This window comes from Strix uralensis, chromosome 7 (assembly GCF_047716275.1).
Source record: "Strix uralensis isolate ZFMK-TIS-50842 chromosome 7, bStrUra1, whole genome shotgun sequence".
Taxonomy (NCBI): Eukaryota; Metazoa; Chordata; class Aves; order Strigiformes; family Strigidae; genus Strix; species Strix uralensis.
Genome location: NC_133978.1, coordinates 38,304,950 through 38,445,999, shown reverse-complemented (window position 1 = coordinate 38,445,999; position 141,050 = coordinate 38,304,950). Strand labels below are relative to the sequence as shown.

The 141,050-nt window shown below is 39.1% G+C and overlaps 1 protein-coding gene across 1 annotated transcript; it reads left to right on the top strand.

The window, feature by feature from the left end:
- Window positions 1–43,749: 43,749 nt before the first annotated feature.
- Window positions 43,750–122,473, top strand: CPXM2 (carboxypeptidase X, M14 family member 2). Its single transcript, XM_074875491.1, has 13 exons — window positions 43,750–44,751; window positions 69,562–69,671; window positions 77,040–77,179; window positions 91,290–91,374; window positions 91,911–92,061; window positions 99,837–99,925; window positions 105,530–105,653; window positions 107,124–107,320; window positions 108,183–108,362; window positions 109,341–109,638; window positions 113,552–113,691; window positions 114,650–114,749; window positions 120,614–122,473. Exons 1-13 carry the CDS (start codon window positions 44,424–44,426, stop codon window positions 120,865–120,867), a joined length of 2,196 nt encoding a protein of 731 aa, XP_074731592.1. The 5' UTR covers window positions 43,750–44,423; the 3' UTR covers window positions 120,868–122,473.
- Window positions 122,474–141,050: the final 18,577 nt, after the last annotated feature.

The window sequence follows — 141,050 nt, the reverse complement described above, 5'->3', positions numbered from 1 at the left end:
GTCAGATGAAAAGAAAAGATGGATTTTTTGACCATCTGAAAAGGCTAAGGAAAGCAAAGTTATGATATAACCTGGGGAAACTCTGTTGGTTTGACTGGAAAGGTATAGACTGAGCCCACCACAAACTTGGCTTTTCTTGTGTGTTGCTCTGGGAGGTCTAACCTCAGTCAGGAGGAACGAGAACAGGATCCACAGAAATGTGAGTCCCTCGCCTCCCTCTGCCCAGCTCGTTCAAGAGTCCAACACTTCATTTACACTTTGGAAGGAGCAAATTATATTAAAGAGAATAGAACAATTATTGAGGGGAAAGGCCTAAAATAAAAACAGGAGCTACTTCTCTGGATTAGGAGTTTGAAAGAGAAGCTAAATGCTGCACTTATAGTTAAGAGAAGAGGGTTGACATTAGATTTCTCAGATATTCCCTATCCCTGCCCACAGGCTCTGGATGGGAGGACCTGTCCTAGGCAGGACTCTGGACTAGGAGGTGTGTAATAGATGGCGAAACTATAATATGCCTTTTATTTTAGGCTCTGTTTGTGCCAAACCACATCGGTGATTTTAGGATGTGGGGTGTGACGTTGCTGACAGAGGCAATGTGGGTCAGGAGCAGAGAGGTGGGGTGCAGCACAGCCCTTGCCAAAACCCAGCTGCCTGCAGCGTGTTTGCACATCGACACCCCATCCCCTGCAGCTTTGAGGGGTCACCAGGCATTTATTTCCCAGGATTGTAGGACCAGCAAGAAATGAGACGTGATTAGGCCAGCAGCATACCACGAGAGGGCAGGGCATAGCTGGAAATTCAGCTGCAGCAGAAAAGGCTGGTGTGCAATGGCCAGACCCAGCTCCTGCATGGCCACAAATTCCAATTGTGGCAGCATTGCCACAGAGAAGGACACCTGGGAGGTAGCAAAAGGAGGGACACGTCTGACAGTGGCTGCAGCCAAGTGGGCAAAACCTGCTGCCCTGGCTCACAGCCTAGGAGAGGTCCACTCACAAAAAGCTTTTATAGGAGAGTTCCCCAGAATCGCACTGAGTGGTGTAGGGAAAGTGGTTTTCATGCTGCATAACACAGATGCGTACATAACTCAGTGTAACTCAACATAACTCACACATAACGTAACTCAACATAACTCAATGTAACTCATATGTAACTCAACACAACTCATACTTAGCACAGCTCAACATAGCTCAACATAACACAAAGAGCACTGGGAGAATTAAGCAAAAGAACTGAAATGTGCCCAGCAGTACAATTGACATGCACCATGGCATTGATGCTATTCACGTAGAGTCATTGGCATCACGATCTCCCCGTTTCCTGCATGAGCCTACCAGGACTGGGGTAGCCCCACACCTTCAAATTCACTCCCATCCATGTTGCCGAATACAAATCCCTTCTCAAACCTCCGTGCACCTAATATGGATTTTGAAGGCACCAAATGAAAATCCCACTTCCTTATTGCAACAGGCAAACATAAGCCCAGCTTCTTTGTGTTTATTATTTCAGTGCATTATTTATCTATCCTGTAAACAGGGGAGGTTCAGACTGGACATTAGGAAAAAAATTTTCACAGAAAGAGTGGTCAGACAGTGGAATAGACTGCCCAGGGAGGGGGTGGAGTCACCATCCCTGGATGTGTTTAAGGGTCATTTAGATGAGATGTTGGGGGATGTGGTGTAGGGGAGAACTTTGTAGAGTAGGGCTGATGGTTGGACTCAATGACCCCAAGGGTCTTTTCCAACCTGAATGATTCTGTGATTTTGTGATCATGGTATATCAGGAAAAGGACCTACGAACAATTCACCCTCACTGAAAAATCTTTCTCTGATACTTGCATGCTAAGCAGCCAGGTCAGCATTTATTGCATCGTTAAACAATATTTGCTAAGTTCTGCGTTGCCTCACAGTGATATTACCAAACTGAGTGGTGTTGAAGCATCTTTTGCTTCAGTAGTACTATCAAAACATGAAAAAAGTCTCTTAGACTGAAAAAAACCGCCCTATATTTAAATGACACCTTCCAAACAGGCGCGTATGAGTCAGTCCTTGACGGTGCTGTGTCATATGGCCCAGGGTGAATCCTGGAACAATTTTTCCCAACCTAAAGATAAGTGTGCATGACGTCTGGCCTGATTCAAGAGTGAACATAAGCCTTTCTGAAACTGGATTACAAAGTGTATTTGCTTCAGCAGGTGGTGCTGCAGAACAGTCCTGCCCTAACTGTGTCTGCTTTTGTAATACTGTATTTGAGAAGTACTGAATTTATACTTTACATTAAGCTGATTTTCAACAGTTTTCCTTTCTTTTATATGTGCTACAGAAGTGTATATTACTTAATGAACACCCTGATAGGTACGTGTTGCTGTGTAATTAAAGGCTGGGGGGCTGAAGGCAGCACAGCATGAGCCAAGGGAGGTATTTGAAACAGAACAATAATTCAGCAAGCAATCAAAATCCTGAGCTTCTGAAGCTAGAAGGTTCAAAGCACTTGGACTAGCATAAGTGTACTAACACAAGTATGATAAAACTTCAGGAGGCAGAAGCTGTAGGTGTCCGGCACCACAGGAGGCAGGATTTGCTGAAGTTAACTGCGAAGCCAGGAAATTGGAAATTTTAACACCAGAGTTCAGGAACTGAAGTGCTGGAGAACTGGAGAAGTTGGGACAGAGAGAGAGATGAAAGGCTCCAAGTGCAGCCCTAATAGGGGTGGGGGGAAGTTGATTTATTTTAGAGAGACTGTGGCTTGTGCCAGAGTGATTTGGTCCTCCAACTGTAAAAGGAACGAACTAGTGAGAAGTGTTCACTGTACATTGTTGTCTTGCAAGGTATCTAAGAAATCTTAGACAGTAAATCTTTAAAATTTAAAAAGTGCCCTCAGCTGTGGGTGTTTAAAAATCTGTTGCTGCTTTTAGGACGACTTTTTTGAAGAGTTGCATATTCTCCATTGTTCACATTTTCTTTACTTTCAAGAATGCTCCATCAAGGATTTGCACCAGACAATAAAATACTCAGCCCATGGTTGTAGTCATCAGACCTAAAGCAAAGGAAGATGATCTTGCAGCTAATGCTCTTCCCTGGGACCTAGAAGATTTTAGTGACTGTGTCATACCCAGACCCCCATCAGATCCTGAGGAAGTACTAACAGGACAGACCTGGGCTTGCCTTGCCTGGCAAACATCAGGAGGCAAACCAGCCATGTTGGCTTTTATTACACCTAAACTAATATTCCCCCTGAGAGGAAAAGATCACCAGAAGTTCTTTGTCTCATGAGGTAACCTGACAATGGAAGAAAAATAGAAGGCTACTTAGGAAACCCAGACTGTGGATGGGCAGGAGACCATACATAGTTCCTGGTGGGAAGAGTGGACTGTCTTAGAGAGGTTGGCAGGGCTTGCATGCAGGAATGGGGAGAAATTCCTCTGCTGCAAGGAACCAGCCTGGTATTTGCTTGAGCTTGGTTGCTTTAAAAGGACAAGGCAAAAGGGAATATGAGGAATGTGACATTAGAATAAATATTTTGAACAATATCCTAAGATTTTTTTAATACGTGGAACTTTTCACAAAGCTCTGTGGAGGTAGCCAGAAACTGGTTGTCTCTAAAGCCAAGAACCAAAAAAATATTGGTTTTTTTTATAATTTTCTATACTTTGAAACATGCACATTGTTCAGGTAGTGTAATTTTGCATGCTTCTCCTCTATAGCCATCCCCTCTCTTTCCTGACAAACAGTTAAAGTAGATCCTCACTGCATTTCAAAAATAGATGTCTTCTATCTCACTGGGGCTATGGCAAAAAAGAGGGGTATTTTCTGTACTAATAGTTTCGAAGATCAGGAATCCATAAATTACACAAAACACCGAAACAGTTTCCATTTCCACAGCAAATACCAAGTTCCAGGCTTTCAGATAGCATAGTTAGTGCTGTGATTAACAACATCAGTTACCAGTGCAGTTGCCTCAGGTTTCCTCTGTGACATCTTTGCAGTATTAACATAGATACTTTGCAATATTAACATAGATACAGGACCTTTCAGCATTACGTTATGCAGTTTTTTAAGAGGCCTTCCAATCGCCATGATATTACGATATCAACCATGTGCTTAAAAAGAAAAAACTCTTAATTTACTGGAAGATTTTACAATATATTATGAGTCTTACCATGAAGAAACACCACATTTTTATTTAGCCCCATTCAGGCCTGGTTTTCCTAACATGTTTGTCCTACTTTTCCCCAGAGCGACTGATTTCTAGACACATGCTGCAGATTTTCTGCTCTGCAGCTCATACAAGTCCCCAGAATAAGCTGAGCTGGTTCCTGATTATCCTCAAAGCATTTGCACACTAGCCCAGCTTTAATGAGCAGATGTAACACAAACAACACAGGTTTGCAGGTTAGGCTGATGCAAATACATGCCCCATGCCTTTCTTCAAGATGCCACTTGAAAAAATCTTCAGTGTAATGAATATCCCCTAAATAAAGTGTAAATTGTCTTTAGACACAAACCCAGGATTACTGAGCCCAAAGGTGAATGTGAACACTCCTGACAGTGCCACATGGCTGCAAGAAAGCCAGGCTGGATGCCTGGACACGAACCTGGATTTACTACATCACACCACATTTTGATGCAGTCTTTTCCTGCACTCTGTAACACATCAGGAGGAATATTAAAGTATAAATATTTTCTCCCTGAATTACAGTCCTTCAAACTTATTCTGTGTTTAGGATAAAGGAAATGTATACGTTGAGATGCAAGCCCAGAGTATATTACACAAGAAAAGCACCTCTGAGTGAGTCACAATAGGAAACTTAGATGCCTAAAATGTACATGCAGTTATGTTCACTGCAGTTTAAAAATAAGTTAACGTGCTTAAAGCCAATTTGAATAGGACTGTAAGGGGCAGCAATGCTTATTTCCAGCATCTACTATCTTGTTTTTATGATTTATAGAATATATTTGGGAAAAGAATTGTTTTCAGGTTGTTCCATCATGAAAATTAGGCGAAACCCACCCCTGTATTGCTTGTGGAGATGAAGCACTGCATCTGGTTTGCATATTGGAAATCTTCACCTTCTTGAGGTGTGCAAGGCAGCCTAAGGGAAGCAAAAACCACCTTGCATCCTCCCGTGCAATGGGCACCGCGCTCCTTGGCGAGAGATGGAAACGAAAGAAGAGGCATTACTTTCAGCCTGCTTGTCTAATCCAAACAGTCGCTTTTGCTGCATGTTTTTTCTCAGCAAAGGGAAAATCCATTTGGCTGGTGTCATTTCCTCAAAGCACCAGCTATTTGCAGTCCTTTTGCATTTGCAGGCTTTATGGCACTTGTGCGATGGGCGGTTGGGTTTCAAGGCACTCTTACGAGAGGCGGCAGATACAGAGCACGCCACAGGTCGATCCTGTCTTGAATCATAACCACATTAGTTGTCCCCGTGCAGTCACAGCTGAGACTTATGCACCTCAAGCTGATTTTTTTCCTCTCCATTTGCACATGATGCTCCAGTTAAACACTTGCCACCCACCACCCCAACTGGTGGAGAGAGAAGTGGGACCTGGGAACAGCAAGGGCTGAGTGGGGCTGAGGGGCTCCACATTGACCATCCCCTCCCTAGCCTAAACATGAGCTAGTTCTTGCTCTGGCAGTCCCAGCCTGGAGCTCTGCTGGGGAGGGGGAGAGTAGCAGGAAGGTTTCCGCCAGAGGCAAGCTGTGGAAATGCTTTGGAGCAGGGCTCTGTGCAGACAAAACATCAACTCAGCTGGCTGGCAGCCCCTGCAGTAAGGATTTTGTTGCTTGGTCTGAGGCCAATGGGGACTTAATGGAGGAAGGTCCTCACACTGTTACTCCTCTCTTTGGAGCAAGGGCAAAGCAAGCAAAACTAGAGTCAAAACCTGAGCAGAGTATCTATCTAGAACTGTCAGGGATCTAGCAGCAAATCTGTCATTTCTGCTCCGGTACATTCGTCAGCTACCTGTCTCTGATTATCGTGTGTCCAGATCAACCTGCAGAGAAGCATAGTTCTGTTACTTCAAAGGCTTTCTTACTGGCTAAGGATTAAACGAAAATTCAATCAAAAGAACAAGACAGTATTTCAACTGCAACCACTTGAAGTTCCACTCTGAAAATAAAGGCTACACAAAATAGCATTTCAGACTTTGCAGTAAAAAGTGAAAAAATGCAATACAGTCACAGTAAAATAAGGAAAAAGAAGATTCCTCTATATGCCACCCCTAGAGACACAAGCAGTAAGGACCGAAGTGCCGGTATCTGCAGTGTCTGCTTCTGCCCTCTAATATATTTATGCATGCTGGGATGTACTTTGTGGCAATATATCTTCTTGGCCCTGTAATTATTGCTTATGAAATAATTCTACTGGCAATCCACTGAAAGGAATAAAATCCTCCCCTGCCCTTTCTGAGCACAGGTCGGTAAAACCCAGCAGACAGAACCAGAGGGTGAGTTTCCAAGGGCTAGGAGCAGGAGCTACAGTACTCCGTGATTGTCAGCCTGGCTGTTATACATGCACAAGTCCTGTCTTGGGTAAGAGATGATGTCACTGCATCAGCATGCACATCCTTCCTGGAGATAAGCCCCAGATGCACACCATGGGGTATGCGAGGTGGATGCACAGGGACAGCAGGACAAGGTGGGGCAGTGCCAAAGAGAGAACAGAAGCTCCTGGGAAGCTCTCCCAAGCTCTGACCTGGGCCTCCTCTGGGTATTTCTCTGCGAGGGTGGGATGGCACGAAGCCCGTTCCCTTGGTCTGTGGGGACCTGGTGTTTTGTGGGAGCAGAAAGTCCCAGCTGTGGGAGGTGTTTCCCAGTGGTGGTCCTACCACATGCCAAGGGAAGGTCCTGAGCAAACAGATGTGCATCCAACACATCTGCTAGGAGGTGTCTGGTGAGTGGGAAGACACTTGGCTGCTGCTGGAGGGGCATTTTTCACAGTAGAAACTTGTTCTTACCAGCCACTAAATCCAAACAGAAAGTGTGGGTTGCTGTCTCGGCTGTATGAGTTGATAGGCTGAAGTGGCCTAGTTTTAATAGAAGAGGCACTTTCAGGTGAAATGTTGAATCTTCTCACCCCCGGTAGAACATGTCTCATCAAAATTTCAGATGGCCTTGGGATCTTGGTGTTTTATAAACAAGGCATTTCCAGATGCATAAATGAGAATAGACTGGAATACCACAAATTGGTCATCCAGGGAAAAAAGTAAAGGAAAAAAGAAAAACTCAGGAATTTACTTAAAATATATGGAAATTTATATGCAGGCTCAGGAGTTTTATCCAGCAACAATTCTGTTGCTCTTTCAGGCAACTGGAGTAACTGGGAATTTCCTACATCATTCCTTCTCTCTCCCTGGGGTACTTTATACCATGACCTTTGAGGTGAGGTTGCTGGGATAGGTGGTGTAGTCTGTGGGGTGTAGGTCAGATGGGGTTGGTTTTAGGGACCCTTCTGAACTAAACATCCATTTATATGGCTATCTCGCATTACATGGGACAGGGCATGATGACCCAAGTGGTCCCTTCCAGCTTCTCATTAAAGAAAAGTAGTGAAAGAAATGTTTGTTGTTCTAGGGCTCTTTTTAATTGCCATGAGGAAGCTCTCATATAGTAAAGCATATATTGTTATCAGTCATAATACTGTAATGCTAAAAGAAGGTTTGATCTCTTTGTACTTATCATCCCCCTCTCTAGTGAAAACAACATGCTTTTCCTTTACATGAAAAATAAAACAAAGCAAAAATTACTATTTGTGCTGAGTTTTTTCCAGTCCAGCTATACAGAAAGTAATTTTCCAAAACTAAAAAATGTGTTTTAAGTCTTTAAGGAAAGAATGAGATCCTTGGGCTGGTATTGTTAAAGTACTCTAGGGTCTTTAAAGCGCTGCATTCGTTCCTATGCAATCTTTTCCATCCTTCCCAAATATCCTTGTAATGATTCAGATGGTTTTCTCTATTGTGTATTGCTATTTTTCATAGCCAGAGAGGCTAGGGAAGGAGTAAGGCCCCGCAGTGCTTGTTGCTGTGCTAACATGGAGTGGTAGAGGCAGCCCTTGCTTAGGGTGACCCACAGCCTACACACACACACAGACACTCACACACTCTTGTACACACAATCACACGCACGCTGATGTTGGCATTTACTAAATTCTGAGACTTTTTAATCACAATGCAATCTCAGTATGGAATTTTTGTAGCATGTAGCCATATTGTCCTTGGCAGGCTGTTGTATAAAGATCCTAATCAAAAGATCATTGCAAGTTCTGGAAAAAAATGGTTTTGTTTTAGAAGAACAAGCTCCTTGACTGCTTTGGATAACCTGTTCCTAGCACCTATCAGTGAGAGGCTGCTCCCCGCTTTGGCTCAGGTCTTAAGAGTATTTAACAGGTACAATTGCTCTTCTGGCAGCAATATTGCAGTTCTTGGCAATTTTCAGAGCCTCTGATATACTGTATCCCACACAGCTACTTAGTGAACCTGGAAGTTATGGAGTGCTAAAAATCAGGGAGATGCTTGGAAATGTGCTTGCTTGGAAAGGCTGGGTGAGGTTTCCATGTCCTGCTTCCTCCACATGCCACTTGTCATTTGAAAATGTTCTGATCAGGTTGTTAAATCACTCTGATGCTAATATGCTCCAGGTGGTCCTACGCTGCTGGGAGCTGACATGTGTTTCACCACGGAGAGACACAGCAGTAAGTGCTTACGAAATGGAAACACTGCAAAGGCTGCCAGTGTTCATTTGTTCAACAAGCAGAATGGTCACCGCTGATTATAATGCACCACCACACCTCCGGTGCAATCCCTGAACCACAAACAGAACCCCTGCAATAAACACAAATAAAGCCAAGAAAGGGCTGCTGAGATGTAAATAAATAAAACCATCTGCTAAAAATTGACCTAACCTCCCTTAGAAAAGCCCTCCTTAAAACGGAGGGTGGCTGCCAAAGGTGTGCTGCTTGCCGCTGTGCTTAGGGAACCATGGTGAATGGCTTTTGCAGGCTCAGAGTGGATCCTTCTGGGTTCATGAGTTCTGCAAGTGGGTCCTTTTCACTTCAGCACCTGAACCTAAGTCACAGCACCCTTTTGGGTCACCTCTGTTAGGAGTCTGGAAATCAAAAGCAGACAGTGGAATACCTTGGCTGACAACAGGCTGTATGCTACACCCAATGCAGTAGAAATGTGTTAAATTTTCCCTTAAGATGCCTGGTGGCCAGCCCCAACCTCTGCTTTCTTTGCAGAAGACTTTTACATAGCATGATACTTACACCTCAGTACCTTGACAAAAGTTAATCCAGCATCATGTAAGTCAACAGGAATAGAACGTCTTTATGAGAATTAGATTTGTGTGCATTGGATACCCATCACCTTGCGTGCAGGTTGGGATTGTTCAGTGCCAGCAATGGCCTGTATCTTTCGGCAGTCTAAGCCCTTTAGATATTTACGGGTGTTGTATGGAGTGAGAAGAGATTAAGAAACCCCTGGCCCAGTCTGACTTGTCAGAAGGAAGCCTCAGATATTTATGACTGAGAAACCCAAGGCCCATTGTTAAATTTTATTTTTTTACTATGAGTCTTTGACCTGGATTTTCAAAGACATGTAGGTGCTGAGGAGGACCAAGAGGTTAGTCTCCCATGGGTGGAGCAGACCTAAGCGGCAAACAGATCCAACAGAGAGTAGAAAGAGCTTTCTGATGGAAAGTGTGCAGCACTTCAACATTTCTCCTGGACATGGCTTCCAGCAGGCAGCTCTACCTGATCGAATATTGGCTGGAGGATAAGGAGACAGAAACAGGCAGTAACTGGACAAATGTATTAAGCTCTTTCCTGGGTCTTTCCCTCTGGAGGGATGGTGACTGGTCCTGCAGCCAGAGCACAAGTCATGCCCTGAGGAGGGTCAGACACCCCATGGCCTCCTTCCCATAGTCTATCCATACATCATCCCAGTGTGTGGGATAAATTATACAGCCAGCATGGAGATCAGAGCACTTCCAGTAGGCAGAAAAGTATTTTATGGCAATATCACCACCCAAACATAAAATGTCTTAACAGAGGAAACTATCAGCCATGAGTATCTGTGACCAAAGGCATTTTTTAAGTTCCAAAATATTCTGAGTTAGCTAATATAGATGAAGGAATAAAAAATATCTGTCCCTTCCTCTGGCCTGATGTTAGTGGACAATTTTAATAAATTCCTTGCTTGGAGCTTCTGCTCCTCAGCAGCATGCCCATGCCAGCACGGGCTTGGCACCCTTGTCATTTGGGTGCTGCATATAGTCATGGCATACAAAGACCCCCCCTATTTTCTGATCTTGCAATGTGGCTTAGCTGACATGGATACACCACAGCTGAAGGTCTCAGCACCTTAGGGCTGAAAGATGAGGCTAAATAAAGCCTCCCTTCCTCCCTTTTTAAATGGTAGATTAAAACCGATTGAATTGAATCACTTATGTATGTGGGAGCTCTTGTCTTGTAAACTTCTGAATAATATAACATGATATACCAACAAATCTAGTATCTCCTCCATTTAATGTCAATATGAACAGCATAATTTTAATGGCAAGGTCATTGTAATGGTTCCTCCTTTAGCAAACCTCATACCACAGCCCTAAATACTGAGTGATGTTTTCAGCCACCAAAATACCCCCTCCCTTTAAGTATCAGAAATGTCTAAGAGAATGAGCATCTAAATGTTTTCCAACTGTTTCACTGAATTTGTCAGCTTGCTGGTTAAAATTATTTGAAGCCAATATTTGTTTCAGTCACACTGGAAGTTCGTTTTCCATCAGTTCCTTTCTGCTTATTTCTGGCATTTCTTTTACTAAATTTAAACTACATTTCTCAGTCTGTTTGTAAAATGGGGTTTTTTTGGCTTCAAATTGTTATATTAACTAGTTACTATAACTAACTGCTATACAAACTATTGTGCTAAAACTAAAAATAGACAATTTGTTTATGAAACTGTCTTTAGAACTGGGGAAACTTTCAAGTCAAGGGATACATTCCTACTGAAATCTCACCATTTGGAGAAAGTTGTCGCTGTCTCTGTCTTTATAAGCATTACATTTTTTCATACATAAGCATACAGCTTTTCATTTTGCTTTTATAAGGAAGCACCTTTTCCAGGTCAGTATTGTCTCATTTAGATTTGGTCTTGTTTCTATTCAGCTCTGAAGTCTCCTCAGGTTATTTGGCAGCCACCATGATTTTAGCTTAATTGTGATTGAGTACTCCTTGATATTTCCAAGTATTATTTTCATCATTATAATTATGCCTCTCATTCTCAATGTAGTCATTAGTGGGAGGAGTTATACCTAACTATTTTACCAAACAAGTATTTTTCAGATGTCGAACTGCAACAGCAATAGGTCTGCAAATAACCTGTGTGCAAACTAGCTGAACCCACCATGCCAACTTCTGGGTCTTCTGAGTAAGAAAGAGCAGAGAACTTCCACCACGACTGTGCACATTCTGCATGTTGAGACATTTATCAGTTCAACAGAGACATTTATCAGTTCAAATTTCTGCTCTAATAATCCTGGTTTTCATCTACTGAATGTTGTGCCTCTTCACCCAAGAAAGAGTCAAGTTCTGCATCTGTTATTTTTTTGGATGGTATTACCATTAATAGGAGACTTTCACTTTTATTTTCAAGGGTAATTTATTGTACTGTATCTCCATGCTAAGTGATTCATGGGAAACCCAGTTTAATCCATTGTTTGTGGAAGAAAATCCAACTAGAATTTTAACTAGATGAAGCAAACATAAATTATTTTGTTGCTTCTAAGTGGACTGCACACTGATCCAAATTAAAAAATGTCTTTGAAAGTTGATTTGGGACTGCTAATACTAGACTGATTCTATTCATCCATCCAAACTACTGGATCTTATTGACTTTATCAAGTACAAGGCTAAAATCTTTTACTAATCCTCAGCTCCTATCAGTCTTTACTGTCATACACCACCTCTGGGTTTGTGTGTGAAAATCCAAGAAAACATCTTAACTTTTACAAAAGCTGTGTTTCAGCCGAAGCATCAGTAGGGCATCTCATTCTGTAAAGGTACTGCCTTAGTCCTCTGATAGATGTCAGCTTTACTGTGTGCTCCTGGATAAGGTTGGGGATCTCCACTCTTGGACCATGGTGTATCTGCAAGAAAACAGAAAATCTCTAAAAAACATTTGGTCACATAAGAAATCCCATACTTTCAGTTAATTTAGGTTTAATTAAAAGAAAAAATATTATATATTGCATATGAACCACTGCTAATTGAAAAATGTGAGTCCAATCCCCTGAAATATGAAATTAATTAAAGTAAAACATTTGGGCTTTTTCTGAAGATTGCATTTACCCATTATCCACGGGTTTCCTATTTCATTTTCATGTTTGCCTTCCCAGCCATATGGGCTAGAAATGAACTTCTTTTTCAAAGAAATTTGAGACTCTTGCACATTAAATAAGTTTAGCTGATGGACCTCTAAAGAAAATATTCATTACCAAGCGACTTGCAATAAAAACTTTCATCAGTGGCATGGTGCGTGCAGTGTTGTTTTTTGTGAGCTGGCTCCTTTGAGTGTTTGGTGTGTGTTGCTCTCGGGTGTCTGGCTGACCTCCAGCCCTCTTTCAGGGTCAAGGCAAATGTTGGAAGCCTACTCAGTGAACACAAGTCCGTGGACTGGCCTCATTATTGCTGCAGGTGAGTTGGTTACTCAACAGGTAGTGTTCCTCAAAAGTCAAGTATTTGCATTCATCTATTTTCACAAGAGATTCTGCTTATACTTTTGACTTTAAAGCAATCCCTTTATGTGCTTTTGACATGACAAACACTATGTAAATAATAATGCATTTTTTGTTCTAACACCTGAGACTCTTAGGAAATACCAAATCTATGCTGAGCTAAAGGAGGAGGAACTGCGAACACTAGAAAATAGAGCAGGCCTTGAACCAATTAGCACCACATGTTTTCATTTAATATATTTATTACGGTTTCTATTAAAAAGCCATCATTTGCCCAGTTATATAATGCTATCATTTTGTGGATGGCAGCACTGGAACTGTCTTTATAAAATATGATATTATTTTGGCTCATTATTCCAAGAACTTTTTTCACTTTACTCCTGCTAAGTTTAAGGAAGCAGAGTGAGGCTGATCCTGATAATTTAGAAGGAAATAGGTACAAATTTTATAAAATAGTAGTTGAGAACTAGTTGTACAGGTGAAGTGAAATGTACAGGAAGACACTGTCACAATTCCTGTTGCACTAGACACCATTGATAGAGAAAGTGGAACAAATACATAAATCAAATTACTTCATTGCTACTCAGGGTCTGCCACATAGCCCGGGACAGGCCCAGAGTCTGCAGCTGGTCTCTTCTTTGTATTTTGTCTCACTCCAAACTATGGAAGTTCTTCACCTCTCTCAGCATGAGCAGGATATTCGCCAACACTAGCTGATGTCACTAAGGAAAAACTCCCTATGTTGTGGTTGAGACTCTTACTGAGGTAATTTTCTCCAGGCTGCAAAGGTGACTGTAACATGCCATCCTGAAATGAGGCTAGATTTTCCAGTGCCCCACATTATCAAAATGAAGGTCTGCAAAGTGCTTTCTCAGCACTGGTCAGGGAGCTTAAACCCATTAAACCTCAAACTTCAACTTTTATCACCCCTTGCTGATGTCACTGGCCCATTCCCAGTCCCTTAAGGCAATTTCCCAGCTAGTGAGTGACTTGCTGGGAGTCTGAGAGGGGAATACTTAGTTATCTATGTTGACATCACTGAGCTGATATCAATGTACATCCACAGATTTATGTCATCTAGAGATCAAGGCTTGGGGATGTTCCCATATCTTAAGAAAATAATACAGCTCATTGTGCTCTTGCCCTTCTCTTCTCTTTCCTCTCTATCTTCTTTATTTATCCCAACCTTTTGTTGCAACTTCCCCTCCCCTTCTGACACCATTTCCCATAAACAATTACATTATACTTATTTTTGATTTTGTACTGGTATGTATCATCTCACCATGTGTTCCTATATAACAGACCATATACATTTCTACACCTTGACTTACATGAAAAATAAAAGGAATGAAGTCAGACATTTGGTTAAAATTTTCAAAGTTTGATTTAAAAGTTAAAGAAATAGTACAGATATTAAAAAAAAAAAAAAAAAAAGGTTGGAAGAAATGACATTTCAACTCATCATTCTGAAATCTCCTGTCTCTCTGCCCTGGTTCGTGGTTGAACTGTTTGTCAAGACTCTCTTCAAAATGGTCTTCTCTGGATCTACTCTCTTTGCAGAGCTGGTATTTTACATCTGAAGACAAGCACAGAAACAGAAGTTTGTGATTCCATTGAATATAGGACGAATTCCACTGATTTCCATGGTATTATTTGAGCAATAAGCAACCATTTGATATATATTTTTTTTAAAAAAAAAGGAAAAATCAGATCTAAAATCTGAATTGAGATCTCTTTTCCAATGAAAAGTACCTTCAACATCTGGTCTCATTCTGCTTAATGCCTGACAGTCTTAGACTGAGTATTTATTACTGAGAAATTGTTTATTTAAATCACCACAAAATCACAAATATCTGCAAATAAAGTACTTGGGGTTTTCTACTGTTCAGGACAAGGACTATATCCACAATGGCCCAAGTTTTGAGTATATGATTTCTTGGCCATATCATTCTAAGTTAGTTAAATAGAACAGTGGGGTTTTGAGGATATTGTCTCTGGGAATTCCAGCAACAGTTATGTGGATTAGCACATAGCATAATCACAGTTTTACAAGAGTTAGTTGTTCTAAAATGTAGGATAAAGATTATATTCCTGATGCACAGCCAAATAGAAAATTACCCTTTTATTAATGCTCTAACCTGAGAAGAAAAAACCTGTGACTCGGGACTCATTAGAACATTAAGAAATATATTAGGATCTTTTCTTCTTTTTCTTCACGCTTTCCGGCAGTGATAATAATAATAATAATAACAACAGAGACTCTGCCATTTATAAAATTGAATATATTGTCTTGGTTGCAACACAAGGACTTTGCTTAGCTCACCTGCACTCAACATGGTATTTGTTTATGTAAATTTTTATTAGTATTTAAGGTTAATAATTTTTTTTTTTTTCGGTGATCGGGAAATAGGATTAATTTTTCTTACTTTCAAATGAAAGCCCTATCCAAAGGAAGTCAACAGAACATGTGTCACTGACTGCAGCACTAACACCACCAAATTCAGTACACGTTACCCATGTCATGTACCACACAGCAGTTATGGCACAAGGACCTGGTAACTTGAAAGGTGGGACACCAAACTGTCCTAGGTCCCATGTCCTTGGTGACTCATGTCCTTCTCCCTAGCACAAGGAGAGAAGAATGCTGAGTAACACCATGGATTTATTCTTCCACAGACAGAAGCATCTTCTGCCAGGGACTGCAGGGCAATGAGTTCAGGGATCAAGCAGAGGAAGCCTTTGGGGTAGGTCATCACCTTGGCTCCACAAAACCTGAGCTCTGAGGGTACTACACTGGCCTCTTCTCAAGAAACCTTCACAAAGGCAGAGTGCATTGCCTCAGCTGGTCTAAGGAAATCAACAACAGTCAGGATTCAAAGCCGTACAGATTGAGGAGTGCCACTGAAATCTCTCTGCTGAGCTGATCTTGTTTGGTTTTCTTTACTTCACTTAAAGAACATATCTGGATGTGCTTTTGTTACTGGAACAGTCTCTGGAAAGCGTACAATGACTGTAAGCAACAAAATATATTTTATTAATGCACCGTGGGTTGTTATCAAGACATGGTTGCAAATTTGGAAAAATCTGTTCTTATTTAAATATAATAAACAAGCTGGGTTTGAGATTTGCAAAATAATATTTCTGTCTCCAAGTGTGCATTTGTTCACACTGATAGATATGAAGAATAACTTTCTAGAAGTTGCACTAGAGAAAAATGAGTGTAGGAGAATTAAGGAAAGGAATCTGAAGCAGAAACCACAGCATCACGGTACAGGAAAAAAGGAAGTATCTGTTGTAACTTGTACAGCAAATTTATCTATTGCACTGACATTTTGAGGCTGTAGTTGGGGGTGCTTTGAGAGTAAATATTATTATACAAAGAAAAAGAGATTGCAGGATCCTGACAAAACTGGATGCCAGCAACTTGATTCATTGCCTCGAGTAATTCTTGCATGTAAACAGAAGCCCCCAAACCCACCCCTACATACTACTGAAAATGTTCACTGTTTTGTTTTGTCAGCTGGATGAAAGTCATGTCACAGTTTGTTTAAAGAAAAAGCTTTTTATTTCAGAAAACATATTCCACAGTAAGTCACAAGAGACCAGTCTGTATAGCAGAAAGTGCAACAGAGATCTAGGGTAATCCTTACCCTGAGCATACAAGGGTAAACAAAATACATTTTCTAACCTAAGAAATCTCTGCCTTTGTTGGATATATTGTGTGATGAAACCACAATGGTTTTACCTTCTAAAATATAAACAGTTTTTTAAGAAAAGAAGGAAAGGCTTCCATTAATGTTCCTTCTCTTGAGTCTGTCCTGGGGGTGAATAACTAAGGAATAAATAAATTCTTTGTGTTGCTGCTTCCACACCAACAGTGTTTGAATTCAGTGATTTTTGCACACAAAATGTATCTACCTTTTCTGAGAACTCTAGATAACTGTCACAAATGTACTGGTGATCTTATCCCGGGGACTTAAGATATTTTTGCCTTTAAACCTTCTCTCCTCCCAATATTTAAATTCACATGCTCTTTGGGATCTGCTATACATATTTCACATGCATCCTTCACCACTTAGTGGTGACAGAAAAGAAGAAAAGACAAATCAGCCAGAAAAGTCCAGCTCCTCCAAGAGAGCAGTAAATAGGACAATTTAACTTCAATTACTCTGTTGTGTCTTGGGAACATTTTGAATACTTCTGGCTTGGTATTTTCCCAAAAAGTCAAAATTGTCCAGACACACTAATAAAAAAATAGAGAACAATCAATTTAATTTCTAACTGGAGCAGATCAGAAAACACTCTTGCATTTATTTTTCTTGTCCAAGTCCCAAACAACATCCCTCAACTCTGTGCTTTGAATTTGTGAGACTGAAGTCAGACAAAGAATGAAAAGCAGCCAAATACTGAGTAAACATTTCTCAGGGAAGGTGACCATGATAGCCAATCCATGATAACTCCTTGGCTTACTCTCTTTTTAAACTAAGGGAAAACCTTTTGTTATAGAATAATTTTCTACAGATTTTTTGTAATGTACAAAGCCAGTGAATATTAGCCTTTTACAATTCTATCCAAATTCTGTAATTTTTAAAGATGTCTTAGATATTCTCTGATTAGCTGAAAATAGAATCACTTGAATAATCTTTTTTCAATTAAGATGTGATCTTTAATAAAAATGGATGTTTCCATTAAAATATTTTCAGTTTTCTCTCCTTTTTAAGATTGGCTCAGTGCCTGTAAAGGCAATTGTGTACTTGTGGCCTGCATGGGCTACAGCCTGAGACAGAGTTCTTATCATTCCAGTAAAGCACTTTTATTAGAATATAAGGTACAGACAGGCACAAAGAGCTTTATTTTGATGTTTCTGAAAAAAGCCCAATTGAGATGACAGGTCTCCCAGGCTAAAGAATAATGACCAGACTGAAGACACTAAAATTAGAGAAGGTTTCTCACCTTCTCACCTGGCAAAAAGTTTAAGTTGGCACGGATTTGTTTTCATCAGTTTGTATTCAAAGCACACTCATTGCTTTTTTTTTTTTTTTTTTTTTTTCCCCAGAAAAGACTGAATGCTTTGCAGATAGCAGATTAAAGCTGGCATCTCCCTAGGCCTTTTTCAATAGTGGACTTTGCCACCATGTACTGAGAAGATGATTTTCTTTGCCAGAGACAGCAGAAGGTTGCTGTTCAAACACAGTGCACTCTGAAAAGGCAGCTGCAAACTCCTCACCCAGTGATTTCTTCCTTTGTTCCTGAACCTGAGATTTACTCATTTTCCCCTTATTTATCAGTTGGAAAAATCTCCTGGCTTCCATAGTTAAAGCATTTTAACCAGAGGATGGGAGAAAGAAGAAAATGGAGGAAGAGGGGGAAAAATACTTTGCCTAACTCTTAGCCACCAATTGAGATGGAGGCTGCTAATTGCCTCACATATTCACAGCTTCATGCCATGTGTTTTGTCAAGATCACAGCCTTTCTCCAAAACCACGTCAAAGCATCAGTCAACTCAAATGATGTCAGCACACACAGCCTCCCCTTCCATCTTTGCCATCTCCACGCAGTTCCCACGGATGGACAAGTGGTGGGACAACCTGTTGGCTTTATCCCTGCAGCTTTGTAACACTTAGGGGGTCAAAACTGAACATACCATAAGTCTGAGAATTGCTTTGAGTGCATGTGGTGAAATCAGCAGGTCTCTGTTCAGCATCCTGGTCCCACGGCATGCGAGAGACAACGTTCATCGAGGCATGCCATGGCACAGCTGGCTGATAATGACAACCACAGCAGCACAAGGTTGATGGTGGACATAAAGGAATATTTCCTGCACATTGCAAAACCTGTGCCACTTTGACAAAAGTTGCTTTTTTTTTTTTTTTTTTCAAGCTGGCTGATGCTAGAGAGTCCCTGGAGCCCGCTGGGTCTTGAAGCTGGTGATCTCATGATACTTTTAATAATCAGAAGTTACTCCCATGTGGCTGGGCTGATAGACAGACTGACAGGATCTACCTTCAGGGTAGAAATTGGTCTGAAACTGTAACTGCAGCACTGAGGGATTGATGTGGAGAGGTGCTGGGTTTTCATGGTTGCCCCGGAATCCGCAGGGGTAGGATTGCTCTGTACTAGCACAGGATGAGAGGTGGGCAGAGAAACGGAGCTAGAAACAAACCCAGCATTTCTATTTTTTGCTTTTTTCCAGGAAGCAATCCCTCTCAGCCGGGGGCTTTTGCTGGAAGGCATTCAAAGCAATGAGATTATTTAATTTATTTCTTTTAGTTTGTATAATTTGGGTGCTTTAAGTCAACTGGACCAGGTTTTCTGCCGTTGCAGCCATGGCAGTGCAGCTGCCACGACATGGCTCAGCAGTGACCGCCACCATGGGGCTTATGGCAGTGCCCACTGCGGGTCTTCAAACCACCATGGTCTCCCAGAGGAACAGGGGAACCACCAGCCCTACCGACTGGGCACTGATTTCAGAGGCCACAAGAAGGGGGAGCCTGTGATCTGCAGACAGGGTGGCTCATAAACACAGATTACAAGGTGGGAGGGAATTGCTCTCTTTTCCATCCCCTCTGCCTTTGTGCCCAGCCCTGGCTGCTGGAAACAGAAACTTTCCTTTCCCCAGTTTGTTCTTTCTAATTACCACCATTTTCAGCATGCGGATTTTACCATTAATTTTATTGCTTCTCCAGCTATGCTTCTTATCCCCTGAATTCCCCGAGCTTTACATCCTAGCAGGGTGACTGTACACTTTGTTTATGCTGGTAAATCTAAATTATATTCCTTAATCACATTTGTATGGAAGATTAGTAGCTAAGGAGGCTGAAGAGAGGCGGTAAGTCAATCAATGAATTAACCTCCTGGTTAAATGCCATAGCATGTGACAGGACAAATGCATCATGATCCCTCTTTCGTTTAGAAATGTAAATTTCAACAAGGGAGATTAGTGCAGTTTATAATGACCTAGAATGTTTGCCTTAAAAAATGATACCCCAGATGTTGGCCGGCAGACAAGGATTCAGCCTCTAGAGTCTCAACAATATGCTTGCAACATGAAAAATGTGCTCTTATCAAGGAATGGAGACTCCAGGCTCAGTATTGATTTAAATTTATGAGCATATTTCAAAGGCAGCAGAGGATTTATTTAGTACAGACGACTGGCTGAAAGAATTATTTAGCTTGCTTCCCAGGGCCAAGCAGAGAGGTGCCTGTGCAAAATTGTACATGTAAAGCTGTTCCCACGTTGTACAAAGGGGGAAACCCAAATCCTTCCATCCAAGTGACAGGGAAGACAGAGCAGCCATCAGCCTTGAAGGAGAAGCTCTGGCACAGGAGCTTTTCTCTGAGTCCACCTGCAGTACTGGGGAAGTAGCTGTGGTGACAGCTGGAGTCTGGGCAACTCTTCAGTTTTGCATCTGGAAGGAGAGAAGATACCTGACCCCTGGTGGCAGCTAGATGAGCTTCTTGCTCATTAATGAGAGCTGAAGACGATCGTATCCCTTTCCTTGCATTCTTGAAGAAGAAACAGTTTGTGAGAATGACTAGTGAGGATGAAAGATTTACTGCAAATGTCCTCATTTCCCTGTGGATTGACCAGCTGCAGCAGGGAACTTCTTCTGAGGTGACGTCCTTCCAAAACTGTCCATCATGAATTGTCTCATGCCATCCTCTTCGGCAGGCTCACACCACTTAATTTAGTTGCATGTAAGCAATCTCACAGGTCAATGTGACAAGGCAAAACCTTCAGCTTGCAAAAAAACCCCTTAGTATTTTACTATTCATTGACTGTCCCAGACTTCAAATTCTATTTTGAAATGAACATTATGGATTTTTTTTGAAGGAATTCTAAACTTAAATGCTGATTGAATCTTATGAATTTTTAAAGCTTAAGAGAGAGATTTTAGATTTTCTTTAAAAATTACAACCTCCCTTTTTACTTTTCAAGATCTTCAGCTACTGCTTTCTCCAAACTCTTCAACTCTCTAGAGGTGCCTTATTTCTCTCCATTAGATGACATATAGGTTTATCCATGATAAAATACTGACGTTCAGTTTTTCAAGGACTAATCTGACAATTTTTTTCCCTTTGATTTGCATTTTTAGTGAATAAATCTATCATTAGGATATTTTTTAAACATCAGAAACATTAAATACATTTTAAAATGTACACAGATGTGCATTTTGTCAAATACAATGACCAAAAGTTCAGATGCCTTAAATTCTGTTCTTTATATAATTCACACTGGACAAAATTTAGAAAGGTGCCCTTGATATCTGAACCTATCCAGGACAGACAGCTCTAGGTGGTGTTTAATAATAGCCTCACAAGTTTTCCTCATTCACCCAGATAACTCAAAGGGAACAAGAGAAACAAAAGATGGAAGTAGAGAAAACAATGAATATAACTCTGAAAGAAAAGAGAGAAACTGTAGAAATAGATTATTAATGGAACAGACTTGCTGAAAATGATATGGTCCTTTAAAACCATAAGGCAGTTTTCAGGAACAGAATCTTGTCAGCTTTTAGAATGAGATTATTATTACATTTAAGTGAAATTGAATTAGTCATGTTATAAAAATGGAGATCTGTAAAAAGATATAATAATTTAAAGGAATTCATTTCCTAATGGAGTCTTCCTGGAGAAAAAAATCCAGTCTGGCCACAGTGAGAGCCCTGGCATCTACAGGGAAAATTGCCTGAAGGAGTCCAAAGGTAGAGCATAACCACTGCTGTATCTCTGCCATTGATATTCCTCAATATCCAAATAAAGATATCCATCCCAAACCACAGGAAACTAACTATATGTAGAATTGAATTAAAATTAGAATTAAAAACCAGTAGAGTTAGAATTTTTGAAGAAATTACAAAACATTTAGGGGGGAAATGTAAAGACGCAGTGATTCGGTGTGCAAGAGTTACTTGCCAGGTATCAAGGTGTAGAAGGAAATAGTAGTGAAAACTAATATGGTAACAAAGAAAAATGAGGTGCATGATGTTGAGGTTGTATATAACTAAAGGAACAATCTCCTATTCCATGTCTTTTGGGAGATCTCAAAAGGTGAAACTTTTATTTACACAAATTTTTATTTGTAATCACTTTGCCTGTATTTACATTGCCACACATATCATCACAAAGGTCTGCCTCACACTTTGTAGATTAAATGTTCCTTCTGCAACTCAGAAAGCATTGACTAAAATTTGTCTTCTGGCCTGAGTGGAAATCCACTGTTGCTTTATTAGAAAAGTTGCACTTAATTTCTATTTGAGGGCTTGTATCTGTCCTATGTATGAGAAAAAATTCAATCAGCTCTAGCTACATTAGTGGCAATATGTGGCAGAAAATACAGGAGAAAACTCACAGTTTAGATCTACACTTCAACATCTGGTGATTTAATCTAAATGAAAGCTTTTTGAAAAACAGACCATTGTGAGTAGAAGGACCAATGACTTTTTAAAATTCTTCTAGATTATTTTAATAATTTAACAAGTATTTATTTCCATTACTTACACTTAAGAAAAAAAAATCTGCCATCTTTTTAAAGGCATATTTTCTTGTTGCATATACATTTGTGGTTAATACAAATCAAAAGCCCCACAAGATTCTTCACAGCGCTTTAGGGGAGGTTTAGAGGATCAGACAAATTGAGATTAAATACATGATGTGAAAAGTTAAGCTTGTTACTTAACACCTTCACAATAAAGGCCTTTGCTGCTCATATGATGTTCATAAGTATGACAGAAAAATACAGCTCTGTGCAGTAGTAAGTATGAAGTGTGTGTCTGTTAAGTTGGGACAATTCTTATAACCTGAGAAGTGTTACAGCATGAAGACACTCCAAACTGAATTATGCAGAGATACGTATATTATATACTACACCCTATTTTGGAGATAGACCCTGAGGAAAGAATTTCTCACTTAAAGGGAGACTAATTATATGACCTTTGTATTTTGAGGATCTGTCTGAAGAATTTTAATCACTCAGACAGCATGAATGGTTCAAGTCAGCTCTACTTACAATCAGTTACAATGTGCAAGAAGTTTTATCATTAGAACAAGCCAGCAAAAAAAGGCACCTTGATAGAAACAGTGCTGTTTACACTGCATGCTATGACATGTATTAAGATTTATCTTTTTCCTGATATTAATCAGGAAATCAGGATACCAACCCTGATCAACCTATAGCAGCGGGAACAATATTAGGCCAAGCTGGGACTGAGAAGAAATGCAATATATTTTCCAGTTTAAGAACACTGAGTTCTACTGACTTTTTTTAAAACATTTTTGTGGGATATGCTGTGTTATTTTACACAGCAGTCCAGTGCCATAAACCTCTCAAGTATCCTTAGTAAAATCATGCTGTTACTAAGGCCACAAAAGTCAAAAGAGCACAAAGGAGCCAGTGCTGACTAGCGCACCTTGCAAAGGAAGCAAATATACTCTTTGAGGTTTGCTCTAAGGGAGCTAGAATAAAAAGCTTTGTAGGGTCTGACATCTGTCAGCTAAGATAGATCTAGGCATCCTCCAGGCTCTGAGTAACACAGAAGCATTGCCTTTTGGTCCCCTTTGGACAGAGAAACACAGTCAGGTGAGAAAGGTAAAGAAGGAGATGAGATGCATAGAAGAGAGTCATCGAATGGAGAAACTGCAGTTTGGATGGCAATAGAAAAGGAAGAAGATGAAAGACATCAGTGGAAGTGTTATGAAATGCTTGTGCTACCTCCACTCTGTAGAGATTTTATATGTAGCTGTGCATTTCTCACAGTCATTAATAGTAACCAGACTCAGAAAAAAGCTTTGTATATCTTTTTATAGGCTTGCCAGCTGAGGAGATCAATAAGATCACTTATCCCCCTTCTAAACATAGAATATATTAGGGATAACTTGTTTATCTCTGTAACTTGCAAAGATGTTTTCAATGCAAACAGGAGACTCAGCCTTCACTTTGTTAAGCAGAACAAACTTGAAGTTTCTCATTGTAAGACATCTCTTCTAGGCTTTGAATTATGTATTACTTTTAAAAAGTTCTGCTTCCTTTTCTTTGTAGAACTTACATTTGGTTATGGAATACTTACCCCCAATTCCCGTTAAAATTAGGGCATCAGACTACTTTTGAAGACCCTGGTTTAAGAGCTTACAGGTTTCACCAGTGACTGTTACATTCTCCTGATTCATCTTTCTCTTCTGATATCTCACATTTGATCATATCCAGCTACCTCAGCCACGTGGTCTGAGATTCTTTGAATTATGACATCAGAAATATGAAGTAGCTTCAATCTTTTGTCCTGGAGCAGTTCAGTAAATTTCCCTAAAAGACTAACTTGGCTTCCCTGTATTTATAAAGATGAATACATTTTACTGTTCATTATCAGAGAAGTGAATACTGACTCAGTACTGACTCACGGATAAGAAAAGGCCACAAAAGGACAATTCAAACCTTTGGCATTATTGGGAGCTTCAGACATAGAAACTCTTGCATCGCTATTGCACTAATGATGAAAATAGGTTTTAAGAAGCACAAGACAGGCAAGACTGTATCTCCAGCCTGAGTAGATTGCATATGAAAATACCGAAACTGAGCTCAGCTCAGAAATGGAAGTTATTGTCTCACTTTTCAGACACAGCAGGTCCTTAGACCTGGGCTTATGTGATGTCTTTTCTTCCCAGATGAATCTAAGACCAAAGGGAATGTAATACACAGTTCCGCTTGAGCCACAGGTCATGAATCAAGTGAAGAGCTCATCCTTGTGCTTTTGTTAAAAGATTATTTTTTATATACATTATATTGCCAGCTGATTTTGCAAGAAGTCCTTTGTTATTTACTTAAATATTAGCTCGGCCTGAAGGAAAAACAAGAAAACAGTTTGGAGACTTTATCATCATTATTTCAAGACTTAATTTTGATCCCAGTATCTGGAGCTGAACAAAAACATTTCCCTTAATTATAACTCCATGCAAAGATATTTCATCATCCTGTAAACAAACTGACACAGAGCCAAAGAATCTCTACCTCTGCACATCTCTTCCATTTTCTACTTTTCTGATGAGAGCATGATGAGGCAGGACACTAAGAGATACAAATACCTACAGACGGTCTGAAAATTCATGCAGAGGTAATCTAAAAGGTTCTTTCTTTGTCTGCCTGTTGTCCTCTTTGTTGTAAGAACTTTTTGTAGCACATTGCAAGGTTTTTGCTAGCTCTGCTACAACAATAGTGACCTGTAGTGGCCATGGAGCCAGCATACCTTGGCCCCTGCAGAATCTGTGGGGTGGAAGTCTCTTGGAATCAGCCAGTCCCAGGTATCTGCATAAATATGGAGACACCAGCAGCAAAAACTGGGTGTGAGGATTCCCTAGTATACTGCATCAAACCTATTCAAATCCAAAAAATCAAACACTTCTCCTTATTGAACTGACAACTTTGATTTGATTCACTTCTGCATTGAAACCTAAGACCAGAAATTCTTGTTATGGGCTTAGGGATATCTATAGTAGTGATAAAGATAGTAACACATTTGTAATTTGAAATACATGATGATTTCATTTCCAGAGACAGACTCTGCTATCTGATGGCAATAGACATGAGGGAAGCCAGTAGGTGGTTAAAAGCAGCATGTATGGGATAGTGATTACCCAGCCCTTATGCTCCTATTGCTGATCCTGTTGAAAAACATGCTGGTATAGCTGGGGGGCCTTATAGAAATTTGAGTCCTATATTCCTATAGGGGAAAATTAAATAAATAATTTTCTGTTTCAACAGCTGTAGGAAATGCTTAGATGTACCCTTTAATTTCCCTCATCAATCAGTTCAGATTGTTTTTAAATGGGGATCATAGGGGAGCCATATGCTCAGAGATATTCTTAACACGTAGTTCAGTCAAACAGAACTGAACTTGCTCCCTAGGAGGCTAATTTTTCACTGTAATGCTGTATTCTGATTGAATTTCCTAGCAGTTGGTGGTCCGTTACATTGTAGAAGGGCCATTTCAATGAACTCCAAAATAAAGTGACAGAACAGCTCGTCTCGCTTTCTTCTAATTGCTTAAAATATCTCCATATGCGACTGACAACACAAAGGTTTTGCAGAGAGCAGTGATAAAGGTTCCTGATCAAATCAAAGCAGAAGATTGTTGTAAGATACTGTATTCATTATTTCAAAAAAGACTTTTCTTTGTCATAATCAAGACTCATAAATGTGGCTTGATCGGCCTTTTGCTCTGAGCACTCAACAAAGTCTGTGAGCTTCCACCTATCTTTCCCTCTAATCAGTAAGCTCCTCTTTTGTGGGGTTCAAGCTCTGCAACATTAATAATTTGAAGATCATACATGCAGGTCCTGCCTCAGATCCCTTCATGTGTGAAAACATGCGTGCTTCCAAAAGGAGTGGCTAGCTCTGAAAAGTTGCTGACATTGAAATGCCCACAGTTGTTTTGAGAGAGACATATTCACAAATGTCCATTTTTTTTGCAGCCTTTTATTGCTTATGAAGTAGGCCCTTGGACAGAAAGGGAAGAATATTTCAAGTCATTTGCAAAGCCTCCAGCTCCGTTCCCTAAAGCCACCACTTCATCCTGGGATGGTTAAAGACCAGGGTACCTGGCTCAGCAGCTCTGGCCGTGATTGTGACACACAGGCAGCGGCTCTGCAATACATTGGGAAGGTGTAAAGTGTGATGGCAAGTTGGCTGTGGTGGAATACCCCAGAACGGAAAATATTCAGTTTTTCTGATATTATTTCTTTGTGTGAAAGTAGAAAAAGTGAGCCCAAGAACATATATTGAAAGAATCAGCAACAAAGGCTGAAGCTTGTGTCCCAATTTAAGGCCAATAACTTGTTCATTTTTTGAGACATGCAGTTGCACCCTGTTGCCTGGGTAGGGTAGCCCAGGAGGGAAGGTCAGCCACTCACTTGCTCTTGCTCTTGAAAGGGACCAGGTTCTTTCAGACCATGTAAATCAAGACTGAATCCATTCTGAGTGAGAGATAAAATATTATAAACTGTTGTACACAGAAGGGAAAAAAGCAAGAACACTGTTTCTTTTGCTAACGGCATGTGCTCTTTGCAGCCTCTAGTAACAGCTCTCAGCATGGGAGATATTTTATATAACAACATCTGGTTACATAGTGCAAATAAAACAACAATTTACATAAGGGCATGTGAAAAGGTTTGACATATGGTATGTATTTATGAATTTCAAAGAGCTGCCTGCATTTAGTTTACATTCAAGTATTCGCTGTGTCCCATGAAAAGACCCCATGTATAGGCTGTATACATGATTGGATCTTTTTGGTGTATTTATGCATGATGCTGAGCTAAGGTAAACTCTAATTGGCAGACTCAGATTAAGCAGAGATTAAGCACAATCTCCACACAGTACAGAGAAATATGGCAATATTTTCTACAATAAATATCAGTAACAAATTCAAAACTGAGAAAAAAAGTATCCCAATTCATAGAAAAGGATTATGCACCAAATACATGTTATTTACTTTATTGTAAGAAATTTCTTGTCATGACATTAAACATCAAACATTAATACCTAGTTTTGATCCAGAAGTGGTAAGAAGTCTCCCATTAAGTAGGACTACTTTTTATTGTTTAGATGGAACATATATCAGAGCACTTTCCTAATGCTTGTCCTGCTGAGAGAAGATGAAATGTGCCTAATAATCTAGAAGTCATATTGATGCCAGTCATTTGGTTGAGGTCACAATGAACTCAGCCACTGCAAATGTATAAACTTGCTCATTTCTGCTCTTATCTTCTGACGTTCTGAGTCTGTGAAGTGGCCTCAGGAATAAAAGATGCATGACTAAGTAACTTTGTTATTAGTTTACAGACCTATAATATCCACTTCATGCCCCTATGTGAAAATGCATCATTTTCCAGTAACCAAGAACCCTAAATTAGCTGATTTCAACTACTTTACCCTGATTTCTCTCCAAATCTTAAATTCAAGACTCAAATGGTATTTCCAAACACTTTGTAAATGTATCAGGCTAGTGAACTTGCATAACTAAAATTCAAACAAATGTGAAAATTCTGTGGACAACATTTCCATCAAAACAAATTTCTAGAATACCAACATATAAAACGTAAAAATTACAATCATGTTAACCCTCCGATCCTCAGCTAATGACATTTTCCACAGAGGAATGAGAAGCTGTAAATTTGGGATGGATTTTTATGGTTATCCATTCTGATCTACTACACAATACAGGCTAAAAAGGGAGTTTTATTAGGTTATTTCTACACCAAAATTCATAACTTTTAACGTCATTCTCACTATCACATCTGTCACCAGTTGAGTTGTTCCAATAAAGTTTAGCCTTGCTGTTAAAAATTTGCAGCTCATTTCTGTTTTGCTTTTTATTTGTTTTATCAGTCAGTTTCAGCTACTAGAGCTGATAATTCCATCATTTGCTGAGCCAAAAGAGCTCTCTGCTGTTGGAAACCTACTTCCACCCAGGGGACTTCTAGCCCACAGTCAAGTGTTCAGTTGCATAGTGCAAAAACAGTTTTTTTAGTTTTTGGAAGGCAGTATTTCTTATGCTGGCATCCTTCCTATAGCTCTGTTCTGAAACATTTCTAAAATTGCCAACAGTTGTGTGGGTTGGCATTGCAAACACTGGCATTTCAATTGTGGTGAAACTCAAAAATACTTTCTCACCCATCTCTCTTTCTCAAATTTTTTAAGTCTCAGATTTCACCTTGAAATAGTTATTCTTCAAAACAGCATTGAGAAAAATGGCTCAAGTTGAGATGTTGTCTATAGTGTGAACCAGGCAAACACAAGAAGTGACACTGTTCACTCTTATAGAGAAGGCATCTTTCTGTGGTATGGTTGGTATTGTTTTGGACTATATGTCATAGCATAACCACTTCATCCAGAGTAGAAGAAAGACATGAAGTTTAAAAAATGCAAGATGATAGCCTCTGCCGATGCCGTCAAGGCTAGCAACAGTCCAAAGGCTGAAGCTTTCTAATTTATTTTCATGCCTTTTGTAAAAATACAGCTCTCATTAAAAGTGTGGAAATGGACCAAAAGCTCTGCTTCTGCAAAGTGAAAGCAATTTGCTGGTTGAAACTCCACATTTACGTTCTTTGAATGTTAGCTATGAGAATTATTTCTATTCTGGCTGCTGCTACCCTCACCCTGAGGACTGGACCTGGATCCCCTCAGGCTTTCCCTTGCATCACCCAGCTGATTGCTCCGTCCTGCTCTGGAGGCTTCAGGGGCTGAATCGTGTAGAGCAATCCACAGTGAAGCTTGCAAGAAAGGAACAAGGACCCCTTCTGACAGGCACAAGGAGTGTCACAGCCTGTTACATCCCTCTGCACACCACAAGCATTAAGGGGCACATCAAGAAAGAGAAATGAGGAGCGGACAGGGCAAGCTGGCTGCAGACACATCGTTAAGGACACTCTTTCTTCCCTCCAACAGCCTGGACAGTAAATTCACTTAGTGGAAGGCAGGACTGGGTCATCTATTCCAGAAAACCTAGGCAGCCAGAATGAAACATTAATTTTCCCTGCACCAGATTTACAGCAATTTATACCTACACGTGCTTTGTCTTGTATGACCAGTTCAAACCAGTATTCCTGGTGTATGTAGCTGTGGCAGCACTGATGGGTCTCAGCGTGAGCCATGCTGGGGTCTGGGTAAAGGAACATGTGTGGTCCTTTCAACTGCTTTCATTATTAATTATAATGGTCATTTATGTACAATCCCATTTAAGTGGATCCATCACATCTGAGATGATTTTAAGGAAATGTTGAAGAAACTAAAATCAAAGAGGCTCCCTCAAGCCATACAAGCTGACTTTGGTTCTGTTCGCTGTCACCAGTGGCACTGAAGAAACCTCCATGGATCTTCCTTTTTAGTGCCTCCTGCATTAATTGATGTCCAACAGTTGAGCTGAGCAATGGCCTGGACACAAGATCTTCCTCACCTTTTCCTGATGTTCAGAGGAGACTCCAAAGTTATAATCTACTGGCTGATATCTTCACACCATGTTAATTGTGAACATGTGATTAATTGTGAACATGTGATTAATTTTATTAGTGTTCTAGATGTTGTTACCAAATCCCAGTTGGATTCTCTAATTAGCCTGATCTCTTAATTAATTAGGCTTTTATATCCATACTGTGAGAATGTTTTTTCTAATAACTCTTGTTCCAGTTGGCCTGGCTCACTGGATTTTGAGAGAGAATATGGAGGCTGCAGAGATTTAAAGTTACTGCTGATTTCTTTTCCCACATTCTTATTTTCAAGAAATGCTGATTATTGATGCTCTGGGTAAGGAACAGCCCATAGTTTGAACTGACTTGTTAACAGACAGCAGTGAATTTATGTGGGGTGATACATTGTAAGTAGCTCAGTCACCATAAAACATTATTAATTGTAATTTTTATTGCAATGGGTTACTATGTAATGTAAACTGTCATAGTTTCTGTTCTGGTTTGGAGACAGATATTTGGCCTGATCTTGGAATCCAGCTACTTCTTGGTGCCTGCCTACATGCAGCTCTGCTCAGCATTGCCCATGGACTTCAGGGAAAATCAGAGAGGCTAATGAACCTGGGGAGCTCCAAACCACCAATGTCCGCATGGTGATCCCCCACAGGGCTGTACACAATAACATACTAACAGAAGAGGGAAGGAAAAAAAAAAGTATATCACAACTCACTATTCCAACAACATGAGGGAAATTATGGGAACCTGGTGTTTAGCAACACAAACCCCGAACTGCCACCATTAATTGCTTTCGAAACAGTCAGGAGGAATAGTGCTTTGAAATAACCGACAGTGGCTCTCCACAGCACATCTGCCCCAAAGCATGCACCGAGGTCCTGGTGAACACCTGGTATCGTGATGGACAGACAGCACTCTCGGGGAAGCTATCAAAAGCAGACAGGGTTTCACACTCCTGCAGCTAGTGTCGCATGAAGATGGATTCTAGGGTCTTCACTGGGCTGATTCACTGCCCGTCTGTGGGATATGGTAACATTTTCTGGGCATCTTCCAAAAATTCCATTTACAGTTTAAATTAATCCATCAGCCCTGGGCTTGTCATAGGATACATGGTGGGGGGATCCAGGGACTCAAACAGGTCTGGACAGGAAGGATTGTTTGTAGAAAAAGTATCAATACAATCAAGAAGCAAGACACCCCCTGAAACAGCATCTACCCATACAGGGAGGGACACTCACACCCTTTTACTAATGACCTAGGATCGTTATTTGTATTGAGCTCATCTGCATGTTATATTTAGAGGTTGGCTTGGCTGTTGCTGCTGTTTATTTGGTATTACGATCTGCATTTATTTAGAGATGTAACAGTAGCAATTTGAGCTAATCTGTTCTGACCACTATCATGTGATAGAAGCATTAATCTAACTATCCAGAGCCACACAGAAAGAAGAATTAATTAATACTGAAGTCACCCACACATATCACCCTTTTATCAAGAAAAAACTGCATAATGACATCAGCCTTCGAGAATGTCAACAGACATTTTTAAGAGTTTCTGCTGCTTTTGTCCAAGAGCATTCAGCTCCTCTGAGCTTCTGTAAAAGGAGTTAAATATCCAATTATAACAATTTTTACCATCCAGATCATGAGCCTATTCTTCAGAATTAGCCTGAATTAATGATAAGTGTGGAGAAAGGAGAAGTTACACATCATTATCAGCTGCGTGTTTTTCTGGACAAAACCAAATCCCTGGCCTCATTTTTAAACCCTCATTAGCAGCACTTGTAAAGGAGGTCAGCCTGCTCTGCATCCAGCCAGCAGAGCTGGTCCCAGCAGAGAGGGACTGCGTTGCCCAGGGCACATGGGCCATCAGGCCCTCGCTGCAACACCTCTTCCTGATGCTGGGCAAAGGTTTAGCAATCCCTCTTACATCCAAAATGGCAGCGATTCATGGCCAGCACCTCCGAGAAATCAGAACTGGCAAAACCAACTCCCTATGAGAAGTCCAATTTATACAAATGTGGTCCTCTTGTGATAGTAACCCTACATTCAAGTACTGTGAAGCTTTCAGAAAACTAACTTTTCCTTTCTCTTCCCTTTCTTTGTTATATCCATCCCTTCCCTCTCCTGAGGGCTATCAAAGAGCTTGTCTTTCGACAGCACCCTTGATAATGTGATTTGCTGGCAAACACTGTGTGCTCCCAGCTTCATCCATACTATTCAGTATAGATGTGTTTCCTAATAATCTGTATTATTATGTTACTTATAGGGCATAAAATATACATTACAATTATAAATCTACATATTGCATAAAGTTATATTTTGAGCATAACTCAAAAATTTGCATGCCAAATTTCTGCATTAGGGAAATATCTAATTTAATACAAATTTTCAAACCCAAAATTATCTGGTAATATTGAACCTGTGTTCAATAGACAAATGTACATGAAAGTACAAGTGAATAATGCTAATAGCTCTTATTAGCGGCATAAAAATGCACTTCTTCCAATGAGAATAAACAGAGAAAGTGAGTTACAGGAAGTTTAAGCAACATGGTCAGGTTCACACAGCAAGTCAGTGTCAGAGTTCAAAGCAACACTCAGCTCTGCTACGGCTCAGCTTTCTGTGCTCGTGGCTGGACCACGTGTTGTTGCTAGTGCAAAGAAGCTGGACAAAAGGAAAATATGCAAAAAGTGCTGCTGTGCCTGGGGTAAAGGGAGAAACTTAGAGAAAAAAAAAGTTTTCCTCTCTCGAGTCGTATGTCTGATTTTGAAAGAGTTCAATATTTCTGCTTGTCTGTTTAGAGATGAACATGCTCTTCTGATTCTCCAGAATTAATAGCTTTTGATATTTTATTTATAGAAGCACAATTACAGTCCACTCCGAAGAGACCAGAATCACAACTGTCCCATTTTAAACCTTCCTTTATAGCACAGACATTTATTTTCTGACAAGGAAATGAAAGAGACTGACAGACCAAGCAGAAATGTCTGTCTGTAAAGGCAGTATACCTCAATAGATTGCTGTTGGGCTGATAATAAAACCTTCTGGTTTCATCCTATTTTCTTGGCAAAAACAGCTATTGGAAAAATTTGAGGCACTGAGAACACCAACACTGTAATAAATGGAGTAAGGAGCCACGTGAAATGATGGCACAGGCATTAAGGACCAAGCTACAAAATAACTGGGTGGTCTGAAAGGGAATTGAGATAGAAATTCAGGGGATTGTTAATTGATGTGGCCTGAAGAAAGTCTTTTTGGCCCAATGGAGCCTGGAGCTGGCTGTACGCCTTGGCATCGTGGGGCTGCCCACCAGGCAGAGCTGCAACACCGGCTGCTGGGGTCCCCAGCACCGCTGACACTCACAAGTGAGGCTCTGTAAACACCACCTCATTAGGGCTCTTTGAAAAGAAAATTGTTGAGCATTAGAGCTGGGAGTGATGTCTGCACAAGGTTTGCAGCCAGCGGACTTTGCGTTCGCGGCAGGTCACAGGCGGGATGAGGTTTTCATCTGAACCCAGGCACGTGGTTCACCTCTCCCACTGTCACTGCAGTAGATGAAAAATGGCAATGCTCTTTATGCAGAAGTATTTAAATACTAGAAAGTTTAAACCAACAGAAACCAACATCCGCTTCCAATAATCTTAGAAATTGCAAGGATTTTTTTCCAGATTAATGATTATCTGTGGAATTTGGCTGTCTGTCTGGAATTTAATGTGTCTTGCTTTGCCTTTCCCTACCCTACTGTTGTCTTTTAAGCTTCTGGTGTTTTCCAGAGCATTTTCAACATTGCCTTTTAAGTATTTTTTCTTTCGTGACAGTCTTAGACAAGTAGGCAGGAGGAATTTGCACATGATTGCGCAAAATAACAAAAAACAAATCTTTTCCATTGCAATTACAAGGTTGGCCTCCTCATATAAATTATTTATGGAAAAATACACTTAATACTGTTACCCAGATTTTCCAAGATAAAGGAAGATGAAGCTAAAGTTGCTGCACTGTAATCCATTAGTCTGGTATGCATGATGGATCACAGTTAGAAGCGAACCATGTAGAAAGTAGCTGTAAGTGATCCTCCAGCTGACCCGACCTTTTAAAGCTAATTTTCCACTACCAAGGTGAAGATACATCTGCTACAACAGAAGAAAACTTTCTAGGCACATCACATCCTTCTTCCCTGCTGTGCTGGCCCTCACGTTGCTTAGACACAGTTCACTGTGCAGCCCTGGAGGCAGTAGATGTTTGTGGATATGGGAAGGCTCATGACATAGAGCATTTCACATCTGAAAATATGACACTTGGAAAACCCTCAGTTTGTCTGAGTGGATTCCTGAGTGTCTAGAATAACTAACGTTGCCTTGCAGTGAATTGCTGGGACACACAAGAAGATTTACGGGCATCTAAGGGAGATGACCACTGATGAGCCTCACGTCTACCTGAGCATTCTCTTCCTCCTCCTTATGGCTCAGAGCCCTTCACCCTTGTTCACAGGCTGCTAATTAACTCAGGGCTTTCCCACCCTGTTCAAATGGTTCTCACCAAGGTCTTGAAGCAATCCACCTGCTGAATCAAGAACCAAAATAGTTGCAACTCTAGAATTAAAGAAAGAAGGACTGACAGCTCAGCTCATCATAAAAATTCAGGGAAGAATATCTGCTGCCAAAGACTGTATTCATATTAGTTTATGAAACTAATCATGACGCATACTCACAGCTGTTAAAAAGACCAGAAGTTCTTAGCAGTGACCTGAATTCCACATATGGCAACTTCATTGGTAAGGCAGGTATTATGAGTGAAGTTTCCTTTTTCTTCTGCACTTAAGATAAATATATGTGATTTAAATTGAATGTGCCTATAAAACTCCCTTCCGTTTGGTGATGTACTGCCTACATGTCTGGAAGCTCACTCGGGAAGAACTTTCATCAGTCTGCTCTCCTCCCTTGCCTGTTAGTCTTGCGAGGGGTTTGGAAATCACACACCAGAAATGTTAATGCAGAAGTGGCAGCTTCGGACCATCATTGTCTCCTGCATGAAAAGAGCAGCAGTACCTCCCCTCTACAGATGGTGCATTTTCCCCCAGGGGAGACCTATGACACAATATTTTGGCCATAGGCAGAGGCACTGGAAGAGCATTGCAGCCTTTGGGAAAAGGGAGGTTGATGTAAAAATAAGAAAAAAAAAAAAATCCTGAGCTTGCAGCAAATGTCCTGGGAGTACTGGAGGCACAAGTAGCATGTGCAGGCAGAAAGGACACTGAGCATAATTTCTTCTGAATTCTATGTCCCCTATATGGCTCTGTAATAACTTGATGCCTATGGCTGCTCATCACAGTGACTTCAGATTTTCTTCATATCTCCTGCTCCCCTGTCCTGACTGAGTACCTTTGGCTCACTTCCACACCCCCAAATTGCCGTCTTGGCAAGAGGATTCACATGCTTGCATTGGTCTGAAGCTATCTGTATGTTGAGAAATCAGCTCGCTAAACAGAACAGAAAATCATTAAATTCACAGTGCCGTTTCCATCTCTGGGGTTATTAATTTGGATGTGTTTCCACTATTCAGCCAGTTTTCATACTATGTGAAGGGAATTTATTTGTCATCTTGATTTTTCCATTCAGTTCAAATGAAATCCATCAGGGATTCCAGCATCACTAGCGACGAGGGCACTGCAGATGGACAGACATCTGGGAAGACAAGCGGACAGACAGCTTGGTGACAGTGCAACACATTGGGACAGGTGTTTTCAAAGACCCTATTAAATAAATTATCTTCCATGGGGTTTGAGGGAGTAAGGATGGAAAAATGATGCTTCTGTAACACCTTTGGCAGTTTTAATTTGTTGGAGATAATCCAGAAGTATAGGAAGGGTGTGACATTTTTATATAATCACTGTTTTTAGATGAGTGTTTACAAGCAACTTCTACAATTTATAAAACATCACGACCTCATATGACTGTAATCTCATTTAAAATACATGTAAAGTACCCTTAAAACCTAAAGCTGTCACTCAGCATTAACTAATCAAAATATGTGAGTGTATGATGGAGTTCTCTAGAGAGAGAGGAGCTAAGTTTTCATTTTTCCTCATTTGCTGTCAAAGAAGCCTTTGGTAATGTTCCCTGCAAATGATCTGGAGCCTCTTGTGAGTTTCTGCCAGGATTTTGTCCAAAGTGAACAAAATACGGATGATGAATGCATTTGAAAATGCTTGTTTATATTCAGAAGAAGCATCATATTTAATACACCTTCAAATCACCTGTGAAACTAGATGTGAAAGGTAATTACAGTGCAATGTTACGCCTACATAAATATCAGGCCAACCTCAAGGCTCAGGCCTGCAGATATCCCATTCCCTGGGTTGCCAGCCTTACAGGAGGTCTTCTGATCTCATTCCAAAACCACTGCAAATCTTCTGAGATTTCCCATGAAGTGGAGCTCTGAAACTGTGGCCGCTGAGAAGCAGGAAGAAGCGATGAAGCAGAACAGAATCACAAGTGTGAAGGCATGTCTCAGTAGCAATATTTGTATTAAAATCTGCGCAAGTGACACTGAAGAATCAGGGACCCTGCTTGACTGTATAACACCTCACCATCTGGAGAAGCAGCATGGGCCTTGCTCTGGGCTCAGCCTCTCCCCTGATGTGCTGTGGTCAATGCCACTCAACATCATGGACAAAGAAGAGGAGACCCATCCTAAGGCAAACGTGTAGGGACCATGGGCAGGAGAGGAAGAGAAGGTCATATGCAACAACTGCACATAACAGCATCCTTAAAAATGCCAGGAGAATTTTGAAATCACTTTGTACCAATTTCAGTATCAATCCAGTTATAGCAGTAACAAAGAAATAAGAAACTCACTTGTCTGGATACTGCTGCAAAGGAGACAGCAGTTCTTTTTACTATTAGTCACAAGTGATTTCCTTTAAAAAAAATTATTATTATTATTGTTAATATGATTATTTCTGAGATAAGCCATTTAAGTCCTGATGGATGCTTCTGGAAATTACTCCCTACTCAGCTGACAAGTTTATCTGGCCTCAAGTGAAGTTGAGGTATTTTACTTGGACTGTGTTTGCCATAACCAGTACACAGCAAGCAAAACCAAGCTGAACTGCACTATGGGGTGTATTCGGCTAAGTTTCAACGTTTCCAAAACCCAAATTCAGTAAGTCAAATGTTAATGATACTCCTTATGATATAACTCTGTTGAAGTCAATAATATCTCTAACAGTGTTGATCCCATTAATGAGTGGGATATACAACCACACTGTGAGAAATAAACCCTGTCTTAGACATCTTACAGTTTAAAAGGGAATTAAAAAGGGAGATGCTAGTCTCCCAAAGGTCGCTTTCAACTTAAGACATTCTGTGACTTTTAGAAACTAAATACTTAAGATAGATTTAAAAGTGCAAGACAATTTTCACCATTCCACTTCCTTGGCAGAATAAGTGCCAAGGACCTATGCAGAAAAATATATTAGTGTATTTCAAACAGTTGGGCATTTGTGATTTGAGATGGAAAAAAATTCTCTGGAACTTTACAATTTATGTTATGCCACATATTAGTAAACATCTGCATAGCCTTAAAGCTTCACTGCATCTTTAAGCCTATCACTTCACCTTTCGAACAGTTTTATCTAACATGCTGGCACAAGCCCTTTTTTAATGGCTATAAGTCAAGTTCAAACAAGTTTATTACACAGCTGTTAAATTATATTGGCATATCTGGTAATGTAAGTCTGACAAGAATCTTTGATGCCTTCTGTATGACAAGTGAAAACTCATTTCAGAGCTTTTTTTTTCCCATAAATTATTGCATTTTCACTGTTTTTGTAAGTGAATGCATTATGGAAGGTATTTCCAGCATATTGTCAGAAATATGTGATTACGAAGATAAACAAAATCAGCTCTTCCCACCTTCAAACAAATACATTAGTTATAAATAACGAAACTTCACTAAATTACATGGAATTCATTTGACTTTGGACATAAGATACACAGAGACATAGTTATCATATGGAAGTATTATATTATGTGTTTATTTGCCCAAATGAATCACAGCCATGAATACTACTTGTATCTGAAAGGAATAATTCCTTGCTGTTCTGTCTTTAAAATGCAATTCTTAAATACAGAAATTTTAAGGACTACTCTCTGATGACGTTGCATTTGCCAGCTCTGTTGCATTTAACATGACAAAGGCTACTACATTTATGTGTCTCCTTCAGCTCCCACCAGACTGAGAAGTCCATGACTTCTCAGGCTACACTTATGCTGTGGATATTGAAGAAATCTCAGGAAAAATGGTCTTGGAGTAGGTTGCAGACAAACTCCACATTGCATTTCCCTTCTGCTGCTTGGGATGTGTTAAACATACTGCTCACACTCCACATGGCACAAGTACGGCAATTTTGGTCCAGGAAATACCAGACTGAAATGTGAGAGTCATTACTTTTTGAAATTCCAATGTTGGCAGGTAGGTGATGTCCATGGGAATTTGTTGGAAGTGGCTGTTTTCATACAAGTAAACCAAAAAGGACGTTCCAGTCGCACATCACCAGCAGCCTGGCTGTGTGCACAGTGGGGCATTTCATCTCATTTTCTCAAACTGTTCCATGGAACTACTGTCATCCAGTCATCTCTGCTGTCTTAATGCTGGCTCAGTCTTACATGCATATAAAATTTACCCATTTTTGAACAATGCAAAAAACTCTAAACCACTGACTAATGCAGACCTGCAGTCTTTCAAATACTGACAAATCAACCAAAAATGAATAGAGTTAGAAAAAAATAGTATTAGTTCTCCTTTTTGTATTGCTAGCATTACAGTTTTTTTAATCACAAGGCAGCCTCTTCAGTCCCTTTCCTAGTGATAATCCTGCTGGCTTTGATCCAGCAGTGGCTGCCAAATGCCAGGGCAATGTGTTGTCAACATAAAATCTACGGGCATTCTGGGGCATGAAGAAGTGTAGCTCTCATCATAAAAAAAAAGAACTATTGCATTCTTTGCAAAAATGCCAGAAATTCTTTTTGGTTTGTTTATGTCACTGGTTAACGTCGTCTTTCTTAAAATGGTTTCTCCTCATCCGTTCAGCACAGAAGCAAAAAGTAGAGAAAACTCTGGAAAAGAGTACGTAGAGATTTTTAATTTCTCCAGCAGAAATGTACTGATGCAGATACATCTGATCTAAATATCCCTAAAAAATAATGATGATGGATGCAGTCTCTGCTCCACATTCAAAGCATTTCTGTCATTAACTGAGTCATCACCTAAGAGGATGACTTTGGGATGCTCAAAACATGAAAATCCCACAGTTACATTTCTTGCTAAGAAAAGGGTTCGTATAGTGAAAATAATATCATAGCACAGGGAAGTATAAAAGAACAAGGAACTTTTGTTTCCATGGCAATCTGAGCTTCTTCTCCAGACACGAGCACAAAGGCAATATGCTGAATGATTATCCGAAGGTCACGTTGTTCATACAAGAAAAGTTAGAGAGAATACACTGAGCTAATTTCCCCCGTCAGGATGCATGTTGCTTTTCTAGCCAAGTTAAAATAAGCAATTGCTAAAGGAAATAATTGTCTTCATTAATGTCATCTGTTTATTTTAAAATCTGTTTTCCTAAAGGAAACAGCAGCCTGCTCATGAGGGAGGGGAGCATAACTGGCTGTTCTTCAGACTTTATGTCATTATTTGATACGCTCAGAGACAAATGTTAAGATCCCACTTATTTTTGACATCCCTCACCTGGTAAAATAATGACATTCCCTTTAAAGTCAAACGCCTCTTATTAACAAAAATGAGAAAAATGTCTCCATATGAGACTTTGTTTTTGTTTCCAGTCATTTTTGCAGTAAGAGCCTCTCTTTCAAGAATCTGTCTTATCAACAAGTGCAAATAGGCTTTTAAATGCCTGGAAACCCCAGGGATGCACGCGGTGTAGGCAGGTAAGCAGAAGGACAGCTAGCTAGTATCTGTCTCTGCTACATATGTAAGAAAAAGGCATCTAAGAGACACATAAATGTTGAATGCAGTTTACTTTATATTTCTCAATGTCAGTTTTAGGTTTCCATTTCCTCTGAGATGGCTTGACCTTGTTGACAGCGGGGCTAAATGCTTTATGCACAAAAGAAAATGACTGTTTAAAACGTGTAATTCTGTTTTCTTGCTGCATTCTGTGCTCCATGATTTACTACCGGTCTGAAGTACAAAGGAACAGAAACTTTACTAGTGTTCAGAAGGGGAGTTATTTTTAGTGTTGTTTTGTTGCCAAGGCATATAGAAACCTTATGTTCTACCTCAGAAAGTTACCATGGAATGGCAGTGAAAGAGGGATGCCTATTTCTTCATCTTTTATTTTCAACCACAAAGCCTTTTTCCAATTAAAAAAAAATGATGCACATATTCCAAAGGCAAAATTGCAGGAATTACCAAGCAGTTTGAAGTTGAATTAAGCATAAAGGTGCAATCCTTGATTGTGTAGTACAAATACAAAAGAAGATCTTGAACCCGGACAGTGCTTACACATACAACTCTACCTCCCTTCAGTAAAAATGCATTCCTGAATCTGAAGTTCATGGAGTTATGGCTGTTGACTACCAGACAGGGAGAAACAAGGCTGCAGAGGTGGGAGGGGAAAAGCGTGACACATAGAGCCTATTTCTCACAAACACAAACACTAGTTCCACTAAAGCCATATATTGTCAAAATGGTGTATGTGAAATAAGAGCTGGGAAACACCATCCTGAGGCATAAGAATGACAGGAAAGGGTGGCTTATGCATGTCCTCTCGCCGCTGGCACCTGAACATCTCCAGCCTGGGGGTGACATGGAGACTGGCCAGGCTAAATTTTGCTGTAGCTAGGGGTGAGGGGGAGCTGGGAGCACCTCCTGTTCTAGGGGTGTTGTTGAAACTGGCTCAAAATACACGGCTTGAGAAGTATTAACTCAGCTTAGAGGGTGAGACATCACCTTTTAAATAAATACATCTTTGGGAACAGAGGGGGAAAGCCCTCCTCGTTTGCAGATAACAAACATTATGTTTCACTTCAGCAGGACAAAGATTTAAAGGAAAGTGTAGAATGACTTACACATTATCACTGGCATTGGTCCAGGAGGGGAGGATAATGCTAGTTACAGTTGTTCTACAAAAATATTAGTTTGCTTTATCTCCTTCCACATCGACTACAAGTTTTTAGAAGCTATTGTGATACTTCACAGGCAAAAATAAGGAACAGCCCTTAGGCCAACAACATCTGAGCTTTCAGTGAACTTAATACTCCCGTGCCACTCTAAGAAGAAAAAACAACTCCTTTCCTGTAAGTTGCGTGTTGCTAGGATGCTGACCGAGAGAAAAAAATGGTAAAAACATCTTATGGTGAGGAAGACCAAAATTCTGCCTAGATACAGACTTTTGTGTGGTTCCAGCTGGCTGAATTCATGCGCCCCAAAACCAGAGGTGGGTTGGGAAGGAGCAGCAATACATCCATACCCACAGGAAGTATTAAAATGTAAGAGAAATAAATATAGGGGAACTGGTTATTGACACAGATCAAGATACAGGAATAGAAATTGATAGGTGCATTTGGGTGAATAAATCTCTTTTAAAGTACACATGGAGTGAAAAGAGAGAGTTATTTGTAGTGACTGCAGGAGGTGAAGGAGTGGATATGGCACTGCCTGATGTTCTGCAAAGTTTTCACCTGCAGAAGTGGAGGCGTGCAAGCAAACCTTGAGCCCCTCGCTGTGTCCTGCTGGGTACATCCTCGTGGCTGACCACAAATTGCTCACCAAGCATCTCCTCTGGCTGGGGTGTCCCCAGAGGCATGCTCTGTCGTGGCTGCTCCTGTTCCCAGCAACGCAAGCTCACATGATGGCCTTTCACCTCAGATCACTTGGTGAAGAGGCCCTTGCAGGGACTCTCAGCTAACTGCAATGCATGGAAACTTCACTGAGATCGTCACTGCTTTCTTGCATTTGCTTGTAATCTGCCAGCAGATTCAGAAATTATTAAGAGTGAGATGAAAGAAAGATGAAATTGCTGGCAGATGATTTGGCCAGTAATTTTGCCACCAACACCTCACTTAAACAACATGAACATTCAGCAATGAGTTTTTGGATACGTGAATAATAAGGTATTGCGATGGGTGATCTGGGTAACATTTGGGTGGATATTTGTGTCACTTAAATGTATTTTTTTACATGTATTAAATAAGTACAGGTCTGCTGTTGGTAGGAGAATATATTTGCTGCTGTACTATATGCAGCTATAGTCATGCATCTACATATGTAGAGCTACTATGCATACTCACCTATTAAAGAGGTCCAAACCCAATATGACACATGGCTATAATATATAGGATAAACTAAAAAAAAGTCCACATGGTTGTCTCTTTATAAAAAAGGTATTGTATGGGAGAGAAAATACATGATGTTTACATGGATACATTATTGAAATGTACACATGTAAAGTTGCCGAAAGCAAATAATGTAAAATTCCCCCAAATTGCATTCCTCAGTTCTTTAATTAATGTACACTTGAATTTATACTTTATGAACATACTTCTTGTTATGCTTGGAAATGTAAATCCTCTTCTGTTTCTAACCACTGCAATGAGTTAAATAATAATTTGCAGCTAAAGCTCCTTTAGTTACTAAAAAAAATAGGTCATTAATGATGTCATGGAAAAGTCCATTTTTCTCTTACTTCCCTAGGTATGTCCACAATATTTGCAAAAGAGTGACTGTGATACAAATGGAAACAAAATTATACACATTTTCTGTAGCTTGTGCTCTGCCCTCAGAATTTAGGACTAAGGGAGGAGAGGACTGGATACTTTGGAAAGGGAAAACAAAGTAAGAACATCTGTGAAATCGCTAAGACGGGATATCCAGGATATTCCGCCTGCCACTGAATACAGAGAACAAGCAGTCTGTTTCACATACCATAACCAGTGGGTCTTAGCTCCCACATTGCACACTCTGTACCAAAGGTGACAAAGCCATCTATTCCAGATAAAACTATCTGAAAAGTTTGATGGGAAGTAGTTTGTCATCAAATTTTATTTTTTTAATTCAGTAAAGCAGTGAAAAAGCAAAGTATATTTTATTCTAGGTTTAGAAAATGAAAATTTAAAATAGAAAAAGACATAGTTTTCAGATTTTAAAAAATGTAAAATTGAAGGATGAAAATAAAATTGCTAGTGAAAACACATTTTCATTTGTCTAAAAGGAAGGACAACAGACACAATATAATCACTAAAGTCCTTTTGGGATAGTGACTAAGAAAGCAAAGATGGTCGTTAAATACATGGGACTGGATCACCCATAGTCTGGAAACCAACTATACCAAAAGATGTAGGTACTGAGATATTAAATTATGGTTATTATGGTATTAAAGTTATGAGAAACACACACATGATTGCAAAGGCAGAATAAAGAGTGGGGTAACAGATGTAATACTTTCTCCTAGATGACTGAACAATGACAAGAAATACAATATACATGATGAAAATATAAGCTGGTATTTTCAACACGGGAGTAAGGATTCGTATTTCATGTGAGTCAACTGCTGCACATTTCCTTCAGCACCGAAGGTTATTTTAGAGGTATGAAAAAGATGAAAGATAAGTTTTTATTCTCAAATTGATTCCATTAACAACACTGGGTTGCATGTGTGCAGCTCTTAGCACAATACATCCTAATCTGTTTAGAAGATGTTTCAGAGAGAACAAAAGTCAGGACCACTCCAAAAAGAGTGAGAAAAAGGGCCACTGATGAAACATGTCCTTCCTTGTTTTCAGCTGGGCTGAGTCCAGGGAGTTCCCTTATACCCCAGGAGAAGCCTCTTATAAACTGGCACATGCTATGTGTTGAGTTATAGTAGTTATATATAATTTACATAACTTTATATATATAAAAACTATATATAAACTATATATAACATATATAAACTATATATAACATATCTATATCAACTAATATAAACAAGGGAGGCTGAGACTGGTGCTGGAGAGGGATTCTACATTTGTAAAACCTAAAAGGAAAAAAAAAAAACAAACCATGAAAGGGAATATAGCACAACATACATGGAATGAGGATTATTTGCCACAGACCACATCACACATCTCTTCATGTATGCCCAGGGTCAAAGCACAGGCAGATGCACCCTGCCAGCCACTCTGTATGCCCACCCCCATCTGCACAGCATCTCCTGGGGGAGGGAAACACTTTTGTAGGCAGGCTGGGAGGCAAAGGCTGGCTGCCAAGTTTACTTTTCTTTGAATAAATGCTCTCTTGGATCAGCTGCATGCGGGAAGACTAAAGAACTGTTAGGGGATTTAGCTGAAACTGGCTTGTAACTCTGTTTTTGGAAGAAAGCAGCAACAACAACAAAAAACAAAGAAGAAAAGCAGCAAACTAACCGCGCTGGAGATCCCACCTGCCAAACGCCGGTGGAGCGGAGTGCTTGTCCGTCTGTCTGGCTGGTGAGCCCGACGATCACATGCATCCCCGTCCGGCCCCCTCCCTCCGCAGCCCTCCGTCCCGCTGCGTTCCTCGCAACTTTTGCGAAACTAGCCCAAAGCAGAGGCACTTTTCGCAGGCAGGCTCCTGTAGCCCTCTGCGTCTCCTGGGGGGAGTTTGCCAGCTGCCAAGGCACTCTGTTCTCCCTGTTTCCAAATAAAGTTCTGGGACTTGCAGAGGAGATTTCTGCAAAAACAAACGATAATGATTGCCCTTAGCAAGAAAGGCTCATGTTCTTCTCAACTCTGCCTCGCTCTCTGCGCCTTTGGGCTGGCGTTGCTGGGGGATGTGTCCCAGGCTGTACCCATGGACGATCAGGATTATTACTTGCAGGAGATTAGCAACAGGGATCATTATTATTCCTTTCCATATCCCGGTGAAGAGTTTTTTCCTTTCACGGAGCAACCTGGAGAGGAAGGACCTATCCGTGCTGCAGAGACAGAGGAGCACCCAGGGTTCAAACCGAGCAGGAAAGAGTTAAAACCGAAGAAAAGCAGCAAAAAAGGAAAATCCATTCTTGAAGCTCCACCAGGTAACTTTCCACCTCCTCCTCCAGAGCTTGGAGTCTGCTGAATCTCATGCTGACTCTGACTTTTAGCATTAATGAATATCCAGTTCATGGCAGTCTTGGTAATAATAACAATAAATGTGCTCGTGGTGATGATGATGACAACACATTATTAAAAATTAATCTCACAGAACAGATTTACAGAACTTTTATAGGTTTTTTTAACCCTTTCTTCAGCAAGTAAAGAGATTTTAGAGTGGTAATGTATTAATTATGCTGCACTCTAGCTAGTATATGGACTTTTCCTTCTTAATTTCATCTGACAACTGGCTTGCTGTTAAACCTGCTGTTCTATAAGCAAAAGGAGAGACAGATTCCATAGTAAAAGCTGATTGTATATGGTGACACCTTACTTTATCCCTTGTCATTGTAATCTAAGAGTGGTTCCTGAGTTAATTTTACTTATAAACCTGTGAATTTCTTTGAGATTTCACTTTAAAGCCCTCCAGAGGAAGATCTGTAAACAAAGATCTTCCTGTAAAAGATTAAGCCATAATAAGCTAAGTTAATTATTGACCTGTAAAGAAATTAAACAGCAACAAAAATGCCTTATAATAAAAAAGGCCATCCTTAATTCCATTTTCTATTTCCTGCATTTAATTGGATGAAAATATGCAACTATTAAAGTTTGCAGAAACTTGATCAGCTTTTACCAGCCAGTTGTTCCCATTAAGACCTCACTGTACCACCCTGAGAGAAGAGCAATTTCTTCCTATTTCCTGAGTGTAGGGAAGGTACTTTACTGGTTTGGGACACTTAAGAGTGAGTTTGGCCCATGAACTTTAGAGTTGGAAAATTTGGGGCCAAATCCCACTCCCCTACAGCTCTTCACTTCAGAAGGAAATTTTAATGTTAACAGCTGGAGCATATGGCACAAAGTCTGCAATTTAGAGCCATTAATACATGCAGTACAGCAATACAGATCAAGGGTTGTAGAGTGGCTTTAACTTTCTCCAGTTACATCTAGCAAGTAGTAAACAAAATATTTTCAGTTTAATGTTAACACTAAGAGAAATTAATTTGCTTTTGATTAGCAAAGATACAAGCTTTTAGAATAATAAATAGTGCTAAGAAAATATAATTTCTGAAACCTGGAAAACCATTTGTGGGGCAGGCAGCTTGGATTGCTAATGTAACTCAAGGCAGAAGTCAAGGATGACAGCAAATATACCTTGTCCAGGGGAGCAGAGACACAAGATATGTCTGCCTATGGCTCGCTCAGGGGCCAGCAGCTGAGCAGTAGCTTCCCAAGCAGATGGTACTGCCTGGACCGTTTCAAGGACTGGCATACTAAGTTTATTATCTAACCATGGGCAACACATAGATTTTAAGGCTACCTAATTAGGTACCAGACTTTCTTCTTCACTGTGGTGGGGACAATACAGCTTTCCAGCCTGCAGTGGGATGTTCTGCAGTTCAGCTCTGCTTTCACCTTCCCTGTTGGTGTTTTTTTGATTTCCTCAGCATCATAGCTTCACACATACTCCACCAAACACAACAGTGATGAGGATAGCATCTAATCTGTGAGGTCAGTGTTCATTTATCTTTACAGACAGGCATCTACCTTTTTCCCAGCCATTGCTCTGAGAAGGCTGCAGCTGTACCAGTAACTGCCTCCATCGTTGTGGAACACTCATCCCTTCCAAACCTCTTTTTGTTTATGCGCTGTAGACACAGCAGTACAAAATTCAAGCTATACGACATGGCTGAACTACCAGGGGAGTCCACTGAGGTCTTACAGGTAGTCTGAATTTGGTCATTTCCTAAGAATGTTTGATTCTACAAATGGAATTACATTAATTTTTCTATATAGGTAATTATGGAATTAGAACGAAAAAAAAGACCTCCTCAAACCTTCCCCAGAAAACACTCCATTGTGTGCCAACCAATTGACTTGTGCAAGTTTTATCTTCTAATTTATGGCTTTTTACTTTCCACCTTGCCTGACTGAGTCCAGGGAGTCCTTTTATTTCTGTAGTCAGGTGACGTCCTTCCTCAGCCTCCTCCACTTCCTCGGCATGGTCAAGCACAAGGTCAAGGGGAGCACAGGAGAGGCTCGTGATGCACCACCAAAAGCAGCTGGAAATAGCTCAGTCCCTCCTTCCACAGCAGGCACACACTCTTTTGACACAGCTGAGTTACCAAGCTCCAAGCTTTCACCAGCCATGTGCAATAAGAAGTTTCAAAGCCTATGAGCTTTTAAAAAAATATCCAGAAGTACAACAAACAACTGATCGGCTCCACCAAACTTTTGTTTCTTGTTCCAGCGCTTCGAGGCTTGACACCAGTTCAGCAAACTGGCTGTTAGATTACTTTAATATGGGAAAATTCAGTGTATTTCTTCAGAAGCAACTGAACTATTTTAACTGAATTAGCCATAATAAACCCTAAGGCAAACACCCAACAAAGCGAATGGTTACCATTTGTTAAAGATGTAGGTGAAACCAGGAGGTTTTTAGCAGGAAGTGTCAGGTGATTTTAACTGCAGACTGTTAAAAGTTCTGGCTATAATATTTGAAATTTCTCCTTTCTCCTCTCCCAAAGGCAGGCAAGGGCCAGGTCCTGCCAGTGCAGTGACTCCAAAGCTTAGTACCATGTCACCATGTCACCGGAGATCAGTTTGAAGTGAAGATCTGAAAATCTGGCCCCTCACAGAGATGCCTAAATAATGATACATACCTATAATTTCTCATATTTGGCTTGTTAAGAGGACAGCTAGAAATAATAATAGCAGTTGTCAAAGAGATATCCATGAATATCCATAAATCTGACTGTGTAAATATGTGTTTTGTGTATATATATGTACATTTATGTGTTTATACACATATCCGGAACTGGAATTCATTTATTGGACATGCAGTAAATACAAAAATTTGGGTTTTGCGAGGCTCACTGGCAGCCGGGGCATGCGGGATTAATTAGTTGTAACAAACAATAGCCTGGCTGCGAGCTGGGATGAAGAAAGCAGAGGAATGGGAACGTGTGATCTGCCCTTTGGCTGAGCAGCTGGTACTGATCAGCCCTAGCTTTGAATCAAAGTTGAAATCAAACATAGCAGTCTGAAGGACACGGCACATAACAGATGACACAGACTCAATTTATTTAAGTTAATTCCTGAAGGTGGTGAGAATATAGATATTTTCAATCTGTGAAATATTAATGTAGAAAGAAATCCTATTGATGCCAGTGGGGTTGCAATGTGTTGGGTTTTTTTAAAGTATTATTAGAATCAATATTTGCAAATACTTGATTCAGAGAACAGTTAAAATATCAGCCTGCCTTCTTGCCTTTTAAATGACTCATAAAAGAAGTGGTACTAGGTCATCCTTGGAAGGTAAACAGTTGGATTGACAGGTTTCTGTATATACGTATTTCCATTTTCTAATTCCATCCTTGTTTGTTTAGGCCTCTATCCAAAGGCTGTTCAAATCAATGGAAAGTGTCTTGTTAATGTCAATGTTTTTATTTTATGAGGCCTTTAATAGAGTTTAATATATACAGTCTCAGCTACCATCTGTGGGGCAGATCCCTACAGATGGTTTGCAGGTCTGTCTGCATCCAGGCAAAAATTCATCACTGAGAGGTTTATGGAGTTCAGGTCCCCACAACCACTGATCAGTGCTGCATGTTGCTCTGCACCATGACTGAACAGTTCCCCCTGTCAACACTATTGCACCCAAATCTGCCACAATTATGTCTGAAATTATTTTGATTTTATTTACAAAACTTGCTATAGTAGTTCTTGTTCTGGCCACACCTCAATTCTGAGTGACTTTAGAAAATAAAGGAGTAATGTTTATTTATATGGCAGTATGCAGAAAGGGGTTTAGTGCACATTTATTTTGTATCTCACAGGTCTTCTACTGCTTGATCTCTACACAATCCAATGTATGTGTCTGTACAGTAATCATGATTTCCTTTGTCTTTTCTTATCTGTGGCTTTCCCCAGGCTTGATGAAACTCTTCAGATGCATCACTCTTGCCCTGTATTTGTTTATTTTTTTGTAATGCTGCCACCCGTTCAACAATATTATTCTTAAGCTTTTTGGTTTGTGGGTTTTTTTAATTGATGTAGGGCACAGGAATCTCTTGGATGGGTTAGGACCTCATTGGACCACATGTCTGAGGAGGAGTCAGTGAGGGAAGGCAAGAAGAGGATAAAATGACCAATGCAAGCAACCACAAAAATTATCTTGCAGAAAGAATGTGAATGTATAAAAATAGACTAATAGTACATTAATTGAGGTGTTTATCAAGATGTGAGATAATGAAAGCTTGGAGAGAGATCAAGGAGTGAATAAGGAGGAAAAGCTGAATCATAGAGATATTACTCAGGAAAAACTGGAAAGATTTTGGTGCAAAATGGTGATGAAGACCTGAAGAGGGTGTGAAGTTAAAAACATGACAAGTTTATGGTGTTACTGGCATTTGAATGGTGAATTTGTTCACTAGGAAGAAAATATGAGAGAATGATATATAAGGCATTGAACTGGTAGCTGAAAGCACTTAAGAGGTCACCAAGATACACCAGGTTTTCAGCTAGAACAGAAGGAAACATAGAAGGAAAAGGTAGCCTGTGAATCAACATCGCTTGCCAAAATTGTGGGTTTGGATGGGATTAGCTAGAGCAAAGATGGAAAGGGGGGGAAGACTGAAAACAGGCAGGCTGACGGCATACCTGGAGAGTTAGGAGGAAGTCTAGGAGCAAAGCGAGTCCTACAGTCAAAGTTTTCCAGAGACATTTGAAGTCCAGCGTGTTGAACTTTGCTGGCATGTTGAAGGTGTGGTAATGCCTCAGAGCTCTGTCTAGGAAGAAGTCATTAGAAACACTGGCAAGGTGCCTTTGAGTGGAACGCAAGGGCTGAAAAGCCAGACAGGGCAGGAGACTGGCGTGGGTCTGGCAGGGAGGAGAGCCAGCTTTCGGCAGCGTGTCAGGGAGATTAGAGGGAAAGGTGTGAAGAGAACTGGGGCAGGAGCAGGAAATACAAAAGAGATTCAGGGGGAGCGGGAAACAGGCATTTGGGTTTGGGAGCCGAATCAGAGGGTAAGATGAAGGTTGGGGATGACTGCGTACATAGGCTGGTAATTAAGTGAAAGCTATTCAGTGATAAACGACTCATATAGGAACTAAGAAGAAATAAGTACAGAACTACCCATATGATGGGTAATTATCAGCACTGCTGTTTTGTAGCCCATTGGTATCCTCTCTCTTAAACCTTGGCTTCCATTCCTGAGAACCCAGAGAAAGTGGAGCACTCCTTTGATCTAGAATATAGATTGAAATTTTAAAGATTTTGCTTAAACTTCTTATACTAGCAACCTTTAAGAATGAACTCATTGGCCCTAGGACCATATACCCTGAATTTTAGTATCATGTCCTAATTGCTAGATGTGACAAGCAAAGATGAAAACATGTGACTTTTAATGAGCTTTTTTTCATCTACCAGCTTCTATTTTCTCCTCAGCACTTCTGCAAATATGTAGAATAATTAAATGTAACATAGTCCATTTAAGAGCCCATCCATTAAAGAATGTCACAACAAAAGAGGACAAAGGATGACCTAAGAATGAATAATGAGCAATGCCCTCAAAACTGGCCAAACCTTTTTGATTAGCATCCTTCCTTACCCATGGCTTCAATGAATAATGTAACATGAGAAAAAAAATAACAGAGTAAACACATTTGATTATGTGAGAGAAAAACATTTTTTATGATAATTCTCCTAGCAGTCTTCTCTGAATTCAAACTAATTTTTAAGGTGAGAAAAATACCTCTTTAAAAAGGGACAGTTTCACTGAGCAGATTTTAATAGTAAGAACCTGCGTCTAGACTTGTTCCTGAAATGCCAGCATATTACCAGTCACTCATTATTTGAATTCATTCTTGGTTTTTAATGTTATTCTCTGTTCAGAGAGCTGGCTAGACAGGTCAGTCCGATGGTTCACAATCAAATTTCACTTATTTCTATTGGTTTTGGAATGAAGCCTTCTGTCAGCTATGTGAGCTTAGAATCTGTCAAAAAGATGAAGTAGTGGAAGTGGAAGGTATGGTGCAGAAGAAGTAATTTCTTGAATTTTCAACATCCGAACCTTTTCTTCCTGGGGTTTTTGACTCTTGCTCAATTCATTGTCTATGCAAAAAGCAGACTACCAAAAGATTTGTTGTCCAGGTACAGAGTTGAGATTTGATTGTCATATTCACACATAGTAGTTGCTTGTGCTTGTGTTATTATTATGTAAAGGATATATTAGATCTGGTCTTGTTGTCAGGCTTCTGGTAAGGTTATGTCTTGTGGTACTGCTTGTTTTATAAAGGAAGGCTTTTTGAAATGAACATATAAATATGTGCCTTTAACACGAGGCTTTTGAGTACTCAAGGAAAACGGGAACAAGCAAAGCTCTGATGTATCCAAACTTATTTCCCTTTTAAAATCCAGTGATTACACATGCAAAACACTCCATAGCCTTTACTCAGCTCAAACATTCACCAAGAGAAAACAGAGGTGATAGGAATAATCACTCATGTTAGAAAGAGACAATCACCTTTAATCTTTCTGTCCCTGGGAGCTACCTTAATGGACAGTTTGGGCCTCTTTAATTCAAGAGGCCATGAATCAAAGAGAACATTCGAGTTTCCTTCAATTTTGCGTGGGATTTCATTCAGGGATGGCCATGGCTGTCGTATCTGTGCAGTTACATCTCCAGTGTAGAAGTTACTACTCAGCAACCTGCCTGATCACACTATCCATGCCAAGACAAGAATAAAGTGCATGAACAGTGGAATAAGGGTGTTTAGAGGACACTGTGGCCAGCCCCAAGATCGGTCTCTAAACACTGCTGCTGTGTGATTATTTTCCTGATGGGGACTTCTTTTCCACAGCTGATGCTGATCACTGAGCACATCTCCCTCTTTCAGGGGCTAATATTGCTCCTCTGGAAGCCTTCCTCTGGCTGTTTCTGTTGACTACAAAAGGTGTTTGATGGGGTTTTCACTTATCTGATCAAGCAATGAAAAACTCCTACATTAAACCATTAGTAAACTACACTGCAATGTTAATGTATTACTTCTGATGCAAACACATTTCTAATTTCCTTGTAGCACAGCAAAAGGAACATTTATGATTTCATTCCCCTGTGATTTCACCTGGATGTGGGGAAGAACAGGGTATTCTGGGTGTCTGCTGTGTGCTGGAAGGGATGGAACACCATCAGAGGGGAGCAAGGCATTTTATTTTTCGTGCAGTCACCAGGCAGTGCTAAATCAACTTGACAGGAGTAAAAGGAAAACCGTTTCTCTTTTCTACCCATAGCTAAAAATGGCAACAAAAAAAAGGTGAGAAAAACAAGAGGGGGAATGAAGAGATGCCAGATGGTGACTCTGAGAGTCAGAGTGCCTATGAAGACATCAGAGGAAGTATGTGGGGATCATTTAAAACATCTTTTGAGTACTTGGGTTTAGCTGTTAATCTCTCTAGCCCTTTTTGAATTAAATTACAGAGAATAGTCTGGTGAGTCTGCTGATAGACATCTTAAGTCCTCTTTTGGACATAAAATACTTCCCTTCTGGTCAGTAACATACTGGTATTGGCAAGCAAGGGTTTGTACCATGTTATTATAGGTTAAATGGAGATGAGGAAAGATAAGGGTTTCATTCCATGTTTCCACAGTGATCTACATAATTTTCTAAACACAAAGAGGCTTTAAAGTGACTTACTGATTCTGGAGGGGTGTTTGAAGGATCTGCCTTATAAATGGGAATCAGACCCAATACACTGTAAAGTATATATTACAAGAATGTATTGTAAAAAAATATATGAGATACTACTACTATGTCAGAGGTGGAGAAACACATTTTACTCTCGGATTAGGAAGACTGAATGATTTCCTATTCTGACAGGAGTGAGCCCCAAACCTGCACTGCATGGTCTGTGTGGGACTGCGTCGCAGTTTGTCTGCTGGCATTTGATATTGCAGAGAATCACAAAAAAGTTGGCAAGCTTCAGCAGACCATAGTGACTTCCAGTACCTATTGCTCATGGGTGAAGATGAGTATCTAATTTAGTAGTGAAAGCATCCAGATACAGGATTAATCTTCTGTTTACTTGTGGTTATTTACAGTATGGGAATCCTGTAAATGTACATGTCTATAAATAATAGTAAATAATAAAGTTCTGCTCCCACTTTCACACAAGCATTAGCAGGATACTGTATTTCCAAAAGTGCTACTGCATCCAACAGTCCAAACAAAGAATGTAATGAAAGTTGTTGTATACATAAGTTAAACATAGTTCATGTACTGGCAGTTTACATGTCTTTTTACTTCTTTCTGCTACACAGTGTATCTACTCTATGTGCCTCAGTAGCTTGATGTTCAGCAACTTTCCCTGCAAGATGTGCATTCACGATGGCCATGAGAGTGCTTTAGCCATCTGGGCAATTGTTTGAAGTCAGATAAAGGGAAACATCCTGTTCCATTGCCTTGTGTGGTGACCATATTTCTCTCAGAGCTTGCTATGTTGGACATATTTGCAGTGTACTGATCCATTCAGGAAACATAGACAGACAAATGCTCAGTTTTGAGTCCTAGTACATGGCAGACAGATCTTCACCATCCAGAAAGAGACACTACTGGATTTGTTAGGTACAGCATTCACCTGTTCTATAATGGGACTCTGTTGGCTTAAGCACCAGAGTCTCATATTCAGGTTGTTCTTCTTTCTTTTGGACCTCAATAGTTCATCCAGACAATAGCTACCAGAGCTTCCTAAATCTGATTTGTTTGTTTAGATTATGGGGCTTGAGTGCTTCCCGTAGATGACCTCTTCCTCACGCTCTCATGCATCACAAATTTAGTCATTTGTCATTTCCCTTGTTTTGACTCTACAGGTTTGGTCTTCCTGGCTGGGACCTAAAAGGGAACCTGCGGGGGAAACCCAAATGTTCCTGCTTGACTTCCAGAGTTTTCTTTCACTTATGGAGGGGCTCAGGAGGTCTGTGGTCTCTGTTGTCCCCAGATTTGCCTTTTACCTGTTTCCTCATATGAACTTTAGAAAGCAAAACAGTCTCCCATTTCAAGGCGAGTTATGTTTGACAAGAGAGCACAGAGTGAGGCCAAGTATCTCCTTCCTCTAACACATCCAAGATTTACTGTAAACTGCCCAAGTGCATTAATCATCGTGGTGTGCTAGAAGACAGTGTTGTTCGTAATGGGAGCAACTGAAAACCATCTTTCTCATTCTTTCCCAGAAATTAGAGTATTTTTATGCTCTCCTCTTCAGAGATACACTGTTTTATGGTGACAGGTTTATGGCTCCTCTCTAGTTTCAGGGTCCTCCTAAAACATCTGTCAAATGAAGGGAAAAAGTTCAAAGTATCTTAGAACTGATCTCAAGTCTGGATGTAAGCACTCCCTACCACCACCATTACAACCACCCCTTACGCCAGATCTGGCTTTAACGCACCTTTTTTTCCCCAAGATAATCTTCAATAGTGTAATGAATTTGCCCCCAAACACATGACAGAGGATGTCTGAACATGGGACCAGATTTCAACCGTCCCAAAGATTTTTCACTGACTTAGAACAGAAGCTTCAATTTCAGCCAAACAGCCTTTCATATGTGATTGCCTAAAAGTAGAGCTTAAAACTTCAGCCTTTGACAACATGGTTTTTCTTTTCCCCCTTAATTGCTTATGTTCTGAGAAGTTACAGAAAACATTTCAGAAAGTTAGAATTATATTTGCCATCACAAGCTGGATGACAAGTACCCTAACCCAAGGGATAGACCCATTTTTTTCCCACAGAGTATTTAAACTGCATTTTCTTTATGCACTTCAAATTCCAAGCAAAAATTCCAGGGAGAACTCTGCCAAAAGTATGTCTGGGTTATATATGGCCTATGTACATGGCTGTAGGGAAGGCTGGAATTTCCCATAGTAAATCTGGACTTGGATCTGCTCCAGGGTGCAGGTGACCCAACAGCATGGGGACATGCCCCAGTCTACAATGCATGTCACTGGAGCAGGAGGCTTCACCTAAGGTGAGGCAACAGCTCTTACACTGTTGGTGAATGAAGGCCTGAGGAGAGGAAAGGAAGAGTAGGCAAGGCCAGTCGTAGCCGTGGTCCAGCACACACCCCAGCTAAGGCAAAGAGAAAAAAATCTTACAGCTCTTTTGGCAGATATTTTTTTCCTCAGGCTCCTCTGGATGCTCTTGGATCCCAGCAGATGACTGCAGTCCAAAACTCTTGTAGGCTCCTCAGATGAGTGTCTCGCATCTGGTCCGGTTCCTTTGCATCAGGTATTTCATTAGATACATGTAAGTGACAAAAAGGGGCCCCAAAAAATCTTGTTTCCATCTTGCAGTGGAACAGATGATTGGGGGATCATATATAGAGGCAGAAAGCTATGAGACTTCTCGGAAACCTTTGAAAATCATGACAAAGTGAGCCCAGGTACTGCAGAGGCCCAGAGATGGGTGAGATGCATAAGACTCAGAGAAAAAAATGAATAAATTCCTCAGGTGCCAAACATGCAGCCCAGGAGGAATGAGGGTTGAGGTATCTGGTGACTGAAATCACAAGGTATAGCATCTGTTCTCTGCCTGAATGACTGAATTCTTTATTTAAAGAGAGGAGAAAATATGAGGGGTGAATATACTCTTGATCCATTTTTTTCTGCAAAACTACTGCTCGTTGCTTAGGGTCTGAAAACACTTCTACAAAAAAAAAAGAGCGTTGTCTGTTTGCAAGCAATAGTTCAAGTCCACAATGAATAAAGGGCAAAGCTCTCAACCAGAAGCTGAAAGCATTCAGTGTTATTTTAAACTATTAAATGAAAAGGGGGGAGAAAAGACTTGTAGGTCTACTTTCTCAATAATCCAAATCATTGTGAAGGCTAGCTGCATGTGGAATACAAAATATTGCAGACACATCTGAATTGTTTGATATTGCTAATATGCAAACAGCAAATATGTACTTGGGTTTTTTTGATGCTTGAATGCTAATCAAGTGGCAATTGTTTATTTAGAGCCCATACACTCTTATAATAAGAATAGAATGGGAAACTAAAAATATGATAAAAAAATGCTAGTGTGGAGTTAGGCAGCTAAAATGCCACAGAGCTCTTTGAAAAAGTGGAGAGAAAATAGCACAGAACTATTCTTCTGCAAAACCATTCCATATTCCTGTTCATTAATCCTGAATCAGATTTTTTTCCTCCCAATTTGAAAGTTGAAAAATGGGGGGGGGTTTATGCTCAGGCAAGCTTGCCTAGAAGCTTTCTCTATTCCATGGCTTTTCAAGAGAAGAATACCTATGCTTAGTAAATACTTCCAGCTCCTGTGGGTGGGAAGGAGGATGGGATCTCTAAAGTTGGGTTAATGATAAGTCCCAAATCACAGCCTGCACTTTTCACAGTAGCACATTCGTGTTTTGCAGTGAAGACAAGGGCTTTCTTGGTAACAACAACAAGGGCTATTGCCAGCACGACACTTTTCTCCAGGGAAAGGATGTCAAACCTCACTGGGCAAGTAGTATAAATTAGGGTTTGTCTGAATGCTTTCCTGAGCAGTCCTCACTGGGTCCCCAGGCCTTCAGTTTGGATCTTTGGACTTTCAGCCTTGAGCAAGCAGACGTGTGTGCATGCAGTTTTAAACTCACTAATAACTCCCATTTCATGTCATTTGAAACTTCTGACACACTTAACTTTGAATCAGTGAAGCCTATGTGCTAAATGTTTAGCCTGGGATTATGAGCCTTTGCTGGACCAGGGCTGAATTGTTAAACAAAGCAGAAAAGATGTTTAGACAGAATGAATTTTGGGACTCTTTTGCAGGCTGCATAAAGCTGCAAGATTGTAGGAAGCTGGAATAGGGAGGAAGGACCTCTGAACGCTCAGTCATTTGAGTTGGAGAGGTGCCCACCCTTTGAGATATTTGTCTGAACCTTGCTTGAACTGTTTCAGCTCCTTCACTCTGTAGCGTGGAGCTGGAGCTTCATAACAGCTTCCCCGCTGAACCTCTAGTTCTTCCCTCTGATCAGCTCAGAAATATCAAGAGCTATGTCTTTCTTATGGTATTTTTAGCATTTCTCTTTCTGCAGGCAGGAAGCTCAGAGACTTGTGAAAATGCTGAGTGCTCAAAATTTAAAAGATAGTAACCAAGCTTTTAAAACCACAGAATCCTGGTACTTGCTTGGGCTTGAGGCTTTTTTTTTTTTTTTTTTTTTTCCTGAATTGGCTCTTCCATGACTAGTTTGAGGGCAGGTAGAGAGGGGGACGTGAAATGAAGGATATGTGCAAAGTGCCATTTATACAATGGACATGTAAAAGATAAAAGTCATCTGGAAGCTGAAATCATTTAGGAATATGAGCAAAAGCTCATGGGAAGCACAGCTGGTAAAATGTGGGAAAGGGAGAGCCTGACTGCAGAGTGTGTTTTCTGAGATGCTTAAAAATCATGCCTTTTTCAGAAATTACTTTAGGGAGTCATTAATCACCTTTGCAAGCTGGGCTCTGTCCTTAGATTTCCTCATCGATGGTGCATTTTCCAGTGGGATTCCTGTGCTGCCCTGGGGTTCGTGTCCCCACATGGAGCCCAAATGCCAGTCATAGACCTGTTCCCAACAAAGGCATCCCTCCTGCACCCCTCCTTGCACCCCAGCAATTCCACTCCTCTGCTCTTTACACTTTCCCTTTTTATTTTTTTTTTTTTTCCCAAATGAGGGTAGTTACACCACAAATCCAGGCCTGGATTTGATTTTCTCAAATCTTAGAGGTTTAATTGTTTCTTGAAGTTTTACTTCCTGTTGCTTTGACCTCAAATATTCTGCTTTCAGGGTGCTTCTCAAGGGTGCAACAGCTTGGACATAGGGTGCTTTAAAGGAAAGAAGAAAGCTCTGTGGTATGAGTTCCTAAATCTTTTGATTTTTGGGACTTCTGGCTTATCCAAAGAACCTCTGGTTATTTTATATGTGCACTTGGACAATATTTATCCCTCCACTGAAACAGTTTTCTACTGTTTGGGACTTTAAATGTATTAGACACTTCTGACTTTTTAGTATTGTCTTAGAGCTCCACTTGAATCAACCATGCGATTAAAAAAGAAGTCCATCAAAAAGAATAATGAAGTGAAAAACAAACAAGCCAACTAAACTTATTTTTTCTTTTACTGTGCTCTAGAAAATACAAACTGATTCCTTTTCAGGGTTGGGAAGGAGCACAAAGTTTGAATTCAGGTTAATTGCATCCACACAACTTTCTTCTGAAATCATTGCCTGAGCAATAGCTCCCGGCACTACAGTGACTTCTATGCTTTATGAGACATGTTTGTTTTTATTCATTCCTCTTATTATTTCATATGAAATAATAACAACAGATGTGATGTTAGGGAAAAAAAAAAACCCACAACGTATAAATGTCTAAACTTGCTGCTAGAGCAGACACACCAGGTCTCCATAAAACCGAGACTTGCACTTTATAAAAGGTTTTAAAACCAAGTTGGATTGATTTTAGGTATTTCCTGTCACAGGCTCTCTATATAGGTCGAGTATTTAGCCCAGATGTGCAACCTGGAGGAGGGTCAGGCAGCAACTGAGACCAGCCTGTGTAGGGTGACGACTCACAAATAAACTCTGAGGCTTGAGCAGTTGCTCCCACCCCCTCAGTGATGCTTCCTCACAGTGGGCAGCACAAATGCTGCTGCTAGAGGAGGAGGGCTATTAACTGCAAGGGGTATAAGCACAGTTGGGTGCCAGGGTATGATGGTTGGCGTGGCAATCTCTGCTGAAGTGGTCAGCCCTCCTTTGAGGGTCTTCTTGCTTATGCATGGAGGTGTGTTTGCAACTATGTGTTTGTCTACATGCAGAGGAGGCAAATTTTAATGTCACTTTTGATTAGCAGCATATAAGATTTAAAATTGACGAGGATTAGTTTTTCACAAGCCAGCAGGGGAAGCATGACTCTCAGAAAGATGATCTTGCACTATTCACCTGTGTCTCACTGCAGATACAGACTGCTTCTATTCTACGTTCTGTTGGTAAATGCATATTTTTAGTTTTAATCATGAAAAAATGAAAGATGACATTTCAGCTCACAGCTAAGATGACTATGACTGTCTGCTGCCTAAAGGCATAGCTCATACTACTTCATCAAACTGGCTCTGAAGTTTGCTGGCTCCCATTGAGAGCTAAGTCAGAAAGCTAAACTGGTAGAAAACAGCTTACTATGAAACCCAAAACTGAACAACAAAGTGATTCTATCTTCATCCCTGACTTGCTTGTGTTAGGCTTTGGGCTGCTTCATCAAAAGAAGCTAATGCATCTCTATCAGTTCATTTTCAGCACATTTTCTGCCTTATAGAAAAGTAAAAGAGATAGTTTGGTGTATGCTAGAAGTTAACTTGAATAAAAGCTGAATAACATTAAGTAGTCCTGACCAGAAAGTGTCTGATTTCAGTCTTTCTCAGGTGTAAATTTAGTACTTGGGAGTGGAGGTAACTATAGTAGTGGTGATAAAATTTAATGGCTCATCACTACTAATGGGATCTCCTTTACAATCTCTCCAGTTTGTCCTGCTCTACATGTGTGGGCTTCACCTGCGTGCTAGGGAGAGTAAGACAGTAGTGCCACCTATTTCAGTGAAATTAGGTGTTTTTAGAGAACCACTGAAGCTGTATTTCATCACTAAGTCTACTATAGCCTCAGGTGTGCAATTCTGATCCTCCTGATGGAGCATGTACAGCCCCTTCCCTATGTCCTCCCACTTGGATACTTCCCTTGTGCTGCCTGAGATCCCCGTTCTGCTCCAAAAGCGTGGCTGTGCTGCAGAATCCTTAAAGATTGTAGAATTTTTGGCAGACGTGTATTTCCAGGACCCAAAGTTATGGACATTTTCCAGGTTATTTATGTTTAAGGAATTTCCTGACTATTCTGTCACTCTGTACGACTGCGTAGTGATCGTGCTATACCTAACTATGGATATATTTACTTCTGTATAAAGTTGCTCCTACAGCTTTCATAGGGGGGAGGAAAATAATTGCACCATAAGCCAATTTTGTACTCATACTACTGTTTTTGTGCAGTTGTACTATTTTTGGTAAAATACACTCAAATGGAATTGTTGAAGTGGTTAAACTTTAGCACTTTTAAAGTGTCTTACTTACTGAGCCAGGGTTGTATCTTAAGGTAGGAGCTATTTTCTGTCTTGATTTTGTACTTGTTAATGCTATTCCAAGTTTCAACGTTTATTTTTAATGGCTACAATTAATGTTCTTATTGTAGAATCTTTGGTCTTGCAATATACCTCAGTGATTTGATATTTTAAGTTATTTCTGGCATGAAGACATTGGACAGATATGTGTTTTTAACGGTAATTTTACTCCTATACCCAGCCATTGTGAGAGCAGTCTGTCTCAGTGTTTTTCTCCATTGTTTGGCTAAGTCTATTTGTTTGGCTCTGGAAAAAAGAAAAAGGATGGTTCTCATTTTTGATGGCTGTACTCAAGTTTTGTGGCTTTAGCTGGAATTACAGAAAGTCTTCATCCTGTGCTTCAGAGAAACATCAGAGGAGACATTTTAAAATTAATAGCACAGAATTCAGCTTTCGTCAAAGCTCATAATAAAAAGTTAGGAATTGATATGATATTTTTCAGGCTCGGGTTTTTTTGGCAATTAAAGGTAATAATGTCTTTTTCAGAGAGCCTAAATACACATATTCCTTTGTAGAGAAAGTGGAGGACTTGTCAGCTTTGGACACAAATGAGCATCTGGAAACCTTTCCTGGGCTATGCCTACAGTAATACTTAATGCCTCTGTATGCTGATGGTCTGCACTGAATGCAGCTTGTCCTCTCGCATCGTTTCTTTTGTTAATGGCCTGGACACCATGACCATGTTCGCAATATGATTCCCACCTTCGTCCTTTCCCATGTCAGGTCAGCAAGGTGGTGTTCCCATGGGCAGTGAGGCAGAAACTCTGGGATGCTCATCTGCAACTCCCCTTCCTCTGCCTTTCTTTTCTCCTAAAGAGATGTGGGGAGAGAGAGATGAAGCCAGCTAAAGCTATACCTACCCACCTGGAGGAGGCTGCTGTCTGCAGGCATTCATGGGTGTGGTTGCTTCTTTCCCCCCAGGCAGAAGGACCACAGGCAGCAAGAAACAGAGCCAGGAGGAAAAAATGGGAAATGCTTCTTGTGCCCAAGCATCCTGACTTCGTGCATGTGGGATCAGGCTCCTGCATTGTCTATGTCATAAATCACATCATCTCCTAGGCAAGCTGTACGATGGCAGCAGTAGGCAGTTCAGGGAATGTATATAGTATCTAGAGTTTAGATGAGCCTCCTGAGTGGGAAAGCTTGGCCAGAAAACTCCCAGAGAACAGGCTTCCTGAAAATTCCTCCTTCCAGCTGTGACAGGAATAATAGAAGCTCCTCCTGCTAAATGTGTGGTTTTGTTGCATCTAGAACAAGCCACAGCCTGAGTTTGTGAGGGAGCAAAAATGTGAAAAGTAATGAAAGTTTAAAAAAAAAAAAAAAAAAAGGTGAACATTCTGAATCTCAGAAATGTTTGGTTTCATGTCAGACCTGATTGAAAGGATCAAGATAATTCTTATTCTTTATTTGCCTTTAACTGCTGAATTTTCCCTCAACTTTGGAAGCAGAAGAGACACTTTTACCCTTGCATAGAGTCTGTACCTTGCAACTTTTCAAGTAATTGTAGTGCCCAATCCTGCCAGCTGGTGCACAGTGTTTAGGTGGTGTAAAGAAAGTATGGAAGTGTACAGTGTCTGTGCCACAGCAGGGCTCGGTGTGTCACTAATATCAGATATGATGAGGACAGAACTTTGGTGGTCTTGAAACAGTCTCGGAGCTTTCACCCCTGTCTGCTGCCTCTGACTCCAATGGACACCTTCCCTGTCCAGGACTGGCCTTGTGCCGTCAGACAGGAGCTATTGGCAACCTCTCTGTAACTATCATCCTAAAGAGCTGGTTCAGTTTTGAAGCATGGGTAGTGCCAGAAACAGGAAAGACCATTGCAGCAAATCTTCGGGTGAGACTTCTAGCAGGGAAAGGAGTGTGTTTACCTGGAAGACAAAGTGGTGCCTTCAGAGGAAGCTAGGATTAAAAAGCACCTCCCTCCCCCGCAGTCTAGGAGGCTGTCAAAACACAGCTCCTTGGCCCAGAGGCAGCCCCTGGAGAGGATGGTTACAAGGAAGAGGCATATCTGATCATCAAAACCAGCTCTGAGATATCAGATGGGTAACATTTGTGGGAACTTCATTCAGGTTTCACCCTCACTTAGAGCCTATGAAAATGTTCCTCCTGATTTAAGAAAGCTTTGGGTCAGACCCCCTGAGAGAGTTGGGTTTTGTGGCTTCTAACCAAACGTGTTTAATCTTCAATAGCAACCATAAGGATAAATGTGTGTTGCAGTTCTGTCATAAATATTGTCCTTTCCTTCTGAGAGCAGTCCCTGACGTCTTAAACCCCTGTGCAGTATTTGTTGCTAGTCCTAGAAAAATATACAGCTTTGATGCAACATTAGAGAACAATTGATGTTGTCTTACGATAGAAAATTTTGGCATCTTTTTAATCCTTTATTTGATCTTTGATCTGGGACTATAATTCAGTATTTTAACTACTATATAGGGGATTTGTTGTAAGTGCACATTGCTTGCTTTGTTCTTTTAGTGCTCTGGGAATGGGTTTGTAAGGAAAAGCAAATAAAACCAAACTGTGTGTGCTTGAAGAACCTTCCTCTGCCTGTACTGCTTCAATTAATCTAGGTGCGTAGGGGCTGGTGGCCTGAATTCAGGCCAGAAAATAAACTAGTATGTATTGCTAACAATGCTTTGGATGTGAACAAAGTCAGAAAACTGCTCAGACTGAAATCCTTGGACCTGTTTCCAGGGAAAAGCTGGGCCATACCAAGTATAGAGCGTGACTCATGAACATCTGTGGAAATTTCACACTTCCACGATCACATCATCAAAACAGCAAAATTTAGCTAGACCACATTCCCCCACAAATGTCCTAAGACTGTAAATATAACAAATTATTTAGAAAATGGCGAACCTTGTTCTGTTTAAATCAGCCCCCACAAAGGCTGTCCATCACAGAAAAGCAATCAAAAGATATTTTCAGCAAGTAGCAGGTCAGCAGAAATCTGCTTTTACTGTAATTTCACCTTTCAGGTGCACTGCAGTACTAATACTTTGCATACCTGTGACCTAAGTATTATTTGAGATAGGAATTAGACTGCCAGAGTTTCCATTAAAAGTTTCTGTTGTTGAAAGATGAATTACCGATGCTTTACACAGGAAAAGCTCTAAAGTTAGCTATTAGGGCAAAATTTATTATATTGACCTCATTAAGAATTTTAGTCCAAGACCATAAAGATCTAAGAATAGTATGATTAGTATGATATGTTTAAGCATTTTGGTTAAACAAAGTCTAAATTCTGCATCTACCCTGGGATGGACCAGAAAAAGAAACAGGGAATCAAAACCTAACACTAAATCTGTCTTATTACATGGGATTCTGCCATGAGATATCTGACCATACTGTTTTGGCAAGATATGTGTTGAGTACCCAGAGAACAAGGTCTTCAGAGAAAGGATGAGTCTGTAGCCAAGTCTGGTAGGCAAATGTGTTTACAGAAGGAAGAAACTGGTATTAATTACATTGCTAGGTTGTTACTAGAAATAGAAATAGCATCCCAGAGCACATTACACTGGCACCATACCTGCTTCCCTTCCAACAGTGACAAATCATGTCTGTTGCTGTAGGTACCTGCAGGCCACTGTCTTCCCCTGACTTGGGCAAATTCTGGCCACACTAAGGCCAAGATGTTCAACATGGTTTTGACCCTCTAAACTGACCAGCATAATTTTTAAAGATACTTCAGTGTCAGTTGTCAAACACAGTAGTAACTTGGGATGTGTTGCATTACTGAAAATCATACTGGCTGTGTATGTTTTGATGGAAAATGCACAACTTAAAGAAATCAGTTACACTGGAAGGGTGATGCGGTCTTCAGATTTATCACAGTGATGTTCTGTTGACTTTGGTGGTGGAAGCTCAAGCCCCAAATGCAAAGCTACAGATACCAAGAGCAAAACCAAAAAATCCTGTCACTAAACCATTCTTTGCATAGAGAAAATTCTGTGTTAACTCACCATCAGCGCTGCTTTGACCTCCTCTTGTCTTCTCTGAACTTCTGTATCTCTGTAGTGTAACATCCTTTCTCCCCAAACAAACATTTTGAAGTGCAAGGGGATTCTTACATATTTTAAAATGACAAAGCTCCTGGAGCTTAAACACCTTTAGAATCATAAAAAATAAATAGCCAGAGTACATTCTGCCTCCAAATGTCAAGACCATCAGCCTGCACAATGCTGATATTTCTCCATTTCTGGATCTGAGTATCACTGTGCATGACGAGTTAGACAAGAACAGACTTGCGGGAATTGAAAAGGATTATAGGTATGGCTCTTAAAAATATAAGTGAAGAGGAAACATGATGCTTTTTTTTCCTCTCCATTTGAAAAACTGAACATATTCCTAAATTGATGGAAAATATTCTTTAAATAAAGCAGTCATTTGTCTGCTGTGCCTCCAAAAGAACAGTACAGAATGATTTCCTAAATGCATCCTTATTAGATACAAGAGCTATAATGGCAATCTGTGCTTATCTGACAATCTTTATTTAGATCAGAAGAAAATAAAATAAATGAATAATTTAGGCAATAAAGATGAACAGAAGTGTTTTCCTTGCCCTGCTCATATGTATATCTTCTACTTCTGGAATTAATATGTTTCTAAGAATCCCTGTTAATACAGTTTTGTCATAAAGAACAGCTAATGTTGCAGCAGAGCATACTGCAGGTGTAAAGACAACCAAACTGACTCTGCAGAAGGTGGGCTTTTTGACCAGAGTTTCAGTGGAAGGTGCTGCATCAGTAGGGCACAGCTACCATGGGACTGAAACTGCTTTCAAACCTGGGCTAATATGCTTGCACAGAGCCATGCTGAGATTGCAAGTTGACTTGATGCTGGTTTGAGAAGGGAGCTCAGTAGCTCCTTCAGGTACTGCTCACAGTATAGGCAAGCCCTGAATTATAACTGCTAAATTCAAATTTCAAGAGATGAGGTTGTGACTGAAATAATTCTCAAGTGTTTCCCCCTCCTGACTTCAAGGGACAGGTGATTGCTAATGGTGTCGAAGTATCAGAAATGCCTTGGTGCCCTCAGCTGAGATATAATCATCTGTCTGGCAAGTAGAAGCATAATTGAAAATAATGGACACTGAGATATAACCACTTAACATAGCTAATAGGAAAGTTATTTTGAAATGGAAACCTCACAACAACACTGCTCAAGATGCAGATGTTATTAAGTCTGAATCCAAGCCCCATCCCTTTTTAGGTCTTGGAATTAATTAATTTGATCCAGACATCTTATTAATGGCTTGTTTTTAAAGTAAATACCTATTCATGGTTGCAAATCACACAAAAAATCATGGTTGGATATAGGCCAGGAAGAGAGAAATGTCCATAACTCAGCTTCTTCCCTGCACCTGCAAGCTTAATGCCTGCTTTTCAGTCTCTCTGAAACATAAATACTCTAGCTGCATTTCGTTAGGAGGTTGTTATGTACACAGTATGTGGATTTAAGTGTCTTCCAAAGCCATAGTTGAATTTCCTGCATTTTATAATGACTATTTTTTCAAACAGTTAAAGAAATGGCTGGAAATAACTAGGTGATTTCCAGCTGAATATATAAGGTATGAACTGCTCTGTTTATTCATGCTACCCAATTCCAGAAATATTAAGACAGTCTTATTGATTGTGTGGCAATTTTCATTGTTACATGGAAGATTTCTTCAAGTTAAATAAAATATATTAAAGCAATACTTTAAAAGTATAGTCTTTATGAATGCCATAAATCAGTTTCTTTTTCCTGTATGTTTTTCAAAAATAAGTTGTCTTGATTAACTTTATTGGCTTTAAGAAGCAGGGGACACACACACCAACAAAATAATTTATCTAAAATTAAATTCACAATATGACTCAGGACTTTTTTTTTGGTAGTGAAATGGTAACCTTAGGTGGATTTTGTTGTATTATAATGAGTAATTTGGAGTTAATCAGATGAGGCCATACTGAAAAATTTGCCCCCACCATCTCTGTTGTACATTACAGACTGATGTTTTGGTCTAATATGCTGCTCTTTTCATCCCTTTATTGATGCTGGAATTCATATGTATGTGGAAAAAAGTAATATTCCTAAAGTGTTAATAATCAAATATTACGGCTATAAATAGAAGACGTAATTTCACTTAACAGCAAAATCAAAGGTCTTCTCTTGTGGAAAATAGCACAAATTCCATACATCAAACCTACCGCAAACAATAGGCTTGAGGACTCCAAGAATATCATCCCTGTGCAGAGCTGCACAGATGGAAACATCTAAAGGTCAATCGTCTTTTATGGAGAATCCTGCTGCTCTGTTCCCAGTTTGGGATGGTCACTGGAAAAAGAGGGGCCAACTGTGAAAGGAATGCTTTTCATTAATTTTCAGTCAAGTATTAGAGCAAAATACTTGATTTTTCTTACCAGGTTAAAAGAAAAAAAATCTTTACATGGTTTGGTACATTAGTGAAGTCACAGTTTAAAGTCTAGTTCACTTCCAGAGAAAGCAAGATAGGTGATCTCCTACTAATTTATATAAATAACACTAAAAAATAGATTCCTGGATACTATTGAATTGATAGTAAAGATCCTAATTATTTCACTTGAAATACTGTAAGGCTTGAACACACCAAGAAAGGACAGTGTATTGTTAACAATGTATTGCAGTTTTTATCAAAGGTATCTATACTGCATATCGTAGATAGCTCGGGCCTGCTCTTAGAGCCTAATCTTGCTCCTGTTAAATTGAGCGTTTCATAATACTGGCCTGTTAATCTGATGCATTCACAGACAATACAAATAATTTGTCCTTGAAAAATAAAGAGCAGTCAGGCATGTTTAACTGAGATCCACATGAACACTTTTGAGTCTATTATGAGGCTTCAGTTTCTCTAGAAACAGAGATAATACACACAAATATATACAGGCAATTTTTTCAGCCTGTAAATACCCATCTTGTGGTCTAAGAAACCCTCCCTGAAATCCACAGGCAACTCAAGAATATTGCAGTTTTACAGTAAGTTAGTAACATTTCAGTCTGAATAAAAGCAAACCCACTCCTCGTACAGGCACTGGCAGGTGTATGTCACTCCAGGTAACTTTAGCCAAGTCTGACAGCTGCCAGGCTCAAAAATAGTGCATTTCCTACATGTTTCATGAAAATAGGTCTCCATACGGCAGAGAGCAGTGATGAGGAAAGGGACTGCAGATCGCATGGCTGTGTGTCCTGCAGAGCAGCGATGTGCTGACTGCCTGGGGGGCAGCTCTGTAAGCCCTTGCTCCTGTTCAGTAGCAGAGAACGGGCTGAGACACGCAATCTGGAAGAGACCGAGCTTCAGTGGATCCCCTGCTGATGGAGCTGGCTATTCCCTTTGCGGGAAATTTTCTACTTTTTTATTAACTCCTACCAGTACCTGTAGACTGCCCCTCAGCCTTGTTAGGTGCGGTATAAACTGAATTAAATGTTATTTTATGAACAGAGTACATAAAAAGCAGCTTGCTTTTATTTTCAGCTTAGACCTGGCACGGGTACTTCTGGGGAGCTTTTGAGTGCCTGGGAATGGTGAGACTGTTCACAGAGCAAAATATACCCAAGTGCAAAAGCATTTGCAGGATTACACTGAGATTGATTTCCAAACCTGTATTGAGGACTGAACGTGTTAAAGAAAAGCAGGCAGTTCCCAGCTATATAATTTACTCCCAGTAGAGATCTGTCAGAGCCTGAGACTTCTTTCTGTTGGAGTATGGTGAAGGATGAAACACTCTATGAGGAAATGCAATTAAAACAATCAGCCAATGAAATAAAAATCCTCTGAGCTATTCCTTCTTCTGGCTTTTCTTATACATCCTGTCTCTTCTCTGTTTTGGATAATTAGATTGAAAGCTCTTTGAAATGAGGAACTGTCTACATTTTGTCTCGTGTAAGACTAAGATCACTGTTGGTACTTTAGAAAATACATTAATATTTAACATTTGTCTTCACTGCCTCTGATGGAGCTATTTGGCCCTGGATTTGTGTGAGAACTTTCCTAGCGATGAACAAAGAGCTACTAGTGTGAACTGACAGCATGTAACATTTTTTGTGAGGGATTTTAGGTTGTTATGAGCTAAGGATGAGCAAGGAAGTCTCATACGTTTTGCCAGTTTGTGCACAGTAATGCAAAACTACACCTGAAAGTTAGACATGGCCAGGATGAGATTCTCAGGTATGTACACTCATGAAATTTTGGTGAGTGATTAAAAATATATATGTAAGTGGGATACAGGCATAGAGCATAGGAGTGAACTCTTAGACAAATCTCCAGCAACTGTGGCACAAGTCAGACCATGATCCCAGCTGTCAGGCAGACGGTGAGGAGGGATGATTTGGAGACTGGAGGGGTGGCCTGAGGACTGGAAGTGTGGCCTGCGCTCCATGGCTGGTGCTTGTCTCCTGTCTCTGTCACAGCTTGTTGTGCAGGTTACAGCAAACCTCCCACACTCGACTGCAGAAAAATTTTGTCCTCTATCCAAACCCAGAAGTGATATGGCCACAGCAGTGCAAAACCTAGTCTAACCTAACAAGTACCTGATCTAAATAATGACACTGCTTTCCACCTCTGCTGCATGCAGACTTTCCAATTCCAGCTGCCGTTGACTTAAGAGTCTCTAAATTGTGCTCTGCTGTACAACTTAGGTGCTCCCAAAGTGCCTCACAGTGCTTTGTTCACCTCCTGTGAAACACTGAGAGTGGGTCTTCCCCATCTCACCATGATATCTTGAGGATAAATATGCTAAGCATTGTGAGGGACTTAAATGCTGTGGTGGCTGGGGTCATTTTAGAGCAGAATATTTTTCTGATAATCACAAAGTAGACTCTTTCCAATGTATTATCTTCCAAAGCCAGAGCTCCAGGCCTTAGTTTGCTGTGCTGCTGGCTAGCTGCTAAAATAATGTCATCTGCTTTTCTTTCTTCAAGGCTTTGCACAATTTGGAGCTTAGAGAGATGGCCCCTTGTTTCAAAATTGCCCTTTTTGTGCTTAGTCATTACCTCTGCAGAGATCACTGTCCGGCCTCCCAGACCTCTGTAACAGATGCTGTTGTGCAATGCGAGGGACGGTCACTGAAGTTTCCAGAACAGATTTTAATTAGAAACATAACTTCATACAGTAGCTTGGAATGAGTACGGGGTGGGGGGGGGGGGGGGTGTGGGGGGGTGGGGGCGGAAATCAAAACAAGAGATGAAAAAGAAAATAAAAAAGAAATAAAAAATAAAAAATAAAAATAAAAGGCCATTTTACTGGCTTTTTGTACTGAAAAGCACTTGACAGGAAATACTGTGCATATCCGTGAAAAACTGAAGTGTATAGAAATCAGTAATAACTGAGACCCTCAAAAAGCCAGATCCTCAGCTGGGGTAAATCAGCATTCCTTCAGTGATTTTGAGAGCTGCCATTTCTCATTGACTTCAGTGATGCTGTGCTCATTTGCACCAGCTGAGGACCCCAGTTAGTTTGGCACAATTGAAATCCAGGAGCTTTGAATACTTGTTTGTTTTGTGTGTTGTTTTTTTTTTTTTTTAATTAATTTTAATCAATCTTTTGTTTTGTAGATTGTCCTCCGCTTGGTCTAGAGACATTAAAAATTACTGACTTCCAGCTCCATGCCTCTACAGCAAAGCGATATGGCCTTGGGGCCCACAGAGGAAGGCTTAATATTCAGGTAACATCAATTTTTCTCCTAAGTGGGAGAATGGCTTAAGGTTGTTGTACTGTTGTATAAAAAGACCCAATGGATGGTTATCAGTTCTGACTACTTTGTCAGCTCATGTAATTCAAATGAAGGGAAAACACTGGAATTACAGATGTGAATAAGGTTGATGGATAACCTTTACATTTGTGGGGCTTAGTTAGAAAAAAATCCAGACTTAGTGTGCTGAGGGTTCAAATCCAAACAGACCTCTATGAGCAAGCAAGGATGGAAGCAGTCCAGAGCTGCTCCCTTCCCAGCTGCAGGAAATTGTCCCAGCTCCCTTAACAATCAGCCTGGAAGGAAGCTCACACAGCAACTTGGGTTTTTTGTTGTTTGCCTGTAGTTAATGACAATGGTTAATTGGAAATGTGGTTTCAAGTAAAGCACTTGCCCCAAGGCAGTTTTTCAGAAGCAATGATTATACTACCAAAAAATGCTTTAATTCAGAAGTCACTAGCCTACAATCTGGTTTAGCTTTATTTCTTTAATATTAAAGATGTACTTAGGTGCTTTGCAGGACCAAATTCTGTTTTCCCATTCCTTGCGTTTTCCACTTTATTAGTGCTGTTTTCTGAATTGCAGTCTATTCCAGTGTAAAAATGCTACTTTTGCATAAAGGAGTACAACTCAAACTCATAAACAGGATATTAACACCAAGTCAACAGTGAAAAATCTCTAAAGTTTATTTATTAGTTACCTTTTATTATTAGACCCTCTGTTAGATTTTTTCTCCAGCTGAAGGGGTTTGTTAGTTACTGAACTAAAATTTGGACTAGGAAGGATGAGCTCTAATCAGCAGTGCAATTTCACATGGTGCCCACTGCAGTGTAATGGTGGGCAGCTGCTGGAAGGAGAGAAAACTCTTAGGTTAAAATCCCACTGCCCCCCTTTACTTCAGCTTCTTCTAATGTCTCTGTACAAACAGCTCTGTGAGCTTCTCTACAGAGGAAAAAAAAAATACACCCACCCCCCCTTTTTTTTTGTTGTTTATTTTAAGGAATTAATGTTGGTCAGAAAGCTCAGTAAACCACTTTGCTATACAGCTACATAAACAGCAGAGCCAGCTGGAGGTGAGTAGCAAGACACCAGTACAGAGGTAGGAATGGGCTCTTCTTCTCCAAATTAGTGTGCAGGTACAGCAGATTGGGTGCAATGTGAGGTCTTATCTGCAGCCTTCATACTGAATTTTTTTTGAGATCTGAGTGTCACCTGTAGTCTTCATATTTAATTTCTTTTTTAATGTGAATGAGGTAGTTTGCTTCTCCATTTTTCTCTGCTAGGAAAAAAACCCCACATGAACACAAAAATGGTATGCAGATGATATTCAGATAGGTTTTATAGGAATGTTTAATTATCTTACTACAGATTTGTTTATATGGTGGCATAAGACCGAAGACTGTGAATTCTCTGTTGGTTGTCATTCCTCATCTTTCATGCTAGTGTTAAAGTCCAGTTTATTTAAACACAAGGATGACTGGTTTAGACCAGGAGTCCATCTAATCAGGTGTCCTGTCATCACCAGTAACACTACATTAAAATAAATAGAGAAGTGTAAGAGTCTTACCTATGGATGATGTTTCCCCTAAATGTAGTCCAGAGCCTCCAGCAGAAGCTGAGGAGACAGTCTTTTCTGGGAAGTAAGCAGAAGTGAGGTGCCATTCAGCTCTTCCTTCCTGAAAGCTCCTGGGGCTTGGATGAGACCACATGTGTTTCTTGTGGTGTCCTGTGTACTAGGACCTCAGAGCCTGCATTTCTCCCATCCCACCATCACCTCCTGGGTAGGTGGTGAAATGCTGAAATGCTTTTGCCAGGTCTGTGGCAGTGGTTTCTTGCATTTATTGTGAACATAAGCTCCCCACCTCTGTGGCACGGGGGCTGTTGTGCCCTCCCTGGAGTGCTGCACAGAGACTCAGGTGAAAGGACCTTCTGTCCAGTACAAATTGGGTTTTTGCTCTTCTTCATTCAAAAATGGTGCTTCTTTTCCTGTGAAAAAAGGCTTCACAGTGTCACACTTCTGCTTGATACATATTTTAGTGTTCCTGAGCTGTGAAAATTCTGCATGGATTGATTCTCCTTATTATCCAAAAGCTGTTTTTACTCTTTTCTGTTATAGGGACTTACCTGATCCCAGGACTGGGGGATGCTCATACACAAATAAACCAACACCTGACTTATAGCAAAGTGACTTCTCTGGCTTACTTTTCTTGTTTAAATGTAGCCCTCTTTCTCTACTATACCTTTACCTCTAATAAAGATAAATAGTAATTCTCAAATCAAAAGCTTTTACCTTACTGAAAGCTTATCTGTATACTATAGTTGCAGTAATTCCCTAAGGCACCTGACCACTTAGAGTTACCACCATGACTGGCAGTGTGAAAAGTATGGGCTTGCATTTATTTTTCTTTAGGTACTGTTTCTTTGGGATTAGCTTAAAATTAGTAGTGCTTTCAAATTTTTCAAAACCACTTAGAATTTGCAGATCTCTTCCCTGTCACTTGGCTTCAGTGGTTAATTTTACTTTGCATTAAGACTTCTGAATTTCAGTAGCTTTTAAAAGATATATGCTTATAACCAAGAGTAGGTACTACAGGTGACTGACGTGTCAGATCATAGAATCATTTAGGTTGGAAAAGACCATTGAGTCCAACTGTTAACCTAACACTGCCAAGTCCACCACTGAACTGTGTCACATCTACACATCTTTTAAATACCTACAGGGATGGTGACTCCACTGCTTCCCTGGGCAGCCTGTTCCAATGCTTGACAACCCTTTCTGTGAAGAAATTTTTCCTAATATTCAATTTAAACCTTCCCTGGAGCAACCTGATGCCATTTCTTCTAGTCCTATCATTTTTTACTTGGGAGAAGAGTCTGACACCCACGTTGCTACAACCTCCTTTCAGGAGTTGTAGGGAGTGATCAGGTTTCCCCTGAGATGGGTAACGAGGTCCCTGGTGATTTCTCTTTGCTGCTCAAAAGGTCAGGTTGCAGCATGCTGGGGAAAGGCAAAAGGCACTGGTATTTATGCGGCTGTGTTTTCATGCTGTTTAGTACTGCACATGAAGAAAAACCCTTGGCCCAAATCAGAGAGACTCTGAGGGGCTGATGTTGCTGCTGAAGTTTCACCAGAACACTATGCTATATGTATGGTGATGAGCAATTTTATGGGCTGCTGCCCCTGTGGCATGGTTTGGGTATCACTGCAACGCCATCACAATATTCATGTGACTATTGTTTTCCTCCCCAAAATAAGACAAAATCTACACTCTGCTCAACCTCATCATCTGATGCAAAGTTAGCTGAGAAGCTTAGGGCTCACCCCAGGTAACTGGCACTACTTCAATTCACAGGGAATTTGCAGAATAATGAAGGTTTTCAAAGGCTTCTGAGGGTTATTTTTTTTTTTTTCTTTTTAGATTACTTGAAACATATGAAATTAGTCGGTGTATGCTTTATTCTAAAGGAGGACAGGCTTAGCAGGACTGGATAAGACCTTCTGAGATCTGCTTCTCTTGTGACCCTGTGCTGTGCAGGACCTGATTTTGCTCCCAGTCCTGTATGAATGTGGTGATTGAGTTGGGACCTCTTGAGGGCAGGAACAATGCTACTAGAGCCCTGTATATTGGAGATCTAGCTTGCAATTGCAATAGTGGCACAACCAGTAGTAATTTAACCTCATCAGGAAAAATCATAGCATAAAATAATATTCACTGAGGCGCTTTGCCTTCAGGGATAAAAGCCATTAGTATTTGTCACTTGTACAATAATTAGCAGTGGTTAAAACCTGAAATAATTAGTCAGGTTATGTTTCTTCTGCTTCCTCATTTTCATGGTTGGAGAATTCCAAACAACGTTGAAGATTAACCAAGAAATGCAATCGTGTATGCAAACAAGCAGGATGTATTGCTTTTTGTCTTTTCAGTTCTTTGTTTCACTAGTTCTTTTTGAAAAGCTCCATTATCAAAACACAAGCAAAAGACAAAATTATTAAAGTTCTACTTTCAGCCTGTTTGCTTTAATTCTTCTCTACTGGCAGTGGTTGCTATAAATACCTGTGATGAGTAATGCTGCTTTTTTTCTCCCCTCCCAAACTTCCAATGGTAAAATAATGTTTGTGATCACCCTACTGGGAATGGAAAAGAATTTAAGCAGAAGTGGTTTGATATTAGGTATATTTTTACTGCTGCTCCAGCTGACTTGTGGCAGAAGACTGAAATTTCTTTCTGCATTTGAATACATTTAGACAGTAATATCTTTCTCCTCATTATAGAATAAGACTTTTGGAACAGTGGTAATGTGAGAAAGTGTTTATTCTGTCTTACACATCTCTAACTCAGAAGAGAAACATGAATTAAAATCAGAAGCCATATTGTTTGTAAAGGAATCGTAACCTTTTAGTTTCCCTTCATCTTGGTTTCTGGGTACATAATAAGCAGTTGATTTCTTTTATTTGAATTACAATTTTAAACATTCACATCTATAGATAACTTATTCAGGAGTCACACAAAAAAAGGCATCAAAAAGGTATTTTTTTGTAAGAAACTGCATATTGAGAAATGTTTTTGCATTTGGCCGCAAGTGAAATATGAACTAGACTTTGAGCTGTTCTAAAAATTCAGTGAAGGAAAAAAGGGTTTTCTTAAGACCTAGTCCTTCCAGTTTTCATTAGCTCCTTCACTCTTCTACTTATGAAGAGAATGTGTTTAAAACATATAGCTTAAAGTTATGTATGCTATAACTTGAATCAATTATCTCTGTTAATTCAATATACAGTTTTTAAATTCAAGTAAACATCTTCCTGAGAAAAGGTGTCTTGATCTATATTATTTGATTGAACATTTGATGGCAATTGTTCTCATCTTTCAGGAATGAAAATTTTTCCAAAGAAAATGAATCGTAATTTTAACTACTAAATATTTGATTAAGTTTATAAAGGTTTTTCATAGAAACAATATTTTGAAGTGGCTATAGGGCAAATTCAAAACCTCAAGGACCTCAAGCAAAAATACAGACTTGAAGCTTGAAAAGAGACATTTCAATGTAAATTTATTGGAAGTCTTTTCCTTTGGAAATATTTCTAATAAGAACTTCTCATTGATTAAACTCTTTTTTTTTTTTTTTAGGTAGTACTCTGTGATAGTTATATGCAAACACCTGCTTATTTTTACCTGGTCAAAATATTCTTTTAGCTTCAGAGAAGCTGATGTCAGAAAATAAGAAAGCAGGAAGAAGTAGCAGCACAGTTTCTTTTTTCTATGTTTTCTTTGTCCCTATTTAAGGCAATAGTATTTTAAGTTGTGTGTAACTGTAAACATGTCCTTTAGACTCCCCATATTTGCTATACAACTTAAACACATGCTTAGTCCAGTTGAAACTGTGGAGACTTGAGTATGTAATTTAGGGTTGGGTGGTTTTTTTGCAAATAAGCTCTTTTTTCTCTGCTCTGCTTCCCTCTTCTCACTGTAATGTGGAGGAGAGCTTTACATCCTGATGAGCATCACACCAATGGGACATATTCTCAGTCTGAATGAGGACCAAAGATGCCAGCTAAAGTAATGAAAGATCTGAGTACTTGGTCTGCAGAAATTGGTGGAATTTCATCAGTGTGAAGGGGATTAGCATGATGCTGGTTCAAGGTGCTCTGCAGATCTTAACGCTTCCTGTCAAGCATTGGTTTTAAAGCCTAAGGCTACGTCAAATTCCATCTTATTTTAAAATGCATTGAAACCTTTTCTTGTAAAAGGTTATAACTCAGGTCAGTGATCATATTTATATTCTCATGTTTTCCCATTGTTCAGTTCGTCTTGAAGAATTTATCTCCCATTGTTAATAGTTTTTCTTTGTATCTTGTAACGTGATTTTTATACAAATTTCACTTTAAAATATCAGAGTTAATAGAAGTAGGTGGCTTAATGTAAATTTGGTAGTTGCAGGAAAACAACTAATTTTAAGCTGCCCTATCTCACATTTGAATATCTGAGAAAACAAGAAGTTTTATAAATTAAATTTAGGAATAAATTAAATTGTTTTGCAGCACTTCCTTCAGGTGCCACCAGGGTTGCATTGGGAAAAGGGATTAACAACTGCATCTTCTCTTTGTGCATTAGATCCACCCAATGCCATTTTAGTAGAAACCTTCTGTAAAAATGGAGGTAGACAGACCTGTCAGTCTCTGTCACTGTAACCCAGCTATGACTGCAATATCTGCTAATACTGCTCAGTGGGAACCTGAGGGATAATTCAGGAAATTTAATTGGGAGTTGTATTCTTGGGTCCTTCGCTTACATTTTGTATATACACGCACACCAACTGAAAATATACCACCAAACAGGTCATAGCTGTATACCAGAGCTTTAAGATCTGTCTTTAATGTAAACTTACAAAGTTTTCCAGACTCTTCATTTATATTTGCGAAATATTTAAGGATATTCATTCTTGGAATTGCATGGATGACAACGGTAAATCTACATTAAATACAGATGAAATATCATAAAAATACACATAGCCTCAGAGGACGATATGGAAAAGCTTCTGTGCTCTTTATGGCAGTAGCCAGCTTGGTGCCAAACATTTCCTGGGCTTTAGTGACAAGATAAATATCTGAAGACCTCAAATGCTATGTTTCTTTAAAAGCTATTTCAGATGTATTTAGAATACCGCTTGCTCAAAATACCTTGCAGCTATTTCTTTGAAATGTTGAGAAGGTTGTTTGTGGTGTTCTTGCCAACATAAACTGGGATATAGACTGGTACACAAGTAGGAGTACAGCTGGGCATTCCTAAATTTTTGACCTTTGATATTAATTTGCTTAAGGCTTGAATATCCCTAGTGATGAATACTAATAGTTATGGGATTGAAAATTGGTGGGAAATGGTATTACAGTTTCCAGATGCCCTACACTCTCCTTTGCTGCTTCCAGGAGAAAGAAGATTGCTCCAGCACTGATCATTACTTACATGGGTTGGAGATGGCTTTTTAGGACTTCCATAACTCTGAAAAACATGTGGATAATTTGTTCTGGATAAAGGTTCTATCAGGTCACAGACAGGTGGACTGAACTGAAGCTCTGCTCATGTTCTCTCACTCTAACTTAAGTTTATATGTAACAGTTCTTAGTTTTTTTGAAGGGACTCTGTACAATTTCCCTCCCTGCCTTCAGTAAGAAAATATTTTGGTTGCTCCATATAACTGTTGAGAATGACAGTCTCAAGGGTCTTAAAAGAGAGCCAAAAGAGTAAGTGGAATGAGCGATGACTTCATGTTTTCTTTTCTTTTTCCCATGAAAGACCTTCAGTATCTTGGTTCTGATTTATGAAGACAATTTTGCCTTCTTTTCAGGCAGGTGTTAACGAAAATGATTTTTATGATGGTGCTTGGTGTGCAGGAAGAAATGACCCATATCAGTGGATTGAAGTAGATGCTCGAAGGCTAACAAAATTCACTGGAGTCATCACGCAAGGAAGAAACTCTCTCTGGTCGTAAGTACATGCTTATGTTTCTTCATGAGATTCTGAGCTTTCAGACCAAGGACTCCATGTTGTGTTATGTTTTGATTCTTCAAGGAAAAAAGAAAGAATGGAAATGCTGTGTAACATCAAGTAATTGAATGGAGAAAAAGTAAAAGACAAAGTGCTTTTGAATGGTATAAAATACAAGTTTAAAGGTAGCAAACATTTATAGTCATTATCTGCATCTGGCAAAGAAAGCACCATGATTCCCTTGGATTATACGCCTTTATCCTCACCTTGTCAAATTTGCTTGTATTTAACTTCCTAAATATTTTTCAATATTTAACTTTATTAGTTTATCATCTTAGAGAATAACCAGTTATCTTTGAGATTTCCTAATACATAAGCAATCGCCAAATAATTGGTAAAATGCCAAAACAACATGATTTTTAAATGAGCAATTAAAGCAAATTTTATATCTATACTTTTTTTGTTCTATAGAGGAATTTATAATATAACCAAAACCCACACAGTATGTGTTGACCAAGACTGCAGTGTTTGGTAGCAGGCATGCTGTGCTGTGTTTATGGATGCTAGGAAGACTCCACATTATTCAAGCCTGCCTGCTAAAAAGCTTTTAGAAAGGAGTGCTTGCCACAAATAAGGCACCTGCCTTGCTGTATTGGTCTAGGGAGGCAATCCAGCCATGCATAGCCCAGGAACTCAGGTTTGGTCTGATAGTGCTACCCACTTCCAATGCTGAAAGCATTTGTGAGCTTTCTGGTTACTGGCTGTGTTACAGAAGGAGTATACAGCACTGGGAAATAACTGTTTTGCTCAAGTTTGTGTGAATTTACTCATTTGTGACCTACTTCTAAGTGTAGGTCCCCAGATTGCTCTATAATAAAGCCAGTGTGAATGAGGTGAGAATTGTATATGAGGAATACAGCAATCAGCTGGCACAAACAGGAACTGGAGGTGATGGTTTATTTTCTCCTGATCTTTACCGTGTTTGTTCAATCTCTTAAATTCTTGTTGAGTCCCATTGCATTATGTGAGCAAATAATCCCACTTGTGCTGTTAGACCTTTTGACCAAATATGCAGGAGATGGACAGACTTAGATCCATTCTGGTCAGACCTCTCAAGAAAATGAATGTGCTATATAATAGAAGACAAACCAGAAAAATACCACTATATCTATGAAAAAAGAAAAAGTCTTTTTTTTCCATCTATAGTTTAATTTTCTGGGGTTTTTTTAACTTCTTTTAATGTGGCTGTGGGAATAGGAGCCTTTTTGGCAATAAGGTTTCTATATTTATTACACATTGTTCTGTGTTAGGTAGATAATTACTGTAGCAAAGTCTCATTCTTTTCTATATTCATACTCTTGACATTGCTGTTCGTATCGACACCAGTGCTGCACTGCTTTGTCTTGTCATACTGCTATTTTTAGTTTGGCTGTATTGCGAGCTTACAGCAGGACCTGACATTCTATTTATAGCTGGTATTCACAGTTGGATTTTTTTGGTTTGGTTTATAAATCACCGAATCCTGGTTTTGCCCTCTTTCCCCACAAAGAGTTGGTGGGCAGATCTCTGAGGGTCTGCAGTAGGAGCAGAGTTGATGCTGGGAGAGCAGGTACGGGCTCCTCTTAGATTGTTACTCAGATTTGCAGAGAAACAGGCCCATTTCTGCTTCATAGGAGCAAAGATAGTTTCAACTGGACTAGCTGCACTGTGGGGCAGGCTAATGTCTCCTGGAAAACACGTCTTGTAAGATTGAGCTCAGCCCCATGGAGAGGCCAGGGGAGTGGGGAGAAATAGTCCCAGGAAGGAGTGATCTCCTTCCCTACCTCCAATTTACACACAAGCGACTGCCGTGGAGGTGGATTTTCTTGTCAGAGTGTGATGGCCTTCATCTCGCTTGGTGTCTCTTGATACAGCCTTGGCTGTGGGACTGCCTTCCCTGAAGTCCACCTCATTTTCTCTCTCCCTTCATCAGATTGAGCAGATTAAATCAATGTAGTTGATGTTTTGTGCTCTGCTTCTGCATGTGTAAGTCCTTAGATTTTAAAATTAACTCAGTACTTCCTGAGGTACCAAAGTAGGTGTTCATGTTTTCAAAAGAGTTTAGGCTGATGCATGCAGCCCTCATCTGGGCCAAGAGTGGTGTTCCTGGGGCTTCCAGGGTCTCGGCACGTGGGAACATCATACCCAGCAAGATAGCAGATGTTGCGTTCTGAATTACTCGTATTGTTGCATTTGAAAGGTGATCTTCTCAGTATGACTTTCTGCCTCAATTCCTCCAGCACTCAAGAAAGTGAGAGAAAAGGAAAAAACCATGAAATCCTGGTGTGTAGAAGAGCTATGCAAAGAGATATTGAATCCAGACAACAGTAGACCCTGAGCTTAGAGCAGAAGTTGCCTTGGGATGGGGTTCAGAGGCACTGGTGGAAGCTTTGGTACTTGTGGCAAACTCAGGAGACAATGACCTGATGGTAGTCATAGGGGTTGCATGCAGTGAATTGTATTTTGCAGGCCAGTCCAGGAGAAACAGGCTGGTAGAACTTTTACTGGTGTGGTCAGGTTCTTTTGTTACTGTTTTGCTATAATGGGCACTAGAAGCAAAGGAGACTCATTAGCTTCCTTCTCTTATACTTAGCTACTGACTGTGATGGTATCAAAAATGACTGTTTATGATATGAAAGTTTGTACAAAAAGATGCCATTCTGTTACTTGAGGCACCTACCCAACTTCATGAAGTTATGTGACAAGAATATAGTGCTTTTGTAACTAATAGAAACATATGTTGGAGAATAAGCTTGATTTCAGGTAGGAGAGCCAAAAACCACCCCTCTTATCTGTGTTGTATTAGATTCAAAAGCCTGCTAAGCTTGAGAGCCAAGGTAAGATTTTTATTTAAGCCTTGGCCACTTTCCCAGCATTATACAAAAAAAAAAAAAAAAATCAAGACACTAGAATATATGTTAAGTTCACTAATGCTATTATGTGATAGTGATAAAGAATTGGAAAAGCAACCTTTTTTTCCCTCTTTGTATTGAATAAGAAACTTTAACAAAGTGGAAAAAATTACCTAACTGAAAGTCCTCTCTGAGCTTCTGCTTAGATCAGATTTGTGCCTGTCCTGGTCCCTTTTAGCTTCCTTAATGAGGACATGTAAAGTGACAAGGGAGGACAGGCAAGGACACCCTGCTGAATCCTGTATCAGATAACTTTTTCCCTCACTGCAGGGCCGCAGCATTTGAGTTATTAGCAGTCTGGCCTTTGATTCTGCTTGTATGTCCAGTGCTGTAGCCAGAGCTAGTATACTGGTGGTGGAAGCAACCCTTTACTCCTTTATAGCAGCACTGGGAACTGTAGTCTGGTTTTGCTGATAGCCCACTCCACCAGAGACAGTCTATTTGCATCCATCTTTGCTTTTTTTTTTTTTTTTTTTGAGCTTCATAGGCAATGTTGAATTGAAGGTTACACTTGACACAATGCAAAGAACACAAAAATGCATGGGGTTGTCACTTCATCTTGGCAGGAACAGCTTCACCTCAGTTATTCCTCTCCCAGTTTCACCTGAAAAGTTGCTATTTCTTGTCTGTCTTTCCCCACCGGGCTGTGGCTCTTCTTGCCTGTCTAGGGCTCTTGTGTTTGAGACATGAGAGCCTTGAGGAGGAAGAGGCCAAGGTGCAGAAACAGCTCTTGAAAGCACAGATGACCTAACTAAAGAAAGAAGGAAACCATGCTTGGTTAGTAATGAATACTTGAATTGTTCAATCACTTCCTTTTAAGGAAAAACCTTTCTGAGTCAAATTTTATGCTCAAACTGCCTGGCTGAGAATGCCATGATAGTCACATAGAATCAAATCTTTCTGCTTTTCCTTTTTCCTCCTTTAACAAGAAAAACCAGGCTTTGAACAAAAACTTCTGAATTTGAGGAGTTCTTCCTTTTACCAAAGCAAGCATGTGGACTCAAGGGCTATTGCTGTTCAGGCACCTCAGTCATTCTTGGGAAACCTGAAATCATGGCAATTATCGTTGTAAATTACAAACTCTGCTTAGATTATCCAGAAGATCTACAGATGTGGAATTTCACAGATAAAGTGGGGCCCAGCTGCAAGAACCAGGATTTCTTTTTGATTTTTACACTGAAAATATCCAAAACTCAGAAGTGTCACAAGTGTTGGTTGATATGAATAAAATCTAACGCCCTGAGACTGGGCAGAATATCAGTTCCTTTGCATGAACTGAGAACATCTGGAGATCAGTGTCTCTGGGCAGTTACCACAGTTTCACTATGAATATCCAGTAATCGATGGACGTTGGCGACACCTCTTTGCAGAGCTGTTTTGTTTGCTTTCTCAGGCTAGAGAAAGTTGTGTGAGTGATGTGACTTTTTAGAAAAGCATGTGACATCTCCTCTGGGATGTGGATGGTGCCATAGCTGGACTACAAGGGGGTATATGGCTGAATATTTGTGGGAGAAATACAGTATGTAATTCTTTATATTTCTGCCAATACATCTGTCAGTTTTATGAACCAAGTGTCTTTAAACAACTATTCGAGGTAATTGAGTGGGACACTGGAAGCATCACTGTGGAATTGTGCCATATATTTAAAGCAATGATGTGATAGTTTAAAATATGCACTCTCTTGACAGAGGGAAAGAAAACATTAATCATTCTTAGCAGTTTGGCAAAAATCTAAAAAACATAGGAAACATGTTTCCCACAACCCAAACTATCTTCTGATAATTCAGCACCATCATTTGTATCAAGAGAAAACCCACATATCTAAATAGTCAGTGTCTACTGACTGTAATATAAAGCTTCAGACTGTTTCAACACCGAGGATGTTTTGATTTTTAGAAGAGGATGCAACATTTCAGTAAGATGTATTTGCGACTTGATGTATTTTTCTTAAAATTAACCTTTCAACCGTGTTAAATTATGCACTACCACTGCATGTCATGAAATAACAAACTGACAATAAGAAAAAGCATGGATGAAAGAATCTGTGCAGAATGCTCAAATTCCAAAGCAAAATGGTGAAATTTTTAGAAAAAATCAAAATAGACTTAATTCCAAGTGTGTTTCCTTTAAGACTTTTCAGCCTCATGAAAATATTGAAGATTTTTTACTTTTATGCAAGATATTTGTCTTTATGGAAAAAAAAAATGAAGGGGTGGCAATTTTCAAAGTCGTCTTTGGGTGGAGGGTAGTCCACATGCCTTGCAAACCTGCAACAATGCTTAAAAGGTTAGTTGGTTAGAGGAGACAACAAATCATTGGTGTTGCTGGCTAGAAGGAATAATTACAATGACTTATATATATTGCTTGCTTCTAAACTGACACACTTTTAAACTGGTCACTTTTGTTCATCACTGTTGAAACTATGTGTTAACTAGAAGCTAGTATAGACACCATTACATGCTCTTTACTGTGTCACTTGTTTGATTTCCTTATGCTACTCTATAGGGATAGCAAATAATAAATACCCAGCAGATTTGATTTTGTGTCTGATGATGTTTTTGCTAAAGACAACATATTTGTAATTGAATAGGGGAGTAATTTTGCATTTTTTTTTTTTTTTTTTAATAGTACACCCAGCCTTCTCTGTGTGCAGCACAGCCCTTTGTGATCCCCCAGCATCCCTTTTGACAATCTACCCTTAGGGAACTGTAGGTCTGTAGCAAGCTGGGTACCTTCCAGAGAAAGAGTTGAGCATAAATTTAGGTCAGTGCAGTTTACTTGCTTCTAATTTTGGCAGTACAGCATTCTGCTCTTTCTTTAGTCACAAAATGAATGTGTTGCCCCAAATGTTAAGTTATTGCTATACTCACTGGCAATTCCTCAGGAGCTGAGATTTGCTTTTATGGACAGTCTGTATGTGAGGATTGCAAGGTGGTGAACTTCTTTGCTTGCAGGAGGGTAAAAATTCCTTGCTTCCTCCCCAGTTTATCAGCCATTCATGGTATTAAGATTGTGGTCTCAGTAGTAGGTTTGGTTTCATGAAGAGATAATCACATCAGCATCTTCAGTGTTCCAATAATAAGAGTATAAAGAGCAGTGATAATCCTTTCAGTGTAACTGCGGTAGCATTTGGAACAGTGTAGTGGTTACTCAGGTATTTTAGCTGTTTTTACAGATATATAAGCAAACAGAATTTTGCACTGTACACAGGAAGAAGGGGCAAAATACAACAACAGCATGATGCTGCTTTAGAAACCATAGCAGAATTAACTCTAAATCCTGTCCAGCTCACAAGAACAATGAAAATACTTGGCATTGACTTTCAAAGCAGTATCTCCTATCTCCACACAGAGGCTGTGAAAACACACCCTTATGAAACTTCAGCAAATTCAATGAAAATGTATTGATGTTTTATCCAAGTTGTATAATAAAATAAGCAGCTGCTCTGTACTGTCATGAATTGTTATGGTGCATCAAATCAGTGCAAACTGTTATTTGCCCTGACTGGGTGACAGGACCACAGAAATTATTACAGCTTCCCCAAAGTCAGACTCTCATAGAGTGAAATTGTTTCAAATCCACTGAAATCGTATCAAATATATTGATGTGAGTTCTCAAACAACCTGATTTCAGTGTAGAAAAAGCTCCCTTGATATATTAATGTCACTAGTTACATATTATACTAATGTTTATGATTAGCTTTCTTACTAAGTTATATTTTCCATTAACTCCGGCTTGGTGGAGCCATCTCATGGGCTTTCAATTGTTGCAGCACTGAGAGTCAGTCTTTGGCAGTTTCATCCTCGAGTGCTCTCCATCTATTTGCTTCACTTCAATCCCTGTGCCACGTTCATCTTTCACCTCTATTCGTGTGCCCTACACAGGATTTTCGTACAGCGTTCATCCCTATACTTGCCATCCGCTCCCGGCACTGGGGAGCTGGGTTTGTGACCAGCTCAGATGATCCCGTGTAGGTGGAGTTCTGACAGCACACCCAGAAACGTATTTATACTTTCACAAGTTTGACAAAAATGTCAAAACTGATGCTGTTTTGTTGTGGGTATGATTTGTCATGGTTCCCTTGCTCTAGTTACAACTCTTTTGCCAAGGACTCGGTGACTCACTGTGGTGCTGGGAGGGAGCAGGTCACTGCCATCCCCAGGAGGAGGGCTCCTGGCTGGTTAAACACCCCTTTGCACTGCAAAAAGGGTGGTGGGGGGTGGAGAGAACCTGCTTTGCACCGTGAGGCTCACTGGGGATCTTCAGAAGAAGGAGGAAAGCTTTTTAACCTCCATGGAAGGGACTACAATGGGCAGTTTGAAGTCAAATGAAGTGAAGCCTTGAGGAAAGGGATACATCAAATGAATAAGGCATCTGCTGCAAAAGATTACTCACACTTATTAATCACAGCCTTGATTTGTATATTTTGCATGTTCATTATGACTCATTGCGATGAGAATGATTGGGGGGGGGGGGGGGGGGGAATACCTAGGAGACATCAGGCAGCTGCTCCTTTCCCCTCACCCATGCCCAGCATATCCCTTCTGCGAGCACCAAGTGGCACTTGGCCACATCTTTGTGTGCACTTGGTAGCTATGAGCCCCTTCTGCATTACTTTAAATATGCTCACAGCTGTGCACACAAATGACAGTATTTGCTGATTACTGTCAGAGCTTTTCATTTTCCATTACTTTAATATTCATGGGAAGGAGAGAAAAAGACATAGTGAGGCAGTGACTATATAGTTCAGATTTTTCTTCTCAAATATGTGACTGTTTTACAAAGGTGTGATAGACACAAACAAGAATGGAAAAATAAAAATGTCACAAAAGGAGGTTTAGAAGTAAAGGAATCATAACTTGATCATGTTTAGCAGATATATAAGATATGAATGGGGAAAGTCTGGTGTAGGAAGAATTTCAAACACATACAGATCTTTTTGTAAAGAACAGCCCAAAATCATAGGTGTTAAGACCATAAAATCTTTGGGGCAGAAGATGTCTTTGACCCCACGCGGGAGACCTGGCACCTTCAGGTGTTACTATCTGAATGTACAACAGCAAAAGGAAACAACCGCAGCTGGCACTGGATTTCCCTGAAAGGTCAGAAAATTGGAGATTAAAATCTTGTAAAAACTTGCCTGTAAGTGGGAAATGCATTTGCAAACCCAACTCTTCCTCACTGAGAAGAGCGCTTTGAAAAATCTGTACTTAATTCAGTCTGAGAAAGTGAAATGCTGGCCCTGAGCTTTTCTTTGTAGGGCCTCCGAAGAGCTGGATTTCACAGCAGTATATTCATTTAAGTCAGCTAGAAGCAATTTTAAAAATTAAACATTAAAAGATTTCAATTATTAAAAAAAATACCCTTGCTTGCTAGTCAGGCTCCATCTCTTAAATCATGTTTATTTTAATTAGTTTGTAAAACTTGCTGGGCTACCTGTGGTTAGCCTGAGCATTTTCTGACTTAGCTTGTTTTTGAAACTCTTGGGCAGTGGGTGATTTAAAATTTTATCAGCATAAATATTGTTATAGAATATTAATATTAATGGGTTTACATTTAATTGCATGAGACTACAAATTACTTTTTCAAGCAGAAAGCCATTTAATTGCTGGCATGCTGATTCTGTTGCATAAGTACAGTTTAATCTAAGGTTTGCCTAACGTTTTTTTTAGTATAGAGATTCTGCTATTTCAAGTGTTTTGGCTTGTCAATTTATACATTATTGAAGGATACACATCTGTGTGCCTGCCTGGTTCTATTTTCTATTAATTTTAGGGTTTTGTAATGCAGATAAATCAGATTATCATGACAGCAGAAGAATAATGTCAGCTGGAGCCAGGTCTATTGTAGATGATACTAATGTGAACTCTGCCAATGTTTGCTAGTCTCATCCCCAGCATCTCTGCCACTGTGGACTTGAACTTCTGCTGACCAGCACCTGTCAACCTTTCTCATTTATCTCAAATCATGTGGGGCTTTACTGATTTGGAAAAGCATCCTTAGAGACTAGGATAAAAAGTATCAGATTTATTTCACCTGTTGCTTATTCAGCTTTCCATAATTGAGAAGCTTGGCCTTAAAATATTACATCAGCAGATGCTGTCCAAACAAATAAAACTGTACCCAAATAGTCAGAAGTCTCAGCTGATGTACTCGCCTGCTAGAGGCTGGGCAGTCAAACGTCTGGCACCCCTCCACTGCTTCTCATTTAGTAATCGCTGTGTGTTGTGCTGAGTTGAGATTCATCTATGTGTCTGATACTCATAAAGAAAAGTAAGCAAATTATATTGGGGAAGGCAAGGCAGAAAGATGTTTTGCTGTTCTGGTGCTGTCATGATGTCTTGTCTTATGCTCAGTAGCCTGATGATGTGGTTAGATAAGGAAAGCCGATTCTCCGGACAGGAACCTGCCAAGACTGTAGGAGATCTGCTTTTAATTCTCCACTTTGATACAGGTTTCCTCTCTGTCCCTGGGCAAGTCACTTAATCCCTCAGCTGGTCTTTTTTTTGGATGGACATGAATGAGCTGAACATTTCCATGCATCACAGGAAACTGAATTTAAAGTTGAAGATGTTCAAATAAGCCTTGCCTAAAGCTAACGCATTACAAATAAAAAACAACTAATTAATAATATTTTTTAAAAATCCACCACATTAAGTGAATTTGAATCATATTTTGATTTTTACATTTACTTTCTGTGAAACGAATTGATTCATGTTGGCGATAGATACTGAGATTTTTCAGATAGGTTTCTCCTGAAGAGATAAAGCTGGCATAAATTTTAAGAAGGATTATTAATGGGAAGCACCTGAATCCAAATGATTCCTGTTGAATCTGTATGTTCTGATCCTTTTTGAGCACTGATGAAATTTGTGAGGCAGTCATGTACATAAGCACTTTGTGCTAGAGCATGATGAACTAGAGGTAACCTTGAATACTTTTGAGGTAACCTTGAATACTTTTGAAGATACTGCCAAGCAATAACTTGTGTATTGCCTAGCTTCCTGCCAAGAAAGAGCTTGATAACGCTCTCTTTTCTGAATGCTGGCATAGGGCTTTCCCTGAATTATATCTACCTGACTCTACAAACCCAACAAATATCTGAGGAGTATCATAGTAGGTCCAGGGAGATTTTATTCAGAAGAGCTTCTCTAAAACAATGGCAGGGACATCCTAAGTACTGTAAAGCTTTATAGCTTTCTTTCAGCTTTGCTTAGATAGCTTTAGTGTTCAATGCTGATGGGCCCCAAAAAGATTCAGTGTGACGTGCTGCAGAAATTGATGTCTGCAAATCCCAAACCTAATGAGACGGATCTTTCTGTCATCGGGTAACAACACGAAGCAGATGACATTCCCCAAAACTTCTAGCGCAAGACTTTACTTTAGCTGTCATGTTTCTGTGATGGATTTCCCTGAAAGCTTTAGGTTTTAGTGTCTACATGAATAAACTGAGCACCATGTACTTATTAAACTCTTCAGTTCCAGGAAGCACTGTGCTTACTGTAAACAGACCGGCTGTTGATTCAAGCATGTGCAGCACATCCATCTGCTTCCTGGAAGCATCAGACCTCCTGTGCTGCACATGTGTAGAAATCTGCAGCTCTCAGAAGATTTAGTATGTTGAATGTTCTTCTGCTGCTCTGTATCTGTAGAAATATCTGGTATTTAAAGATACTGAGCTCCCTGGTCAGAAGCCCTGTTCATTAGCTTCTGCTAGTTTTCCAGATACTCTGAACACATGACTACATGCAGAGGTCCCCTTCTCCACCACAGGGAATGCGAATTTAAGGCAGAAGATGCCATTTCTGAGGGGAATCTGTATTTACAGCAGCCTTCTTAATATTGGCAGAAGCTGTTTTTCTTACGACATTGGAAAAAAGGGGGAGGAATTTAAACCCCTAAAGGTGGTTTTGCATTTAGGGCCAGTGGGAGAAGGATCTGGTCACCTGTGATGTTTTTATTCTACATCTCAACAAATGCAAAGAGAATGCTTATTCCTTACAGGCAAGCACAGTTAATAGGATGTGGTGTGTGACTTAATATATTACACTGATGTATCTCCTCTCGTGACCCTCTGTATTCCTTCTATACTGCAAATGTACAAGACTGGATGTAGTCCCATTTATATTTTAATTGGCAGACTGCCTCTGAAAAGCATGTTACTGGTTGCCACTCAAGTGTACGATTGATTAGTATACATTTTCCTTTGGGAGAAGTTTGAACCTTTGTAACTGTAGGGAGTGAGAAAACTAAAATATGGTAAATAAATTCCTAGCTTGGAACTATTAATGTAAGAGCAATATTTTCTCATGCCAGTAAATTGAGCTGGTTCTTTTAAAAACTTTCTATATGTGCCATGGTTTCTTACAAAATTCTCAGTTATAAAGGATGTCCACTGTTGTCTTATTTTTATATGACTGGTATTCTGTTTGAATTTCTTTTCCAGCTGTAGAGTAATGAATACGGATGTATTGTGTTTGCCCTCCTAATCTTATTTTTGCGGTTGAAGTGAAAAAAGTTCTGTAATACTTCAGAAGCAATGATGTTTGATTTGTGACATTGCCTCTTTTGGTCATTTAACCTGATGTTGAAAAATGGCCAAGAATATGAAAAAAAACTCCAACAAACCAAACCCTGACAAACCCACCCCCCCAAAAAAAAAACCCCAGACAAAACCAAATCAACAAACAAAAAAACCAACATCATTTTATGTGCACCGAGTATGTACACTACCCCTGCCACCCTCATTCAAACCCATGAATTTTACTCTCAAGCTTTTTTTTTTTTCAACCAGAAAAAGGTATTTTGCCTCTTCCTGGGGTTTACTGTTGGCCATTTACAAAATTTATAGTTTCCATTTTTGCTAGAAGTAAATCTGTCTTCCATCAACTCATGATCACAAAGAAGCAGATGGAAGAAAGTTCTTTGCAAGAATTATTAGAAACTGAAGTCACTGTCCATTTTGTTGTGTATCATTTTACAGTCATGAAGACTTGAGATGCCACCGTGGCACTTCACAGATCTCCAGTAAATCTCCTGCCCCAAGAGATCTTTCACTGACAGGCAGACAATTAGTATTTTCAGAGTGCTGCTAACTTGTTAAAGTTGTTTAACGAATGTTGAAGTAGTGTGTGCATTACAAATGATAGATGTATTCATCTCTTCAATACAATAATAGAAAGTTCAGTCTCCTTGGCAATAGTCAAGATTTTTCCATTTAAACTAACATGAATTGCAAAATCTATTAACTGAAGACTGGTGAAAGATTTGCAAAGGACTGGTTTAGTGTGTAAAACAGAGATGGGTTTGTTCAGTCATTTTTTCAAAATCACTTATCTTTGACTTTTGGGGGTATTAGTATACCACATACAGAAGTGCTTTTGTAAATCCTACTAAACACTTACCTAATCTTTGGGTTTAGGTGTCACTGTAAGTCTGGACATCATTCTGAATCTTTTGTGTAAGTGGGACCAATGTTACTCAGAAAATGAAATAGCAGATGGAAATATAAAATTATATATAATTATTATAATAATACTACATGTGATATGTATTATATATTATAATATTATAATGCAATATAATAATGTGCTATATAATTATTTTATATGATTTTTATTATATATCATTATTTATAAAATAATTATATTAAATAATTCTGCCATGCATTGACTTAGGCATTATCTGAAGGTCACTATTTTGTACAAGACAGAGCTGGGTGAACTTGTGCTGATCTTGTGGCTGATGAATTTGCTCTTGTTCCACCCTTGCCACTTTTTTGGTCTTTGCCAGAAGACTGACTCTCTTTTAGTGAACATATAAAAGCTAGTTTGTCCCTTTAAACGTAAGCACAGTGAAGTCAGCGTGTGTGTTCATAGGTATTTTGATAGTATTATTTGTTGATTTTAAAAGAAAGAAAAACAAAGTTGCATTTGTATGGGTGCAGTACAAGGGGAAGCTTTTCTTAGGTGTGTCTGTCCTTCCAGATATCCCTTATCTCCAGTCCATACGCTCTGCTGCTTCTCCCATAACTGCCCAAATTGCCTCTATTCTTCTTTCTAGTCCCAAGAGCTTTCCTTACCCTGGTTTCACACCCAGCAATCAGTGTGTAGCTTAGCTAAGAACCCGTGTCCAAGAATGACTGCTGGTTACGGACGATCAGTTTATATACATGAATATAGAATTTAATCATCCTAGACTGACTTTACGGCACAAAGATACCTTCAAGCCACAACTCTCCTCCAAGTCACTGCCTGTTGAAACCAAGAAGGTGTTAGCGAAAAAAATAAATTACTGCTGCTCTTTCAGATGAACAAATATGAAAGGAGAGTCAGGGCATTACCTTCTCCATAGCTGTATACACATTACCATGGGGAATGCCCAGACTGTGTAAAAGCTACATAGCTTTAACTCCTCTCAGAATACAGGAAGCAGCATTTTATTTCCCCTCATACTCTTTAGCTGAATACAGAGAAGGCACAAGTTAAGTACAAATGAAGATTTTGCTGTTTTAGATTGAAGGGGATTTTGCTGTAAATCAGATAACAGGGCACTAGAAACATCAGCCTGCTGAAGATTGATGTAGATATTGTAGTAGTGCACAAGTACTGTGATCAATTGGACTCTACTGTGCAGAGACAGAATTGTCTCTTTGTTCCTATCTATTGCTAATAAATACAAGAATGACTGCAGGCTCCAGTCATTCTTGTATTGGAAGAAATGAAAATTTGGCTGGTTGAAATTCACGGACTTTTCATCCTAGAGGATTTATTACTTTTTTCCATCCTCTCTGATAATAACAGAAGAAATAATAAATGTTCTGTAGCTGAAAAGGTGAGATTTTTGAACACTGAATACATCTGTTCTAGATGAGCCATTTATCCCAAACTCTGCATCTAAAAGGAAAGGAGGGCAATAATCCTTCACCTCCTGGAATCCCAGAATATTATCTTGGGGGGTTTTTTGCTTCTATGTGCTAGGCTTTTTTAATTATGTGTTGAATCTAGATTTGTATGTCACTTTTTCAGCCAAGAGTTGGCATGACTTTGCCGCGTGGGATCTCCATTGCTAGCAGTCTTACAAGCTTATTACATTAAACACAACTTGCAGTCATTCTAAGTTATGAAAAAATAATTTAGATACTCTTTGTCTTTTTCAAGGAGTAACTGGGTGACCTCTTACAGAGTATTGGTGAGCAATGACAGTCATGCATGGACTGCTGTCAGAAATGAATCTGGAGATGTGGTGAGTATCATGAAATAGATATTTTATGAAGAAGAGCAGAGGTGGGAAAGTGGGTGCTGTCCGCATGAAGTTTTGATTTACCCTATTGGTCAGTATAAGACTACAAGGCAATATCTCTCAGTGATCCCCCTAATTTTAAGAGCAAGTCATGTAATATAGAGAGGGACGCAGAATATCCTATGTGACAAATCTGCATGTGTCTGCCTATGGATGTGACTGCCACCCTGGCAGTGGTCTTGCCTGTGATGAGATATGTTTCTTGTTGCATGATCCATGCAAAGGTTAGCAGCAGTCTGCTGATCCCTGGGGAAATCTCATGCCCATGAGGTGCCTTTTGTTGGAGAGAGGGTGTAGACCTCCAGCTCCTTTGCCCCTCTCTGAGGGACGTGGGGAGATTCTGCTCTTTGAAGAGCAGTTCCAACCTGAGCCACCATCAGTCTGGGGCTGTACCAGGTGACTTTGTTTCTGTTACCAAAACTGCTAAAAGGCTTTTTGAAGGACTGATCTTGCCATTTCTGTATGTTTGGCCTACATAGATTTTTGAAGGAAACAGTGAGAAAGAGATCCCAGTTCTCAATATGTTGCCGGTGCCCCTGGTTGCACGCTATATCCGTATAAACCCCCGGTCCTGGTTCGAAGAAGGTAGCATCTGTATGAGACTGGAAATCTTAGGGTGTCCTTTGCCAGGTAAGAGTCTTTCTCAGTTGGAGTTGACATGGCTGCCTGTGCCAAGACTCAGTAATTTTATTTCCTTTGTTTATCTTTGCTTTTGATAGAATACCTGTCTTTAATGAGTAGAGTCATGCGAAAAGAAACAAAAATATCTGTCTAGATACAGGGACAGTATCAGGATAACTCTTCAAATGCAACCGCATAGTATCTATAAGTGGCTCTATTAATAAAACAAGATTGAATGGATGATCTAACAAGATTTTCTCTGTTGTTTGGGCTGAAGTGCAATGCAATTAATCTTACTGAGTGCACAGGTACTAGGGAGGCAATAGGATTATATATTGGGACAGTCACTTGCAGATGTCTTAAGCTTTTAAGTCAAGAAAGAACCATTATAATTATGTAGTCTGATTTTTAAAATTATTTTATTAGTCATGCCATAGGACTTCCCTGAATTAATTTGAAGGCAAATTTTATACTGAAGTAGTGCTTGTCTTATAGGGGGGAAGGAGGGGCGTTGGGGATGTAAAGAATTTCTATCAAATTTCAAGTGTTATCAAATCCAGCATGAGCCTTGGTAAATCTCATGTGAAGGTAAATCCTTGGCAAAGACTGTGGAAAAGACACAACCTGATATTTAGCACAAGCTTCAGGTGTTAGCTGTTTCTCTTATCATATGAGTGCAAAACACAATTAGGGTTTTGCTAAACTATGTATACGAAGTGAAACCTTATACAAGGCCAATTAAAAAAAGGTCATTCAAGTCATTCAATACTGCAAATTATGGCAAAGACACGTTTCTATTAGGCACACTGCAAATAGTCTTTTGGTGGATTTTTGTCTATGTATGTATGTATATCAATATTTGAAAAACTGTTTGTTCAAACCTTTTCTAAGTTGCCCACTACTCATTCCACGTCTCCCATCTGCTTTTTTTCCTTTGACCTTAAATTCTGGCACCTTGGGGATAGCTCTTTTTTTTTTTTGCAGGGGGCTATGAATAGTATTTTCAAAAATACTAGAGCCAGAAAGAGAACTGCCTTTCCAGAGCCTATCATTACTGCTTTAACTGTTCCTGCTGCTGTACGGAGACTTGCTGCCTCCAATGCCACTGTTGATGTAGGGTCTTCACATGCCAAGCAGAGGTAGCCTAATTTTTGTCCTTTAGATGTTTAAATACTCATGGAAAAAAAAGGATCTGGGGCACGGAAAGGATAATTCTCTGACAAAGTATAGGGCAAGTATTGTCATAAAACTTAGTCTGTAGGTGTATTACCATGAAGCAGTGAGAGTTAGCAGGACTTGACCAGCTGCTTTTCTGGGGATGACAAATACATCCTGGACTTGAGTGGCAGTGACCAGGGGTGTCCTGTGTATGTGAATATTCATGTTTTCAGTAGGATTCTGATTTATTTCAACCATGGGTTTAGAAAACTCCAGCTCTGTGGGTTGCTTGTTTCCCATTGTACCTTTAACCCTGGAGGAGCAATTCCAGAGCCAGTATTTCCCTTCAGCTCTTGAATGAACTGGTGGGCTGCCAGAGAGCCGTGATCTATCCCATATTCCTGTGCGGGTTTGCAGAGGATCTACTCTCTATATCACAGGGTGTGAGGCTGAAGGAAAAGCGTAGCTTTCTTCTGCACTGTGACTTTACTGGCATGCAGGATGCACACAGAGGACCCCAGGGAATAACAGAGATGACACTCAAACCATTTTGGAGAACAATTTGTAGGGAAACTCTCACAATACTTTTCTATTTCATAAAACTACTTAAAGAGGAAAGAGCAAAAATGTCGATATTTGGAAAGGTGATTTTTATTAAATGCAGCTGTTATTTACACTAGATTCTTATTGGGTATACACCCATACAGGACCAAATTCTGCTTTGCAGTGTTAACATCTGTCACCCTTCAGTTTCACGGGGCTGTATCAGTGGGTGAAGGTGCTACCGAGGTAAGAACATATCTGTTCTTTCAATACTGTTGCAATGAGTGCTGCTACAGCTTGTTGCAGGACTTGGATTAGCATGGAAACAGCATCAGTGTTTCCTCTTGGTAGTCATTTATTGAGTTAATTGCCTGCAGTGGCTGATTCAGTTTATTCCTGAAAGAAAATACCAGAATCATTCACTGAGAAACACAATGGGAATGGAGTGTCTTTATTCAAAATGTAATTTGACTGAAAGAACTAATAGGTTTTGATAAGCTGCTGACCCGTCTTTTTAGCTCAGAAAGAACTGACATTTCTTCCTTCTAGCTCATTTTATTCATCGCACGCAAGGCTCTCAAAACAAAGCTGTTCCCCAAAAACTAAGCAAGTCTCCTAGATTCATCACAATCAGCAATCTGTCAGTTCACACACCTCTATCCTTTCCAAAGCCCAAAGACCCATGAAAGAATTTATGTGATGCTCAATTTCTTTGAATACCTGGTATGTTTTTGATTGTATTTGCACCCTGAGTGTGAACATACAAGAAATCAAGTTGTCAGGAGGAGCAGTCTGGTTGTGTTTTAGAGCTTCCACGCGCCGTGTCCTCCTGGAGCAGTAACAGTGCACAGGCAGATGGGGTGTAGGGAAATATCCCAAGAAAAAAAGTGAGTCTGAAGGAAAGTAAGTAATTTTTCATGAATGTGAATTTCTTTTCATGTCTTTAAAACGTGTAATATTAGGTTTTATGTCCTTATTAATCCCTGAATAAATTAAGCAATTTGCATTCAGTCTGTACTCTATATCAACTTTCCATCATGTAAGCTCACAAGGGAAGGTAAGAAAGGAATACTAGATAAAGAAGAAACCTGAATAAGATATTCATATTCTAGGAAAGCTTGTTAGCACTGGCAGAATGTGATGGAAATGGTTAAAGACAGCCAGGACCCATTCCTGTGGGTAGGGCTCTGTCAATAAAATCCCCTGCATATTCTAGGTGCACTAAAAGTTGGACAAGTCATGAGAAAATACTGTTTAGATAATTAGAGCAGAGAAGATATTATCTAATGGTATTATCTAAGATGGTTGTAATTTTTATCAGTGCAATGTTTATATATTACTCATACATTTTTGGTGTATTGTAGGCTAGTTTTGACAAACAACCTTTTCTACACTGTTACAATAACTCTACAAATAAAATCTATGTTATCCAACTGTGTCAGTACCATCTTTCAGGCAACAGAAGTGATTTACTGTTTCACCAAAGGGAAAAACATTTACCTATGGAGGAAAGATGTCAGAAAATCCTACCTATAGCAGAAGGTAGTGCTGCCATTCCTTGCTGAGGAAAGAGAGGACAAAAGCACCAGCATTTAATTCCTTTCCAGTTTCCAAAAATGTTGTTATTTACATAGATGTAGACTGACACACACAATCTTTTGCAATTGCCTCAGAGGGATGGATGTACTTTCCTTGCCTGTTCTTTCTCAAATCTAAGAAAAATCAAAAAGAAACTGCATATGATCAAAAGTACCCAGAGATAGGAGAGAGAAAATTAGCTGAGCTCTTCATGCATTTATTTATACTGTAGAGTATTCAAGGCAATAGGCAATTATTTTAATGGAATAAATTTGTGATGAAATTTAATTTTTAATAATTCTTATATAGAAAACTATCATTGGTGTCATGATTATGCCATCACTTTCAACCCAAGATAAAAAATTAACTTTAACTACTCTGTAATGGAGCACTGTGTTTTGCAGTGGATGCATCATTCAGTCCTATTTTCATTGTTTTTCTCTTATTGCCAGGCTACGTGGTTAAGTCTAGCAGTGTGTTTATTTTGTATAAAACTGTGACTTTCTACAAGTATCTTTCATTATAAGTGATCGTGTAGACAGCAGTACTAAATTCAGTGAACTACTTGTGAGAGTAAATTTTTGCTTAGAGTGACAGTCTCTCCTTGTGTTCTGCTTTTATCATTGCAAAACTAAAACTTAATCTTGGGCAATTTAAAACTTTTTGGGGAGTTTGCCTGAGCAAAGACTGAATAAAAATGAGGCCAAATTCAATAATTCTCTGGGAAAGGCCAATGTATTATGTTTCTTCATGCTCATCAAGACAGATGTGTAACATCCCCCAGCAATGCAGTGGGTGTCATTAAAAGGTTTTCTTTCATATTTTATTTGTAAAATGAAGCACGTACTATTCTGAAGAAGAATTAACAATCCTCAGACTTACCATTAGTGTCAGAATCAAACTGTAGGAAATCATTAGAAAGAGAAAACCTTTATGAAGCAACTACTGCAGGTAAAGAGTTTGGGTTTTCTCTTAGCCATTATTATCATTCATTATTCTTAACTGGAATTAGTTGTTTGGTATTTGACTATATATCAACATATATAGAAAAGAATCTATCTATAGTTGAGGAATAGTATTTCATTGCTGATTTAATGCTCATGACTGCCACGAAATAGATCATGTGGAAAAAAACTTAGAATCATCTGATAGGTCTGCTAGCAGATTTTTTTCAAGATTACATGTGTGCTGTCTGTGACATGTTCAGTTTTGTGAAGACAAGTCAAATTCACTTGTTACATGGAAATTAAAAAAATCAGTCATTTGCAAAATGGCACGTTGAGGTGTTCAAGGCAGTCTGAAGGATTTAGACTAGAATATTCTTTTTATTAAAAACTTATCTAAATCACTTGGATGACTTCGTTATCTTGTCCATTTGGAGCAGCATATGAGCACCACTTCTGAGCTTACAAGCTCCATCAGTATGATACCGTACAACTCACTGTAGGACTTCTGTGAGAGTGACACATATGAACAAATCGTGTTGGGAATGGATGTAACTGTTACTTACTAAATGAGAGAATTTTGGTAATATTGTTTTGTGAGTGATGATTTCATCTTCAAGTCATTGCAAAGCTCACTTCATACCTTTCCAGTGCCAGTTAAAAGAACACTGGAAACTAAAGTAGGAAAAAAAGACCACCACACATTGTTGTTTTTAACATAATAACTGGAAACCCACTGGAAGCATCAATGCTCCACTGCTTGAGGTGCTGTGTAGAGGTGAAATATACCATAAAATCCCTTCTATATGTCAAACCGCTGAGCAGTCAGTCCTCTCTGGTACTTTTTATGGGCAGTCCCCAGAGCTCTCATGCTGGAAAGAAGCTGGGCAATTTAGAGCTTCCTAGACACTTATCCATCTTTACAAAGAATAGAAGTACGAAGGTAACAAGCTACCTTTAACTGCAAAATTAATTAACTATACAAGACAGATTAGTGATAGAAAAAACTAATATATTCCTCTGTATAAATGGGAGTGCCACACTTTTGCAGGATCTTTTCTCCTTGAAAGAAAGACTGTCTGAGGTAGTGCCATGAATAATGAGTGTATTTCAATTCTAATTCTTCTATGGTTTGAGTTTCTTAGTCTCTTATTCTCTGTATTAAAGAAAATAATTTTACCAAAGTGGACCTAACCAGCTGTGCACAAGACTTCTATGCTTTTCTACATTTTAGCTTTTAATTTTCTAATCTGTATTCCTGCTGCAGCAGAAATCCAGTGATCCAAGCAGACTCACAGTAGAGCCTGGCAAAATACGAGGGTTAATTCTCTAAGGAGCTGTCAAATTGCGCACTGTTTTTGAGGAAGGACCAGAGATACAATCATTCTCACTGTACGATTTTTTTTTTAAGTTTCCACCAACTCTACAGCATTCACAGTCATTCCCATGATATTAATGTTTGATGTATGGAAAAAGTGCCAGACTTTGAAAGGAATGGGATTAAAGTATTAGGAAAAAATATCGGTTGCTGTATATTTTGGCTCATGGTGATAGAGAAAGCCTTCAACATCCTGGCAGTTTTATGATGTTTATTTTTATACTTTTACAACAGGGCCATATTTTTACAATTGTGGAGATATTCTGTGTGGCATGAAACACATTGTCTCTTTCTAGAAGAAGTGGGTTTTTTATTATTTCCATTTCTCAGTCATCAATATATTAACGAGTAATTTCTACAAATTAACATGGGTTGACCTTTAAGGGTTTGCTATTCCAAAGTCATCTGCAGGGTTAGTGCAGCATCACTGTTGTCAGTGGACTTGCATCAGTTTAGCCTGTAGATAATTTGGAAAGAAGACCTAAAAATTTATGAAATATGTGAAATTTAATCATCCTGATTGCTCAAAATTTATTTTCTTTTTTAATAAGCAAAGAAATCTTGTTTTCTCATCTGATCAGGCTCCAATTCAAGTCCATTTCCAGGCGGTCTTGTTATAGAGTAAGTTCTCCCTGGGACGTACAGACTGCACTGAATAATCAGATTTAGTTGAGGCAAGATGTTTTTTTGACATTTTTCAGTCATATTTTAGAGCAGCGTTCAACTGACCTTCCAGTATTTCTGCTCTAGATTAGGGAATGGAAATGGAGACAAGCATGTGAATGAAGAGTAAGTAAGTGGTAGAGACATGGGGAATCTTATAGTGAAGCTTAATGGAACTTGCATGTTTCATTTCATAAATAACTTAAATAGTTCAAATTTTGCTTTCCTTCCACATAGGAAAAAAAAACCTTAAATGCTTTTAAAATTTTATGGGCAGAACAAATTTGATAATTCAAAGGTTCTAATGTGAAAAATATGAAACTTAGAAATGTTAAGTTATAAGGTATTTTTAAGTGTTATGAGTTTTTCATAATTTCATTAAGGCTTGTTATTGCAGGAAGGTATCTATGTATTCTACCTACTAACAGTTATGCTTTTTTCCCCCCAAAATATCACAACTGATAGGTGATACTGTTTTAAAACATCATTTTTCTTCTCTAGAGACAGTGTCTTTTGGCTGTGTCGCAATAAGACAGGATGATGTTTAGGATTTCGTATTTGGCTTTTTTCCCAATAATTTTAAACCAAATGAAGATGACTTTGTGCAAAGGGAAACAATTCTTCATAATTGCCTGACAACCACTGGTTTGACAAATGATTACTCAAAATTCCAGGCATCCCAGATATGGCAAATTAAGAAATGTGTCTGATGTTTTCCAAATAGGCTTGTTTATTTCTAAAAATAAACCATAATATGTTAGGTTAGAAGCACATATATCAAGGAATATAAAGCTAAGCCTTAACAGTCTTGGCCTGTTTTTTGTCCAGGTGAATGGCCTGGAAGGTCAGGGAAACAAAGGGGTTTGTTCTATCCACATATTCACCTTTGATACTTCAAAACTCACAAACTATAAATTATATCCATATAAAAATAAATATGTTAATTTTAAAGTAACAAAGACCTCCAACTTCCACAAAAAATGTTTAGGAAAATAATGAGGAATGTTTAATATGCACAGTAGATCCTTTCAGTATTTTGCAAGCAGTGCCTAGACTCTGAAAATACTCATCAAGGAAACCAAAAGATAATTCCTTGTAATAGGAAATTAATCAAGTAGACACAAAACATTTACTGGGGCTTTTTCCTCTGATGTGATTTTTTTCCACTCTTTTATCTTGCATCTGACTCATCATTTTCCAGTGTCTTTTGCCCTCCTCTGCAGCCTGAGGATACCCTTCTGCTTTTCTGTTGAAGTTTATTTGCTCATGCAGAATAGCTGTCTAGCAAGCTGATGCCTGCTGCCTCCTTGCTTCTGTTTCAATCTATATGAGCTGATTTGTATAGTAATTAGGAATATTTCAAATTTGTTAGTTTTTTGAGTTTTGCTTTTGAAAACCTGTTTAAAATACATATAGGACAGTAGAATTCAGATTTCCACGTTCCTTGTATGCATTATGGCTAAGCATCTTTATATTTGAAATTCATAAGAACGTGAAAATCCTTTTCTTTCTTTTCTCAGACCCAAATAATTATTACCACAGAAGAAATGAAATGACAACCACAGATAATCTTGACTTTAAACATCACAACTACAAGGAAATGAGGCAGGTAGGCAGAGACAGGTGTGTGACCTCTTGGATGGAGGGTGGATGGGTACAGGCTTTTGAGCTCTTATGGAATCTGAATTCTACCTGTTAAACATATTATTGAATGGTGTCTGCAATCTATTTAAAAAATCATTTTTTTCTCTTTTAATCCATTAAAAGCAGCAATCTATTAAAATCCCAAAGTCTTAATTTTTATATCATTTAACCTTAAACAAGTGACACTACACGACAGAGGGAATATCTACACATAATGTGCCATCATTTTTTTTCCATGTATATTTGAGTGGTGAATGTTACGGTCGCTTCTCCTTTCAGATTTGACCCTGATTTAGCCATCAGAATTCTATATTTCAGTGGTTTTGGATAATCAGAATAAACTATACAGAGTCCAATTCTGTATTCACAATTGTGAAAATCAGCAAAAACTCGCCAAAAAACACTATAAAAAACATCCCATTAGTATAATTTTAAATCTACCAGCCTTGTTAATCTTGTTCCTTTAACTTCAAACAGGCAACATTGTTGTTGTTTTTGTTATTGTTTTTAATCTTGCTTCATATTGCCACAGGCACAGGTGTGGGTTGTCCTAAGGAAATTTTCTGTCTGCTTTCTCTTCAACTATAAAGTTAATATGTTTGGACTTGAAGTGTGTGAATCATTTGCTGTGTGCTGAATTTTCAGTGTATTTATACTGCATGAATCACCATTTTTATTGAGCAATTGTGTACTGAGTCACACACTTATTTCAGTAGAGATTTCATGGCCTATATTTCTTAGCACAAAGATTAGACAAGTAGAAACTCAGTTGGCATAATTACTGTCAAGAACAATAAAATAAAATGTATTTTACATTCTCATTGCAGAAAGACAGGTTGGTCAGGTTAGAAATATCTTTGGGAAAAAAACTACAACTTTAAAACAATGTTTTTCCACTTTTCTTATAAGTAGCAAACTTGTGACTGGCTGAGAGCTGGTCAGTTGTGAACTGTCTTTGACCATGTGTCCTGGTTTAACCAGGATAGGGTTAAGTTTCCCCAGCAGTGGGGGGGAGCTCTAGCCGGGTTATTCAGATACCATGCGGACGTCACATTTTTCCTGGCGCGGAGCGAGGTGCACTCGTGGTTTTGTACATCGTGCTTCAAACTGCTGTATTTGGTAGCTATTTTGCTCTGTTCATTGCTATCACTATTACTGTTATTGTTATTGCTGTTGTTTGTTGTGTTGCTATTGCACTGTTGTATTAAACCTTTCCTTATTTCAGTCTTGGGGCTTTGTATTTCACTCCCTTTGTGGGGGAGGGACAGCGGCCGCGTGGTCTCAGACCCCGGCAGAGGCTAAACCATCACACCATGCTCTCCTAATTTCTAGTTTTCTCTGTGTCAAAATAGTTAATTTATTTAGAGTTCATTGGATTCTAATTGGGTTCTACTGCTGGTAGACAGAAGATTGTGAGTTGGGTTACAGTAAGTCTTATATCCCCAAAACTATTTTTAGAACTTCATAATTTCTTTCCTGAATGTAAAATGGAAAAAATAACTGTCGATTTCGAGAGCCAACTTAGATTTTTTTTTTAAAAAAATAATGTACATTATTGTCAGTTCTGTTAGCTACTTCACTGCTAACATTCTTAGAAAAACACTGTTCTTTGAAGTTATTTATCATAAACACTGAAGGAGGAGAGGGTGTTCCCTGGGCCATGTTTTGGAAGCATTACATTACATTGCAGTATGTCAGGTATTTGGAAGAAAGAGGGATTTTCTCAGTGTCAGATTATTTTCATAGAACTCTCTGTTTAGGAAGATGAAATTTATGGTACTGGTTTTTTCTCTTAAAAGAGCATTCAAGATTCTTCTTTCAGTCAGTGGGAACACTTGCTGTATCTCCTATGCAGAAGTCAGCATTGTCTTACGGTCCAAAATATTTACATGATTTATTCATGCTGTATAGGAAGCTCTTCAAATGCTTGATAAATACCCGCAGAAATAGTTTGAGATGGACATTTGAGAACAACATTGGTTTTGAAATAACAAACCCAGATCATATCTTTCTTACGAAATAGGAGTGTTAATTCTGAAATCCATTTAACTGGATGTGACTCATATCTTTGGGCAGGCCAGACTTCAAGCACCCCTGAAGCCTTACACTGCTCTTCATGGACAGCTGTCTTTATGGATGTGCTGTAATGATAATACAGAACATTGAAGAACACTGTATATGTTATCAATTGAACAGGTTTATTTGAGGGTGAAACAACAAAATGTAGAAGACTAGAGCGATACCCAGCAAACCTCCTAGGTTGCATGCAATGCCAGGTTGACAGTCCCTATCTGATAGTCTCCAAGCTCAAAGAGGGAGTTAGTTTCTCTTTTGTCTCTCAGCAGAACAAGAAATAGAGATCTTTGGAGTGTTAGGTTAACAGTTGGACTCAATGATCTTAAGGGTCTTTTCCAACCTAAGTTGTTCTATGATTCTGTGATCTCCACAGAGGATAAAGAATAGCTCTAACCCGAAAGGCATTGACCGAGTCCTTTTGCCTCCTCTAAGTGTAGATGGCACTTAGACCTACATTTAATACACCTTTTCTGCAGAATGGAGGAATTGGACCTTCAGTTTTGTGGGGCTTCTTCAAAGACTACATGCAGGTTTTTTCCAGGGCGCTAATAGGGTAAATAATTGGTAGTGACAAACAAATAGGAACTGTCAAATAAGAACTGTTAGTGAATTTAATTGTGAAAGTGTTTTACAGTCCTGCTGGTTGTTAATAAAGCCCTGACTGACTGTTATCATCAATTGTCTTTGACAGTTTGTACAAAGTGCAACGAAAATGCTGTGACATTTCAGGTGACCTATTGTGCCATATGTAGGAAATGGGTATGAGAAAAGCCAATATGAAATATGTTCATTTTCAGTATTGTATTTACATATAAACATTTAACTACATTACTATATCTATACTGTTATCAAAAGAGCCACAGTGAAGTCTACTCCAGAGGCCCTAATTCAGGAAACGTTCTTTGTTTGACTCAGAAAGTAATCACATGCTTGCAATTAGAGAGATGATGAGGAGTTTACTGAGGCCAATACAAATACTTCCAGTCTTTGTAATATACTTTGAACTTGGTTCTAGGAATTTTTCTTGCTAGTAATGAACTTTTAATATACTTTTAACTGCTTTCCTAAATTGATGTTCTTGGTATCCTGCACACACTGAAGCGCCAGGCACATTAGGAAAGCTTCTGCTCTGCAGCTTGATTTCAGAGACAGCTCTGAGAGGACAGGCTCATCTTCTCTATTTCACAACTTGAGGAGCTGCATGGATGCAGCGATACATCAGCCAGGAGGGAGTTTCCTGCACTTTGAAGAGGGTGTAAGGAGACAAACTAGTAAACACAGGTCTGAGACAGTAACATTATACATTACAGAAAGCCATTTTCAGCCTGCTAAAATAGACCTTCTTTTAATGCAATATCTGTACTCATTGGCAGAGTGAAAAAAAAAAACCAAAATTTGTCGCTACTGGAGAAAAACATGGCATCTGATCCAATAATAATCCACTTCATCCTCATGACAGTAGGACATAAACTAATAATCCCCACGCAGTATACCTTGGATAAGTTTTGGTCTGTGAGGCTCTAGCAAGAGGTCCATAGCTCCATATCCATTAATGGTATTTTTGGTTCATTATGAGCAGGTTGACCATGAAGACTTGAGTCAGTCTGTATCAAAAAGTTAGTAATTGACTTGTTTAAATCAAACACTATAAAATGTAAACCAGTGTCCTCTGGCTTCACCTGCGTGTTTCAGCTGGAACATCAAATGATGTCATACCCACTTACATATGCCTAGAATGTTAAAAGGAGTTCTATGGAAATAGCAGCACAGTGATGATGATGACAGTGGTGAAAAAAGTAGGTAAGAAACTAGACCATACATTGAAAGAGCATAGCTGACTATTTTTCAGACAAGTGCTGAGTTTAGATTTGCAAAAGAAATTGTTTTTCACGTGTATAAAACTAACGTGTGAGATGAACAAATGTACAAAAATACCATCTTTTTGGTCTCTTTGCAACATGATTATAAATAGGAGGGAAGCCTTTTATGAGAGGAATTTTAATGATGTTCTTCCCAATGTGAATTGTGTTTCCACTTAGATTTGCTAAATGGTGGCATGGGAATTGGACACATCTAATTATTGCATTTTTTAAATCATCAGCCTTGTGATTATCCAATATTGTTTCTAAATTAACACTATGTGAGCAAAGAGTTTTGTTATGCTATAATGTTTCTTCAATAATGTATGTTTATGAAAAGATTGTCTAATTAATAGTCCCTAGGGCTCCAATTTACAGTAAAGTCCTTATTTCTTTCTTTAATATCTTCCGATGGAAAAAAAATGGAGACAGATAAATTCTTGTAATTAAAGCTATTTGCAGTTACTTATTATTAACACAAAGAATTTTCAGTCTTGTTTGTAAATTTTGACATTCAGCTGAAATGCCACAGTAAAGTGTTTGATGGTGGGACAATTTAGACTCCAGATATCCTTATCTGGATGACATCTGTGTAACTCCGTTGGTTTAAACAGAACTATACCCTTAAGCATGGCCTTCCCTATGCACTTTAGTAAGCACTAAGGCTATTTGATTATATTTTGACAATGTCATGCAATGTCTCCAGAAACAGTGAATAGAATAGATTTTGATGGGAGGAATGTCTTCAGACAGGCTGTTGGCATTACCATTATTAATTCTATGTTTTGCTGAAACTTGGTAAGCAAATTATGAAGTATCTATTATTTACTGAAGGAGTATATCTCGCTGTGTTTATGGAGTCATCCAGATTATATCTATTTCGCTATTTTGGCCACATCAACACTGCCTTTAACTAATGATTTTTCTATATGAGATTTCACATTGTAGTTAGTACAAGAAGGATGGGCTTGGTTTCTACCTCAGTGGAGGCAGGTGTCATCAGAATTCACTGGGAAAATCATGTTTAAACACATTATATTCTTCTCTCTTTGTTTGTTTCGAATTGAATTGTTGCTGTGTAGGGCAAAGGAGAGAGAAATCTCCATTACTGGGCAGAGCGTGGCTGTGGCAACTTGTAAGTACGTGCATTGCCATGCCACTAACACTCTGGGTCATCTCAAGACACTTAGCTGTAGTAAACCACAGAGTGTGTTGAAAGAAATGTTAAGGTGGCTAATTACTCTCCCTTGCATAATATTTTTAAAATGTGTTTTACTACCTCTTGACAGTATAGTAGTATGTTTTTGCTGGTTTTATTCCTATTGGACTTCCCCTTCAAGTCTTTAATTTTGTGATAATATTGCAAATACATCTCATGTAAGAAAGACCTTGAACCTCACCTACACTGTAATGTTTCAGCTGACAGTATTCGGCTTGTTCCAGATGAACAAACATTATATTGTGTGGTAACAGAGCCATAAGTTTATGAACTAAACATAAAGCATTTACAACTAAGAAATAATCAGGAAAGAAATTAAGAGTTTTTGCCACGACCAATTTGGAATGAAATAATTAATAGTGGGTCTATTTTGCTGCTGCATTGTCTAACTATATGTCATTTTTTTTGTTGACAGTTGATGAAAACTGTGAATAAAATGTGCCCGAATATCACAAGAATTTACAATATTGGAAAAAGCAACCAAGGATTAAAGCTGTATGCTGTCGAGATTTCTGACAACCCAGGAGAACACGAAGTTGGTTAGGATTTAGTCTAACTAAATCTGTTGAAGGGTGTTGGGATTTGGCTTCTTTTTCCCTCCTCATTCTCTGTATCTTCAGTAATTATCACTGATAGAATTATATTCATGGCAGCAAAGATTTCAAATGTATGTGGGAGGAACTTCAGCACTATATTTCTAAATTGGGAAGAGGAGGGTGAGCACAAATAGAAGGCATTTTGAATGTGGAATCAAATTCTTTAACGATAATGAGTTTTATTCTTTACAATAACAAAATAAAAGTGAATTTTAATACTGGGGAATGGATTTTAGTTGTGGAGATTTATGTAGCTTTGGATAGAAGTTTACCTTTTATATATGGGGTAAATGCATTGCAAGCAAGGACAGGTCAAATCTCCCAAATCATCTTTCACTGGTGAGTGTTGGGGTACAATTTCCTACACTGATCTAATTCTTCAGAATAGAAAATCATTCAGTCTTTGGTCTTTCTGTGGAGAAAAATAAAGATCTCACTATGATAGTGCCTGGAGCAGCTGTTGGAATAAAGGCATCTTGTGCTTTGCCATGTCCATAAATACCCTGATATGTGTTCCTACCACAAAAGGAAGTGTGCTGCGACATGCTCCTGAGACATCTTTCTGCTTTGCCATAAGGGATGGAGCACAATAAACATAATCTCTCAGTAGGCTTGGAACTGACCTTAGACTGCAATCTCTGAATCTCAGATGTTAATACCAGAATAATTTGTCTAATCTGCTTTGCCCACTTACTTACCTATTTTTGAGAGTCCTGCAGAAAATACACAAAGGGTGTGCCATGGGCTAGACAAACTGGGAGGGTGGATCCAGCCACAAGCCATAGCTTGGCCAGTTAGGCTGTCCTGTTGATGTTTGCAAGTGTTATTCATACAAAGGACAACTAAATTATGGATCTTTTTTTAATAGCTGGCACTATTCCTATTCATCTCTGAAGTATTTTGTAGTTGAGTGCAACTATTGTGGCATTCAGTATAACCTTGAAAAATATATGTGAACCTGTTTTTTTGATTAATGAAGGAAAAGGAGTGTGTGAAGTCAGAGATCAATTATCTACAGTTACTAACCGTTATCTTTTAAGAGCCTTAGCATCTGTCCCAAATATCTATTAGCAATGTATTTTTCATGTTATTTTTAGACTATCAGAACTTTTAAGATCTAGCTGTAACATGCTGAAAATGTGCGTATAATTAAAAATCTGTTTAATGGAAAATAGGTTTTGGAGGTTTTACACAGTGGCTTTAGATACCACTGATACGTAAACCTGTTCTTTTAAAATAGCAACAGAAAGTAATTATTTGTTTCTATAAAGTTACAACTCATCTATCATTTGTTCAGTTAAGGCATTTCTCCAACTCTCCTCAAGTGAAATGTTGCTTGCTGACATCAGTGAAATTTGGTTAGATATTTATTTGCTGCTCTGACTATACTTCTGCCCCGTGTGTTTTCAACAGGTGAACCAGAATTTCGGTACATTGCAGGAGCTCATGGGAATGAAGTACTTGGACGTGAACTAATCCTTTTGTTAATGCAGTTTATGTGCCAGGAATACCTGGCTGGGAACCCACGTATTGTACATCTCATTGAGGATACCAGAATCCACCTCCTGCCCTCAGTCAACCCAGATGGATATGACAAGGCATATAAAGCGGTAAAGTGAATATGAACATATCAAGGAATTATTTTACTTCTAGTAGATGACTAGAACATGCTCCTGCTGTCATTTTTTTCAAAGATTATGTTTTACAAGCAATCAAAATAAAATAAATTTAAAATAGATACATCAAAGCAAACATAAACCACTGATACATCTTACTCAGAAAAAAAGCTGAAAGAAGCAGTATTCTATGTGGCATTGTCTAACAGGAAGATGAGTATGGAAAGGAGGGTCGCAAAGACTGCCAGAACAAACGAAACTGAGGTGTATAGATCAATGGGAACACCATTATGGAAAATGGAAAATTCATGCAATCTGTTTCTTGTGAGAAACCAAGCTAAGCACGTGAAAATTTGCGTTTCTCCGCAGCTGAAATTTAATAGTGCGTCTTTAAGGAGAGCACAATGTGTTGGGCATTGTAATAATTCAGTCTGGAAGAAGACAGACACCAGGAGGAAAAATTGCAGGGGCTGGTCAAATGCACTGGAAAATCTTCCAAAGCATCCTGTAGAAGACTGGAATACAGAAGTCACGCTCACAGTCGTGGAAGGGAATATATGCTATCACCGTTGCAACCCAGGGGAAAACCAATCTTAAAGAGAAACCTGGAAAACAAACCAGAACATTTTGGCTAACCACAAGTAATTTTTCATGGGTTTTTCTTCACCTCATTCAGAGTTTCATAAAAAATGAAAAAAAAAAAAAAGACAATTATTTTAAATAATTAATCCTTCCATTTCTCTGATAGAAATATTTCTGATACATCCACAAACACTTTGCTGAGGGCTTACAGGTTGTCATATTCTGAATGAATATTTATCTTTTTTTGTCTTTTTTTTTTTTTTTTTAATCTAAGGGTTCAGAATTAGGGGGCTGGTCTTTAGGACGATGGACTCAGGACGGCATTGACATCAACAATAATTTCCCTGATTTAAACTCCTTGCTCTGGGAGTCAGAAGATCAAAAGAAAAGTAAAAGAAAAGTTCCAAACCATCACATCCCGATCCCTGACTGGTACCTGTCCGAAAATGCTACCGTGAGTAAGGCCAGAGAGAGGGGAACACAAAGGCGGGTGCATGCTGAAAGAGTGAGCTTTACATTTCTCAAGAAATTAGTAACTTGTGGGTAAAGTTACATACTTGATCTAAGCTACTTGTCTAGATTTCCTTGTTAGTCAATGAAAATAAAAATGCACTACAAAAGTACCATTCACCTCCATATTTTAGAGGGAACTGCTTACTGGAGGATCCTCTTTTCCCCAAGCTTTTGCAAGAACCTGGAGGACTCAATGCCCAACTTTTAGGCAGCAACACGTAGACAAAGAGAAACCTACCGCAGGGCTCAGTCTTCTCCCTAGTTTTGTGGCATTGATGAGCTCTTTGCTAACTCAGTCGCCATACAGATTTCTCCTGGGGTTTTCTTACTTGTTCTTATTTGAAATACGTTCTTACCTGAAATAACACAGCAAGTGCTGAGGTATATGCAAAACCTATGCAGTGGCTTATGCTAAAGTCATTTATTGGATCTTAGTGCCAAAAATTGAACTTATTTTTGCATGGCCTTTTAAATATAATGGGAACTATTTATAGTGGCTGAGATCCCCCCAGTTTGAGGGGAAGGTGCTTAACTGTGGCAGTTCTGTTGGCTTTAGAAATATTTGTGTTTAAAATCCCTTATTTCAAAAACTCATTTCAGCTGATGGCAGAGGGAGCAGTGTCATGATCTGACATCTCTGTCAGTTGCTGCTCTTGGCCTCATTCTACATAGATATTCCTGCTACATAAATTACTAACATTAAGGTTTTGTTAGTTTTTATGGGTAGTTGGTGACCTCCCAAGCATGGCTGGCAGGCACCATGATTTAAAGAAGCCCTTCTCCTTGGCCACATTTCTGTGCTGGCTACTCGCTCCATGCTAAGAAACTCACAGTGGGACTCCTGCATCTGGTCTGACTTTGAAACAAGATTATTGCATTTCACGAGTTGAATCAAAGCTGCTGTTTCTTTTTCTCCCAGGTGGCAGTTGAGACACGGGCAATAATAGCATGGATGGAAAAAATCCCTTTTGTGCTGGGTGGCAATTTGCAGGGAGGAGAGCTGGTGGTGGCATACCCCTATGATATGGTGCGGTCAATGTGGAAAACCCAGGACTACACACCTACCCCAGATGACCATGTCTTTCGCTGGCTTGCATATTCCTATGCCTCCACGCACCGGCTGATGACAGATGCACGAAGGAGAGCATGTCACACAGAGGATTTCCAAAAGGAGGATGGCACTGTTAATGGAGCCTCCTGGCATACCGTGGCTGGAAGTAAGTGTCTGTAGAAACTGTAATTATCATTACCTTGCTAAATATGATAATGCTATCTCTGCCTGGTATACACTGCAGAGGCAATGATGGTAAAACGTGCCCTAAGAGGAATATTTCCCCATCTGAAAGTCTGTTCACTACATTTCATCAAGTATCAGAGCACTGAAAGAGACTGTGTCACTAATAACCTGGTGACTGTTTCATTTGCTGCTGAGGTTTCCAAAAGTTCACATGCAATACATTAGTTTTATGGATTCTGTACCTACAAGATGGTTTGTCAGGAGAAAATCAGCCCAGTCCAAACCCACTAGGAGCGGGGAACATGTCAGCCTTTGCCATCTCACAGGATGCCAGCAGAAAACTGCTGCTGAACATTAAAGGTAACCAGTGTCAGAGCCAAAGCAACGACTCCAGGGAGAGAATCCAGTGGCCCTTGGATAAGAAAATCATGATTTCAGCCTTCTGCTCGCTGAACTCCGTTGCAGATCATCCCCCACTCATGTTCACTTTGAGTTGTAAAAACATGCTACAAAAAGCTGCTGCTTGCCTGCTACTGTCCTAGTTTTAAAGAACCTGGACATCCTTATACTTAATTTTTGCATGGGTTCCTCAGGCATTTCTGATGCCAGAATAAATTACAGACTGCATCGTTCACCATATGCCCAAGCCTGTTGCCCTGTAAGGAGCATGAAGGGGAAGCCATCACCTGGAGTGCAGACAAAGCATCGATTTCCAGGAAAGCCCAATTAGAAGCACATTTTTAACAGCAATAGGCAGTTATGTCTGTGGGTGTACACTTCGAGCAGACTCGGAATCAGGCACTCTGCTGATCCATCACAATTCTGCTCAAAATATTTTTTTTTTTATAAGTACATCAGTTCAACAACATATTCTGTGAAATCAAGAAATGAGCTGTGCGTCTGCCATCACTTGAGTGACAACAGGAACAACTGCAGCAGTAATGGCAAACAGATGCAAGTGAGCGTCTGTGCACACCACGTTTTGTTGGAGCTGGCTCATGTTTGTAACTTGCAGGTAGTTTCACTGCATAAACGTTTCTAAATTCTGGACGTGGTTTTTATGGTTTTTACATTGGCCCATGTAAAGTTAATGCTGGCCAGCCTTTAAAGGCTAGAGCCAAGAATTAACCTTTCAAATATTTTTTCAGGAGGTTAAAAAGTGCTGGGTGAATTCAGGGGGAACGATTGAACTCCTAGATCACAAGGCCAATGCCTGTCAATACATTTCTGTGCATTTCTGCAAATTCTAAAAAAAAAATCTCTGAATACTAACTGGACCGTTTAATTATTGAATTTATGAGTTTAATTTTCCTAAGTGCTATAAGAAACATAATTATGAATTGATCCAGAAAAGACAACATTGGCCATGTCACTAACAGCTGTCACACTAAGTTACATTAAGTAATGATGTACAATATAGATGCTGAATAGTATCCTGATTTCTTAGTAACAATTGCTTATTGGATTTGGTTCATCTGATATGTTTTATTGCTTTATGATGTTTCTCATTATACTTTACATCCTGCTCTCTTACATTATAGTAAGACTTCCAAGACTGTCTTTGAGAAAAATGCTGGAATATTGATTTTACTTTCAATTCTTTACACCTTGGGCTCCAACCTAAACCTCAAAAGATGTGGTTTCCATTTTATGCTCAGCCTCCAACCTGCAGGATGGTTTTAGACTTCTTCTTTACTTAGATAAATGGAAGAGAGTGATTTGCATTGCAGATATATATATGCATACATTTATGCGTATTGCAGCTCCTAGTTAATCAACAGCACCTTGCGTTGTAAAGGGTTGCCCAAATATGATTCCAGATTTGAAGACAAGTTTCTCCTATATTTCTTCACTCTGTAATTCCATGACTATACAAATGTAGTTGTATAGCTCACTCCACTTTTTCTATCTCTTTACCTTTTAGATCAACATGTAATACTTTCTTTTCCTAAACCCCTGCTTGCATAAGGTCTGACCTGAAGTTGACACACTGATACTGCTTACAAAAAGCTGCCCCACCTATCCCTTGGTGTGGATGGCATCTCCTTGTTGTACCACAACTTGAAGCTGCCCATCCTCTTTCTCCTCATCCACCTTGCACTGATCATGCGTATAAACTTTTCACTGCTCATGCCATGGGAAAATTTATAAGGGATTTTTCTAATTCCTTTTCAGCACCAGAGAGTCCCTAGAGAAGTATGTGCACCACAGATATCTTGCACAGATATCAAACACCTCCCTATGCCTTTGAAATCAAGCCATACGATTTTCTGCACATTTTTTGGACTGCAATGAATGCAAGTTCTTCAGCAATTTCACACATAACGTTTCTGCACTGGGTGAACTGCACAAAGGCAAAGAACAGATGAATTTAATTTTATTTCCAGTGTTTTCAAGGCTGGATTTGCATGTTCAGACACTACACGAAGTGTTGCTCTTGGCAACATTAAGCCATTTTCTTAAATACATGTATTAAAACTGAGCAATTACTGTGTATTGCAAAACATTTCACAACAGATTAATCAGGATGCAATACAGTATGTGAGGGAAAAATAATTGTGGCTGTTTCTCAAACGGAGGGGAGGCATGTTTATGCAGAGTAGCATATGCCACTGTCTGATATTTAGGCTTTCCCCATCAACAAAAGTGAAAAGCTTAACATCTGTATTGTATAATCCTCCTGCTCTGCATCCAGAAGGCACTGAGGGCTCGTTAAATACTTGACTACTGCTCTATGGCAATTAGGCAGGACTAGGGTTTTTTTTTAACTCTTTTCAGTCAGAAGCACTTGGTGAATGCATTTTCTGCTAATCTTTGCCATTTAAAATATAACAATTATCATTAATAAATCTTTTTCAAAATATTCTTTTAATTAAAAATGCAGGTGGAATAAGAAATGAAGTTCACCTCACTTCTTCCTCTAGTGTTCATGTACTGTATCATGTTATCTGTGTGATTGTGAAGAACTAATAAATGGAATTTTCCAAAGGAAAAATAATTGTTAGAAATGGGAGAGAAACCTGGACAATGGAAATGTTTGAGATCTGTATCTAAATACAGTCTTCCTTGGTGTTCAGGACCTTTGCAAAGGTTACAGCGCTCTCTTTAACATAGACTTAAACCGCAGCTCCTCAGAGGTCAGAGGCACTGAGGTTCCTGGGTTTTGATCAGGACATATTTCTAATGGAAATCCTTATTGCAGAGCAATGGTGCAGATTCCAGTCCCCTGCAAAGCCACAATAGGGAGAAAACAGAATAGATCCTTTCATTCCTTACAAGCTAGCAGACACCATATATAACGTAAAAGAATTATATACTACTTTGAGTTTTCTGCCTTTCCTATCATTTAGATTACTTATGTAGGAAAACATTTAGACTGAGAAGCTATTTCATTGACTGCTCTGATAAATCACTTTTACATAACAATCACTGTGTGCACGTTACTCTGTGTTCTGGCATTTAGGGTTGTATAAATTCGATTAATGGCTGCACATCCATGCAAGCTAACATAGACCATCCCATTTCTACCCAGGGCAATCATAAGTGAGAGTTGCTCCATGGGAGAGTGTCCAGGATTAGTAAAGCTCAGTGACACAGTGGCCCATGCTGTCATGCTGCAAGCTTGTGTCCTCTATTTTGAACGTGTTGATAGGACACTCTTTTTAGAAAGTCTTGTTTTGTAAATGTATAGCTCTGATGTTGCTCTGGTGCTTTGTTATGAGATGTGGCATTTCTAAAAAACTTCTGCCCTGCCAGATCTGCAGACTAAGCCAGCTAGATAAATATCCAGTTTGTGTTTAAATAAGTTATATTACTTTGCATAAAATAATCAGATCTGATCAATATATTAAAAGAGGATGTAAAATAATTTATTTTTTACCCCCTATTGACAGGCATAAATGACTTCAGTTATCTGCACACAAACTGCTTTGAGCTATCCATATATGTTGGCTGTGACAAGTATCCCCACGAGAGTGAGTTGCCCGAAGAATGGGAAAATAACCGCGAGTCCCTGATCGTTTTTATGGAACAGGTATTCAACAGAAGAGTAACTTCTGAGTAACTTGATGACTGCTTTCAGACTGAAAGGGAGTTTAAGGTTTCTGATATTTTTCTTGCATGACTAATTACATGATTATTGGTATACCTGTCTGGAGCACAGGTCTTACAAGGAGCGGCTGAGGGAGCTCGGGTTGTTTAGTCTGGAGAAGAGAAGGCTGAGGAGAGACCTCATCATCCTCTACAACTCCCTGAAAGGAGGGTGCAGAGAGGGGAACGAGTCTCTTGACCCAAGGAACAAGCACCAGGACAAGAGGGAATGGCCTCAAGCTGCACCAGGGCAGGGTTAGACTGGCTCTTAGGAAGTATTTCTTTGCAGAAGGGGTTGTTGGGCGTTGGAATGGGCTGCCCAGGGCAGGGGGGGAGTCCCCATCCCTGGAGGGGTTGAAGAGTCGGGTTGACCCAGCGCTGAGGGATCTGGTGGAGTTGAGAACAGTCAGTGTGAGGTTAATGGTTGGACTGGAGGATCTTCAAGGTCTTTTCCAACTGAGATCATTCTGTAATTCTGTGATTCTGTATTTGTGATAGAAAGCTCACCTACAAGCAATAGTGGCATATCACTTCAACCAGGCTGTTTTGATTTAGGAGAACAAAACAATGAAGCTTGTTAAAATTTGATGTGAGTGTAGAGCTTGCTAGAAAGGACTGCCAGGAAAAAAAACTTATATCTGCTGCTTTATCTGCTCATTTTATCTATCTCTTGAATTTGATGCCTCAGGAATCCTGACAAAATTTGTAAGCTGATTCACAAGTAACTAACGCCTGGAAGACTGATACTGGGTTAATAATGGTATTTCAAAATTGTGTGAAACATAAAGTAGGAATACAATACGTTTAATGCACATATGGAATTAATAATTTGTTGGATCTTCCCAATGATAGTACTGTTCATTGCTGTGCAATATTTATTTGTTTGTTTGTTCTCTCAATAGGTCCATCGGGGCATCAAAGGCATAGTAAAAGATGTGCATGGAAAGGGAATCCCAAATGCTGTTATTTCAGTAGAAGGTGTTAATCATGATATTCGGACAGGTAAAAAACCAAAAACAGCAGTGCAAATAAACAGATTTATGGTTTAAAATCAAAATACAGAATCTCATTGCAACTTAGAACTTTTTTCTGAGAAAAGCCAGCAGATACTATATAGTCCAAGGAGAGTGTTGCAGGAGTGGCATGTGAGGAGTCACTTCTTTCCATGGTCCAGCTGCATAGACTAGAACTACGACTTTCCTCTCTACTCCTCTTCCTCTTTTCACCTCTTTTAAAGTATTGAGAAAATAGCCTTTTATCTGCCCCAGATCAATAGCCTGAGTAAGGCTGTGTCTAAAGAACTCTTACTGCTCCTTTTCTCATGTAAAGGTAGTGCAAATCTAACCCAGAATAATTATAGCACTGAAAAACAAGGGTGTAGGTAATGCTTTGTTGGACGAAGAGAGTTTCTCTGGCTGTTAACAGTTATAAGACTGTGAATGTGTTACAGATGTGATTTATAGCTGTGTCCAGAGGAGAAACAGCTGTTGCAGGGAAAGGGGAATTTCACAACCTGAAGACTCTCCTGTAAAACATCACAGCTTTATGAAAGATCATTTAAGGAGCTCAGTAGAAACACTGCTTTGCATAGGTGAATTTCAGCCCAGAGAATTACTTTTCAATATGTATAGTTTAAAAAAACCCACAAAAATGGCTATTTGCCTTGTCTCAATCTACACCCAGACATGGGTATGTATACTCAGAATAAACTCTAACCCTATTTAGTAGCCTGGAAAGTAGTTATGGCACTAAATAAAGAACTGCTTTAAATAGACACTAGCCAATTACAAGATTAATAATAATAATACCTGAAAATTGTTGTTGGCAGGTAGCAGGCGGGATAGCGTCCAATGGCCATCATGTTTGTGTAGGTACTGTATCATCATTTAAGACACACAGTCATCTTACATGGAGAAACAACAGAGGGGATATAGCAAGGAGAGGAGCATGCAGAAAGAAGTAGCAAAACAAGATGTCAGCAGGAGTCTTTAGTGATTGCACTCAGAGTGCTGGTTGCAAGAGGTTTATAAGGTTTCTGTTGGATGTCTATGGAAAAGTAGCATCAAGGTGAATAATCAGATAAAATCATATTTTTGCGTACTCTAGATTTGATTCAATATTAAAAATGGGAACATTAATTTTATGTATTTTTCATGTCCTGACTGGCATTCTGTGTCTTTCATTTGCTGCCTCTTTCATGTGCTTTGCCACTGAAGTACGGTATGGCACACTTTGACATGTAATCTGATTTCAGGCTGTGGAATATCATAGAGCTTTAGATAAGAAACTTCCAAATCCTTAATGTTTGCTACAGTAGATTATCTGAGCCAATAATAAACCTTGGAATATTTAATTTAGTTTAAGATTAATGGCATTTCATTGCTACTGTGTCTCTGTTGTAAAAGAAAACGTTGAATGACAGATATTTAATTAGGCAATAATGATTCTGCCTTGAATATTTCAAAATGGGACCACTGGGAAATGATAACAGGAATTAAAGTAATCAGTTGTTTTTTCTTGTCTTGGGAGTCTTGGCAGACTTGAAAGACTGCCATAAACTTTAAGTTGTATTACTCTGTTAACAGAATTAATATATTGCTCGGGTTGGGGCCGAGTAAATGCAGTAGGCAATTAATATCCAGCTCTAAGTACACTGGATTGCCACTGGATGAAAGAAAAATCAACAGTTTAAAGACAGTAAATGTGCATACGAAAAGGAGTCCCAGTGGCATGTGTCATAAATGTGCAAGATCCCAGAATCCGCCTTGTAACATTTGGGGAATCTTGGAGCTATTTACATCTAGACTTAGAGCTGAGCTTCTATGGCTCAAGGCCATCTGCACTTGTTAGTAAAAATAAAAGTGCTTATTTCATTCTTTTTAATTCTTCTTTTTAATGAGATGTTTAAGCTCTGTTTGGGAATCACTTTGTAGATGGGAACATAAAAGTTCTATCTTGTTTTATATTGTATAGATAACAATATATATCTCATTAGTCTTTGAAAGTAGAGAGCCAAAAAGCTAAAATGACATGTATAACTCCAGAGAAAGAAATCAAATTGTCAGCAGTCTTCTTCTGTTTATACCTTTTAAAATGAAAAATGTATGCATTTAAACTCTGAATTGCCTTGATATAAAAATAGGCCAAGCAGGAGACAAATTATGGCTACTATCTCTATTCATATGAGTTTTGTTTAAAGTGAGCTAAGCTATAAGGTATCCACTGTTTCTTTGCTACATTAATGTGGTCAACTACCCTGTAGAGCAATACAAAAGTTGTCTCTAAAGGCCCTCTAATAACGTTTATTTGTTTGAGAAGATTTCTCTGCTTCTTCCTGTGGACAAAATAAAGTGCATGGAAAGCACTTTTTTTTTTTTTTTTTTACTTTCTCTTGGATGTACAATATATCCTATGGGAAGACAGGGTTGCTGACACTAAGCTAACAATATTAATAGGCTAAATACAGTCATTGATTCTGAGAGTAAGAGCTTTGTGGAAAATTATTCCATTTTCTCTTGATGCAGATGTAACTATTGATTAAGTCTGAGTGATTACATGTTGCTATGGTTAGATGTGGTCTGTGCTTTATGAGATAACCTTTGGAAAAGAGTTCATCAATTGGATGACCTATTGTACCTGGACACCTTTCTCTCCATGGTACAAAGGCAGTTTAGTGGGTTGCTTCCTGTAATTGCACATTTTGGAAATCTCAAAGCAAATCTTGACGAGGAAAATGTACAGTTTCTTTCTAGTGAAACATTTCTGTATTGCAGCCAGAGTTCGAAGACAGATGCACATTTCTCTGTGATTTTTACAACAAATCATAATTAATTAAATTTCTCACAATCTTCAGAGAAATTTTTATTAATATTTTGGTAAGTTTTGTATGATTTCAGTATAAATTATGTAACCAAATCCAAAGATTTTGAAGTAAAAGTTAATAATATTTAATAACACAAGTCTAAGCTAAGCATAATTCTAGTATTATAACTCTTCAGCCTCGTTCCTGGCTGCCTGTTCAGTAGAGAAAAGATAAGTTTTAGTTGTTATATGCATTGGGTGTGCAGTACTATGGCTAGCTTTCCTGGAGAGCCTTTTATATGTAACAGAACATTAAGCCATATTTTTATAATGTACTTAAATTAGTAAGATTTGGTACATTTAAGTGTAAATACAACATTTAATTGTAACAAAGGTCTGTCCTATCAGACTCAAAGAGTGTTCCTCTTAATTGAAGTGTTTATGGAGTCACCTGACACTTTTAATTTATATTAATACTACCTTCATATTTTTATGCATTGTTATTTTATCTAAGCAGTCATGGCAATTCTTTTGCAAACCCAATACCTGGAGATAGATGTAGTCTGCCTCCAGCCTGCTCCCACTGGAGCCTATTCTTTTAGCAAACCTATTATTTACTAAATTTATCTGTATTTTTAATTGTGTTTCTCTTGCCATCTGCTCTGAAATTTCTTACCTACTGCATTTAATCCGATTTGCAAAAAAACCCCTTTTAGTCTGGTATTAAATTCTGGGCAATGACAGCTGACAAATACTAATGTCTACTTACTTATAAATGGAAAGGAGGTAAAGTGCACCCTGCTAACAGCTTAATATCCAGCTTTGTAATAATTTCCTGGTGGCGTGTGAGTGTGTAGATTTTTTTCTGGCCTTGTGCAGGGGTTGTGATGAACTGCCTATTAAATGTGTCATAAAAATGTGGGTCAGTCTTGCATACCATGGGCTAAAGCCAGCCTCTGAGCAGGGATGCATTCACAGCCACGCACAGGGTGATCTGTTGGCTTTTGTCAGCCCTGTAGTATAGTCAGAGCATTTACAGCTAAAAATGAGCCCTTAGAGATAAATTCAAGAAACTTGGACAGCTTTAGATTTTGTCTTTTGGTTAGGGTGCCAACAAACCCAATAGTAAGGGAGAACAAAATAAAGAGCTTCTCAGCCCTTCCTAAAAATGTGTGAGTCCTGAGAAATACAAAATCTGGACCTTGATCACCCCCATCGGGGTCAAACCGGCTGAAGGAAAAACCTAAGCACGTTGGTATGCAAGAAGTAACCTGATCGGGTGTGCTTCTTGCACACAATTTCACACTTGAATTCAGAGACTGCAACATCAGGCTATAGTTGATGTTGCTGTTTTGCTAACACGGTTTGCAAATATGTTTTTCATTTTACCAACCCCTAAACTAAAATCCTGTTTCTTTTCTGTGCCCTGGTTTTGGCTGGGATAGAGTTCATTTTCTTCCTAGTAGCTGGTGTAGTGCTGTGTTTTGGATTTAAGATGAGAATAATGTTGATAACACACTGATGTTGTAGGTGTTGCTGAGGAGTGTTTACACGAAGTCAAGGACTTTTCAGCTTCTCCTGCTGCCCTGCCAGCGAGGAGGCTGGGGGTGCACAAGGAGTTGGGAGGGGACACAACCAGGACAGATGATCCCAACTGACCAAAGGGACATCCCACACCATATGGTGTCATGCCCAGGATATAAACTAGGGGGAAAGCTGGCCAGGGAACTGCTGCTCAGGAACAGACTGGGCATTGGTCGGTTGGTGGTGAGCAATTGTTTTTCATTTGCATCACTTGTTTTATCTTCCATTTTATTTCACTCTCTTTTTGTTATTTTCCTTTTCATTACAATTTATTATTATTATTTTATTTAAATTATAAAACTGTTCTTATCTCAACCCCTGAGTTTTCTCACTTTTACCCTTCCAATTCACTCCCCCATCCCACCGGGGGGGGAGTGAGCGTCTGTGTGGGGCTCAGTTGCCAGCTGGGATTAAAACACAACAAGAGGCTAGCTAGTCTGATGTTTTCCCAAATATAATATTTTTATGCAAATCATTCTTGGTTTTCGCAACACACTGCTTTGCTAGCAACCCAAGTCTAGTGATAGTAAGACTGTCAGTCCTCATCAATGTTAAAAAAACCCCAACCCCTCTTTATACAAAAAATGTTGCATTTCTATTTATATATATAATTTCATATTTGGATATGCACTTTCATTCCACAGTGGGTTTTCCCAGGACAGAGTGCAATACTAATTTTAGATATTAGTGTTTCACCTTTTTCAGTCAACAGCTAAGCATATGTGTTAGTTAAAATAATATTTAAAAAGAAGTCTAAAACTATCTTTATGTACTTATGGGTAATCTGAGATCATTTACAGGGAAAAAAGGAGAAACAAAGTCTTATTCAACAAGGTGTTGCTTTGTGCATTAGTAGTTTAGTTGATTACAGGAGTTCTGTTCATGCATTTACAGGTAAGCAAGTGGTTAAGTACCCTGATGAATTATAGTCTGTAGGAAAATTAGTGTAATAAAACTCAGTGTAAGATTTTATAGAAGAGGATATTTACTTAGATCTCTAAGTGAGTTGACATTATGCATTCACATGCTTTGCATACTAAATAGCACCAAAATGCGTGTGTCCAGGCAGTCTGGCCAGGATCATGAGTGCGATGTGGGTACCCCACTGGGCATCCTCTTGATCTGTTAGTTAGAATTAGTTTGGGGAATGTCTTTTATACCCCTTAGGAATCACTAACCATTACAAGACAACCCTTTGCCTCAGGATCTTCTTGACTTCAACTGACAAAAATCTTGAGCCAGATTTAAGCCTGTTGTCCTTTTTTCATCATTTGGAAAATATGTTTGTGGTGTGTTTTCCTGTAGGGTTGGCAGGACGGGGAGGGGTATGTGATGGGGGGCAGCCTCTTGACACCCTCCTGGTGTGAGGATGCAGAGTTGCTGCCTGCAGTGTCACCTTATCCATGTGCAGGGGTTTCTGTGTTCTCATAAACACCTTCCTCAAGGAGAAAGTGCCTGAAAACCATCTCTTTTCCTACCAGGAGCTGATGGGGATTACTGGCGTCTTCTCAACCCAGGGGAATACGTGGTGGGCGTGAAGGCAGAGGGCTACACCACTGCCACCAAGACCTGCGAAGTCGGCTACGACATGGGAGCTACCCAGTGTGACTTCACCATCTCCAAAACCAACCTGGCAAGAATCAAGGAGATCATGAAGAAGTTTGGGAAGCAGCCGATCAGCCTGTCCGTGCGGCGGCTCAGGCAGAGAGCTCGACAGTGGCGGCAGCAGCGATAGACCTCAGCCCGGCAACCCGTGGCGTCCTCGAGCTCTGCTTCTATCAGCCTGGCTGTAGTCGTAGTGAGAGTTACATAGCCCATCTCTTCATACATATTTCTCTGCACGAGGCCTTTCTGTTAGTGGAGCTGGATGAATAGGGGTTCTTTTGTTTGGCAAAAAATCAGAAGTTGAACCAAAATAAGCCCCGGGTTGGGGGAAAAGGCAGGAAGAATGTAGAAAGATGTTTTGAGTTAACCCAGAATTATTTTGCTTGTTGGGTTATTTAATCCTTTGTAAATCTGTTTTGTTTAAAAATAGAAAAAAAGAAAAAAAAGAGATACTTATAAAGGAGAAGTATTGTTTTGAATGAAAAACTGAAAAAATGTCATTTCTAAAGTATAAAATTGGTATATTTTTTAAATTCAAAATGTTTTGACACTCTATGTTTTATTGTCATATAGGAGGAAAGCTGAGAGGGGACAACTTCTGTTGAATATCATTAAAATTTGTGTCAAAATTTCAGTCACCCTTTCCCTGAAAGTCCACCTTTTGACAAGTACCATAATATTTGGAGAAAAATCCTGAAGTGAATAACCCACCTTAGCTTTCCTGCTTGGTTTGTTTAATATTAAGGATGTCTTGTGATTCCAGAGTTTAATGCCAGGAGTATTTTCTGCTCTGGCTTTTTAAGGCTGCGTTTTCACTCTGTGAACCAAACCTAATGAAAAGGGCATGGGATAAGGACCACTTCAGCACTGTGGCATGGCACCCCTTCTCTAACCTGGGAGAAGGACTTGAAACAAAGCTTTCCTTGTTTTCCTTGATTCCTTGTGGGATACAGCCAGTCGTATCACGTGTATGAAAGAAGAGGCTTGGTTGCTGATATGTGCATAGTTCACAAATCCACTGATATAATCTTTTTGCTTGATTTTTGGCCCGCCCATAAGTGCCTTTTGTGTTCATGCACACCTTGTGCCACTATTTTCTATGAAGTGCAAGGGATTGTATTCCTCTGCATGGTCTGCTCGTCTTGCCACTGCAGCTGCTGCTGCTTTTCTGGCCTTATGACTTTATGGGAGGAGAATTTGTGCTTTATTATTGGCTTTTAAGTGGCAAAATTGTACAGCAGGATAGGATTGAGGTACAGGAAAGATGCAGATCAGATCTAGGAAAGAATGAACTAAATAAACACTGGACAGAGTATCAGCTGGTGAAAATCAGCTTTGTTCCGTTAGCTTCAATGTTATGACCTTAATTATACCAAATGAAGGGCCAGCTGTATGATCTTAGCCAGTGAAAAAATCTGTGGTTAAATAAAATTCTCTTAATTTGCTCGATAGAAAGACTGCGGCAAACACTTCCAAATACAATTCTGTTTAAAACATTTTAATTGTTATTGCCTATTTGATATGATTCTTGGAAAAGTCATTCACCAAAGTATCATTCATGATTCATGAGGAAAAATAAAGTGCAAATAGAAAACTTACTGTAAAAATATCATGTGCCATCTGTATTAAACATTTTTTTTCCTGTCCACAAATCTTGTAAACACATAAAAGGCAAAAGGTTGTAGAATGAATAATATAATCATGAACCTTGCATAATAAAGAGTCATATTCTTAAATTTCTTAGAAAATTGCAACCCATGCTTGTTCTGCAGATACCATTAAATAACAGCAATGTATTTGGCAGCAAGGGCTCAAAGAAAATAGAAGAGTGCATACATAATTTTCTATAACAGATTATGCAACAGTCAGCATCATTTAAATTAAGTAATAGAGGTAAACAAATAATCCAATAATGACATTAGCATTTGGAATTATATTTTAGTTATTTCACTCTATTTACCACCCTTACAACAATTTCTATATGTCATATATTTTTGTATAGCAAATGACAGAAAGGGGTTTTTTTGGCAGCCTAGAAGGGATTAATGATGTCTTTGTGCAGGTAGCAATGTGAAATAATTTTGGAATATAGAATAATAACAGCAGACAATTGTTAGCAGTTTAACTTGACTTGTTCATTGGCATATGTGGATTTTGTGACCACCACAGTAGATCAGGGCCATACACAATTTTTTGTGTTATGAACTGATGGAGTTTCTTAAGTGGCTTCTCTCTGGAGTCCCTCAAAGGCTACCCAGTCATCTTGCTGGGGGTGGTTGGCATGCAAACGAGGAATTAACCAGACCAATTTAAATCACTAAGATAATCAGATTGAAGGTGAAAACCACTATTTTAGTCCTGTCATGTCAGTTCTTTCTACCTTGAAATAATGGTTCAGGCTGGTTTGAGATTTACTTTACAGACCTAGAGGTCCATATGCTTTGTTCTCAGGTATGAGGTTATCTCCACAGGAAGTTATTTTTTATTTGATAGCAAGAAGTGGATTTGATGGAAAATTCTTTGATGCCTATTAGCTAAAATTAGATGCACTCTGATTGCTGAAGACCTCAATAACATCAGATGCTGAAGACAGTGGCCTTGGTGCTCTTTACTGGTTGTGACTAGTGCTTACACATACTTGGGCACAGCAGAACTATAAGTAATGCAGGTGACCTTACTCCATTTTAGTCCAGTCATTACTAAATAAATGGCCTAATAGCTGTCAAGTGTACTTGTCTGTGCAATTATTTTTTGATTGTCCAGCACCTTTACACTTGAAAACACTCAGGTTCAAAGGACTTTTACTAGGAAATTCATATGTGTGAATATCTCATGCTGAGATAAGATGCGTATGCCTACCCTGAATATAATAATACTGAACTAATGTGTGCCCTATCTACTGCTATAGTTATGCATTCTGGAGTTAAAATGTTCATTTTCTTTGAAATACATAGCAACTCTAACCTTTAGATAGATCCAAACCACAAACCAATAATTCTAAATACCAGTGTTTTCTATTTATCCGCCTTTTCCATGTTTTTAGAATAGGTAATTTCCTCTAAATTCTGTGCTTTTAATCTCTTTTCCTTTTGGTATTGTAGGAAAATAGGCAACCCTGCAGAAATTACAGGAAAACTTGAAGATGGACACAATCCTATAATTACAGATCCATTTGGACAACTACTTATATGAGGACTTTGCTAAACTTTAATCATCGCTGATATAAGAGAAAAAAATACAATCCCTTCCTAATAATAATAAATTCAGCTGCACAATCTCACAGAGTAAAGGTTAAACAAATAAAAGGTTAAAATAGGACATATTCCACTCTCCTTGATAATACCAGCCATCAGTCATCTGCTCCCATGCAGAGCTCTGACAATTGTAAAATACAGTGGGAGCTGGCTGGTTCCTCCTTGACTATCCATGTCATGCTATCCAGCTATTCATCTTTTATCTGTTTAATTATCACCATTTTTATCACCCCGTATCTCAGTTTTTCTCATCCATCTTCGTACTACAAGTACGCTAACCTCTCAAAGACAGACCTTAGTATCTGCAAGTGAGCTTAGGAGTGCTGAAGCCAATAAAACTATATCTACTTACACATGTTGGTATAAGTGTAGTGAATCTTGGTAATCTCTAACCCAAATTTGATCTGCTGGCACCAGAAGACTGTTAGGAGTATCTGAGTATAGCTTTTACCAGGAGGTTCAGCTCTGTGTGGGCAAAACACACTGATAAAAATGAATTTAAATTAAGTTATTGACTATGCTGGTAAATAAATGCAGTTTTTTCATTGGATATTTTAAGCTTGTCACATATTTTCAGCTTCTGTGACCAACTACTTTCCCATCTTTTATGCATGTATAGTTATGTTTTTTTCCTCTAACTTCAGCTCATTATTTTCAGTGAATTTGGGACATCTTCCCGAAATGTGGATTTCAGCAGTCAGTGACGGAGTTATACAGCCAGATTTACTTGCCTCTTTTATCATGCTGTGGTAGGTGGTTGACCTTTTTGAGAAACACCAGAACAGAGGTGAGTTAACTTGAAATAGAGTACAAGTGGTTTCACACCAATGACTTTCATTAGTTAACCTTTAAAAATTGCCATATAATATATTTGCTAGGGGTCTGAAAATGCCCAAGGCTGGAGGCAAAAGTGCCTCTTTACCATTTATCTTTGTAATCAGTCTCTGTGTGAATTTAGTCGGGTTGCAGCCATAAGCCTGCGGGAGGACATGTAAAAGCACATACAAGTCATATAAATTGCGGTAACATCACCTCCTGCTGCAGTACACGGCTATGCTGGCATGGGAACACCACAGGACAAGCAGCTCTGTGTCCACCTAACAACTACCCAGCAGGAGCCCAAAGAAGCTCTATTTCATCCTCAAACAACCTTTCAAACATCTTTTTCCATTTTATGAATGTTTTTTGGCTTCAGGTGATTCACTTGTAGAAGTTTTATTCCGCTATTTCATTAATTTTCCAAGTTTACATCACATGTGCACACTTAATAAGTCTAATATGCTTACCAGTCTTTAATCTTTTTTGAAGGTCATTTGGCTTGAGATGACATTTTTGTATTTCACTCTAACACTATAATATGATTTTTTAGCAGCAAAATTTATGTTCAACGAAGCCATCACGGTGAATGCAATCTTGTGCCTGGAACAGTAAGTCACTAAATAACCATTTTCTACCATCTTCCACTGATCTGATCACCATTTTACAGCGTGCATATCCAGTTCATATCTAGGTGAGACTTATAAGCCCCCCAAGTCAACATTCAGTTTTGCAGGACAATTTATTGATGAGCCATTGTGTTAGCTTCGCTAGCCTCTTAACCTGACAAGTTACTCAACTTTATTTCGTTGTAGATATGGATTACTGCTTCACACGAAAACTTCAACAGTGCTCTCATGCTCATTATTTGTTCCTTGCTCATTAGGCAGAAAAAGGACATTTTTATGCCTTTCGTAAATTTCAGAGGGGCTGTATTGGACAATTTTTGGTATAAGTTTTCAACTCATAACTGCCTGGAATACATTTATCAGTAAAAAAATGCCAAGAATGGGATCTTGGAAAGCCTGTGAAAAAAGTTGAGGCAGTGAACATAAAGTTACTTCATGTTTACATACTTAATCTGCCTTTAATCATCTGCTATAGTGCCATGATCACAGAGGTTAAATCCATCTTCCCCTCCCCTGTGTCTGGTGGCTTGCACAGGCTGGATTATACAATATCCCACACTGTTTTCTGCTCAGGCTGCTTTGCTTGACTCTCTTTACAAAACTGATCTTCAGAGACTTTTCAAGCCCTTACGTCTCTTCATTAGCCAGGCTCCTTGGATGAAGGTCCAACCTTCATCTCTGAAGGTCATCGGAGCGTGGCTGGAGTGCCAGCATCATATCTGGAGATAACACTTGGGCTCTCAAGGTACATCAACACTTCTGAAACTAGAGTTTTTCAGCAAAATACTACAAAGGAGCATTGCACTTCTCTGCAAATGCCTACTCTTTTAGCTTAATACTCTTCTAAGAGAAGATGTGGGCCATTTAGAAAGCTCTATTTTTATGATCAGGAAGGACATAGGTAAAGGAAAAGCTGAAGGACTGATGAACAGCAAATGTTGAAAAAAGTAAGATTAAATGATAGCTCCATAAGGAATCCTTCGCATTCAGATTTTATAATTGCTGCAGGACTTTATGAAGAAGTTATAGATGCATTTAAAGTTGTCTTGCAACACCTATGAATTCCATATGAAAATTAGTACTTTCCCTCAGTGGCTTAAATAATAAATCATTCTACCCTTCACTCCATACAGAGGAATTATGATGTCCAGTGTAGACTGGAGGTGAGAGCAGCTGAAAGGTACTGTCTCACAGGGTAAAGCATCATTGTGCACAGTGGGTTTCAAGGCCAGAAAAAGGTATACAGAATAAGACATATAGAGGTCTAAAGAAACATATAATCATAGAGACCCAAGATGTAGCTTCAAGCATTACAGTTTGGTAAGTGTCCATATGGAGGGAGCTTGTGATAAAAATATATATATATACATAATGGGCTGTTCCATGAGAATGAGATGGAAACTTCCCCCCCCCACCCCACCCCCCCAAAAAAAGAAAAAAAACCCAAAACCCAAAACCAACACTTTGCTTTTTCACAAGCAAAAAACCTCCTCTGCAGGCTTGAAATAATGTTTATGAATAGTAATACCAAATCACAATTATGAAGAGAAAGCTTTCTCTTTTCTTTTGAATTCTTTTCTATTCCAAATCTGTACTGTATATTCTGAAATACTGATGTTGTTTAGAGAAAGCAGTTAGTAACATTGCCCACCTATTACTATATGAAGTAATATCAACCACCTGATATTTTAATTATTCTAGTCATTAACTCTCACATAATTTGCAGCAGCTGCTTTCTAGAATTCAATACACCACTTATGTCAACAACACAATAATTCTTATTAACTCTGTACTATCCCAAGAGCAACAAAAAAGAGCATTCAGCGTAAACCATCATTTAAAGGTCTAACAAAATTCAGCCTGCCTTATTGTCAGCAAGTGAAAATATGAAAAATGGAATTACTTTTTGTGGTTTAGATGTGACAGAAATTCAATACCTGGGTTAATAAGGATCAATGGCGGCATAATCTTACTTGAATAGACCCAGGCTATTTAAATTTGAGATCTATTTCTTACCACAAGGATCTGGATCTGATTACATGGCTTCAATGTAAAAGGCATTAAAATCACATTTCTATTTATTATGGTTTTGTGAGCCCTCTAACTCACAGGTGAATGGAATCATTAATTTGGTTGTGTCAGTGGCATGCCACAGCTCTAACCCAGCTCACTAATCAGCTCCTGGTAACTCCAAGGTTGGATCAGGCTCTCACAAGCAGAACTGGTAGCTTTACAGTATCATGTGGAAAGGAGTGGAAAGTGAATGGAAAAAGAGATTCTGCTTCTATAGTCTACCCTATATCTGCCTAAATGCAAAAGTTTATTTTTCTATATTTGGCTAATGAATGATATCTAGAGCCACTGTAATGAACATAATGGTTTCTGGTAACATTTTAACCCCCTATGGTCACGCTGAAGGACCAAGGCCATCAACGCAACAGCTCCACCAGAAACAGCTTAAAAGAAACAGCTCAACAGCTCCACCAGAAACAAAGTGTAAGCTGTTAAATCTACCTATTCAGTTTAATTATAAATGGTTTTATTATTGTTTATTGCTATATTGTCATTTTAAAATGCTAAAATAAGTTCATTGGGTGTTAGAACTTTGAGAGTTATTCTTCAGAAACCTATGGTATCTGGTTTTACTGAAATTTCACAGTAGTGTTTCCTTGCATGCTTTCTACCACTTTTGCCCTAAGAAGGTCATCAGTTTAATGACTCTGAGTCACTATAAATTTGAGTACTGATGGTATTATATCGTCAGTAACCATACCACCTTCAGCATTAAGCGCTGTACAGAACACACATGATTTGGAGAAAATCCAGTATTATAAAATCAGTTTCTCACTAATGAAAGTGTTCATACAAATTAATTGATTATTTTCCATCTTGGCTTCAGAAGCAATCTATCATTCTTAAAGCAGTATGAGTCTCCAGAGAGTACTTTTCAGATTATCACATTCTTTAGATGTATTATTAGTTCCTTGATTTGCTATTAGCAGACTGAAAATCAAATGTAATAGGTGCTTGAGAATGACAGGGTTTCATCTGGCTGCTTGGTTAGTGATTTACTGGTACTAACTCTGGGGACAATAATGAAGAGCAAACTTTTCCGGTGTTTGAAAATGTACCATTAATGTTGATTGAGAAGAAATACTATGAGACAGATCTGCACAAAATATAAATCAATAGAGCTTCCCTGAAACTCATCCTTGTAATCTGCAGGGAACTTGTTAGCTTCTTGGGTCTAGAGCTTGGGAAATGAAAACAGAAAAAGCATGAGATTGGGGTGGGAGAAAGATAACCGCTTTTTCAGAGTAAAACTGAAACATGGAAAATAAGATTCAGGTTGAAATCTTCTAGTCCTCTATTTGTCTTGAATAATTTTCCCTGAACATGCCTTTTCCTCAATTTTCTTATAGTCCTTGTTTTTGAAGCAGTGAGTGAGATGACCAACAAAGAACAGCTTAAGTGGTGGCATTTCAAGATTTCCAGTCCAAGCCAGATGGTTCAGAAGCAGATGCTGTCATATTATTTTTCCCCTAATGTTGATAACTGTAGTTTTTCAAATAACAGAATATTACTCTGAATTTTGGGATCTGGCAGGAAGGAGAAGACTGGGTATTTTTCACACCAAGGGAACTGGAAGAGAGCTGGTAAAAGCTCAGTGTAGGAAATGAGATGGTCAAAGAAGCATTCCTTCAGTGAGTATGTGCTTTGACACAAATCTCATGTTTGGTGTGAAGGAGGAAATGGTGTTATATCCTTTTCATGGCAGGAAGATGGACAGTCAGCAGAGCATGTGTGAATTAAGCCAAGCCAGGTCTCTGTTCACCTTCTGTTGTCCAGAGTATTTGTCCCATACCAGGCACAGGAATGGTTCTGAATCATCACTGTCCCATAACAGAGAATCTGGAGAGAGGTGTTGAGTTTCTAGAAAAATATTATAGAAGTATCATGAACTGCTGAGGGTGTGGAAATGATCCAGTCCCAATTTAAAATAAAATAAATGTCTGTTATTAGAGATAAAAAAATAAACTCTAGAGGGGGAGGAAGGAGCAAATAAGAATGTTAAAAATAATAGAGTAGAAATGAGTCTCTGTGACCCACAACAATACTGGGGTATGTGTTTATGTGCCTTGTGTGGGCATGTTGTATACACTTCATATGTTTACTTTCAGTAGACAGAAGTAATTACGAGGACAGGCAGACCTCAGGGGGCATCAACACTGCAGAACTGCCAATCGTTAGATGTTAGAAAAACCAAACTGTACGAATGTAGCCTTATTATAGTAACAATCAGAGCAGAGTGTAGGAGTCTGTAGTATTTATCAGCTTTCCTGATTATATCTCATTGAATTTGTTTCAGTGATGAAGCTGCAGCCTAAGAGCTCAAGATGTAAAACAGTGGTTTTAACATCCCTCCCACCTTCCAAAAAAAGAAAAAGGGAGGTGAAAAAGAAAAAAAGAAAAAGAAAAAAACCCCAAAGTCTCCTGTGTCTTCTGTATCTGAAAATGTTACCTCGAAATATTTAGAAACTTGGCCATGTTTTTATATGAGTCAGGTTATAAAGAAGCTTTAGAGAGGAAACGAGAGCAAATGCTCATCCACTGAAGCCATACTAAACCTGCTGACATCAAGATAAGATTACCCAGCCACTTTGCCCACTCACTTTGTCACTGCATTTGATAGACTGCCTTATCTGTAATTTAAGGGCCAGGGTCATGTCTTGTCAAGAGTTAATTTTTATCTGATTCTTACTGTGAAAGTATGATGATTTTCTACATCAAAATTTGTGTCCTATCTCCACTTGAATGTTTATAAAGGGTCCAGCACATTGTGGGTGCTGCTGTAAATAAAATACTAATAAAAATATATCATTTGAGCTCTGGTAAAATGCTGCCAACACTTTATTTATACTACAGATCTCCCTGGAAGAATCTTATCTTTTGATTTTTTTAAAAGCCTTCAAATTTGTAGAATAAAGCCAAAGACCAGAAGTTTGCAAGCATCTGGAGAAACCATGGCCAAATACCAATGCCATCAATCGTATTTTTCTGTTAATTTCATTATTTTTAAGCTGAACTCATGACTGTGCATGAGCCAGACTAGAATTTTTAAGACATTGAACTGGTACTGTGATAAGGATATTTTGTTTCTCACTTGCTGCTTCATAAGACTGCTTTTCTTATATGGATTTTGTGTTTAATAGTAACAGTGAGCTTATAAGAACATTTTCTGTACTTATGAGACCACGTTCATCATGGTACACATGGTACACTATTGTCTCTGCCTCTTCTTCCCTCTCTAAGTTGTATGCACAATATCTTAATCAATAAGCATTAGCCTCCCAGAGACAGACCCATAGTCCAAGCCACTGCTGAAAATCAGCCTGTTTTGCTGAAAAAAAGGTTTTGTAATGTTGTTCTGCTGGAAAGGGGGAGAAATGGGGAACAGCGACAGTCCCAATAGAGATAGGTGTCACAGTAAGGATGCGGATAACTGGCACATCCAGCATTGTATATTTATTACACATTGTACAGAAAACTCCCTGAAATTCAGCTGTAACTGCCTCCCTTCATCAACTAGCCACGTATCAGGAGCTGATCGCTTGTTTGTGATGGTATAGATGACTGTGAGAGAAACTGTGTAAGGGTCTCTATATTTTTTTCTTGTGAATGTAAAGTGGGAGGGGAGGGGATGGTGGCAGCAGTATTCACACCAGTGTTTGGTAGTTTTCCATTCACAGATATGTTGTTCCAACAGCAAAGGTACAATTTTTAAACCTCAGCAAGCTAAATTAGATTTAACAATGCACATATCTGCATGTTATAAACAAATGCGTGTTGGAAAAGCTAAGAGACTAATTCTAGAACAGCACTGTGTTTCTTGAGTAGGAGTTCACAGGAAGCATTCCTAAATAAGAGACATCTTCTTAAATTTATAGAACCTTTCAAATACCCCATATGCCAGCACATTTCTTTCTGCAAGGCAAAAAAACCCCAGAGGTCTTGAAAACCTGATGTAAAAACATGTTAAACAATTTAAAAAACAAACAACAGAGCAGGAGAGGTCTTCACAGTCAGTGTGGTAGCTAATATCTTCTTATCACTGATTCTTAAGAAATACCAGAAGATATCTGAGGTAGTTATCTTCATCCCTTTGCTCCAAGGCAGCAGCAATGCCCATGTATACCCCCTCTGTCCAGGCAAGCAAGATATTTAAAACAAGCTATTACACCATATCAAGTGACACTAAACAGCTGCCTGGAAGCTCTCTTATTTTTATGCACATCAGCCAGTTGGACCAGAAGGCTGAAGAACATGGTATGGAAAGACAAAAATGTACAGGCTCTACATGAACAGAAGTCAGGACATATATCTATTTTGATGCCTTAGTGTTTCAATGCTCTATCCATAGAGGCTGCTGCCACCAAGTTAGCACTGAGGCGATTTCTGTTATGCTGCTGCTGTAGGAAGACTCTGCACACATGAATTAATGATGAGAAAAGCTCTGATAGCCTGCTGAAGGCCAGGCACACCACCAGGTTAAGTGCCGGTCTGCAAGGTGCCCCCCATGGCATTTCAGAAACCGTATGCTCAGCTCAGCTCACTCTAAGCAATCATGCTCGTGCCTCACTAGCCCAACATATCTGAAATATCTTGAACAACTTCAGTGACTCAGCAGCTCCCTAAAACTGTGAGTAGGCAAGGGACAATTTGTAAACAACAAGCAGAGCTAAATTCAATCAGCTGTTCACAACAAATAATTTGAACTGCTCTGTGTGTGCAGTTAAAGTAGATAATTTTAATGTGAAAATTATGGCAAATACACAATCACTTTAATGGGATGATTAAGAACTGTGGGCTCCTGGGGAAAACATTTCAGCAGCATGTGCACCTGCATCTATTAAAAGAAGCAAAATACACAGAATAACAAGCAGTAGCTCGTCAACCCATCTGTGGGTCATGGCATGGGCCGGTAGGAACTGAAATGGAAAGGGGAAAGAGAAAATATGTTGTAAGGCAACCTGGAACAATGCAATGAAGGTCTTGAGCATAACTCGAAAGATAAAAGGACATTGTTGGTTCAGAGCATGGTGCAGAAGCTGATGGGTGGTGCGGGTGTGCTGAGCAGGGAGCAGGAGACTGGGAAGTCATGTGGGCCACACTGGATGCTTACCTCCCTCAGGAAACTCTTTAAAACTGATGGAGATTTTGGAACACACATGGAATTTGGGTTATGGGAGAAGAAAAAGTAAAATTAGAAAGGCACAAGTAATATCTTTGCTACCTAATCAACTCAATCTAATTCACTCATTTTTACCATAGACAAGAATATGCCTCAGTCCCTGAAAGATGTCTGTGCAGGGTGGCCAAAAAATAGAGGAGGAAACAATCTAAAGTAACCAAAAATTCTTCTGAGATTATGATCTCACTGCCTACGTATATTTGTTGTTTGGTGGTATGCAGCAGTATTCTTTGAGTCCTCTTGACACAGATGAAGTGAAAATAACTATAATTTCAAAATACTAATCTTTTTTATAAATATAATTGCCTAATTTTTAAAAAATAATAGTTTTTATTGCCTTTGTGGTATAACTTTGGAGGAATACATTTGTAAAACACATACATATTTATATGTAATATAAATATATAAGTATATAAATATGAAAAATGCATATATTCCCTTCCTCTTCTTTCTTTTGCATTGCAAAGGAGGAACAAATATGAGTAAAAATATCTTTAGACAAATACTGCCTGGCTCTACAGAGTGGTCGTACATTGCTGGTTCCAGGATTATAGCAACATGAGCAAAATAAGGCCCAAGAAACTTATTAATTGTGTTTATACACACCCAATAACTCATAGCTGGAAAGAGGCTTTTAGGCAGCTGGCTGGTGCTTCAGCCAGCAGTTTATCAGACGTGACACACAAGCTTTCACTGATGAAACATTTGGATGGCACACATGCCCTACTTTCTACCCTTCTTTAGAAAACCTCTTTTGTAAGTCAGCACTTTGCTGGCTAGACCTCCTGCCCAGGTCATCTTGGCCTTTCATCTTCTTTTGCAGGCACAGACATGGGAAACTGGGGAGACCTGCTTTCTCCATTTCACTTATTCACATAACACTTTTATTACAATGCTGAGCAGCCTTCCTGGAAACATGTCCTAGAATGCTGATGGTAATTTTTGTTGCCTTTTTAGTGTTATGTTTATTTTCCCCACTGAAATAGAGGCCAGCTACTACTGACTCAGGCTACTTTGCAAATGGCCATGTTAAGCCTACCAAGGTCACAGAAGAAGGTGACGTTTTGTGTGACTACCAGTGACAAATATCAAATCTAATGTAAATTTATTATTAAGCAAAATTGTAGAGATGGCAAGGAAAGTGAGGTAAAAGCCCTGCAGTACATAGAAATTGATAAAGTGATTTCTCATCCAGATAAAGAAGGCTGGTATGTCCTTCCTATATCAGATGTATGTCCTTGAATTATCAGGCAGCACTTCTTTAGGTGGAACATCTACCTGCTGCTAAATACACCGTTATTTAGAGAACTGTCTGAGTTCAGCATCATTTACATTTTCCTTTAGATTTAGATACCATCTGCTGCTCTGTTTTCTTTTGCCTACTGTCACAGTTGTAAGCATGTAATTACCATACTCCTACTCATTTTTTTCTTGTTCTTTTGCATTACAAGCTTAATTTCAATCAGTTTTTGTCTTTAGCTTTCTTTAAACCTGCAATTATTAGAAGACACGTAATAAGATCAATGGCAATGTTTCGTGCTGCATGGATATTTTGGAAATGGATTAAATAAGGACAGATGATAAAGTGCTGAAAGAAATCTTTATACCAGAAAAATGGAAGTAAAAAGCAGCCTTCTTAAAATTAACATACCATGACTTTGTATGTATTAAAAACTTTAAATGAACTATTTTTTGTCATAGTGGTAAAACAAGAATTTGCGATCCTAAGGAAGTGTAGACCTTTATAAGTAATCGGTGCAGCAAAGTCCCACCCTGGCTCTTGGTCTTCTGCCCAAGTTCAGAAAAGACTCAATTCAGATCAAGCCTCAGCGTACTCCCACGTTTGCTGCTAGCTTCTGGTTTGTTCTGCTGTTGGCATTTTTATCAGTTTGACTGTTGACTTTTGTGGCATCCTCTCTCCCTGAATCCACAGTGCACAGGTGGACCTTTTTCTAGCAGAACACCTTGTGCTAACGATTGTCGTAATTGTTGGCATTTTCAAATTTTAAAAAAGCACCTGTTTTTTGTAATTACTATTTGATCTCCAGAATATCCTGGAATTTTTAGCATCTGAAACTGCCAAGAGGCTGATCTGACACGCAAAGGCAGCACGAGATCTATGCTTCGCCAAGAGCAGGAATTGACTGAACTTGGATTGAACATAGAGAAAAAAGGGTGATTCTGCAATGGCTCTGTTCTAGGGACTGTGACATGCAGGGCTGGCCTGGGGGAGCAGGAGTCTTGTCCCCATTCTCCCTGAAGGGATGTGGGGGTAGAGCCTGGCAGGCACGTGGCTCCTGTAGGACTTTGGGATGGAAGTCTTGGAGATGGTTTCTGTTGAAGGCTCAGAGATGTTACTACTCACCCATCTTATAAAACAAAAGGGGATGTAGATGTTCTAAAAACATATAGGGGAGGGGAAAAAATATCCCCTTTGGATATGTTCATTCCATTTAGACAAGAATATTCACCTAAGAGCAGCATGGAGCTCTTGCGATGGCATTCAGAGAAATGAAAAGGACATTGATTATAAAAACACACTACAACTTTTAACGACCAACTTGCCATCCCTGGTAGCTGGCACCATTTAATGGATATGAGCCCTGGTCCTAACTGCTGGGATCGGCAGAGGAGCTGATGTCAAGTGGGATATTTAGCTCCTATGTTCCCTGTTTACCTCATTTTAGTAGTGAATACTTGTGTGTATGGTGGAATGTGCTGGAGTCATTCCAGCATGGAGAGAGGCAAGGAGGAACTTGCCAGTGCTACCTCTGTTTGTATGTCATCAAGGTTGTAGGTTATGCATATTTTATATATAAAATGGCATCAAAAATGTTCATCTATAGGGCATTGAGTGGGGAAAAGTTAAGGTTTTGACTAAGTTTTTGGTAACCAGAATTTTGAAAAGGTGAGGTTTGTGTTGTTAGGCGTTTTTTTCAATTTCTTAATATCCTGAAGTCTTTTAAAAATTCTTGTGTGTCACTGTTGCTGTTGACTCGTTAGCAGCTTGGAAATAATGCAACTGAACAGTGCCAGCATCCCAACCATCTGCATGGAGAGTCTTATTGTGCAAGTGTTTATCCAATTCAAAGGGGTTTTGCAGGAGAAAAATGCTGGGAAACTTTATGGGTTTTTTTTCTGAAAGTTTCCTTTTTATTTTTGTTTCTTGTAAATAGAGCTTTAACTCTTCCAATTCTCACTTATTAAAATATTTTCTTCTGTAACTGCACCTGAATAAAATAGTTTAAGACCTATACAGTTTGCACCAAGGTTTGAAGCAATAAGTTAGATACTATAGAGAGTAACCTACCTATGGCTCCTATAAAACTTTGAAATATTCTGGAGAGGATAGAGGATTTGTGGAACAACAATCACTGCGAGTTTTAAGAAACAGGTGAGGCTATCCTATGCTGGAGCTGGATTAGTCATAACTGAGCCTACCTGGGTGCAGGGAGCCCCAAATATCTGATTCATTATAATATTTTCTTTATCAATTATTTTATTATGCTCCAGTCCAAAGCATTGCAGCTGGAAGTGATGTTGTTAGTGTACACATGAGAGATTAGCTGTGATTGTAAATCTAATGTTTATGCTTTCTGGATTGCAAATAGGGAATTTGAGAGTCAAACTCTTTCAAACCTGGGACTTTACTCCAAGGGCCCCTGGAATTGGTGGAAAGTCTCTACAAAATCCTGTCAATCGGGTCCCTTCAGGCTATCTCTTAAGAAATTTCTGCTGCAACATATTATTTTAAATACTTGGGTTTGGACCTATAAGAATTTTAGCTGTTTGGTATTAGTAATAGTTCTAATAGAAGTTTTCACTTTGCTGGGCTGGCTGTTCATATCACATTTATTTTTATGAACAGTATGAAGTTGTATGGATTCCAGAGAAACCTCCTTTTAAATGAAACAATTTGATTTTGACAGTTTGCCTGTGGGGAGTGGAGGGTTTACAACAAAAAGGAAGTAGGAATGATAAGATAATAATACAAATATTTTTTGCTGGATCCTGCCCCAGTGGGTCTTTCTCTCAAACACTAGCAGAATGAGAGGTTTATCCCAAGACATTAGTGAAATCTTGTGATGGTCAATTTGAACAAATGGTAAATTTAAGATTTTGGGAGTATTAGGTTCAAGCACACAACTTCAGAAACAGAGGTATAATAGAACAAATCAAGCTGTTATTTCTTCCCATATGTCATGAAAGTCAGGATATTTAATACATAGCAACAGGAATTACTGCTCTGTAGAAAAGGTATATAATCATTTATTTTACAGTTTAAGAAGCTTACAGAACTAATGAAAGCAAAAATGACATCACATATAGGCAGATATAGGAAAATACTATGTAACTGCCATTAGTAAAATGGGAATTAAATATGATACCTGAACAGCTAAGGTGCAGTATTAATTTTTAAATTAAGTCAGATATAATGATGAAACCATTAGGAAAGATGTCAGAACATCACTTGTCATCTTGGAAATAGGTTCTCTAAAGCACTTTCAGGAAGTGCTGAAAAGAAAAAGAAATCTAAAAAAAAAAATTTGCAATTTAAAGTGATAAAACTCCTTATCAAAACCCAAAGGCAAATAGCATTAACTATGTCCAACCTCAACTGGAAAGCTGAATCATTTAAACTGCTTAAACTCAGAATGATATGCAGTGTTTCCTCCTGGTGTTTCTTTCAGCTGAAGCCTCTGTGCATGTTCAAAATTTTCATCAAAGTTAATTGATCCTAATTATCAAATATAATGGCTCGATATATGCATATTCAAATATGGGGCTTAAAGATTAATAAAGTAATTACCTGGAAAATGTTGTGCTACAAGGATCTGAATTTGTAGAGTTTAATAATAAATTTTAAAAAAACAGAACAAAACACTCCAAGAGTTTACTTATTTCGGTGTCAAGGTGAGCTCACAGCAAGTGAATAGCCAGAGTGCAGGCAGGGCAGCAACGGCTGGAGCTGCTGCTTGCTCTTTTATCTTGCTTAACAGGAAAAGCATCTCCTGAGCTATATCTCCTTCTAAAAGGAGATTCCTTCTCCTATGTTGAAGAGTAGCTGTTTAATCTCCTTTTCCTCTGGAATGCTTTTTCTTTCTGTTGACACAACACGAAACGTTAATAGGTGCTTATTTACTGCCAGATAATTGCGTTTGGTTTGCTTTCTTTGATTTTGTTTTTTGTTAGAGTTCTTCTGTCAAGAAATACATTGGGAATACTCTGGGAGGGACACTAACACAAATAATTTGAGTAAATGACACTGATATAGGTATTTCTGCATTGTTTGATGGCATATCTGCACATGTCCGTTGGAAAATGGTTCGTACAGCCACACACAGGGATATAATATCAGTTTAGGTCAGCTTGTTGTTATCTAATGGCCCATAAACCACCAAATTGTTCACAGTCTTTCCCCTTCAGAGGCCTCTTGGCCACCCAGTGATGTATTGAGGTTTACTCATGTACCGCTGCAGTGTGCGGGGACCAGACTGACTCAAGTGATGGGTTATGCCTCTAGGAGCCAGCATACATCTCTTTTTTTATTTGTGTTGGGACTCCTACAGATTTGACTGGGCCTCTTTTTTACATTGTACATGCTACTAAATACAAAAGAATAAATAGTTTTATTGTTTGAGGTGTCTTGCCATGCTGGATACATCCACTGTGTTACTGGCATTACAGCTTGTTTCCTTCAAAAGTCTGGGTAGCAGAAGTTGGTATAAGGCTTCTAACTGTGTTCTAGCACGATGCTGGCAAAAGAAAAAAGTTTTATAACCATGTGGATAACAAGTCCTTTGAAATTACATTTCCTTGCATTTTCCAAGATAATTATTCTGCCTCTGCTAAATCTCCAGGCAAAACTTTCCAGGAATTAATATTCCTTTGCATCAGCCTTTGTAATGTGAAAGGCAATATTTAGGTCCTTCCTAAGGGATGAAAAGAAGCAGTTGTAATGGAGACCAAAGCAAAATAAACCTCCCACAGATTCAGAGGGAACAGCCTCCCAGAATCTCTCACATTGTGTTAGCAGGTTTCCTTTGAGTGTTTGTTTAAGCCTGGAGCCCAGGATGGATCTGTGATGCTGGGAAATGTGTTCCCCCTGTGAGAGGACATTATTGTGGCATTGAGGGTTTGCAGAGACAGCATGTCTCCAGTTTTTTCTTCCAAAGACAACAGTGAAAGCTTTGCATCTGAAGCCTGATTTGCACACTGCCCTCAGTACAAACTGAAAGTGGCTATGAGCTGAACATGAATAAATTATTTACCTTGTCCAGCCCTGCCAGCCTTTCTGAAACCTTGGTGTTAATCTGTAGAGATTGTCTATGTGTGTGTGTCTATGACAAGAAGGGAGAGCATGCACAAAGAAAAGTCAAAACAGAAATTTATTTGCTGAGCTCTTTAAAATAAAGGGGGGAAATAGGAACCAAAGACATAGCACAAAATAATCATGTTGGTTAAATCGAAATTATTTGATATCTGAGAATTTGGAGCTCTTCTGGGGTCCCTTCTGCTTTTCTACAGCAGAGATTTAACACCTGTAAAGGAAGCAAAAGAGCCCTTAAGAGCCCTAATCTGTGCACTGGAGTGGAATTTAATCTTCAACTCAAATCTCTGTCTAGAGATCACAGGGAGAAGACTGGAGATATTGCTGTTGATTTCAATGAACGCTTACCCACATCTGAGTATTGAAGTTATGTTGTTGTTATTAATGCAGTTAGTGATTAAACCCTGTGAGTCAGCAGGAGAACACATTTGGGGACCAAGAATTTGGACTTTACATAGACAATAAAAGACTGATGCTCTGCAGAGACAGCCAGCTATTCCCTCTGCAAGGGCTGACTCTTGGGTGGTGTTCAGGATGCATCTGAAACCTCCAGAGACCTTTCTGTGGGAGCTCCGGGTGGGCAAGGTTGCTCAGGGAGCAGGAAAAGGGAGCCCCACACTACCAGCGCCCCCCCAACCTTGGTTTCACACCAACTGTGAAACCTGCTCACAATGTCAAGGAACAGCTAAATTTAAGTAGGACTGTGTGTATTAAGACTAGACATATGCATTATGTATTAAGGTTCTCCAATTAATTCACTTGTGTTGCTCATATTGCAGTGAAGTAATACTCCATTGCAATTGACTTAGTAGTTGTTTTCCAAAAATGAGCAGGACTGAGCAGGTCACATCATTGCGATGACATTACGAGCTTGACTTTTGCAGCAATGAAGCAAAACAGACTTTTTAAAATTATAACTTTTATATGAAAAAATATCTCACACCAAGTCATTTGACATAATCACATTTCATTAACAGTAAACTTAACAAAACCACAATATACATATATAGTATGTATTTATATATGTCACTTTGTCTTAACCATTAACTCTATGTAATAAAAATATATTACAACATTTCTTATGTATTCACAAAGCACAAGCCATTGTAAACAAAATAGACAGCACAGGCCCTATTATTCAAAAATTTGAAGTCAGAATTAAAATTTATTTTATTGTATTCCTTTAAACTGTAGGTGCTAATATAGCAGAATTTTATGTATCTGCCTTTACATGAATGAATATGTATCTCTGAAATATCTACTGGGAGACTATTGCAATGAAGCTTACCTGGGACCTTAAAGTCCATGTTAACCCATGGCACTCTTGAGCAAATTGGTCTGTGCATCTCTCTATCCATGCAATTTAGAAAGTTTTTATTTATATTGCCATTTTTTCCTAAATAAATAGTCCCTGCAATTACATCCCATTGTTATACAAAAGAGTAAAATGCAATAAATTATAACAGTATAATTATAATAATGTAATCAAAACATGCCCTATCTACAGCAACTATTATTAATGTTACTTCAGAACTATCTTTCTTCAGACTGGCTAGGTTCTTTTAGAAATAGGAAACCATCTATTTTCATTTGCAAAATAAACAAGAAAAGTTTAAATACACAGACCAGACCTTTTCTACCTCTCATTATTTGAATGGTCCTTACTCATCCAAGGAACCCCCCTGTCCTTACAGCAAGGGTGTGTAAAACCTCTTACTGTAAACCCCTAACACTTTATTTGAAGCAAATAATCATCTCATAATCTAATCTAGGGGAAAATATTTATATCTAACCATATCTGGAAGGACTAGTAATATGTTACATTCCTGCAAGAATTCAGAAGGGAATGATTAGTGATTGCCAAACAGATGGGATTTTTTATCTTAAAATGATCTTAAGAAAATAAAAACACTGTGAAAAAAATCTAAGGTTTAGAAAAATGCCCTGTGTATAAATAAAGGTAAATCAAGGCACCTTTTAGTTATCTATGTCTATTTTCCAAGGCAATCTGTGATAATGATTTTTCAAATA

Excerpts from the sequence above, each read along its gene's own strand:
- CPXM2 (XM_074875491.1), top strand. The coding sequence starts at position 44,424 with ATGATTGCCCTTAGCAAGAAAGGCTCATGTTCTTCTCAACTCTGCCTC. Across the intron at positions 91,375-91,910 it reads GAAATGAATCTGGAGATGTG|ATTTTTGAAGGAAACAGTGA; the intron begins GTGAGTATCATG and ends TGGCCTACATAG. Across the intron at positions 114,750-120,613 it reads TAATCATGATATTCGGACAG|GAGCTGATGGGGATTACTGG; the intron begins GTAAAAAACCAA and ends TTTTCCTACCAG.